The sequence below is a fragment of the Periophthalmus magnuspinnatus genome, chromosome 23 (genome assembly GCF_009829125.3).
Source record: "Periophthalmus magnuspinnatus isolate fPerMag1 chromosome 23, fPerMag1.2.pri, whole genome shotgun sequence".
NCBI classification, from domain to species: domain Eukaryota; kingdom Metazoa; phylum Chordata; class Actinopteri; order Gobiiformes; family Gobiidae; genus Periophthalmus; species Periophthalmus magnuspinnatus.
In genome coordinates this window covers 21,480,508-21,624,686 of record NC_047148.1, presented here as the reverse complement: position 1 = coordinate 21,624,686, position 144,179 = coordinate 21,480,508, and the positions used below count along the sequence as shown (strand labels likewise).

Here is a 144,179-nt window from a genome sequence, read left to right as displayed (position 1 = left end):
TGATGGTGAAGTAGTGACGGTCAGTAGTACAAGTACAACAAGAAAAATGTGTCAGAATTTTACCAGCCGCCTTCTTTTATACTTTAATTAGAGTTAATTAAGGCAAAGCGAGTTTATTTGTACAGCACGATTCGTACACAAAGTCATTCAAAGTGCTTTACGGAATAAGAAGGACATTAAAATCAAACAAATCAAAATATAATCAGAAATAATCATCATAAAATTAATGTTAAAACAGAAGAGTGCAGAATAAAACCCTTTCAGTCACATTTAGTCCATGTTCAGTCCTGGTGTAGTCCTGGTTTAGTCCTGGTTCAGTCCTGGTTTAGTCCTGGTTTAGTCCTGGTTTAGTCCTGGTTCAGTCCTGGTTCAGTCCTGGTTTAGTCCTGGTTAGTCCCGGTTCAGTCCTGGTTTAGTCCTGGTTAGTCCCGGTTCAGTCCCGGTTTAGTCCTGCTTTAGTCCTGGTTTAGTCCCGGTTCAGTCCTGGTTTAGTCCTGGTTTAGTCCTGGTTAGTCCTGGTTCAGTCCTGGTTTAGTCCTGGTTTAGTCCTGGTTTAGTCCTGGTTCAGTCCTGATTTAGTCCTGGTTTAGACCTGAGCACGGGACTTATGTGCTCGTTCTTCCTGGTTCTAGTCCTGACCCGAGCAGCAGTGTTCTGGATGTTCTGGATGTTCTGGATGTTCTGGATGTTCTGGATGTTCTGTTCTGTCTTAAGTCTCATTTGTAGAGTCCAGTGATCAGGACGTTACAGTCGTCTAATCTACTGGACACAAACGCAAACAAAACAAACAAAAGTCTCTCTAAGTCTGGGGTTTGACAGTTTACCTTTGAGTTTTGACATGTTTTTAGATGTAAAAGGCTGCAGATGTTACTGATTTGATGTGTCTGTTAAAGTTCACGTCTGAGTCCATTATTACCCCGAGATTTCTCTCCTGATTTGAAGGTTTTAGAGAGAGAGACTGGAGGTGACTGCTGACCCTTCCTCTACGTTTCTGTGGCCCAAAGACGACGACGACTTCGGCCTTGTCTGAGTTTAGTTGGAGAAAGTCGTTTTGCCTCCACACACAGATCTGTTGATGCAGTGTCAGGGCGAATCCACTGGTCCATATTCACATAAACAAAGATTTAAATCATAACGAACAGGGTTTCTTCATGATTTTATAAGGTGAAATTAAATTATTAAGTGATTGAGTGATACCTTTTGGGTCCATTTTGTCGTGAAATAGATATATTAAACCAAACGCTGACACCCTGGGGTTTGATGTTAACTTTTTACTCACACTTCATAATGATTTTCCGTCGGCAGATGTCATTTTTACTGCAGCGTAAAAGTTGAAAAGACTTGTATGGTGAATAACGGCTTACAGTGAGTTCAAGTAAAGTTTCTAACAAATATTTGATAAGTGTGTGTGTCATGTCCCGTCTGCCCGCGCATGCCTGTCCATCACTCTGTCTGTACATGTGGCGCCTCTGGTCTGTCCACTCCCGTCTCGCCGCGTTCCCGTCCACATGACACTCTTTGTCAGCTGCTCGCCTCTTTAATGGCAGCCGTTGTCAAATCATTCTGGGTTTAAGTTATCGGGTCCCACTCCAACTGTCAACCGGCCGTGTCCCCCCAGCGACGTCTGTCTCATCTGGGAAAGAATGACCTTTTCTCTGACCGGTCTTTGAATAGAAACACGCCACAGTAGCATTTTGAGGACTGGAGTAAGTGTGACGTAAAATGAATCCCTCAGTAATGTCATTTTGGAGAGTTTGTACGGATTTGCTGGAAAAAAAAAAGCGATATCGAGGAAAAGAACGGGGGCGACGGTAGCTCAGTCTGTCCTTGAGCAAGACGCTTAACCCTCCTCACGCTAGTATCTGTGTACACTGGTGTGAATAGGTCAGTGATTCCTTGATTTAAAGCGCTTCGAGAGCCTTGAAGGTGGAAAACCGCCGTATTAAAATGTGACCATTTACCACTTAACATAAAATTCAATCACCCGTGCGAAAGACACCCATGAGACCTTGTAGAGGCTGAAGTTTTTGAGCGCTGGAGCGGCTACGTTGAAGTAAAGACCGATCTGTTTATAGACACGAGCGCAAAAGGTGTCGCCAGATATGTTCCGTGCAAGTGTGATAAACGTTTCTAGAACCTAGGTCCATAATAACCCAGGTTAAGTTCTCCAGACCGGGTCTAGCTCAAGACCTGGAGGTGGGTCCCCAAGCGCAGCTCTGCAACGCTAACTGCTCCAGAGAGGTTGCCCCAGTGGGATTGAAGGATGGGGCAAAAGTAGAGGACAAAATTCTGCACGGGAAACATAAAGTGTGCGTTATCAGACCGTACGAACTGATACTGAAGCTTTCGTGTGTCGTTTTACGTAGATCAGAGCTAGTATAAGACCTGCGAGATGATAAATACGAAACAATCAAGGGATTTTGTGTTGAAAATCTATCTAAAAACTACTGAAAAAACGTATCATTGTGGTCGTGTCCTTAGTACTGCAATCAAATTTGATATTATTCCATATTATTCATTCATTCGGTCTTCAAGTCACACCCTTATTTCATCAAGTACTTTCAAATATCTTCAGACATGTTTGCTTTCTCCGTCGAGATCATCCACTGAGATCATCCACAGTGCAGACGAGTACACAACATTGATTCGTATGTAACTGGAAATGTTGTTTTTTTTTACAAAGAACTAGTTTCTGTCTCAGGGTATTAACAGGTTTTAAAAGAAACGTGGATTTTTATGTTGGCCTAAAATCCTTTTGAGCTTCTCTGGAGGTGCAAGCTACAGCCCGGTTTTCCATTTTTGTTCTTATTTTTTGATTTAGCGAAGGGTCATATGGGATATCCAATCTCAAGGGCTGGAGGGACTTTCTTTCCTTTCTCTTTTCTTCCGAGCTTGAGGGTATGGGACCTGCTCTACAAAGCTCTACTGGAGATTTAGCAAAGTACAACTGTAGTTTTTCAGTTTTATCTCTTTATTTTTAGAAACTTTCCTGTTTCCCATCCGCTCCGCTCGTACTTTATTACTTAATCTATTGACCTTTGAATGGATTCTGTTGCAGGAGTAGTTAATGATGCTGCCGTTGAGTTATGAACTTGAACGTAGCCATAAAGCAGGCACGTGCCGGAGAGAACTCACCTCTACATCATCGTAAGAAATGCTAACTCTAACGCCCGACTCCGAGCGCTCAATTCCAATTACTTGCTTCCCATCAATATCACGTTGGCTTCTACAAGATAAGCTTTGTGCAACTATGATTTGAAAGACCACAATTCTCATTAAGACCTGGGAGTGAAATTGTTTTTGCCAGCATGGGAGGAAATAACCTGGCCCTCTGCTAAATGTGCTGTATTAATGGAACGGAATGTATGCACCGTGAGTTTCGGGAGTTGAAATAAATACAGAAGATAATATCAAACAGACCGCGTGCACCGTGATGACCTTTGAAACCTTGGCTACCTCTCAAAGGAAGGTGTAGACGCAAACGGTTCTATTTTTAAAAGCGAACATACAGAAGGTTTCACTCCTGGCAGCGGTTTACTCGGCCGTTAGCGTCTTATTGCAAGAGTCTAGTCACGTGAAGTCACATCTTTTGAAGCTCAGACCCAAATCGCGTTGAAATGGTTGAAAAGACGTTGTCCAGTTTACTAATTAAGAGGAATTACCGTAGACTTTATACTGTAAATGGGCGTAGTTAACCTGCTAGCCGCCGTGTTCCCGCTGCGCTTCCGGCTCCAGTTCACTTTATATTAGAAAACTGTAAAAAATGGAGACTCAACCTTGAAACTGAATGTCGAAACTAGATTCAACTTCACTAAACACACTCATTCATTCATTTTTACCTGCTCAGTAATAAAACACTAGCTCATCATAAGCCCCAAACTCTGATCGTTGGAGTCCAGGATCCAGGAGTAGATCGTGGGCAGCGGGGTCTGAGATGAGGCGAGCTGGGTCGGAGACAGAGGAGCTGAGCGGGATCTGACGAGGAGCAAAAACAAATGCAAAAAACGCGAGACTGAGCCAAGCAGAGTTGTACCACCGTGGATACGCAGACAGTCTTAATTATTGATTAGTTACAGGTGTGTGTGGGAGGAGCCAGAATCTCCGCCCAGCTCCAGGCTCTGACACAGAACGGAGGGGAAAAAACAGCACAAAAAAGGCAGGACAGACTGGGATCTTGACAATTTCTGTTTCTTGTCCTTTGCTTTGTATCAGGTTTAACATTTTCGTGTCTGTTTCTTTGTCTCCTTTGCATGTTTCTATTTCTTGTCAAGTCCTGTATTGTTTTTTTTTGTTTTTTTTTCATGAATAAAATTAAAAAAAAGAAAGAAAACTGTTGCCCCCGGCTCTGGATTGGCTCTCAAATATATCAACAATGAACAATGACAAGAGGCATTCGTATGGCATGGGCAAAAATATTAAACAAATGTGAAAAATAAATACAGTTTGTACATTTTAAATTCAAACTCTGTGCAAAGTGTTTTTGTTTTTGGGTTTGAACAATAGTTTAAAGAAATTATATAAGAGGACAAAAGGGATTTAAATACAGCACGTTTGGGTTTCTGGTTAGAAAATTTACGACAATGAATATGATATTTTGAGAGGATTAGGATTAGATTCAGTTGATATATGTTTTTTTTTCACACATCTCTTTCGAAAACACCAAAAATGATATGTTTTGCTTTAAATTTAGCTTCATTTGACTGGAGCCAAACGCTGTGGATGACGTCACACTCACTTCTTTATACAGTTTATGGTCATTTTCCAGTTTTTAACCTTTATCTGACTGGATTCTGTGTGTTTTTTTCATGCTACAACAAGTCATCAAATCAGACAAGAGCATTATTTATACCTTACAATAAATTCTATGCTTTCAATTTGTTAGAAAACAGATAGAGTTCTCTCTCTTCAGTCAAGTCTGTCGTGAAATGGAATAGCCTTTCAAACACAGGCACTTGACATAAGTGATTGATTGTTTATTGAAACTATTTGTACAGAACATGCTATTGGGAACCGGCCACAACATGCAGCAAATCTAGAGGGCTGAAGAATCTCTCCCCCGCACCAGATGTCCATTTATCAAAGTGCCTGGGCAGCAGTAAACACACCTCTCGATGAGGTGTGCTGGGTGACGACGGAGAGGCCAAAACATTACGCCTCAACCTCACAGGCCGTCACAGAAGGCACGTGTTCTGTTTTTACATTTGCATTCATATTCGTTCAACAACACGAGCGAGCAATAGAATGTTTAGGCCATCAGCGCACTCCATCTTCAGGTGAATATGAGGAGACGGGCGAGCGGTTCAAATAAAGGGCAGAGTGTGCTGGAGTGAGACTGTGGCTCAGACCGGGCTCTGCTGCTCTGATTCTGCTTTGAACTTTGGTGATGTTCCTCTGTGTGCAGGACGTGAGGAGTGTGCGTTAAGTTCATCCAGATAGAAAAGGACAGATCCAGTGCAGTCTAAGCCCATGGTGTTTAAAGTCAGTGGGACAAGCTCATTGGCATGTTTATCCCGTGTATCGAGAGCAGACTAGTGCACGGCAAAGCTAAAGATTCAAATTTTGAAGAAAAGTGTATAATCTGAAACATGAAAATAATTGGCATAAAATGTGACCTTTCTGAAAGCTGTCGGGTCCGTGAGCTGAACAGCTGCTTGTTTTTATATTGTGCTCGACTGAACAAAGGGTTTCTGTGCTGCACTGGATGTTTTGCTGAAGTACCAACAGACTGGCCACTAGTCCAACTGAGGACAGGTTTATTCCAGCAATGCCCTGTCCATATTTTTAATGGTGCAGTCCTTTCGCTGTCGACAAAGCTCCATCCACGGCAGCCGTCCAGTCTTATATTACACACCACATGTCTGCTCATAGCCTTCCAAAGAAACAGTAAAAAATAAAAATAAAAACTGAAGTTAGACTCAATAAATCATTGCTCCAGTAGAAGCTAAACACGTGTGGCTCTTACACAATAAAAGTCTGCATGTTCCTGCTGAGAGAGGTGACCAGACGCAGCAGTGACATGCAGCCAGATGAATATTTATACACTTAAAACAATAAAAAGGACATAGTATATACAACATAGTGTTAATGCCACAAATAACTACACTATAGAAAGTAAGTAAAAAGCAAAAGAAAAGAAAATGGGCAAAATATGGTCTTAAAATGTAAATAAACCTATAGAGTTAAGGGCATAAATAGATTTGAGTATCGTAGAAGTACTCACATCCACAGAGCCTCTGGTAAAGGCTTCAGAGGAAACATGTTGTCTGTCATTTGAATGGTCCAGTTTTTCTGGCTGCCAAGAGGAATGCACTTCAAGACAACATATTCCAGTCCATGAAGAACCCAAGGACAGAGGCAAATATAAATGCAATAACAGATATCCAGAGGATCGTCCCTATCTGCAGTCATCACACAAGCCTCAGCCACACCTTTGTCCTTGAGAGATTTTCTCCTCAACACCCAGAGCTAATACTTAGCCTATCCTATGAAAAATGTGATTAAACTGCAGTGTAGCACTTCATTTTTTCTCTGCAGCATCACTTAAAGCAGGACATGAAGCTGCCTGATATTTCCCCAGAGAAAATGGTTTCTGTGTATGAAGGAACTATTGTACGAGGGAGGTAGTGTGCCATTTTATTAGAATAAATAAAGACCTTCATGAAAACAAATGAATGTACTTCCACAAAATAACTGCAAATTGTCATTATGAAAAAAATAGAACATGTATAATAAGTGAAAAGTGATTATTTTGATTCTCCAGCAAAGTTGCTTTGTGTTTAAATATTTTACCATATATTGTCTGAGTCAGTCCAGGTCAGTGAACAAATGACCTGCTGGGTGGAGCGAGAGCGTCCTAGCCATACTAAGCCTTTGTGCACACAGTGAGCCGTCCCCCGCGTGCTTCGCCTGTTGTCCAGAGCTCTTGTCCAGAGCTGCCGACAAGAACAGATAAAATAATCAATGTTGTTTGTGACGCCCAGCTGAAGAGCTGCACAAGGTGGGCATTGTGCATCCTAGACCTGGAATAAAGCACAGCCAAGAGGGAGACACGCAAGGATGAAATCAAAGCATGCGCCGAGGAAGGATGGACTGCATGAGACAAGGGAGGAGGAGACAGAGGACGCAAGTCGGCAGAGAGGAGAAGAAATGAAAGAGCAGAAGATGAATGATGTGATAGTGCTTTCCCGCTCTGGCCTCAAGCTCTCATGATTTATGACATGTTTTTGCTTCCCTCTTAGCTAACCCATTTGCAGTGGGTGTGCATTGAGAACACTTCAGGACACTGCTGACAGGTGGCCACTGGTTATGTTCAGGGGAAGAAACAAACTGATTATTTAAATACAGACAAGCCCATTTAGAACAGAAGAGAGGACACATAAAGTATAATATGCTTTATCTGTTACAAGTCTTAGAAGCACCATCTTTTCTCTGAAGTCATTTTCAAATGTCATAACTTTTACATCTGCATCTGGCAGCCTGGATATAAAGTTCCTTTTGCTTCTGATTCCAAATAGATGGAAATACTTTTTCTTCAAGTGTGCACGATTCTTTTCATTAACTGAGGAGCCCTGTGAATAGATTGTATTGTAAATCCAAAAATACACTTGTATGAGCCCTTTTACATGCACAGAATGGAAATGCAACCTAAGCAAAGTGTCACCTCCTCCACCACTTTGTGCTATGTGCAAATTCAGCCGTCATATTAGGCACGGTTACAAAGTGGATTATTGTTTGCTCTTGTCCTCCAGCAGAAAATCCTATTTAAGGCACTCTCTGTTTATGGTATAGAGGCAGAGACAACACGCATGAGTCACTTTGTCATCAAAGTCAAATCACAGCGGCCCTTTGGAAACACTGAAAATCACGAGTAAATTGGCGAGGGACAATTTTCAATAATAATAATAATAATAATATACATTTTGTCTTTGCAGCTTGTTCCCTGAAGGATCTGCCTCGTGCAGCATCAGTATTTGTAGAGTGAAGTCATGAGAGTGTCTATGCACGTCACACCTGAATATTGAGCAATTATCCACCTGCGGCTGCATTTCTTTATCGTTCCCTATAGGGGGCTTCTATTGATTGCATCGCCTCACACTTTTCCTTGGATGTGAATTATTGCAGGGCCAAAGCCCCGACACAGAAGCAAGTACCAGACGAAATGAAAGAGACGTATGGATATCAACTTTGTGCCAGTGAGTTAATAGTATGTGATACAACAAAAGGCTGAACAGCTGGTGGAGGGCATCATTAGCATGTGCTATCCATCAGATTTAGCTTCCTGCAGATTTGCACTTGAAAGTGTGTAATCAACTTTATTAGCCCAGTAGAAGCACATGGATTTTCTGCAGCCAGTATGTTATATTTATGTTATATTTAGTGTGACTTTATGCTGATTCAGACTGAGTGTTTCAAGATTAGTGCTCTTACACAAACAAACAGACTGCAGTTTGTGCTCACACTGTTGCAGGTTTGATTCCCAGACCACATGCTAACCTGTGTAGTGTTAGCATGTTAGCACCCTGGACAAATCCCTGTCTGAAGATCTGGAGAAGCTCATCTGGACCCTGCACTGTGTCCACTGTCTCTGTGGGCGTGTGTCATTTATCAAGGTGCATGTTTTTAGTGACAGGTGCATGCTGGGTTTTAGTGTCATCACTTATGGCTCAGCTCTAGTTTCAGCTCCAGTCATTTGGACAAAGCTTTGAGCTTTAAACACGTGTTTGTCTTCCACATGAAGAGAATCATTTAAGTTTGTTTTACAAAGACACTTTCAAAAAGCACTAATGAGCCAAAAGTTTTCTTTACAATGACCCAAGCCCACAGCAGTTACATAAAAGATACTGTCTTGACCTTATTGAAATATGTGAATAAATAGTATAATCTTATGGGAAATGGAGATTCACATTAAAATAAAAATATGAACATTGTGTTAATGTATACACACATTTCTCTAGAGTTGTTCTTGACCTGTTGGATGAGAACCATGTGGAAACAGCTGACAGTTGTTTCTCATGGTTCAACATCAGAGCGTCTAAGTGGGCGGGGCTAACAGTTCATTCTGAAACATGTTCTTTACTCAATCATTTCATTTACTCGTATAGTGAAAAACACACAGGTTTCCATGTATATTTTCAGTGACATCTTTAGTCTATTTCACTCCACTCATGTCGTACCTGGGTGGCATATGCTTGTGTTTTCTCATTGTCGAAACATAAAATTGTCCATAGATGATTTACTCTACGTATCTGGTTATATTTTATTCAAACCGTGTCTATGATGTACAGCGCTCAGAACACCTCGCCCTCTTCTCTCTCCAGCATTCAGAAAGCTGGTCCACTAAAACATTTCCCAGACAGCTATGTCCTGACACGTTCCCACTCGCGCCATGTATATATAGATATAAATATTGACAGTGAAGCAACAGTCTGCAAAAGCTTCACCCTCACTGCAGTGTGTCAAACATTACCCTGCAGACACAGCGCGTTTTTTGCCGTACATCAAGTCAACTTTTCGACCCGAGACACCAACTTTCTTATGCCTAAATTCAACAAATAAGTTAAAATGTTACAAGATACTTTCAATTTGCCTATGTTTAGCGTCGCTTTAGCTCCTGTCATCCTTGTTGCTGACACATAAACTGACAGTATGAGTAAGATCTTCATTTAGAACTAGAAATACATTTGACCTTACATTTGATGAGCAGGAGGCGGCTGGTGAAGAATACAAAGCCGGTCATCAGATGAGATTGTTGCAGACATTCTCAAATCACAGCGAAACAAGACAAATTGTGTTCCAACAGAGGTTAAAGGCAAGGGCTTCTGAATCCATCTCATTTCGGAATCTTTCAGCGGAGCCCCAGAGCACATTTAAACATCTCTCCAGCGCCAGCATTAACCAGAGTGCTTCCTGTCAACTCCCAAACCAATCCACTCCCTCCCCAATCCTTAAGCCAGGGGTCGGCAAAGGATTCACCGGGGCTGCAGGAAAAAAGGTCACAACAATATCTGACTGGCACAGAGTTATCTCAAATTATGTTGTGGCCTTTTGGCAAGGCAAAACAAAATTTCATTTCATGGAGGAGAGAAGAGGGCTCTGCTTGCGCTTTCAAATCAAGATAAATGTGCGCCAAGAGATTGAAAACCACCCACTATATCTACTTGGAAAATGCTACCGGACATTTCTGTACGCCACGAGAGCAGATCAGTTTTTTTAGTTTAGCTTTAAGTGGTAAATAGAACATCTGTGGATTGTATCAGACGTCGATCCTAAGCCACAAAAAGTACATTGACTTCATTTTGGGAAAACCTGGGTTAAGTTTTTATCCTCTGAAGATAAAACAGAAATGATCAGGAGCATCTTTGTCTCTTTGAAGCCGAAAGACGTGGTATCGGCGCTGATTCCGTTAACATCCCGTGAAAGGTCCGTGCTGATCCTGGAGATTGATGCTAAAGCAGAAGATATCATCCTCAAAGGACCGCCTTCAAAGCCTCTTCCTCGTGTGTAATTGGACAGATTATTCCAACTGAAAACACGTTAACGGACGTTTCATACCTTTGACCCTCTTGGAAACTGTACGAACCAATTTGACGGTGGTTTGCGTTTTAAACTTTAAACATTTCTGGTTAAATTATACATGTCCTGCACACTGTACCTTCATCCATGTTGGATTTGGAGCCCTTTTAACGCCCTGAGATATGTTCACATTGGCATTTTATGAGTGTTGAGCCCGAATCTGCGCATTTTCGATCCCACTACAGCGCAGGATATTTATATTCCTGTCAGCGCACTGTCAAAGAACTCGATTAAGACGCAACTTTTACAAATCATTTATATTTCTGATGCAAGAACAGGATGATACTAGTTTTGCAAGGTGTCAACTCATCATGTCTTGTGTGCAGAAAATGCTAAGCTAAAAATGTTTGGGTAGTTGCAGTAAAGCAGTTCTCACCTCTGGCATCTTATGTGGAGAAAAAAAACATATATATTGCAAATTCTTGTTAAGAAAAACCCACACAAGCTGTCCAAACCCTTAATGCAGCCTATTTGTATATACTTCACTTGGTTCGTAGCATATTTCACAGCAAAAAAGAACAGAAAAGCCAGACGTTCGTGACCTACAGTCCAATGAAAATGAAGCTGAATGTCATTGGTTAGTGAGCCATGGCAGAGGACGGAGAGCGCTCCATTTACTTTGCTCATGGCTTTTATTTCTGACACAGGCACGGGATTGAATGTAGCATGAAACCATCGCGTACAGCCAAGCAGTTTGCATTCTAAGTTTAACATTTACAAGGAGTGCAAGGTTCATAACGTTTGAGCATTCAACATCTTTTTGGAGTACTTTGATGTTACCACAAGTCCTTTATACTTTTTAAATAGCACAGCCCGGTGAACTGGCCATGTGTGAATGTGAGTAAAACTAGTCTGTGTGGTTTCCAGTCTGTTTACAGTAAATGGAGAGACTTTAAAATCAGCCAAGGTTAAAGTTAAGGTTAAACTACACTTTATCGTGCTCGTAGGGAAATCTGTCCTCTGCATTTGGCCCATACAAGCTACATAAGATAAAGAATATTAAGTAAAATAAGTAAGAAATGTATTTATTTATTTATTTGTATTTATTTAATATTTATTTATTATTTATCTATTTATGTATGTATGTATGTAATGTATTTATATTTTTTTATTTATTTAATATTTATTTATTTATGTATGTAATTTATTTTTATTTATTTATGTATCTATTTATGTATGTCTGTAATGTATTTATTTAATATTTATTTATTTATTATTTATTTATGTATCTATTTATGTATGTCTGTAATGTATTTATTTATTTTTATTTATTTATTTAACATTTATTTTTTTATTTATTATCTATTTATGCAATTTATTTATTTATTTATTATTTATTTATTTATGTATGTCTGTAATTTATTTATTTATTTATTTAATATGTTTTTATTTATTTATTATCTATTTATGTTATTTATTTATTTATTTTCCATCCCATCTGGGTCTGCCACCATGACTTTACTCAAACACAAATAACAGTTAACACTATTGCTCCTGGGTATAAAAGTAAAAGTATTGCATTGTAAAGTATTGAGCTATAGTTTAATTTTCCGGGGTATCCAGCTATAACAATGTGTCTACGCCTTCTGCACGTTTTAGGTTTACTGGGGAAAGTGGAGTACCCGATTCAAACCAACTTCAGTAAAGGCTTTAGCGTTGTATGTTCTACTTTGTGCTTATATCGTTTCCCGTATGATCCATATGTTGATTTCTGCTTTTATCATCCTGCCGTTGGACGATCAAAACGACTTTATGTTACCTTAATACGTATGTAGGCTGATGTCATCACGATTATACAGCCAAATGATGATTATTCACGTCCACAGACTGTAAAGACGTGGACTGAGTGACCTACGGCGTTCAGCTCCAGTCAAATGAAGCTCATCGAGGCTAGAGCGGCTAACGGAGCAAATTTGGAGTCGAGTTGCATATTACGAAGTTCAACCGCGAGTATCATAGCAACCAAAGAGCCAATCTGGAGCGAGGTTGTTGACGGTTACGCCCCTTTCTCTCCTGCACCGCTGGTTTAGCAGGGAGTGAGCACTTAGCAACGCTGTCAATCAAACCTGTTGCTAACTGCTGCTAATGGGAGTGACTGTGGGGAAAGAAGGCGTCCGATTTGTCTCTTATTAATGTTCTTCTCTTGAGTTACGGACACAATATCGAAATAAAAACCCCAGGATCACGTAGAGCGGGTTAATACGAACATTTAAGACCAAAATAACGAGTTTGACAGCAGCAGATACAGAGAGAGGACGACAATTTCCAAATGTAAAGATAATTGGAGCCAGAATCGATGAAGCTGGTTAGCTAGCAGGTTAGCCACGTCCATTTATATAAACAGTCTATGGTCACGTTTGGATAAATACAATCAATGTTCACGGCAAAAGAAAGTGCCAAACCATGTCCATTAAACAAACACAACATGAATATTCACTCAAACCAACATTTATACATTTATTTTAATTAGTGTCGGCCATTTTGTTAGTCCGCAAACCATATAAAAGATAATAGAAGATTAATGAGTGGTTAATCAAAACCTTGTTGGTAGATAATAGCTGCCGCAGGGGCTCTGCTACATTTGGGAAAATTTAATTAGTGAAGTAATGTCTGTCCACTCTTTTTCTTGCAGAAGGGGCTGAGAGCAGGAGGCTGACAGTGGCTCCGTGGCTGCAGTGTTCTCCCTGAAGCTCCGAGGCTGGCACTTCACCCGCTTCTCTTTAACGTGCTGAGTGAGTGATGGACGGTGGGCGAATGGGCCGTACGCACTTACGCTAGTCTCCCCCAGGGCAGCTCAAGTCTGTTACAAAAGTGTCACGAGAAGGAATTTTGACTTTTTGTTTTAAATTTGTTCACTGTTGCCATTTTATGTATTTCACAAAGAACGCGAGATGCAGGGGCGGCGCCGGAGAAGCTAAGGAGGTGTTCACTTAACATGTTAATTTAGCCTTTTAACAATTGAGTGTCACCCCCACCCACTAGAGTGTCACCCCCACCCACGGACATGTTTCCTCTGCTGTTTTAAACCAGTGTAAATGTAGTTTGCCCCTGTAGTTATTTATAAAAGCAAGTATGAAATTATTATTAAGATTATTTTTATCGGAGTCTCATTTTGACCAACGTTTTTAGTCTAGATCGAACGTGCTATGAATAGGGATGGGACGATTTACAATAATATCAATAATCACGATAAAAAAGGTCCGCAGTTACATACCGTTCTTGGCATTTTTTAATAATCGTGATTGTCGCACACCATTATACACCAGACTGACTCGTGTTTCCGGTTTCATTACAATGTTTAGATGGTAGTTCTGGTGTTTGTCCACAAGGGGGCTCTCTATCACAGCAGTGACACTTGTTAGCTTCTGTACCTGTTCTGAATCGGGGATGGTTCTTCACCGTTAGTCACCGTCATGGATCCTAGTGACGCCACGCATTTATATCCTCGACTCAACAAGGTGAAGTCTGATGCGTGGAATTATTATGGATTTGAAAAACAAGACCAGACGAGACGAGCCGCCGATCTGCAGAGTCTGAAGACAAAAAGATACGTCTCCGAGGACAGACACGATTAACTTACACAAGCGACTTCCACGCACATTTACGAAACAAACATCCTGCATCGTTTGACAAACTTAAGCCAAAAATATCCATCATAAATAACACACCAAGAGAAATAAACTATTGAATGTAGTTTGTGTTAGTTTGGATTTGCATGAATCTGTGTTTGTGTCGACTTGGCTATTGCTAGGTTAGCACTATCTGAACAGCGTTTTGCACAGCTGATAGCACATCTTGCTAGCAGCGACGCACGGTTTTACAACAATCATTTTAATCAGTTAATCGGAAAACCTATAACCTCCTAGAACCTGGTGAGACATTTTGGGTTATCTAGGCCATAATACAATGTGTTTTTTTTCCACATATGAGGACATTTTAGTGCCTTGGTTTAATAATTATCATGATAATATCGTTAATCGTGATTATTTTAGCCACAACAATCGTCTAAAGTTTAATATCGTCCTATCCGTTTTTAGTCACAATAATCGTCTAAAGTTTAATATCGTCCTATCCGTTTTTAGCCACAATAATCGTCTAAAGTTTAATATCGTCCTATCCGTTTTTAGTCACAATAATCGTCTAAAGTTTAATATCGTCCTATCCGTTTTTAGCCACAATAATCGTCTAAAGTTTAATATCGTCCTATCCGTAGCGAGGAGTGGGTCAAAACTCTTTGGATGAGCTCTGGGGGTGCGTTGACCATTTTAAAGAAGCCTCGCGCCCCCTCGCGCCCCCCCCCCCCCAGGCTCCGCCCCTGGCCAGACGCACCAAAATACAGAACAAACCTTTTAATATATAATAAATCATGAGTCAAATTAATGATTGTACTGCACATAACTTAACTAGCTTTTATGCAGAATGTTTGACAACAGAACGTGATTATTAACCTTACCAGAACAGAAACTAAAACGAAAACCTGTATCGTGCAAAGATATGAAATAATTGTGTTTCCTCCGCTCTGCCTCTGCACCCCGCCGCTGTCCAGACAACGAATCGCATCTGTGAAGTCTGAGGCGCACCAAATGCACTGTGGAGAGGACATTAGAAACACATATCCTGTTTTATTAATGTGGTCAATACAGTCCATTAGGTCCGGGGATTTAAAAGCCACAGAGTTCTTCCACTTCCATTACTATTTTCCTCTGACCCTCCATAATCTTGTTTTTTGATGAGACGATGGCGTTCCGAGCACTGGCACCCAAACGCTGTCACGGCCGGGTACTTAGCTCATTTATTTTGGGTATAACTAAAATGTTAAGTGCCTTCTCCAAATATCATAATAATCCCGTGAGCAATTTTACGTTGAAATTTCGCCGGAGAATTGTTTGTGCGTTTTTTGCCGTTAGCCGCACTATTTCATGTATATATTTATGCGTTGCCATTTTAGCGTTACGTGATTTAGTGGCCATTTTGAAGTTATCAAGTTAGTCTTGTTGGCAGTGACAGCCTCTCCATTTTATATATACGGTAAGTAACCACAATGCATTTCCCGAACGTTTAATACAATACCGCAAAATCAATAAGTGCTCTCTTAATGTGGCTAAAAGGTTAACGCAATGAGCATAACTTTAAATGGAAACATAATGATGTATATACACATTTATGCACACACTCTGCTTTACCTTTACAGGGGGAATGTGAAGTCAATGAATAGAGAAGTGAAATGTGTTACCTAAAGCTGTTATCTAAAGAAAAGAGACCAGAATGCCAATGTCCTTTTGAATAAATGAATAGTTACGATACAGAAACACAAAGGCGGAGTTCTGCCGTGTGCCCAGGGATGTTTACTTGCACTTAAATTCACCATAGGTTAGGACGAAAAAAAATATCTGTATTTTACTTCCCTGTGGTGGAAAGCAAAGGATGTGGGTTTTAGATGATTGTTGACAAGCAAGAAACGTACGGATTTGAGAAATTTCCCACTACAACCGTCGAGCATGGACAAAGAGCAGAAGAAAATCTCGAAACTTTTAGGCTTTATGGAGGAAAATAGGAAATAAAATGGTGTTATTATCATCCTGGAGTTTTAAATACGCAGACAGAAATGCAGGTCTGTATGGGTTAAACTCCAAATTCGGTTATTTTACAGTTGTCTCTCGCTTATCGTATCGAAAAATAACCCGCATTATAATTATTCGACATGTTTTTTGTCTGTAAAACCCCTCACCACACACTTTATACACTTTTCTCACACAGGCGTTAACATTTTCTCACATTTTTCTCTCTCAAAGTTCAAACCTGTGTAGATTTTTAAAAATAAGTACAGTTTTATAGAACGAAACCATGTTATTTACCTCCTTGAAGATTCATTTATTCCGTAATGTCGCCCCCTACAGCCGAGGAGCTTCTACTTTCCCTCAGCGTGTCCAGAAGTCCAACTTTTTAGCATCGTTAGCGTCTTCCTCGACCTTTTGAAAGCAACAGCAGGTGTCTTTGTCGCCGCAGAACGTTATTCTCTATGTTTTTGTCTGTAAAACCCCTCACCACACACTTTATACACTTTTCTCACACAGGGATTAACATTTTCTCACATTTCTCTCTCGTTTAAACTCTCTCAAAGTTCAAACCTTCGTCGGCGTCTTTGTCGGTGCAGAACGTTTCATCGACATTGCGGGTTTTGTCGGGGAGAAAACAAATCGCAAACGTACAGCACTTCAGAGTCACACTGAGATCCAACGTTTATGTAAATTTGACTCTAATATATTGTTCCGTTCAGTCTCTTGAGGCTGTGGTTTGGCGGGTCACATTTAGGTTTAATATGAAGTATTTTCTTTGCTTAAATCGACCAGCAGCAGGACAGTTACAGCTCGTCGTTGTTACATTTTTATCGGTGCGCTCCTCAAATGCGCCGTACTGAAACAACAAGTAGGAACCAATATTATTATGAAGAAAGTAAATAATGCATCCAACATAATATGATAAATAATATTCATTGTAAATAAAATAAGTACAAAGTAATAAACAAAACACAAATGACCCAAATAAATGGTAATACATAAAATAATATACGTCAGATAAAGCAAAGGCTGCATAAATTTGGCTGAACACATTCTGACACGGCACGACAGGAGCCAATCAGGACGCAGAACACAATGGTCTACAGTTCAACAGCCAATCAGGACGCAGAACACAATACGCTGTAAAAAAAACAAAAAAAACATGAAAAATTGCACTAAAAATAATCCCCAAAACAGCGAGACCGTGAAAGATGAACCGTGATACAGCGAGGGACAACTGTACTTCTTTTTTCCAGTAGATCCATGTTTGGATCGAGTAACGCACTACGTCACTTTTCTAGCGAGGAGTCTGCTATGTACTCGTCTCCGTGGATACGTCATCATAGCCCGTATCTTGGCCTTGCGGCGTCGCTTGTTTCTTCTTATCTTCACGCAGATAGGTAAGTTTAACGCTATTCTCTGTGTAAAACCATACCCCCTCCAGCAGAAAAGTTACATCGTGCAGCTTTATAAAACAGCACTGCAGACTTCTTGTGTTACTCTCGACTCCCCCAGACCAGACCTGAAACGCAGCATCGCTCTATACGTTCATATCTGGCCTGCTTTCGGCACGTTGCACTTCCCTCCCTTTACTATTTATCTTTAAAGGAGATTAGTGACAAGACGCCGGGTATTTTCAAGCACCATTAGAGCAGAACTGTGCCTCTACACCTCTGCAGCCAAGGTTGTCAAGTGATTTCTCCCCACAGCCTTATTCATAGCGTGCGTCAGACCACTCCCCATGACAGTAATAGTTCTTTAAAAGCTTATATAGCTGAGGTGTGTTCCCCTCTCTGTCTGACACTCTGAACAGAATGTGGGGCCCCTCCTCGCACTGCACCTGGCCCTATCTACTCCTCTAACTGCAGTCAGTGGAAATGGACTCTATCCTGATTCAAAGAGACATTATGTCGCACAAAGAGATCCACGGCTGCTGTGTCACGGCCTCATTCCTTTGGACTAGAGTGAACACTTTGAGAGCGACCCTTCTTTCTTTAAACTGTATTGTGTTTGGAAGGCCAAGAGGGAAAAGGAAGATAATACAGAAAGATAAGCACCTCATTTTAGAAAATTGATTTAGAATCTTTTTATCGTCAGGACTGTTAATTAGATTAAACTGTTCATAGAAAACAACCGGGGATCTCAGTCTGTCATTGGGATTGTTAATATTGATGGATTGTATGCTATAGCGGAATTACTTTACCTTCTTTTTCTTATCTATCGAATGTAGCATCTATTAACAAAGAAAAAAGTTCATTAGGATCGTTTTTAAATCATCATTTTTGCCCCTAAAGCCAAAAACTGATTCTAACTCAATGTTTTCCACTTACTCTCATTATCCCAGACACTTCACCCGTCGTTTTACAGATTGAAGGAATAATGCACCACGTGACAAGTCCATTTTATCCACGTGAACATCAACATCACGTAGGCTCTCGTACGCTCGTCGAAGAAACGCTCCACTTTACTTGGTTGGGACGCTGTTCTTTTAAATAAAGGTGATGCACTGCCCCCTGTAGAAAAAACTCTTTGTGTACAGTTTTCCAGAGATAAGGTTTGACCCCTAGCAGTTTCCCTACAAGGTTACCTGGCTCTTTGTACCATGGCCATGCAGTAACCCATACATCAGCCCTGACACCGGCAAAATGGATGTCACTGCAACTCGGAGCCCACACCCTGAAGAATCCTCTGCAAACACGAAGCGATGGGCTCACGACGACTCCGAGCGCCGGGTGAAGCAACCACTTTAATTTATGCTATCATTAACAACACATTATGAGTCTTGCTAAGGTACCGTTTATCATGTTAGCATTAATAAGGAGTGATTAAAAGCTAATGCTTCGCTAATGATCACTGCAAACGGTTGGAAATCAACAGAATCTGAGTGCCCCATGCTGCGATGAACCAGTCCGTTTTTCTTGGCAGACTACTCCAAGAAAGTAATTAGTGGAATGCAAATAAGATATTTCAGGAGTAACATTCTGGCGTGAAAGATAGTGTAAATGATAGATGAACCTGTAAACTACAAAGGGCATAAAGCACAATATATGGGATTAATAAAGTTCAGCCATGTTTTCGTTGTAAGTCTCTTCTGCCTGAGTGGAGCAGCGAGCTAAAGACTGGAATTTTAATGAGAAAAAATATAATTAGCTGCATGTTCATATGTTTCTTTGTTCAAAATGATTCACACCTGATCATTGGTCAAACTGAACGTATTCATTCAGCTGAGTCATAATTTCCAGAGCGTTCCAGTGTGTCGTAAACTGAGACAGGTTTGCACAACTCGTCACTTTCACAGAGGCGGTTTATGCATCTGTAAGACGTGACAGCTGCAAACACGTCTCGCATAACAATTGATTTGGCTGTTTGAGAGTGTGTTGAAATGACGCTACAAAAGCCCAATCAAAAGTTTCCATTTAGACTAATAAAAACGCACAAATGGAAGAAGCGGAAACGCCGGTTTGTGGCGTGTATATCGTGGAATTAAAACGAAACCTAAAAACAGAGAATGATCTGAGCGTTAGTCGTGAACTAAAGCCCAAAATCAGGACAGAAGTCGCCTCCTACGTGAACATGATCGTCGATTTAACCAACAGAAAGCAACGAAACGGACATTGGTTAATACAGAAAACAGAAAACAAGCAAATAGAGAACTGTCCCGGAGCGTTTCCTGTCCTTAAATTCATCTTCTCGGCAAGGAACAACTAAAAACTGTGGGAAAACGAGAAACTTCAAGGAGAACCACTGTCCACTGTGCAGAAGAGAGCCACTCCCAGGTACAGATGTGTCCAGGAATGGTCAGGGTGTTGTTTCTCAGGAGCAGAAAAGTTACGAATCGCCATCTTGCCTACGTTATTTTTGGTCAGATAGAGTTGCGTTTCATTCTGCGAGCCAACACGGACGACAGCCATGTGACCCACGACCGCTGACTCTTTGATTTGCAGATCTTTTTTCGTATACTTCACCTCAAAAGTGAAGAATTAACGACTCATCTGCAGTGAAGTCTGACAATCTGACCACATATGAAGCTTTGCAAACGTTAAATCACTGTCTCCAAACCCTGTGAAGTAAAAGATCTGGTACAGTGACGATAAAGTGCTCACGTGAACCATCGGAAAAACAGGTATTACCGAACAAAACAGGACTGGGTTGTGTAAAAAATACTACAAAATACATCACAGGAGCCAATATAGAGCGACTGAACCGGAACCTGAACTGGTATTGGCCTCATTTTGTTCAAATATTGACAATAATACTTTTTTTTTCAGATTTCACAGTCACTTTTTGTGCAATTTGAAGTATCACGGGACGTCTACAAGTCAGAGAAGTGCAAAACAAAAGCAAAAATAAACCTTTTAAAGAAATAAAATATTGTTCTGAGCTAATTTTCGGATCTTACCTTTCGTTAGGTGTCGTTGAAAGATTTTTACAGCCAAAAAAACAAGTACGTTTCTATTTCTGTTGTCACGAAAACTTAAAAAAAAAAGACAATTATGTTACGAGGCGCTGCGGAATGTTAGTAAACGCTGAAAGCAGGACCTTCATCTATAAAACAGTCCAAGAACTGTAGCTAAGGAGTAATTGAGTGTCAGTGCGCGGAAACAAACGTGTCATGAAAACAAAAGCGCACAGAGCACCTTTCTCTGCGTCTGGTGGTTTCATTCTCAGACGCATAATTCGCTCAAGAGAAAGCAGAATAAGACGTGAAGGCAAAGGGGAGAGGAGGAGCAGGCACCACTCCAGCCGGCGGTAACCTTGATGACACCCTTCATTACCGCGCGCCTGCTGACATCCTGACAGAGCCACGCCGCACCAGATGGAGGGGAGGGAACGCCGCGCCTTCCCACACTCCGCTCGTCCGCCGCGCAGAGGGACAGTCGCCGGAAAGTTGTGGATACAGCAACGAAAGAGCGAAGGAACGGCAGAGGCGTCTGATTGAACCGGCTCGGCTCTTAATGGCCGCCGTCCTCCCTTCGTCCTTGCGCGCTGGCAGCGGGTGGCGTCGACCCTGCCCCGACCTTGGCACATCATAAACCTTGGCACCCTCGTGAAGCTCGGACGATCACGGTTCAGAGTTCCCCCCCCGTGGAGAATTCATCAGAAATTTAACATAACGCAGCAAGTTCAAGAGTGTGAGCGAGCAGACGGCAAACGCCAAACAGAGGTGGACGGCAGACTGAAAAATGGATTTGTGAAATTGTCGTTAGTTGTAAAATTCATTGAAAATAAACTGTGCATAATCAGCGTTCTCCAAAATCTGCAAAAGGCTCAGATTAAATGACCAAAGGCTCCAACAAATAATCTTGTGATTGTCCAAGTCATGATTAAACTTTCCCGTAGTATTTTCTTATGGTAATTTATTTATCGACAAAGCAGTGCAAGTTTATTTGTACAGCGCAATTCATACTCAAATTAATTCAAAATGCGTTACAGAATAAGAAAGAATAAGAAAATCACACAAATCAAAACGTAAATAATCATCATAAAATTAACATTAAAACAGAAAAGTGCAGAAAAAGCCTTTAAGTCAAATGCACAGCTAAAAAGAACCGTTTGAGCCTGGATTTAGTCCGGGTTTAGTCCTGGTTTAGACCTGGTTTAGACCTGATTTAGTCCTGGTTCAGTCCTGTTCAGTCCTGGTTCAGTCTTGGTTTAGTCCTGGTTTAGTCCTGGTTTAGTCCTGGTTCAGTCCTGGTTTAGTCCTGGTTTAGTCCTGGTTTAGTCCTGGTTCAGTCCTGGTTCAGTCCTGGTTTAGTCCTGGTTTAGTCCTGTTTCAGTCCTGGTTTTGTCCTGGTTCAGTCCTGATTTAGTCCTGATTCTGTCCTGGTTCAGTCCTGGTTCAGTCCTGGTTCAGTCTTGGTTTAGTCCTGATTAAGTCCTGGTTTAGTCCTGGTTTAGTCCTGTTTCAGTCCTGGTTTTGTCCTGGTTCAGTCCTGATTTAGTCCTGATTCTGTCCTGGTTCAGTCCTGGTTTCATCCTGGTTTAGTCCTGGTTTAGTCCTGGTTTAGTCCTGGTTTAGTCCTCCTCATGTGAGATGGTTCTTGTGGCTCATGTGGGAGATGTTCTTTGGTGCTGGTCCATGGAGAGACTTGTTCACACTGAGCTGCTTTAAAGTCTCTGAGCCACAGGAGCCACAGACCTGAGCCACAGGACACATGTGTGAAGTACTTCCTGGTTCTAGATCTGAGCACAGGACACATGTGTGAAGTACTTCCTGGTTCTAGTCCGAGCAGCAGTGTTCTGGATGTACAACAAGAACAAGAACACATCAAACCTTTCCAAGAAGATTTGTTTTGAAATGATGACCTTCTCAGAGTGGAGGTATGGTGGCTGCATGGGAAGGACTCGTCACAGCGAGAACGTTGTGGGTTCAACTCCTGGGCTGGACCTTTCTGTGTGGAGTTTGTAGATTTCTTCCTGTGTCTGTAGGTTTTCTCCAGTTACTCCAATTTGCCCCATAAACATGCACATTAGGTCAAATCCTAAGCTAGTCCTGACTAAGACTAGCTCAAGATCTGGAGATAGGTCCTCCAGTCCTGCTGCTCCTGACAGGTTTCCCCAGCAGCACTGAAGAACGGGTCAAATGCAGGGAGCAGGGACAATGTGCACCTTAACATTATGTAATAGGAAAGTTGTGGCTGTGTTTACGTCATCCACAAAGAAGGACAAGATGGTGGTTTATGTACAAACCCCAGCGTGTGCGTGTTTTAATGAAGTCACATCACTCTATAACAAGATCGGTGGAAGGATTTATTCTTCATTTCTGTCTGTACCTAAACATTAGAGTAACATTTCAGAGGAAAAGTAGAGCATGAAAAACTACCCATCTGAAAAGAGAACATCCATTTGAACACTACACAATGTGTCGCAGAAAGCTGTCTGACACCGCTGAAAGAAATACAGTCACGGTGGACTGATCAAAAGTGGCATCGCGCGCCCGTCCCTTTAAGGACATTGGCAGTTAGCGCCGAGCTGCCCGAGCGCTTTGTCTTCCTGGCACTGCTTTGATGAGAGCCCCGTGGGTGACTCACTATTACATACACCCAGCGCGTGGCTCTTAAGAACGGGATCAAAACAAATCGACAGGGGTTTGGAAATGATGGAAATTTGGGATGTATGGTGACACGGAAAGGACGAGATGGAAGTCCAAACAAAACTTTAAACTCCGGAAAGGGAAAACAGACAGTTCCCATGTAAAGACGATAAGAAAGAGCACCGGAGTGTCTCAAATTTGATTCAGTACTAAAGAATAGACTTGATACTTGATACTCGATACTGATTTTGATACCCAAATGATCATTTTAAAAGCTCTTTTTAGACGATATTTTTACAGTAGTTCTGATAAAACTCAAGATGAAACTGTTCGGGCCAATTTTGATTCGATTTTTCTTTTTCAGTATCGATTCTCGCTTAAATGCTAATTTACTAATACTTTTGCCAACTCTAGCGTATAATGAAAAAAAAAAGTTTGCATCAGTCAACTTCATCAACAAATGTTTTAGTGCTTAAAGGAAACTCATGAAAAAACGACTTTTGAGCTTTTAACCTTATTATAACACTGCTACCTTTTCAAAAAAACAGGAGTATTCGTCCCTGAGCTGTCACAAAATACTTGGTTTGAATTTTACCCGGATTGTTGCGTCACAGGTAAAATATAAATGTACTTATAAGCGATGTACCTGAATTTTACTCTCTTAAAAATGTTAAAAACTGAACCTGCAGTGGTCCAACATTATTCCACACTTATCTTATTTATTCAGAGCGTCCTATTTTTCCTCTGTAGTTTTATTCTGCAGGTTTATTAGTGCTTTATAAGCGCTTTTCACACGACTTAATGTTGCTTTTCATGACCGTAACAACCAGCTGTTTATCACTTCAAACATTTTAAAACTTAAGGATAAGCTTCCAGACAGCACAAAAAAAAAAAAAGAATTAACAAAAAATATTCAGAAATATTTCACTGAAAGGAAAAGTGTTTATAATTTAAGGGCTGCGTCGCTTTAAAATGGAGTCTGTACAACAAGGAAATGTTTTTGGATGTCAGTTTTTGGAGTCAGTCAGCTCAAAAATGCCCAAATATATTAAGAAGTTTAAAGAAAGTATAAAGAAATGATTATAGCTAAGTACATAGAAGACAAAACTCCAGTAAAATGTGCCATTATGAACGTACATTAAGACATTCGGAAAATACAGTCAGTTATTTTGTGTGTGGAGCAGAGACTGTTTACATAAATGGACATAGCTAACCCATTAGCCGCCGTGCTCCAAATAGGAAGTGAGCACGGGCGCGCGTCCAGCTCCATCGACTCTGGCTCCGTTTCACTTTACGTCGTCGCCTCCTCTCTCTGTAACTGCTGCAATGAGCCTCATCGTTTTGGTTTAAAATGCTCGTATTAATCGACATGATCCTGCTTTTGTTTTGTTTTTGTCATTTCCGTTCACCATTTTGTCCGTAAATCAAGAAACGAACATGAATAACACACGTCAAACTCACTTAGTCCACGTCTTCACACAGTCTGGGTTGTGGAGTAAAGTGACTTATTGTTATAAAAGTCTGGGAGAATCATAATCACTGCGATAATACTGTTGTAAAAGTGGGCGGGGGCAAGTACGTGTTTGCTTCTCCCCGCTCCTTTTCAGAATGATTGATTTGAAGACTATATTTGAGCACAAGGGGAGCTGCTTATACTGTACATCTGCACTGGGGCAAGACAAATTTTACTCAAATCTCTGAAAAAAAGCGGGTCCGGGTCGACTACAGGAGCCGGGCTGAAGATGCTGTAATGCTCAGAGTGATTCATTAGTGTATGGATAACGACTTGGGAAAGACAAAAGGTCAGTGTATTTAAAAGGCGGATGGTTCGGGTGTGGGCTGCAGGCTCAGCACAGGAAGCTCATCAATTCCAACAGCAAATGAGTCATGTTTATTGCCAGCTACAAATTAGACAGAAGTCACGTTCTAATTCACTTACGCTGAAAGTATCGCTGAGATTTCTGTGGATTCTGCTGCTCGATGACCACGTCCATGTGTCTTTTTTTCTTGCATTTTGTTTAATTTTGCCTTGACGTCTTTAATCTGAACGTATTCATCAGACACACGGTTGTTTTGTGAATTCAACATCAGTGTGAAGTTTAACACATAACCTTCCACTGCATGAGTACACAGTGTCATACATCATCCTATCATTGATTGGCAGCATGATTGGTCGGTTCTGGCTGTTCGTGCACAGGAAGAGGCACATATATTAGAAGCTCAAATTTGGTGGCAGATGGTGAAACTGTGCGCTCTCTCGAGAGGGGGCAGCCAGCTGGCCTCTCTGTGCTACCACCACGGGATGAGAGGGAAAGTCGCCTTCCAATGAACACGACATATTCATCACATATTATTCTTTTACACGTTTATATTTCTCTCGCTTTTTCAAATAGTGTGATTACGCTGAAAAAAAATCCATTGTTTCCACTCGGGGGACGTGTTGTGTATGTAAAATCAGAGCCTAACTACTGCTGGTCATGTATTGTTTGGGGGGTTGGCAGATTCGTGTCACACTGAATTAAATGTCTTAAAGCAGCATCTTGTTGCTGACAAAATTGCTTTTCCATTGATCGTAGATTGTGCTGTTGCAAATGAAAAGGCAGCGCTGAGCCAATAATCACACCGTGGCTGCGAGGAATAAACGCGCACAGTGGTCAGTCTCACCGCCCATTAACACACTTGCACATAGCATGCAAAATAAGTTTGAAATTCCATTGATTAGAGTCGCCCGAACTCAGCACCTTTAAACAATGAGGTGGCCACACAGTCCTATTAACTTAATGAATTACCTTTTGCCATTTGGGAATAATCCAAACTTGTAAAATGTGCCTGAGCCAGTCAAGGTTAATTGGGCATTTAGCTCCGGGGTGGCCCTTAGCCCCAAGAGGAGCATGTCCCCAAACAGAAGGAGGTGCAGCGGTTAAAAGTAGCTCAGTGACCCCTGTATCGCACTCTACGTGGATACATGCCTTCCACCTCACCGCGCCGCTTCACATAAATATATAGCATTACTTTCTTGGCTCGGTTCTATTTCAAATCTCAGTGATCCTTCGAAAGTATTGGAGAGGTGTTTTCAAAGCCATTTTGTTGTGTGTGTGTCCCCTTCTTGACAGAGACAGATGGAGTGGGAGCCACCAGATTTACCAGAGGAAGCAGTTTATAGAATATCGTCAGGGGAGAGAAGGCAGTTTCTGAAATACAACTTTCAACTCGCAGCCATCAATCTCACCAGTGGCTGTCGAGATCAAGCAGCCAACACAGCTAGTTTGTTAGTGCACACAGAAGAAATGTGTTATTGTCTGCTATTCTCAGAGCTCCCAGACAAACACCCACCAGAGGATCTCGGAGTACGCGGCTGAGGAGGAGGTAAAGGTGACGCTGTCGGTCATTACTATGCAAATAAACTGCCCCATTCTGTCAATCACGCCGCAGAAGTAGGCCAGGGGAACTGAAGGTCCTGTGTTAATGAACAAACTCAAGCTGCTCAAATGCAATCGGATAAACAGGAGGCGTGACATTTTAAACACGCCAAAAAGTGTCGCCGTGTTCCCCGAGTGTAACGTAAGTCTGCGGTGTATACGTACTGTACTAAAACACGCTCTGGATTTCGAGGAAGACGTATCAATTTTAAGTAGAGCTGCACAAAAAGAAATAAGAAACTAGAGCAAGACAGTTTGAGACGGTTCATGTCACTCAAAAATCCGAGGAGTTTTCAAAATGCGAGTGAGAAGATTTTATTGAATTAGGTAAAACTTAATTCTCACTCCCTGGATCCATGTGTCCTTAACAAAATACTGAAACACTCTCAGTACTTTCTGGAACACTCGAACATAAAATAACGCTTTCTCTTGATTGGGATTTGAGTGGGAACTTTGGAAACGCTGGATTCACCCCGTTACGTCGACACCAACGGTTTCGTAATGTCATATTTCTCTTCTAAAGCTTCAGCTGACTCCAAAAAAACAGTATCACAAATGAAATCACGCGAGATCTTCACATCACGGTGTTTTTATCGTGGATGTTTCTTCTATTTTGAGACGTTTCGTGCTACGGCTGCCGGGGATTAACCTGACTTTCTGCGCCTGAAGCTCTCCGCCTCGTTAAAAAAAAACAGGGTGAACGTGTCAGATATGGGCCCCGCTTTATCCAGTTTAACATTATAGAGCTCACACATAAGCAGCTGTTAACAAGAGCCTGGAATAACAACAGCTTTGAGGTGTTTATGTGGCACTGTCTACAATTATCAGGAGAGGTACCTGCCAGGTTCAGCCTCGTACTCAGGCAAAAGGCTGTTCACTTACAGCTCTGTTACTTCCTGTCATTAGTTTTTTGCATATAGCCATATTTGACACATGACTCCAACACTTTTCCAACATTCCTCTGCTCTGACGGACAGTTGGTGGAGAAAATGTGTTTATTTGATTTCATATGTTGTACTTACTGCAGAACTCGTGCACTTGTTTAAAAACCACACTTGCTCTTTGTATTAAATATAGCTTTTTTAATGAGAAATAGATTATATGAAACATTCATTTGAAATAAGCTGATATAATCATCTCAACAGAACAGCAAAAAGTACATAGGCGATGTATGTATGTGTAAAAATCTTCAGTCAGACAGATCCATGGACACATGTAAGCAACACTGTGAGCATAAGCATAACACCATATGAAGATGTGCTTGTTTAATGGCCTTTGCAGTCGATCCAATTTAGAACGTTCATTAAGTTTCAATGTTAAAAAGGAAGAATAATTCATGTGATTAGTGCCCAGTATCTGGTGTCAATTCACTGGAAATGAAGTGTTTCAAGAGTCTTCATACTATTCCCTTTAATTTGATGTTTTATCTTAATGTAGCAGAGCACTGAATCGTTTCATATATACAGACATATGGTACAACAGTGGTTTGGACACGGTCCACTGTTAAAGTCGCCCTCATTGGAACAGCAGACCTCCCGCATGCACAAACCAAAACGAGAAGTGTGTTTTGGACAAACAATGATTGGATGCTAAAGGGACTTCAGTGTCACTGGGTGTAACAGCTAAAGTCTTCCTCCAGGTTAAAACATGTTAAAGGGATAGATAACAGGCACTTAATAAGAACAAGAATAACATGGAAATCTACTGAGTGGTTTGTGACCGGGATATTTTTAAAGAACTAAATCTTAGGTTAAAAATACTTGATTTAATGTTTTTTAATGTTTGCTCTGGGACATCGGAGGTTTTGGTATCAGTGTCTGAGGCTCTTTGTTTAAAACGTCGCCTTATACTAATTTAATACTGTCTTAGTTTCATCATGTACACCATAAAGTGCAGTGTTACTACCACATGCAACTCATACTGTGTAAAGTAAAGCACTTACTTTGAAATAGTGAGTAAAAGTACTGCAGCGTTTACTGCCAAAGATACAGGCTTCATAAAAGTTTGTGGCACAACACGGGATTTGTATAATTTATTACAGCTGATTCAGTTAATTTAGAGTTTACCAAAAGGTGACTTTTACATATTTATTTTTGTTGTGCTCTTGTCTGAAATGAACAGATAATATAGAAAACACAGCAAACAGAAGCCAACATGATGCACGTTATGAGGTCAGCATGTAGTGAGACTCTGGGGGTTGCCTCTGGACGGACTCGAGGGAGTGTATGGCTTTAAGTCATTTTGTAATGTGCCAGAATGATGAATGTTTACATTTTGCTCTTGGTGCGGGAAAGCTCCACAAATCAGCAGTCACAACATTACATTTTGCAAAGCTGTTCAAAATAGCATTGATTGTTAAATTCTTCAGACCACAATATTGCACTCGCGCACCAGGAGGTACTGTCTGTGAAAAACACAGCTCTCAAACACGAGAAGAAGCGCTCCAAACTGAAAAGATCCAACTCAGACTGTGTCAATCCTAAAAAGGACACATTCAATTAGGAACAGCGATAAGCGCCAAGCCAAAAGGAAATATGCAAACGCACAAACACACCCACACTCGCACACATATATATGTGGATATAAACAGCTGGCTTTGATATTCAACAGGACTATGCTTTACTGCCTTTGTGTGCCTTATGTGTTTGGGAACTTACAAAGGGCAACATAGACTCAGATTTCAATTGAACTAGAGTTTCTATTGTGATTATTTGGGCTATGTGATCCTTACATTATATAAACATCTTTAATATTAAACAGTCCGTCAGTTGGGAAACAGCTGAGTTGAAATAAAGGATATCTGGTCTGCCCCTGTTTTTTTCTTTAAAAATGTTTGTATTTCATAAGAATGGCAGTTTCAGATAAAACCTTTGATCCCTCAGAGTAAAATCAAGGCCTCTTTTCACCAGTAAATGGATTCATATTTTTTTTTTCTCTTTTTAGTTTCTTTAGGGGAATGACAGACATGCTGGGACAAATATGGTACAGTCTTTAAAGTGGATCCATTATCTTCTTTGTCAGCCTCAGCTGCTTTCATCACTGCATGTTCCTTTTTGTTTTAAGAATTATTCTTACAAAGTTAATATTACATCAAAAGGCAGAAAAAGTCCAAAAATCAAACAAAATTCAGATGAATATTCCCTTAGATTCATGTGTTCAGTCTGTTTTGCTGCTAATGTTTAACAGAGTTTAGTTGTTAGGTGATCGGACTGTTTGAGTATCTCTGTACTGTACATGTCCAAAGCATGATTCACTCGGATCATCTCACTGTTGTTGAGCTTGAGTCGATGTTTGAGCATACAAGAGAAAAGGTCCAGCTGGGGTTTCCCAGGTGCAGATGGAGGGGCGAGGCGGTTAATCCGATCTCTGATGTCCAGTAACAGGAGCATGACAGAGGAGGAGGAGTAGAACTGAGTTCCTTGGGTGTATGATTGGTTCACCTGCTGTACGGCGCTGCGGAGCAGGTCTCCGTTGAAGCGCAGGCTGTAGCCAAACACTTGGATATCAGATATTTTGATGTAAATCTGCCGTTTGTTTGGGTCTGCGAGGTCCACCGGGCCCTGGCCTGTGTCGTTGCGGAGGCCGGTGGGAATCTTGGCGCGACTTCGCAGGTAAATGTGGACCGTCTCAAAGAAAGTCTTCCAGCGGTTTCCCAACAGCAGGGTCCAGTTGAAACACTGTGAGTTCTGGAGCCGCACTTTCTCCCAGCGGGGATATCCATGCTCACCAAACGGCATGCTCCAGCCCTCCGAGTGACTGCCACTGAAGGGGTTAACGTACACAAAGAACATGGGGTCAATGCTGCTGTTTCGCATCTGGCAGATCTTCATCGAGAGGCCAATAATCATGTGGAGGTAGTCCATGCGGTTCTTGTTACTTTTAAGAGTGAGGGACATGCGTTTGCGCCACCGAGGGTCAAAGAAGGTCTCGAGGCGAATCTCATTGCTGATAAAGGTAGTGTGTATGTAGAGACGAGAGTCCATCTTTTGGAGCAGGTACTTGAGCTCCAGATCCTGGAAATCCAGGTCCGTCTCAAAGCTGATGAACTGCTCACTCCGCTCAGAGTCTACATTCTGAGGCTCACAGCGGCCGCGGTACAGCTTATAGCCCTTGTTACAGGAGCCGCACTGGGAGATGTTGGCCAGGCTGCACATGGCACAGCTGTTATTGCCTCCGATGACACAGGGGATGGGACGCTGGCACAGAGTGACCCCTGTGTGGCACACGCAGGTCCTCTGACTCTCCAGGAAGGTCCCCCAGAAACCATTCTCATTACAGTAGAGGAAGGACTGCACACGGTTCAGCCACTGCATCACGGACCTGTGATGGACAGAGAGAATGAGTGAACCAAAGATTTATTAATATTACATTGTATAAAGAAACTATGCCACCTACAATAATCGATATAACCCAGGTGCAGTCAGTACTGAGAAAACCTGATCAAACATCTATATACACACTGGAGCTTCCTGTTAAATGGAACAATGATTGTATTAATTAACCATGCGACTCATGGAGGCCTGTTATTACTTTGAAGCTCAGGGAGAAGTTGGGCAGTTCCCCTAAAGCAGAGAAGTGTTGTTATTCAGCTCTAGTCTCCTCTGTTACCCTCAGGCCTGCCTCTTTCCTTGTCATCTTGACAGTATTGGAACTTCCTTTTGTGACTGTGAAGGTGAATTTTGAATGAGTATTTCACAGCAGCAGACTGGTCAAGGTTAGCCTGACATGTTAATGAACCTCAGCGTTAACTATGATGGATGGCACAGCAATGCCCAGAGCTGTAGCCAAAATCAGATTATTTCTAAAGGAACAATAGAGCTTTGTTTGAACATGATTACTCTTAATAAGCGCTTCTCATTCTATGGCTGTGTTTTCCTTGTGAGACGTAAAATGCGAGATGATATTGTGCTGAAAACGAACAATGGTGTCTTTGGAGGTTTTATGCGGTTTGATTACATTTTCGATAAAAACCCATTCGTCGATAGGAAGTAAAGTAATTACTATATAAAAGCCAAAAATGTAGGGCGTAAGTTGGATGTTCCACTGAAAACGTGTGTAATTTACAGCCAACTGAAATCATATCATATTTAATTAGTTTTTTAGTTCCAATATTCTTGCAGATAAGGTTAGCATAAGAAGCCTAAACAAGAAGCTTAAAACGTGGCCAACTTGTTTCAGAAGGTGCTCATATCTTCAGTAAATTTGCAATGTAAAAAGTAGTTTGTCAAAATCAATAGAAATTAGAGAGCTGTAATTAATCACAGAGTGCCAACAGTCCTATTTGTAAATATGCCTGAGTGGGACATGAATAATTAAGGCAATGCATAGCCAGTATGCAAATGAGCTGGCTGTGAGTGGTGTTGCTTCATATCTGTCACTATTAATCATTTAAACTCAAGACAAAATGCTGTGTTCATTCCACTTAAAGCGAGCTGCTTGAGCCATTACAGAAAATGCAATAGCAAATCCAATATAGTGGAGCCATAAAGTTCCCCCAGTCCTTAAAGCGCGTGTGTCCGCAGCGTTCATTTACTGTGCCGGTAATAAACAGATGCTAGCGAAGTGAAGTGACTGATGAGGCGATGACAAGCTCCCGCGATCTCGACCCAACCCCGTGAGCACGTATGATTCCCATGGAAACGGCGGCTAATTACGTCAAGGTATAAAAGGCGTGAGGCCCTTTGTAACCTTTCTAAAGACCTTTTGTCGTCTGCTCGAATAAAGGACGAGCTTTTTCATCACACCTTGTTTTTTTTTCCGCTAAACAAAAGGCTGTACGTTCACGCCGCTGTACCATTTCTCACTGTCTTAAAACGGTGAAAAACACATTTAGTTTATTTTTAATGGTTCCACAAATTGTGCGAGCATCCTAAATATTCACGGCGATGAAATTTCGAGCCGTTTTCGCAGCTTTCAGTGCTAAAAACAACTACGCTAACAGTGCTACTTCATGGTTCACGGTGGATAAAAATGCTTTATGACAGGACATGGCGGTCGCGTTTTGACCCCAAGAGATACTTTTACAATACGTCTATCCCATATGTGTCAAACTCAAGGCCCGGGGGCCAAATGCGGCCCGCCACATCATTTTATGTGGGCCGCGAGATGGTAAATTAAAAGGCATGACTCATTTTAAAATAAATCCATGCTGCTTTAATGTGTGCATCAGCCATAAACTAATGAGAAATATTTGCAAATAATGATCCCAAAATGTTCAGGAAGGTGATAATTGTAGACGTGGAGGGCAGTTTCAAGAAAGTTAAATACAAGTTTGTGCTTCAAGAAGAAAAACCTGTATGTTTTTTGTGTTATGAGGCGGAGTCGGGTATAAAAAAGTACAATCTACGTCGGCATTTTGACACCAAACACGGAGCCAAGTGTGCAAACATTATCCTTCAAGAAAAAAACTACAAATTGCCCAATAATTAAAAGGCTGTTTTTGAAGCAGGTGTGCCCGGATACACTTTTAAAAATGTCTGTAACTGCGTATCCCCTGATAAACTGACATGTTAAATAGCTCTTGCTTATTCGAGTTGCAAATATTACAACACAAAGAGCTATTTTTGAGCTTATTTTACATGACATTTGGGTGCATTTAGTGACATTTATCCTGCCGCACAGTTATATCTGGCCCTTCGTGGCAGCCATTTTGTTCATGTGGCCCTCAGTGAAAATGAGTTTGACGCCCCTGGTCTACACTGAGGCGAACCATTTGACTTTATTACATGAAAAATGGTGAATTCCAAGGTAAAAATGACAAAGTTTGCAGGTCGTACGCGGGGCTATCATACCTGCGCAGACTGTTACCTACTGCTTATTTCATTAAGCCTTGACTAATAAACACGTTTGTTTATTTCCGCTGATTTCTCATGCTTTTTAGTCCAAACGTCGATGCTTTTTCTGGACCGCTGAAGAGATGACTAACTCGTACGCCTGCAGAATGAAGATGGGAGTAGAACTGTTGACTTTGTGGGAGTTTAACACATTCATGAAAACACAACGCGCCGGTAAAGCTAAGATGTACACGCTTTGAGTATATGGTAATTATAACTCCTGCAGAAAGCATGAAATATTAATGAGTTCCTCTGGGAATAACTAATTGTTTTAGTTTATTAATCACATCAACACATAACTTGAGTCATTATACCGTATCGTGCAGTTTTGTGGAAAGTAACTAACCCCAAGTGGGCAATAAGTTTAACAATTTAAGTAAATCAGAACCCGTATTGATGTGAAGCGCTGGGAAATTCCGCAACAAAATGCTTCCATTGCACACTGGTAAGATAACGCGAATAATGAATTTATTTGATGCCGTAAAAAGGTATTCCGTAATTATGTCTGAAAATGAACAAGCGTCTTATCTTTACGAGGAGCACCAGGTGTGTTAAGACAGATCTACTCCTTCAGGGAACTTTTACAGAAAACCAGATCGCGATATTTGTTCAACTGTGAGCTAAAGGTTAATGAGAAAGTAAGACAGTGCAGTTCCCCAAAGGATTGCAGTAGTTTCTATGGGCTTCTTCTTCTGATGGAGAAGGCCAAAATGTCAAAATACACATCATCCTCTTCAAGACTGTGGATAAAACGTGATGATCATATTCCCCAGATTTCCAGTGAAAATGTAAGCCTGTTCTTTTGCTCTGTTGGTTGTGTTACATTTCTTCTTTAAACTATCCGCCGTCACCAAATAGCCAAAAATCCAATATTCTGCAGCACTTCCAGCCGAGCCATCTGAGGCGCCACGTCGAAAATAAACACACGAAGTAGAATTCTGTTGTGCAATTTAAATTTTTCATGCTGCAACCCACTTGAGACAATGTCCTCCGCCGTCTAAGGGAAACCTCAGAAGCGAATCCAAAAAAAAATTCGTCGTCGTCCTCCTCCGGGATGAGCTCGGGTGCCGCGCCGAACCCGTGCCCAGTCCGCTGGCCGCCGGGACTGGTCTCATCATTAGCTTTGTGTGCGGGCTCAGTACCGGGCTGGAGATTCGCTGCCAGGCCTCCTCCAGGGGCCTCGCCGCTGGAGCACGGCCAAAGACGGAGACGGTGGACGGCCTCTTCGGACCAGCGGGCTTGGATGTCACAAAAATTGATGCAAGGTTTGGAAAGTCCCTTTAGTGCCGCGGCCAACTTTTCTGGGCAGATAAAAGATAGTATGGAAAATGAAAGCCTATGGCAACATAAGTCTGTAGAGTTTGTGCCAATTTAAAATCCAAATGAGGATCGTGTCAGAAAATACTAAGATTTTTACTATTACATTGTGTCTTTACATTTGTGTTATGTAACTATGGTATATCTAACTATAATCCACCTTTTACATAAATTTACACCTTTAAAAAAAACAAAAAAACATTACTTTTCCAGTTTTTTATTGCGTTCACCACAAAAAATTCAAAAAAAAATTCTAAATAATACATCAAAATACAACGTTGTTTTTCTGTCTATACAATTTCAGTAAAAACAAAATAATAAAAAAGAAGTAATTGGCATTTATAGGGCTGTTACCTCAAGCTACTTAACCATGAATGGAAACAAATAGACCCTTCACTGTGTGCGAGTGTCGCGCACAGACAAACAAACAAACAGGGCACTATTATTTCCCGAGCCATCAGACGCCCTTGATGCATACTTGTTGGAAGAGCGGCGCACACTGCAGCTCTTTGATAACACTTCAGTGCCAACCTGTGCCAGCTCACGCACAAACACGCCTCTCTTTTCTCACCCAGACACATGACGACTATTCATTTCCAGAGCTTTTATATGAATACTTTATGGATTTACGTCTCCGTCTATACAGTGGCAGCTATTTCCAGAAAGATTTAAAATTCTTTCAAGTGGCAGGTTGGAACTTTGCATATTTTCTTTTTTCGCTTTCCAGGTAAAGGCTGACATCGCGACACATGTTGGCAGCGAGGCTCTTAAGCTGCCTTTTCCTGAAGGTGGTGACAAGACGTGTGCACTGACCTATCAAGACGACCCCCTCCTCCTCCCCTCCTCCATCCATCTCAGCCCGCAGAATGGAAAACAAGAGTGAGCCCGAGTGCTTTGGGCATGTGCAAAACTCAGCACTAACTCGACGGGACGGACACCAACAATGCAGCCATAAGTACAAACGCTATATAATGGATGAAATAGTTTTAGCTCAGGCTCCGAGTGACAAAAACGGAGAGAAATGGGACACTTTTTTAGCTCACTGTGTTATTGGGATGAGAGTTTGAGAATCAGATTACTTTATTTTGTATAACTTAATCAGTTTCTGTTTAAGCGCGCGGCAGAGTAAGGCTGATAGAAGCTCGTAAACTCTTCCAAAGATAAGTAAAAGTTGAAGAATTGTTTAATTGTGTGGTAAATTCCAGGACAGATTTAACGAGGCGCGATTAAAAATGGTGTCACGGTGCGTTTTATTTACTTCAGTCAAATTCTAAATAATGATAAGTATAAGCATCATTGTAAGTATTTTATTTTCTAAAACCCTAAACTCTTTGGTCATGATAGAAACGTTATGTACAGCCTTATACAAGATGAATGTTTGATTTTGAATTTAATGACCAAATAAATCACCAAACTTAAAGCTAAATTAGCAGAGCTTCCTCGTCCCATAGTTACTCTTTGATTTTACTGTTACTCTTTGATTTTAAATGCTTTTCTTTGACCACAAATAACAATAAACTGTCGCTCAATCGTGCGTAGAACTGTGCCTTTAAACTTTCGAGTTTGATCAGAAGCATTTAATTTATTTATTTAACGGAAGATAAGGCTGGGATTTAATCAGTTTTGTTCTTCCCACTATTTTCTGAGCTTATACAAGAACAGATTTGTGAAACGTGGATTGAGTTTACCTGATGCGTGTGCTCGAAACAAATAAATAAATGAATCAAATGAATTAATGATTTGCTCCAGATCGATTTGCTTTTGGACATTTATGAAGCTGATTATGAACACAGTGTAAATATATTTGGTTTTGGACCTTTTTCTTTGTAAACATTGGATTTTCCTACCGCACTGCAAGAAGCTTCATTCACTCTGTGCTGTTTGTTTTGTCTTTTGTCTTAGTCCTGACACATACCATGCTTCCTCCTGTCTCCTGAGCCGTACTTCTGCTTTACTAGTCCATTGTCCCACATTATTGTTATTACGCTGCTTTATTATTACACTGTTATTGCACTGCTACACACAGCTGACGTCCCAGGATGGTTATTACAGGACATAGTTTGGACATTGCTATGACACAAACACATTTTTTTTGCCATATCCTCCTGAGACCCGAGCTCTTGCAGGACTTTATTTGCAAAAAATTATTAAGTGCTCGAACACATTTTCTTTAAAAAAAAAAAAAAAAAAAAAAAAAAAGAGAAACAATTGTGCCTCTAGAAACAGGAAGACATATGACTTTAAATAAAATAAAATAAAAAAAATAAATTAAAATACACAAAAAATAAAATAAAATAATAATAAATTACAATAAATAAATAAATAAATTAAAAGAATATATACAAATAAATACAAATAAATTAATAAATATTCTAAACTCTTAGAAATATTCAAAACTGAACATGTTCTTGTTGCTGTTCTTCTTCTAAAAATTGGCACTGTGGCCTAAACAACCCAAAATGTGTTGTCCACAGATGAGGACACCAGGTCTCAGGAGGATATAAACACAACTATCATAACTAACGTGTAAATCTAATATTATGAGTAAGTTCTGCCAGTTCGTTTGTGTTGCCTTTACATCGTTTACGTCGCTTCAGCAGCTGAGATAGATATTTCTGTTTATTCTGACCGCACCAGTTCGACTATATACCAAATACAGACTTTATTTTTGGTTTTCTTATCTTTTCCGTGAGAAGGATGCAGTTAGATGTCACACTCACCTCTCCCTAGGCATCTGGTGGTTAGGGTTGTGGTGACAGCGGATGCTCAGACTAAACAGCTTGCGGGCAGTTCGGTGGATTTTGAGCCTCTGGATCTCCAGGGAGCTCTGAAGCAGCCTGTAGCGAGCCTGCAGGTCCCAGTCACTGCCCCAGAGCAGATGCACACTGCTGATAGGCAGAAAGTGAGTGGAGGGCATCCTCTTCAAAAAGGACTTGAACTCATCTGCGTCACATGTCGAGGGGACAGGGAGTAAAAAGAGAAACACTTCATTAAACTGTGGAGGTAGAACTTTCAGGGTAAAGCATTTCTGTTCAGTGCTGTTCAGATGTAGTTTGTGCGTTTGACCACCAGGGTTTTCTTTCCAATAAGAAATACATAGGTCTGCTGCCTCGTATTCTTCTGCAGTTTATGTTCAAATCCATCGCATTGAAAAAAAAAATCCTCCTGCTGTCAACTCTCCTGTACCTCAGTCACTTACAGGATGACGTGTGTGTTCACTTTAACTGTCAGTGCTACAGAATATCACCTGCATTACAACAACACTGAGATGCTCCAAATACACAGTTTTATTAATTATGTGTCATGGTCATTATAATAAAACATTTTCTTTCTTAAAATAAACCAGGGCTTTGTTGTTCTGAAGGCGAGTGCGACCTAAAAACCAGCAGCAGAGCTCTTTTCCAGCCACAGCAAAGAAATGTCAGAAATGTTTCCATCTCCTCCACAACATGTCAGACCCTTCCCCTTCTTATTCTGCTTCAAAGGAGCCAGATTCTATCTCCTCCTCGTGTTTAGAATTGAAGAGATTCTTCCCACCCTGGATTTCACAGATGGCAGTTTAAACCTTCCTGCTGTTTTATCGCAGCATCCTTTGCAAAAATGTGTCCCTCATAATCACTGATCATTGTGGTCTTTTAAAAGATCTGCTGTTCCTTTTCTAATGCAGCTTAAAGTCCAGCTAGGCCCTTAAATAAGCCTTATCGCCTGTCACCTGAACACCTTATCTGGAGATTAGAAGGCTCACGGTGTAACCTGGCTTTCCACCATGGGTCTGTGCGATAGAGATGAGTTTTATTTGTTTCATCAGAGTCGTACCGCAGTATTTTAACGTTACGCTACATGTCATACGCTCAGGATTAAAATAAATGTAAGTAAAACAGATAAAAAAGTGAGTTCAAGTCAGAGAAAAGGCACAAAGATGATATAATCCTTTTTTTTGCATTTACCAATCCATGTTTTTAATGTGTTTTCAGTTTGAATTCAATGCCGTAAGGTCGATTATAAACTGTAAATGTGTCATCAAACCTCACCGGAGTTTTCAAAGTCTTTGTACGAAGAGGCCCAGGTGTCAGACATGGCCCCCAGCGTGTTCTCCATGATCTTGATGTCGGTTATGGGACAGTTGCATTGCGGGTACTCCTCCGTGCACTGGCAGATGCACTGGTTGTTCCGGCACAGGTACTCGCCCTCGCCGTTGCACATGATGTAGCTCAGAGCGGACTGGACGAACTTCTCCTGTAGGTAGTCTGGGAAAATCACCTGGAGCCCTGCAAGAATTGATTAAAACAGAATGAAAAATAAGCTTCAAACTATTATCCACACGCAGGATGCTAACGTAAAGACCCAGTGTGCCATTTTTAACCAAGACTGACACGTATTTCACACATTTTTCACCAACAACGTGCCTGGTTAATAGGACTTTCAAGTGTAGGATTGCATCGTTTGTCCATAGTTAACTCCCGATCAGATAGATTTATAGATTGCATATTGCTCCACATTGCTAACTTCACATTTAAACAATAATGTGAAACAGTAGCATCATGAGAGATGTCCTTTCACTGTCTGATTCTTTCACAATAAGACTTGTCCTGCAGCTGGAATAAACCCAGACCTTTATTGCGTAAGAGCCACGAGAAGCGTTTAATCTTATAATCAGTGGAAACGTAAAGAAGGATGGATGTCTTCAACGACTTGAGTGGACCGTGCATTTTGTGAACGTGACTTTAGCATCAAGGCACAACACGAGAAGGTTTAGCAACTAGGAAGGGAACGTCAGCGCTCCAGTCCTCCTCTACGTGCCTGAGGTAAACCATAAACTTGTGTAAAGACGTGGATTAAGTGAGTTTGACGTCACCCACAGCGTTCAGCCCCAGTCAAATTAAGCTAATCGAGGCTAGCAGTTATAGCGTTCTACATTTGGGATTCTAAGCGCGATAATCATAGCAACCAAAGAGCCAATCTGGAGCGAAGCTGTGGACAGTTGTTGACAGTTCCGTTTTGTTGTTTGTTTTTTTATATATTTTGTTTACCGTGTGTCCCCAAACCTTCTTTTTCCCCTTTAAATGTGGCCGCCGGATCCCTGGGCCGTGATTGGAGGACCGTCTTCAAGCCTCGCCCACCTCCAGCCGCCTCCCTCCCCATTTCAGAAGATTGGGGACACCTGCTCGCGGCTGCTGGCCTGGAGTGGCCCGTCTGCCTTTGTGTGTGTCTCTTCGGTTCAGTCACTCCAGGGGCAGTGGCTTTGTTTTATGAGACACTTCGATTCAGCACTGACTGTTTGTCCGTAAGATTTAGTGATGTGTTGTGAAATTCGTGTTTTAGTTACTTTACCTTTTGTTTTTTAGTTTAAATCCTTGCAGTGTACCCTTTGTTTATACATGTTTAGTTCCCTTTTGTTTAGTTTACCCTTACATTCCTGTAAATTAAATTACTTCTTATTTTACCATTTTTCCAACTTGGTTTTCTTTTTGTTACTTCCCTTTTCCAGGTCCATAGCAACGCTGTCAATCAAACCTGTTGCTAACACTATCGGGAGCGACCTCGGCGAAAAAAAAGCGAGCCGATTTGCCTGTTATTAATGTTCATATCTTGAGTTACGAAATAAAAACACCAGTATCACGTAGAAAGACTCATTTTAAGACCAAAATGACGAGTTTGACAGCAGCGGTTACAGAGAGACGACAGTTTTGGAACGTAAAGGTTAGCTATGTCCATTTATATGAACAGTCTACGAGGTAAACACACGTATAACAGCTTCAACGGGACATCACATCACTCTCCTTCTGCCCCCTTGTGGATGTTGTGTTATGGTTTTCTTGTACGGCACGAGCGTATTGTACTAAGTATCTGTATTGTTAATGTACTTCTTATAGCCACGGACACAAATTGGATAATAAAGTGCGGTATAAGTAGCTGGTTGGTGGGAAAAGTATACTTTGGAGCAGAAATGATGTCTTTTGGCCTACCGGGCAATCCATATCTCACACAGGGGTATTGCATAGAATTGAAGATTGGATGGCTAACATTATGGCCCTTTTTTTCAGCTCAGGCCTGCAGAATAAACCCGAGCTCCACAAGCCACTGGATTGGAAAAGAACTAAATAGATTTTTCCTTCTTGTATGAAACAGTGTCTTGGTGAGGCAATATTTTCTTAATAGCTTTTACTGGAGCGCAAATGGTGCTTCAGCAGGAAATATGCAGCCACAAACCAGAACAGAACATGTTATTGAATGATGAACGATCGCATTATTCCTCTGCTTATTATTTTCAGCCAAAGGTGAAAACAGGAATCCATTTATGCAAAAATCAACATAATGTAGCCAAAATAAAAGCTTAAGTAAGCATATAATTTGCACGAGTAATTCCAATTGTGAAGCATTAGAAACAAAATGACCACGTACGAGTTTAAGCGTGATTTGTGTTTCCTAAAACCTGGAGATGTGAGACAGGATTCCACTTTGACGACGTTGAAATCCAGGCTCAAATTGTTCTGTTTAGCTGTAGATATGACTGAAAGAGTTTTATTCTCACTCTTTTATGATGATTATTCGTGTTTTGATTCGTTTGCAGTGTGATTTTAATGTCTTTTTTTATGCTGTAAAGCTCTTTTTGAATTACTTTGTGGACCAATTGTGCTATACAGATAAACTTGCCTTGCTTTTCCTCCAGATTTCTCATTTGTCAACTACAATCAGCTCTGTTTTTCTGCCAAATGTGCAGGTTTTAACTCTTGTATAAATGTGTGTGTAACGCCTCAGTTGTCCAGATCTGATCCACAACAAAAGACGAAGTTTAAATCTGTCAACTGCACAAACCGTTGTTATTTTTTTTCCTTTATATATATCCATCCATCCATTTTCTTCCGCTTATCCGGGGCAGCGGTCTAAGCAGGGACTCCCAGACTTCCCTCACCCCAGACGCGTCTTCCAGCTCCTCCAGTGGGATTCCAAGGCGTTCCCAGTCCAGCCGAGAAACCTGAGTCTTTTCTGGACCTCCTTCCTCCCGGTGGGACGTGCCCGAAGCACCTCCCCACGCCTCTTGCATATATATTTTTTATATTTCACAAAGTATGTACGTTTAAACTAGACAAACTACAGCTCCAATATTTCGTTCTCTGACCCTGACACACCGCCGTATATTTAGAAGTTTTGAGTGACGCAAGGATCTACTTGACCGGCACCATTTTGACCAACACTGGCGCTGTTGCAGTACAGCCCCGAGAATCATAGTCTAAATAATGATGCCATTCGCAGCTCAGGCATTCGCTCTCACAGCTCATCAGCAGCCCGGGCAGTGCAGCAGAGTCCAAGCAGAAGGAGCCCGCGGAGACTTTCTATGGATCATATCTGACCACAGACAAGATGTGTGCACAGGGCTCCCTCTCCATCAGGCCCGTCTGTGACCCCAGGATACAATATTCATTTAGCCTGATGTATTCCTGGGCCTGAAACTTTAATGTGATTTGTGGGAGAATCCAGATGGCAAGTTCACGGATCAACGCTGCTCACTGACAGAGTCTGTGCCAGCGGCCGGGTGCACAATAACAGCCCTCCCTCCCTCCTGCGCTGGATACCTCATATTCCTAATAACTCTGCGTATCAACATGCACAAACGCCGCTGTTCGGATATGAACACGGAAGGAGAAAAAAGTAAGAACAAACAAAGACGAAGAGTAAAAGCTCATCAAGTTAGACTCTACGTTGTGTTTACGTTATAGAATTCGATGAAGATCATTTCGCGAAAGACGACAGACCCGTTAATTCTAGAGCTGATTCACTCTTTTTTGACAGAAAAATCCAACCTTATGATCCACAAATGTTATTAGGGAAGTCCTTTCAACTGACAATTATGTCTTTGGGGTGTAATAATGGGATCATTTTCTGACACTAGTGTAGAAGAAAATCCTCTTAGTTCGTTTGACGGAGAAGACACTGAACTTGGTGGCAGTTTTTTGTTTGATGTAGATTGGCCCATTACGGACGATTTTAACCGTAAACCAGGTCGACACGTCTGCATCCAAAATCATGAAATAAAACATAAGATTCCGACCTCTTTTAAATCTATTTTGTGTTTTTTTTCCTCGGCTGTTGTCCAATCCCGCCGCCACCACAGTCAAATGTACGCTGCCCTATCGCCTAAACACTCGATCCATCACACTTTCGATTTTGTTTATAGAGGGTGTTTAGAATGGCACAGAGAGGAAATGGTGATGACAATAATTAGGGCGGAAGCACTATTCTATTTTGTGGGGAGGGCGGCAGATGTTGGGAACAGGACTGGAATTGAAATGGGGAGGTAACGTGTGATCATTAAGGAGTTCTGATGAAAACAGAGCATATTGGGATTCTTGTGCAGCTGTTTGATACCCTCCAACTTCATGCTCTGTCAGTGCACATAATTCCCTGCAACCCCACATTCTGGGCCAGCTCTAAATAAATAACTGAGAATGGCACTTAATCTCATAGCACACGTCAACTGCAAATGTATTTCATACCCTTGCACCGGGGAACACAAGCATTTAAACACAGAGCGAATACTTAAAGATGGAAAGTTGCTGTTCCTTTGGCCTTTTTATGAAGTGCTAGGTTTACGTTGTGATAGATGGTGGGTAGAGACCACAACTGAGGCTTGTAAATGCTTTGGCAAGCACTTGGTGCTTATTGCAATGCGACGCTCCGCCTCATAAGTTGCACTTTCATTAAAGATTAATTGACCATTGTGTGGCCACAATTTCGCAAAATAATCATGACTTAATCCATTGGTGCAATAAAGTGTGAGACCTGAATGGGGGCATTAAATTACCAGTGAAGACCTTTGAACTGGAAGATTACTCCATTCTCTTTAGTCCAAGCCTGCCTGCTCTAATCCCCGGTCTATGTGTAAAACTGATGGACTGCACAGCTGATGGGGTGCAGCATTACTGCCGCTGCCTTAGGGGCTCTTTGTCGACAACCGAGTGGAAAAACTGTAGCTAAAATGGTTATCTGGTCCCATTTCACTTTCTTTTGCATAACTCTCTCTAACATATCTGTGTGTGACAAGGGGCCTTCTTCTCCGCTCTCATGGATCCATTTTTGGTAATTGTCCAGTGTCTGTGAGTACAGTTTTGTTATAGACACTGGAGCTCAATGACTCCATGGTTATACACGCAGCTACTTTATAACAACGTGAACGCACTTTGTCAAAAAAAACTATTTATAGTGAAGGTGCAGAGTAGAGGTGCACAGTGGAGGTGCTTCCATATGCAGCTAACACCTCCTGAAGACAAACAGCTCGACTTCGCACGCTGGGTTTACTTCAGATGAGAGAGATTCTTATTCTTTTTCTTTCTTTTTTTATCCGAACAATACCCAAAAGCTCGGTTCATGCAGGTGCTTCCAGTATAAAGTATAAATTACAAATGAAAATGATCCTGGCGTTTGATGCTGGTGAAAAAAGAAAGTGCTGAAATCGCATGTTGAGCTATTGTTGGATTGAGGGGCCGGGCAGATGGAGCAGCACGAGGAGATGCCGTTGAGTTATTGCCAGTCGTGCTCCGTGAATAGGACATAGACAGAAGTTGAGTCAGGCTAAAAGTAAGTTTGTGATTACTTCTTTCTTTTTCTCTGGTACTCTCTGACAGTAGGATTAATGTACTTTTCAGTCTAAAGCAGAGCCTCCACAGAACGAGCCGCATTCTTCCCCGGAAAATACAAACAAACAAACTCCTCAGTCGAAAAAGAGCCGCTTCAGCATGTAATTAGAGACGCGGTAACCGTTGGCTGCGGCCGTACTTGAGCTGCACTCTTCAAGCTGTTCTGTCATGTGCTGCCATGTGTCCCCGGCGTGGCAGCGGCGTGGAGCCTCAGCTGATGTGATATTGTGCCAGTGCGAGCATGCTCCAGCACACACTCGCACACACACACTTTAGTTTACAGAAATCACATGTTTTACAAGAACCCTGGAGAGGGGGAGGAGACATGTATGACAAGCCCTGACATTTCCATTTGAGCTTTAAGAGATGCAACTGCCCTCAAAGTGTCAAGACGAGCTGCGCACTGGAGCCCAGATCAAAAGACAGGAATTATCTCTGAAAATGCATCAAACAGTCCGAAATGCAGAAGTAGGTGGCACACATTTGACTATTTCTAAATATATATGTCACAACATCCATTTCACCCACGAGAAGGTTTTTGATTGCCGTTGTCGTGGAAGTATTCACGTATGTCATAAGCCACGGGGTACTCTGTGTGCGTTCAGACCCAGGCCCACCTCTGTTTTTGTCCCAAAGCGACGCAACTACAGGACAGAACTGGCTCTAGTCTAATGAAACCGGCCTTAGATGTGACATGCGGTTGATCACATATATACAGTTGTCCCTCGCTATATCATGGTTCACCTTTGTTTTTCTGATTTTTTTGTGCAATTTTACATGCTTTTTTTCAACAGCGTACGAGCGTGCATCGTGTTCTGCGTCCTGATTGGCTGTTGGACTGTAGATCGTCGTCCATCAGTCTCCTCCGTGCCGTGTCTCCAGCCAAATTTGTTTTCTCCCCGACAAAACCCACAATGTCGATGAAACGTTCTGCACCGACAAAGGCGAAGGTTTGAACTTTGAGAGAGTTTAAACGAGACAGAAATGTGAGAAAATGTTAACGCCTGTGTGAGAAAAGTGTATAAAGTGTGTGGTGAGGGGTTTTACAGACAAAAACATATAGAATAATCGCAAAAAAATAAAGATACTTCGTGGATTTCGTCTATTGAGGGTTATTTTTAGAACGTAACCCCCCAGTTAAACCAGGGACCAGTGTATAAATAAAATACAGGTGTCATAATAGTTTCATGTAGCTCAGAGAAAACACATTCTTTATTTCTGGGAATAAACCTAAATCTCAAATCTAAATCTGTGTGTTATGTTGATTGTAGCTGATGAAATGCATTTAAAGCAAAACCCCGGCTCTTCACTGTGGGAAACAGCAGAATTTCATACAGTTTTTAGCTTTAAAAAACAGCTACATGGCATTTCTGAACATTTACATAAAAATCCGAGGCTTAAACTTTCCCAAGAATCACAACGAAGTCGAGAGGAGTGAACAGAGAGAGAGGAAGGAGGTGAAAATGAACTGAACATCAATAATAATCAATAATAATAAATAACAAAGGAAGTTAATGATGAGGGAAAATCATTATAAATCGGTTAAAAGTGATATTTCCGGCACGTCTGACCCATCTTTTTTGAATTCCACATATGCCCGAGCTCTGGCACGGCTGAACATTGCTTATTCGCAGCAGGTTGAAGCACTTCTCATAATATAAACAGAGTCTGCAGTCGTTTCCATGGTTTCAACTCCGAGCTCGACTTACAGCGCCGTCCCTCGCCTTTCAATCCATCGATGGGTTAATATTTTACCCTTAATTTTTTTTACAAAGTCGCACAACGCCAACACCAATGACACGGCAAGCGCAACTTCTGATCACTGCCGCACAAATGGAAATTGGGGGTCAACGTGGAAAAAAACTTCATCAGGTTGCAAGATTTCAGTGAGGTTTGAGGGGGAATAATCCAGACTCCAGATGGTCTCGCTATAAATACGCAGAAGTGAAAAACAATGAAACGTAACAACTGGATTTAAGTGAAAAGACAAGGGTATAATTATAATCCGTACGTAGCACACGCAAACGCAATTACTTACGACATTTATAAGTGATGTGTCTTGCCCAAGGACACGCTCGGAGAACACGCGGACAGAGCCGTGCGTATAATCATCCCGTGTGATTTTATTCTCTAATCTTTGGATACAATCTGCTTCCAAATGATCCGGCGGTTTTTGTGCAATATCTGGAGGTAGCTAAAAGGTGTTTCAATATTGCAGGCCAGTATAGCGCGGATATGTGGGCGGCTCATGAGAAAAACATGAACATCTAAGCATATCACTTCATAAGATTGGATAAATATTTAGTGCCACCCTTTTTAGGCTGGGAGAGGGACGCACTAAAAGCAAATTCTTTTCAAGGCACAAAGAGCGAGTAGGAGTGAAACCGTCTCCCTTTTTGTGGCTGTTCCATTTTTCAAAGTCTGGAGTCAATTATTTTTTCCGTTGAACATGGGCATTATGTTTACAGATGTCCGTCTTGATTATTATACGACGACTACGCCAACCTGGACGCTCGTGATCGTGCTTACCTAACGCTTTACGGTTTAAAGGGAGACGAGGAATCATGATCATGTTTAACTGTGCATTGAAATTCATCAGCGGCGTTTCATCGTTATTTTCGCTCTAAAATGTCGGCTCGGGCTCTTCAAACATTCATAATCCAACCCCGACTATGACCCAACGTTAGTCATTATACACGAGTACAACACAAAGTACAAGGGAAGGTGTGTACTGGGATATATCAAGTTATAAAGTTTCTTAAAACACTGAACTCATATGTGTGTTTGAATCTTGTTTTATCCTCCTGAGACCCGAGCTTTAATCAAATAAAATAATAAAAAAAATAAGTAAATAAAAAATACAATAAAAATAATAATAAAAACAAATAAAAATAAAATAATTAAATAAAAAAAATAAAATAAAAAAATAAAATAAAAATAAACCAAAAAATTAATATTCTAAACTCTTAGAAATATTCAAAATTGAACATGTTCTTGTTGCTGTTCTTCTAAAAATTCGCACTGTGGCCTAAACAATCCAAAATGTGTTGTCCACAGATGAGGACGCCAGGTCTCAGGAGGTTAATGAAGTCTCGCATTGATTTGAACACTATTTTAATGCTTTAACACTAAAATTATCTATCCGCTATAGCAGTGCCCCTTCAAAGGCAACATTGTGCGTTCGGAGTAACGGGGGGCAGTTGTGTACTTTGCAGGATTTCCTTTAAAGAGATAAGGCAGCCGGAAATGTCTCCACGTTGGGCTTATTTGTGGAAAAACAGCCCGGTGCAGCGGGGGGATGTCGCAGAGAAGTGAAAGATGTTTGAAGGAGGAACCAAGGCCAAACCTGCTTAATATATTATGTGTATATTCACGATTGTTGTTGTTTTTTTTATTTTATTTCTGGGTCTAGGGAAAGGCAGGCAGACAGTTAGAGCGCCTGGTTTAACTCTTGTGTTGTCCTGACCCCAAAAAATAACTCACTCACAGCAGAACGTGGACATTTCTTCATCAAATAGGTTGAAAATTGGACGATTTCTATCAAAAATTTAAGTTTGAACAAATTTTGATTGTATAATAAGAACTGTCGGAAAAACTAGTTACGTTAAAGTTCAATTTGACCCCAATTTGTTTGTCTTATAACTCAGATCGACTTAATTTCCACCTCTGTACTCGACAAACACAGGACAGTGATGGAAATTAAGAGTTGCAGGAGATTTTGACGTCCAAAAATGCACAATCTTTACTAAAATACGTCCTACTAAAAAATAAATAAATAAATAAATACATTTGGTATAAGTACATTAGTCTGAAGTTAGATTGAAAATAAATTCAAATTATACGTATAGAAAAAAAAAGTATGTTATTTTATGGCTGAGTTTTAAGAGAAACAATCTTGAACGTAACTCGACTCAAGGGTTAAGTCCTGCGTGCGTAGACTGTTAGGGACAACAATCTGACCCGGAGCTCTGTATCAGAATTGTAATCGACAGGGAATACATTTTTGTGATTTTAACTCATCGATTCCAGTCGTTATTTTCGATAGAACACGTCTTACAGCGTTAACATCATTATTATTTGTTGTGGACAGTGCGTGTTCATGAACGGGGGATACTGTACATGTTGCAAACACGGTGGATTATAGTTTACATCCGTTTTCCCACATTCCGTCTCATAAATACACTCTGATTCGCACAGGAGCGGACATGGACACTGGAGGTACGCTGAGGGAGTACACGGTCCACTACAGCTCCTGATATTCACAGTGTACGACCATTTAACCAGCGGGAGAAGACACGGTACGTTAGGGGTAAGTACAGATACAGAAACAAAAAGTAAATGTAAAAGAATCGCATAAAAATCTACTAAAAGTGCCAAAGTACCCAAGGAGTACACATGAATTTGAGTACGGCTAAATATAATGGGATTTGGAAAAGTTGTGCTTATTTTTTGACAGTATTTGTGTTTGTTTGCTCAAAGATAAACCTTGAACTAAAAACTCCGAGCTCTAACAAACTGGACAATACTTTCTACATTAGAGTCCAGGTGCGGAAAGTACTGACCCTTCTCTCAAACGCAGCGAAGTAAAAGTATAACGCATCTACTGCAAACTTTTAGCTGTACGTGACATCCAGACCCGACATTATTACTGCGTTTTCTGGATTATAAGTCGCAGTTTTTTCATAGTTTGTCCGGGCGTGCGACTTTTATGTGAAGTTATTCAAATATATAATGTCGCATCTTCGTTATTGTCACAGTGACGACCGCGCGAGGACACTCTAGACTTGTGTACCAGTATCTACTCCTCCTGTAACTTTGAACATTTAAAATTTCAACATTACGGTAATTTAAAAGGCAAAGAGAAACACTGAACTAAAGAAAACCGTACCTCCGGAGTTGACGGAGTTTAGACGCGACACCGAGGACGAAGAACTCAACGGATTTATTGATTTGGAGTGAGATCCAGAGTAAACTTGTTGCTTGTTTTTTCTGCTTTATTTATCTGATTAACTGTTAATATCTTACGTCGACAAACCAGACACGTGTTCAGTTCTGTCTGTGCTTCAGCTGAATAAATATAAATGTGTTATGTTAGCGTGATGGACTGATATTCAGCCTGTTGTTCTATATTTTATTCGTATTATTATAACTTGCCTTTAAAGATGAAATGTCTGTTCTTAGTCTCGGATTTTGTAAAATATAAATAAATTTCCCCAAAAATGCGATTTATAAATGTTTTTTCTTCATTATTTTGTATTTTTTGGCTGGTGCGACTTAAACTCCAGAGCGACATATAGTCCAGAAAATACAGTACTTCTTATATTTTAGCTTATTATGCAAATAAGTTTAGTTATGTTAAATTCAGGTCTTTTATCAAACATATAGATTATATAGCCCAATAATGCAGAAGAAAAATAATTGAAAAGGTCATGGAATAATGAAACTAGGCCGTTCCTATAGAATTAATGAACAATCTAAGGGGACGACTACATACAATTATAAAAATGACCTTATCTTGGAGCCCCATAATGCAGTGTGTGTACAGCGGACACGTCGTGAGGCCTGTTTCATGGTGCGAAATAACTGAGAATGTTCATATTCATTTTATCACATGTTTCCAGGTAAAAAATAAGTAAATAGAGTAAATAGTTAAAGCAGTTTTCCAGTCGCTCTACACTCGGTGATGGTAAACTACTACTGTGTCGGTAGTGAGGTTTTAGGAATTGGGTTTTTTTGTGTGTCCTGTGCTGGTTTCCTCCCTTCCTTCTGTGTTTGAACCTGGATCTGGGTGGAGACTCTGGCACCACCTCCACACACCTGCTTCTAATCCAGGAATCAAGCCTCCGCCCGCGAGTACAAACGGACCGAGGATCTGACACTCGGGGCCTGATCGTCGTGTCATTTTCAGTTTTTCTTCATGACTCGCTCCGGTTTATTTGTTCGCGTATCCTCCGTCTCCGACCCAGCTCTCCACGTCCGATACGAACACCTCAGCCTCTGACCCGGCGACCCACGACCTGCCCCGAGACGACACCGCTCCCAGCTGTCCGCTCTGTCTGCCCTCGTGTCTGTAAATAAACTTTGTTCACACTGTTTCCCGAGTCTGAATCTTTACGACAGTCCGTCCGTCCGTCTTTACGACACGAGGCTTCCAATCCGCACCGTCGACATTCACGTACGCACCATTTCAGCCCAGGCAATGCGGCTGAAGTGCCTTGCCTATGGACACAATGGTACATCCATATCATTTTTACATACACGTGGACATGAAAACCACATATTATTCCCAGTATATATTTGCAGAATGTCGTTATATTAAGTTTTATCACGATCACAAGTCATTAGTGATACGTCTAATTAAAGCTAGTTGTGCGTTTCATTTAGTAAATCTGATCTGACGTCACGTACTTGCTACAGTTTGACACCTGTCTGCAGAAACAAGAGCAATACGTGAGCAAAAAAAACGTAAAAAGCTTTTTATTAAATTTGAGAAATGACAAGAGTCTCAGCCTAAATTGTGGGCAGAAGTGAACAAAAGCGGATTAATTAATAATAATAGCACAGGATATTAATTTTGTCGAGTAACAATATAACTGGGAATATGAAAAAGCAGATCAGGAAGTGTTGATTTCAAATTTGAGCCGCTGCACATCTGCTCCGTCTCTTCACCACAGAACATACGTTGCGCAGCGTTGGAATCACGACCAAATCTTGAAAACAATTTGTCATCTGGAACCAGCGCTAAATGAACGGCTCCCCCGCGCGGCCCCGTGTCGTCACCTTTAGAACAGCTGCCAGTGGATTTGTCTGTTGTTCGGTGGAATCAATACGGCTCAATTTTCACACAATCAGACGGAGGGAAAACGTCAGCGTGTGCCAAGTCACACAAACGTTCAGCGCTCGCTCCCAGAGGCCGCTCCCTCCTTCTGCATGTGCGCTATAGGTAAAAAAAAAAAAACACTCAGCAAAGCCATCTATAATTTAAGTGTGTCTTAGGGGTGAAAAAACCGTACCCATGATGCACCTGGAACAGCTCCGACATGCAACTATTCCACATCTGCAGCTGTCAGGCAACAAAACGATTTAGCCTCCCGCAGATTTAACGACTGTAATAGAGACGTGGAGAGGAGTCCTTCTCCTCTGCTGTTCAGGAACTTTCTGTGCGGCTCTGGGTTTCCATTATTTTATGAATCATGAGAATGCGGCACATGATATCTGAACTATAACTAAAATAAATAAATAGTCCACAGAAAAAAGGGGAAAAAAAGAGATGATAATAATAATAAAAAATAAATAAAATAAATAAATAATAATAATAAAAATATATTAAAAAAAAAAATAATAATAATAATAAAATTTAATGAAAAAATAAAAAGTAAAATTCTTTGTATGTTTTTGCTGCAATCTTATCCAGTGTGGTATTAACTTACATTTATTTCATTATTGTTTTTCTTGATCAAAAATACCTTGATAAACACTTTACTAACACTATAGTAGTAAGCGAGCTCCTCTCTCAACAGATCTGACCTGTAATTTTCCTTGTTGGCATCACCTACTTGTCTCTATGGAAACAGATAAATGCAGTGGTGGGAGAAGTACTCATGTTACTTAAGTAAAAGTACAGATACTGGAGCAAAAAAAACAAAAACTCAAGTAATAGTAAAAGGCCTGGGAACGACTTGGGGTCCCATCGGAGGAGCTGGAGGAAGCGTCCAGGGTGAGGGAAGTCTGGGAGTCTCTGCTTAGACTGATGACCCGGCCCCGGATAAGAGGAAGAAAATGGATAGATGGATGGATAGTAAAAGTACCAAGTGAAAATATACTTAAGTAAAAGTGAGACTAGACGCACAAACACGACATACAAAACATAACAGATGGTTTTAAGAAGGTCAAAGAGAACCATAACAATAAAAAAAAAAAGATTTAGGCAACAAAAACATAGCAGTATTAAAGTACTTTAAAAATGTACTTCAACAGTAAAAAGTAAAAGTATTTCACGCAGATTTTGAAATCTAATGAAGCTTCAGATGTGGTGATTTTGATAAAGATTTGTGCTGAATTTTGTTCAACAGAAACAGTTAAATCAATTGTTTTGTTGTTTTTGTTTTGTTTTTAGTTTTTTTTTCCGTCTTTTTATTTGTACTGTTGTTTATTTCCACTTTAAAATGTACTCCAGTGAAGTACAGATACCTCATGTCTACTTAAGTACAGTACTTTACTTTTACTTGGTTATGTACCCCCCATTGGAGAAATGTCATACTGTGGAACATCCCATCTCCATGGAAACAAGCAGGTGGGCCGACCCTCTGCAAGAAAATGTCCACAGTGCACCTTTAAGGAATAATAAGAGTGAATAATGTGAGACTGAAGGTTGTGTTCTGCTCTGGGGAGCTCATTTTGTTGTGTCGAGCCACATAAACGTACAGTAAGGCCAAAGTACAACCAAAGTACAGCTTAAACTACAGTATATTCTGTGTATTTCCTGCTCTTATAGAAGCTCATTTGTGTACTCAGAGCTCTCACACAAATCTTTATGTTCAAGGTTCAGCAGTGAAGCACAACCAGCAGAAAACCAGCAAAGACAATCATTTATTCGGATGCAGATCGATAACACTCGTATCACGTGTCCACAAATAGTATCTCGTAATAACGCCGGCCCGCTGCCAGGAACGCTCCACGTGAAGCCCCTACGCTCGCTAACATCCCCAAAAAAACGTAAAAAACTAAAGCCTTTTTCCGTTATACTGACTTTATCCAATGGAAAGTTTTATGTTGATAGATCAAAGCTATGCAAAGCCATGCGTGAAATCTAATGCGAAAAATCGTTCCACTGTCATCTCTAATTTCAGTGACTGTTGGGAGGGAAAAGGGGAGGAAAAAGCGAAAGGTTTGCCAAATATTTTACCAAGCCCCGCTGAGGGAGAGGCAGAACGAGCTGAAGATTTGATAGGTAGCTTGTGCGGTGTCAGATTGCGCTACACTTTTTGAATCTAATTCTTTGTGAAAGCAGAGAGAATATCCAGACACTGTCGTATTGGTATTGTGTTATCTGTCATTCACAGACCCAAACTCACACACGCGGGGGCCACCACACACCAGGCGGAAACACAAATTATTTTAGGATGAAGATGTGAAATCCATCGCCAAACATAATTTTTCATATTGGTAGAGGCAAACTGCGGAATACGTTATAGGCGTCTAGGCTGGAAAACAAATCAGCGTCACGGAGCAAACTTTAGCACGCAGACACCTAAGCATAAGTAAATAATTATGAAGGAAAATACAGCAGAAAGATACGCCTAATTAAAGCAAGTAAATCAAATTGCTTTTCATTTCATTCAGCCTCGTTGTCAGTCACTCGCATACCAATATTCTAGGCAATGAAATTAAAAAAAACGAACCCAGTGAGATTGCAAATTTGACTGTTTCTGCAATTCAAAGCGATGTTTACGAGATGTAGACTCCAATTACCGCAAAGAAGATATAAGTATAAGTGTAAGGTATAAGTCGAAAGTACAGAGTTTGACGGAAAAGACCTTCGCTTTTTGATATTTCGGCAAAAGATCGTGCAAAATCAGAATACACAATCCCACATTTCTACGTTTTCGTCTTTTTATTCCTTTGCCTTTTGTCCTTCCGGTCGCTCATGATCTCCCTTCGGTCGGTAAAGGGTTGAATTTAAGCTAATTGTCTCGTAAAAAGGTCACTCGGCTTTTGAAAATGAGACACATGCAAAAGAGCTGCTCATGCCCGTTACGGTCACCTATGGCAACGGAACGGGCTCGCTTTACACGGGCGAAAGAGCGGCGCGCGGTTCGCAAACGTGTCATTTATCATTTCGTCGATTAAGTCGCGGAGACGTCGCAAAATTATCAAAACAAGAAGCTGAAAGGCGTAAATAGTCACCCTGCTGCACGCGCTTCTAACACACTTCCGCAGGTAAATTCGCAGGGAAATAATGCTAAAAACAAATTAATAACGCTCAAATTGATCTCTGACTTTTGTGTTGCCAAGGTTACGATGAGCCACGTCCATTATATACACACAAAGCGCACGCCCTCGCCCTCAAAACCTATACATACCTCCACCGATAGTTACGCTCCTTGCTTATTTTTCACAATTAATCTCGGCTGTGGGGCTGCTCTTTATCGCCATGGCAACTGGCAAGCGCACCGGGCATTCATAAGGAAAAAGAAGGAGTCGGAAGATGTTTTGCCGAGGAAAAAAAAAAATCTTCTCGGACTTCAAATCTATTCACGGCGTAATGACATTATGGTCGTTTGTGTGTGGCCTCGCATCCCTGAAGAGGCTTAAATAGAAACGCACGACTTTGATGTTGGAAATGTTTGGATGGGAAAGAAATAATGATTAAAAGGCACGTGACTCAACACAACAGTAACATACGACATGCTGCTGGACTGTTTGACCAAAATGTTGAGATGCGGGGGCAAGAGTGGTGTAAGAGGTTAAGCCGGTCGCCCTCCAGCTGCGGGTTGTTGGTTCACTTTTTACTCGTTTTTGCATACTGCTGTTGAGAGGAGTCCTTAGGCGAGATGTTCCAGCCACAATATCAGTGCTGGTTGTTATGTGTGTGTTATGCAAGAAGGGCACTAGCAAAGTTGTTTTTTTTGGGGGTTTTTTAATCCCTGCAATCTGCTATGTGTGTCCTTTTTTATTTATTTTATTTTATTTTTATGGTATTTTCTGAAAAGGCTGTGAACTAATAAAACTATACATTTGGAAAAAAATAAAAAAATAAATAAAATTAGAGTTTTTCAGACAAACATTGTGATAGTGATTGGATATGCGTTTTTTTTTTTTTGTTTTTTGTTTTTTTTAATCCCTGCAATCTGCTATGTGTGTCCTTTTTTATTTATTTTATTTTATTTTTATGGTATTTTCTGAAAAGGCTGTGAACTAATAAAACTATACATTTGGAAAAAAATAAAAAAATAAATAAAATTAGAGTTTTTCAGACAAACATTGTGATAGTGATTGGATATGCGTTTTTTTTTTTTTTAATCCCTGCAATCTGCTATGTGTGTCCTTTTTTATTTATTTTTTTAATTTTATTTTTATGGTATTTTCTGAAAAGGCTGTGAACTAATAAAACTGTACATTTGGAAAAAACATTGTGATAGTGATGCATTTTTTTGTTTTTTTTAATTTATTTTTTTTAAATAATAGGATTCAAGTCAAAGTTCACATTTTAAACGCGCCCAGAAGAATTGAATATGAACTGACGAACTAACACGAGAATCGGATTTCAGAACATGTTTGTGCCGATCTGAACTGCAGGGTTAGTGGTTTTTATGCAGAATAAGACCCTATGTGTCAAAGTCAAGGCCCATGGACCAAATGTGGCCCGCCATTTCATTTTATGTGGCCCGCGACAAAGTAAATTAAAAGGTATGACTGTTTTAAAATATCCGTTTATCAAGAAATACACAGTTACACAGCCATTTTTTCATATCTACGTAAATCCCTGTGCAATATTTGTAACTTGAATAAGTAATAAATATAGAAACGGTTAATTAACAAGATTAAAAAGTAATCGCATTTATTTGACATTACATTTGGCTACATTTAGTTACATTTATCTTACAGTTACATCTGGCCCTTTGAGAGCGGCCATTTTGTTGATGTGGCCCTCAGTGAAAATGAGTTTGACGCCCCTGACCCATGGAGACATAGGGAGGGCATCTGACACACACATATTACAGATTTAAACTACAGGGTTATGCAGAATAAGACCCCATAGAGACACAGGGAGGACATCTGATACATAGGGACATTTCAGAACATGTTTGTACAGATTTAAACAACAGGGTTAGCGTTTTGTTGCAGAATAAGACCCTGTGGAGACACAGGGAGGGCATCTGACACACAGGGGCAATTCAGAACATGTTTGTACAGATTTAAACTACAGGATTAATGTTTTTTTTATGCAGAATAAGACCCTGTGGAGACATACGTAGGGCATCTGACACATATATATTACAGATTTAAACTACAGAGTTATGCAGACATAGGGAGGGCATCTGATTTACAGAGAGATATCAGAACATGTTTGTACAGATTTAAACTACAGGGTTATGCAGAATAAGACCCAGGTAGGGCATCTGACACACAGGGACATATCAGAACATGTTTGTACAGATTTAAACTACAGGATTAGACGTTTTTATGCAGAATAAGACCCTGTGGAGACATACGTAGGACATCTGACACACATATATTACAAATTTAAACTACAGAGTTATGCAGAATAAGACCCAGGGAGGGCATCTGACACACAGGGACATATCAGAACATGTTTGTACAGGTTTAAACTACAGGATTAGACGTTTTTATGCAGAAAAAGACCAGATATTTAGTTGATCATGGAGGAAATAATGTAGACGTGTGTGTGTGTGTGTGTGTGTGTGATGAATCAGCCCTACTGTACACGTAACACACACACACGACGCTCTCACTGTATCTTTACGCAGACGTATCGCTCGTGTTAAAACTAGACTAAATGCCACAGTCCCAGATGAAGACAGCGATTGATCGGAGTGATCGGGGGGTCGTCCCGTTATAAACATATTTGCGCGGCTCAGGGCGGCGCAGCTCAGGACGGCGCTCTCCGAGGCTCCGCGCGTCTCCACGGGCTTTGTGAAGTATCATCACTTTGAAGAGCGCTATAATTGTTCAAGGAGTTTCAACATCAGCCGTCTTTCTAATTAAAGGGGGAGATGATAATTGCTCTTATGTCTGAAAACCCACCCTCATCCCACGTAAACGCACCAGACGCACGCCGCACACTTACGTTTAAACGCACATACACGCACTTCTACACACTTACATTAAAAAAAAAGTCGCCATTTTAAAGCAGAAACCACTCAGAGGAGATTTTCCTTTCTCCCGGGGTTATTATAGCTCAGGGAGAAAGAGCCTTTTCCCGGCCTGTCATTTATCAATTGGGTGACAAAACAGTCTGAAAACCTCGGCGCTAATACATTTTGTGCATGACAATAAAGAGTTTCCCCCCCAAAAAACCTAAAAAGCTGTCCGGGTAAGTGGACTTAAAAGTTTTTCTTTGGCAAAGCTCTTAATTCTCTCAATCCAGGGAGCACAAAATGTTCCACGCAGAGGAGAAGCACACTGCAGGCTTTGGTTTAGGAAATGAGTCTCCAACTAATTTTAATAACCGGGTGAAATAAATCAAGAAAGCAATCATTCTATTCAAACACTTGACCAATCACACGGAGCTCTTGTGATCCTGAGAGTGACTGCAACTCAACGCAACCTCCTCACGCGGGATAATTACTGCTTAGGTCACTGTTTGGGCTGAAACTATTTTTGTTAGAATGAGCTATTCTCTTTATGCGACAAGCTCAAATATGGTGATAATGTGCTTAAATAATGTCACAGTTTTGATTCTGTGTTATTGTAAGCGCTGTATAATGGATTTAAACGTCTTATATTACACAAAACTGACTCCTGTGAGCTTCAAATCATGTTAAAATCCGGTTTTCCTCATCAAAAACAGACCCGGAGTTGTGTTTCGTTTCAGAGTTGTGTTTGTCCACGTCTCCAAAGCTCGAAATGCTCTGGTTCCACCTTGTGATGTCATGAAGTGGTAGTTTTCAAGCTCCATTTTAGCTTTAGTTCAGTAAAGATCCAGCAATTCCAGAGCTGAAGGTGTACGGTTGTCCGTCGCTATATCGCGGTTCATCTCGCAGTTTCACGGATTATTTTTTGTGCAATTTTTCATGTTTTTTTTTTTTTTTACACGATATAGCGTTCTCCGTCCTGATTGGCTGTTGGACTGTAGACCGTCGTCCATCAGTCTCCTCCGTGCCGTGTCTCCGGCCAAATTTACCTAAACGTTGGATCGCAGTGTGACTCTGAAGTGCTGTACGTTTGCGATTTGTTTTCTCCCCCACGACAAAACCCACAATGTCGATGAAACGTTCTGCACCGACAAACACATTTAAAGCGATCGTCAAAATCAGGTCGTCTGCGAGTGATTTAGCACCAGGTTCTCCGTGGCGACCCGGTGATCCTTGAACCCTCAAAGATCCACAGCGCTACGGTATCATCACGTTTAGGCGGGATTCTGACTTCGAGGCGTTCGGTCGTAATCCCACAGATGGAAGCGTCGCCCCATTGGCTCCTCACCCAAGCGCATTATTACTATTACAACAACACATCATCAGTCGGGTAAAACTAACCTGTCTCACGACGCTCTAAACCCCCCGCTCACGTTTTCTATTAGCGGGTGAACGATCCAACGCTCGGTGAATGACGAGGAAGAGCCGACATCGGATGAAAGGATGAGAAAGCGACAAAGGTTTGAGCTTTGAGAGCGTTTAAACGAGAGAGAAATGTGAGAAAATGTTAACGCCTGTGTGAGAAAAGTGTATAAAGTGTGTGGTGAGGGGTTTTACAGACAAAAACATGTAGAATAAAGCGGATACTTCACGGATTTCGCCTATTGCGGGTTATTTTTTAGAACGTAACCACCGCAATAAACCAGGAACCACTGTGTTACGCAAATTACGGACGACACTACTGAGCTGCAAATCATGTTATAACGCAGTTTCCTCCTCAAAAACAGACCTAGAGTTGTGTTTTGTTTCATTCACACATGTTTGAGTAACACTTTATTATTAGTTTGTCTACATCTCCAAAGCTCAAAACGCTCTGTTCCACTTTGTGATGTCATGAAGTGGTAGTTTTCAAGTTAAACGGCTCCTTTTTACCTTTAGTTCAGTAAAGTTGAGCGATTCCAGGACTGAATTCAATCAAATGATCCTAGCGAAGGTGTAAAGAGTTTAAAAACACAGTGGAGCACTTCTTGGATTACCACATGATGACATCACAAGGTGGAACAGGGTGTTTTCTGAAAGAGGAACTGCAGGTTTGTGCGTTAAACATGTGTGAATGAAACAAAACACAACTCCAGGTCTGTTTGTGACGATAAAACAACGCGATAACAAAGAAAACAGTGTCATATGGAGACTTTAATGTACGGCATAACATAAAACAACGATCAAAACCCCATTTCACGTTTCATTTTTCCATAAACCTCCGTCTTTTTTAACGATACGCTTTGAACACGTGATTAAATATTAGCATTAACATTATTGAAAGAGAGATTAGCACCACTCTGATCAAACAGCAGTGAAATTCTTACTTTTCTTTTATTAAAAAACTCTATTACATTATCATTCCTCTAGTTTATAATTTGGAAAGTTTGATTTTATGAAGCTCATCACAGACTAAAGTAAATACGAGACATACACAGCCGGATAAAAAACATTCAAAGTATAAATTGAATAGAAATAACTTCATTTTGTCTCTAAAACGACCACGACGTTTGTGTTTATGTGAGTCTTACATTGTGACCTGAATGATCACGAATTATGAAATAATCTTGACATCCCTCGTTACTTTTTTTTCAAAAATAGAGACGCCGACGACAACACCGTCTCTGCGCGTTTGGAAACTTCTATAACGCCTTACTGTGTTAGAACAGAGAGGCAGACAGCACTAACCACGGAGGATGCTATCACAATCCCCCGGGGCTTTGAGCAGCAAATCTATGCCTGTCTCAGACCCAATTAAAAAACACACTGACACTCACTTCCACGGAGGCACAAATCATTTTAGTGGGAGCGCGGCGGTGCTCGAGGATGGGCACGACGTGATACCGCGGGGCTAAAATAAGAGTTTGACCCCTTTACCTGCAGATGCTGGCCTTAGCGGGGGCGGCGTTAGTAGAAATATGGATCGGTGGCTGTTGTTTACCTTGCAGATGAAGCTTGCTCTCGGGGCTCTGCAGGAGGATGGAGCTGACGGAGTCCAGATTATCATAGCTGCTGCAGCCCAGTGGCCCAGTGCGTGTTTCCGTCACCTGCCGGAGAATTAGGCAGACAAGAAGGGACATGGATTTAAGGAGGTGTACGAGGTGTTAGAACAAGTGCATTTGCATATTAATATTCACATTTGCATATTTTGTGTAATGTAAATTTGCACAAGTATTACACTCATTTTGTATATCCTCTGGGAACCCGTATAAAAAGAGTTTAGATTAGAGCATATAAAGCATGTTTTGGGATGTTTAAAAACGCAACAAAACACTTTGGACAAACACATACAAACACTATAGAAGGTTTAGTCCCAGGTTTGTTGCATTGAAGGAGGCACCTCAGATATGACTGAATATTCTTTACTTTTTCCAGGCTTTGTGTGTAAGTGAATGTTCTGTGGTGTCCTTGGCATGTCATAAAATCGAGGTTGTGAACCACAAAGTTCCACTGCAGAGATGACAAACAAATACATTCACAGTAATAGTTCAGTCTAAGGCCGCAGAAGAAAAGCACTGTCACATTTCACCCATTTCAACACTAAAGTCTGCTCTGTGGTTAGAATCTGACGCCTGTGGATCATTATGTTAGAATTTGGACATTTTAAATTGCAATTGGTCTAAAACAACTTAATAAAACGTTACCGTAAACATCATCGCAACAAAGTGCAGCGAGGAATGACCAGCTGCACGTCGTACTAGTGAGTAGTGGATTATTTTTCATTTGTGCAGAAATCTCTGTGCGATCCTGTTGATCCTGTGTGTCAACGTTTTAGATAAAAAGTCGTAACAGGAATATTAAGTCCCTGTTTCTCCGACCGATACAATGGCAGGGTGACACGCCCTGTCAATCAAATTATGCAGCGTTAATCACCTGTCGTCAAAATGAGTCATTCCCCGTGACTCGGTCTGAGTTTGCCCTGTGCCACAGTCAGAGCCGCGCAGGCGGCGTCCGCGCAGGCGGCGTCCGCACAGGCGGCGTCCGCACAGGCGGCGTCCGCGCAGGCGGCGTCCGCACAGGTGTCTGTAAACGCCACAGAGACAGATGCACAAACTGCCCCCGCTCTGGAGTAAGTTCTAATAGTTTGTAGATGATAAAATGCACATTAATGTTTAGTGGCTCTGTGTGTAAACAAATCCAAACATACTGGTTTTAATACGTCTGTTAGCGTCATTTGTTTGGCAGATAAACTGTGGAGTGCACAGAGGTAAAGCTCTGAGAGGATGAAGAGTCTGCTCCTGTGAATGTTGTGCTGATTTTGTCTGGTTTTGGCTTCTGCCTTACATCAAGCACATCATAAATATCTGATCATAACTTCAGAATTCATTACTGAAGATGATTAAGGCCAATACTATGAAATGAAAATGATAAACTTGTTTAATTAAAATGCCCAAACTTCTGATTCATTCATTAATTCATTAATTATAAATCTATTTATTATACGGGTCTATATTTTCCTCCTCAAGTAAGTATAACATAGTTAAAAAGTGGATTTTGCAGAATAGGTCTGATTTAACACACGACAGACACAAGATGCAGCAAAATACTCCACAGAATGACACACACGATGGATCAAGAGAAAACACAACAGGTCAAACTGTCATTCTTGTTGTAATTCTATGATTCTTGTTGTAATTCTTTGATCCTAAATAATAACTGAGTGCAGTAACTGCAGTAGCTTCATTTTGTGTAGATCAACACGGCGTGTGTCTGGACACAGTGACAGGTGACTGAGTGCGTCTGATTAGTCGTTATAAACCAGATTGCAGAGGAACCTCAGGCAGGTTTCATTAGTATCCTGATAATATTGGACAGCCTCAGCGTATGACAGAGGCACTTTGAGCAGGTTAGTGGTGTGTGTGTGAGTGACTGACAGAGTGATGACTTTGTGTCTTGTGTAAAGCGCAGACTTCGGCAGATGGGAGGATGACAAGCACGAAATTAGACAGATGTTACTCTTTACTTCTGGCATAAGTCTGTTGGGGGAATTTAAAATACAGTGGAAACAGACAGGGACGGATGCCTCCAGAAAAGTGTCGGAAGTATCTGATATGACAAGACGTGCGTATGAAGATGTTTACTTAGAATCCATTTAATCCATAAACATGAAATTATTTTATTTATCTTTGGCTTCTTTCAAAATATTCAATGGAAACGCAGAGTTTGACAGAGAAGACAATTTGGGGCTGTTAAACATAATGAGGAGTGAACTAATTAAGCTCTTTATTACCTGAGAGTTTATCGTCTCTGAAATTTGGGATTTTTATATGTTACAGCTTTTTAAATAAGGATATAACACTTTAAGAGCTCGGGAAAGGAGCTCACAAAACCACACAAACCACATCAGTCATTTCAGTAACAGAAATCAGGACTTTGTGTAATTATTCGCACATTCAGTGTAGTGAATTCAAGATGGCAGGGCTTTCTAACAAACAAACTGTGCTCATATTGTTCCAGATCATAGTTTTTTCATAAGAAGGTAATTACAGACTTATCCTCCAATCTCCCGAACGCCCTTGAACGCCGAGGGTCAGAGCGTAAAGTGCATGTGCGGGTGATTACAAAGCCAGACCTCCGCTATCAGCCCGGGCCCATCTTGATGACTGCTGACAGCGCTCTTTCTCCCTGACGTTCTGTTGTGCTTATCACCCAAAGATTTACTTCCCCCAAAGGTTGTCTCGCATGATCCACGGTGACTGGGCAAAGCGAATATCTGTCCTCCGTCACCCTCGGACATCCTCCTTCAGCGGCACTACACGAACGCACAACTACAGCGGCGTCCCAAGCTCTACTCATTCATTTTTGTGCTCCGGAGTAATGCGCGGTTTTCCCACAACGCGACGCTACCCGATGCTATTCCTGCGTTAATGTTTGTTGCTCATTACGACACAGCTGAGAGGAAACTGTGTGCAATCAAAAGTGAGCTTAAAGACTGAAATACCTGTCTGCACGTAGTGATTTAAAGTGTGGCTAATAGTGTAGTACTCACAGCTGGTTCGGTCTCTTACTTTTGTTCAACGGTAGAATAGAATGCGCTTACGGGACGGTGATGACGTCTTTGTTCGTTTAAACCCGTGACCCGCCGTCCCAAGACACATTTCTTCCATGGGAGGTGATAATTACGTAGTCAAATCTCTACTAACGGAAATACGAAAGACAGAAAGCGTATACTGCAGTCGGTCAAGTCGAGGTTCAGCAGAATGAGGTCAGCTGACATCTGAATATACTGAATGACCAGGTTATACCGTATTTTCCAGAGTATAAGTCGCACTGGAGTACAAGTCGCACCAAAAACTGCATAATAATGAAGAAAAGTTCACATATTATAAGTCGCATCTGAGAATAAGTCGCACCCCCGGACAAACTATGAAAAAAAGTGTGGCTTATAATTTGGAAAATACTGTACTAAATATTTTTTTGACAAAGCAAACGGCTTTTTTGAGGATTTTAATCTAAAATCTATTCTTTTCTTAGCTCTTCCGTATGAACAGGGCGTCTATAAAAAGGTAATTGATAAGAAATACACTGCCCGGACAGAAAAAAAAGTCACCACCTGGATTTAACTAAGCAAATATGTTGTGTTTGCTGCAGTTGGTCCGGTCGAGGTTCAGCAGAATGAGGTCAGCTGACACCGGAATAAACTGAATGACCAGGTTATTACAGCAGAGGATTTATGGACAGATTCAAAGATGAAAATGACACGATTCATCGAGATCAAACTGTGAAAGAGAGAATCAAGGAGCATGAACACAGAGAGAGACAGAGAGAGAGAGAAGAAGAAGGGAGAGAGAAAGGGAGGCTGAGAGGGAGTGAGAAAGAGAAGCAGAGAGAGAGACAGAGAGAGAGGGAGAGAGAGAGAAACAGAGGCAGGGAGAGAGATGTACTGAGAGAGAGAAAGCAGAGAGAGAGAGGGAGGGAGAAACAGCAGCAGAGAGAAAGTTGCACTGAGAGAGAGAGAGAAAAAGCAGAGAGGGAGAAACAGAGGCAAAAGAGAGATGCACTGAGAGAGAGAGAGAGAGAGAAAGCAGAGAGAAAGGGAGAAACACAGGCAAAGAGAGAGATGCACTGAGAGAGAGATGCACTGAGAGAGAGAGAAAGAGGGAGAGAGAAAGAGGGAGAGAGAGAAATAGACGCAGAGAGGGAGGCAGAGCGAGAAAGAGAAGTAGACAGATGCACAGAGAGAGAGGAAGCAAGAGAGAGGGAGGTGAGAGATGCAAAGAGAGAGAGAGGAAGGCAGAGAGAGAGAAATAGAAGCAGAGACCGAGAGAGGGAGAGATGGAGGAAGAGAGAGGAAGAGAGAGAAAGAGAAGCAGAGAGAGAGACAGAGACAGAGAAGCACAGAAAGAGAGAGGAAGAGTGAGAGAGGGAGAGAGAGAGAGAGAGAGAGAAATAGAAGCAGAGAGGGAGAGAGAGAGGGAGGGAGGGAGGGAAAGAGAAAAAGAAGCAGAAAGACAGAGACGTCATTTTCACACATGGATTGTCCACCACAGAGTCCAGACCTTAACCCCACTGAGAATCATTGGGATGTTCTGGAGAAGCTGCAGCGTCAGACTCGACCAGCATCAATGCAACAGGTGAAAAATTAATGCAACAACTGGATGGAAATAAATCTGTGATGCTGCAGAAGTGAAATCAAAACAATGCAACCAAATATTAGTGTGTGACCTTTTTTTGGTGGCGACTTTCTTTAATGTTTGTGCGTTTAAGCCTTTGACCGACTGTCCCAAGACACATTTCTTCCACGGGAGACACTAATTACATCGTCACATCTCTTGTTTGTTTTTCGCTGAACATATTGACGAAAGCACAAAAGACTGAACGCTTATACTGAGACATGTCCGTACGCAGTCATGGGAATTAGCATTAGCATTAGCATTAGCTCCATGTTCCTCTCGTTTGGTCACTAAACACAGTAGACGACGACAGTGAAGATGAAAAACCACTTAGTTTGTGGGGAAGTTAAAGGATTTGGATTATTAAGCACAACACAGCAGCGTAATCCCAGGGGACCACGGAAACCATCATGGTCCAGTAGAACTACACTCTGGAACATTCCCACTAATTGTCAGCTGTCAGAGCATTACACTCCAAACACGTAAGCATGTTCCTCTGGAGATTAGACGAGGTATACTGTTCAAACCTGCCTTCATTTACAATTAAAAACGCATTATATAAAGCAGAAGTCAGAAGTTCTTTCATTTAAAAGTTAAATTATGTAATTTGTGTCACAGGCAAAAAATTCTAAAGCGCAGAAAGCGGCGACTGTTTGTGCTTTGCTTACATTAACAACAAAATATAGACCCCAAGTTTGACCTTAGCACAGGAATGGAAAAACCAATTAAACGTAGCTGTTAGACCTTGGCATATTCATGAACATATAATTTAAAATATTCCACAGTCACAGAAAGTAATAAAGTACAGAACTGTCCCTCAATTTCACTGCATTCGAGGAGTAAGACCAGATCGGGAACGCAGCAACGTGAACTAGACAGTGAAAGATACGCGGAGGTTGCACTGTGTTCATTACATATGTCTCTACAGAGCCCTTCTAATCTGCCCATCACCTGCCATTCTCTTAATGACTTGCTATTTCTGTCCACATAGAAATGAAGAGACGTGTAATTGTCTAAAACCCAGATCCCTGTCCAATCTCTGCGGACCTTTTCTCCTCCGCGCTCACGTCGCCGCAGCGTATGTCTCCAGCTTTACAGTAAGGCCTCGTCGCATTTGTATTTCCACGAACTTATATCAGAAACACAAATATATTTAGCAAACGTTATGTCAAATCTGGTTATTAAATTCGTCTCATTAGTTACTTTTGAGCGGGCATAATTAGACCTGTTTCCGAGCTTGTTGCTGCAACGCTCCGCGGAGATTCCATCGTGGTTATAAGACGTAGAAGGTGAACGTGCGAGAAGGAATTTATGATAAATGCTCTTTTACAAACGCAGGAATGAGCTGAGAATGTTTTGTATTTTTTATTTGTTCAGATAAGCGATAGATGCATCAAGTGATATCTGATTTTTAGTCTTTTTGCTGCAGACGAGAGAGGAAAATATGTGATTTAAATGAGTAAAACTTGTAAAAAATTGACTTGTAATGGCATGTGATGAGTAAATAACATGTGAAGATTGTATTGTGGGAGGTGGGAGGTGTCCCGGGCGGCTGGAGGATGTGTCTGGGGTGAGGGAAGTCTGCTGCCCCCGAGACCTGGCCAGGGATAAGAGGAAGAACATGGATGGATGGACATTGTATTGAGTGAAGATATATTGCACAGATTGATTTAGATCATATACAACAGTGACCGACCACATGATTCAGCCTCTTTATAAAAACGTCTGAACAAACTCAGGCCCAGGGACCAAATCTGGCCTGCGGTCTAACTGTATTTGGCCCGTGACATCATATCAAATCTGCATTAGAGCCGTCCCGCTGGTAAATAGCACATGCACCAATACTACAAATCTCAGAATGCTTTGTTAGTTTGTACGCTGGCGTCTAGTAAAGACTGGCAAGTGCCCCTCCTTTTCTGGTGACACTCATTAGCAAACAAGCTACTAGTCACCTCGGCCAAATAACTACAGAGAGACATAATTTATTTTCTTTATTTAAATAAGAAATGAATACTACTGATGTATCTTTTATTTCATGTCCGCGTAAACCCTCAGTCGTCCACGTCTGATCCAACTTCGTCTTTTGCTTTTATTTCATATTTAATTTCTCTGTTTGTAATATCAAGCTCGAGTTTTTCACGATTTTGTGTTTAAGCAAAATTAAAGTTTCCATATGAAAAGGTTAAACCAGGGGTGCCCAAACTTTTTTCACCGAGGGCCATCTTGAAAAATATTCGACACAGAGGGCCAGTGTCAATACAGTGGATAATTCAGATGGTGCATTTAACACAGTTTTGACTTCATACTTTAAATAAGGCTTAAAATATTAATATTAGGTCTGTATGACAAAGCAATGTGATGTTATTTAGGTTATATTGGCAGGATTACTCAAATTTGCCGTAAAAAGTACTGATTATTAGGGCTTTATTAGGGCTGAGGGCCAATAAAAATTGGTCTGAGGGCCGTATTTGGCCCCTGGGCCGTAGTTTGGACACCCCTGGGTTAAACACTACATATCAGTGGCCCGTGAATTTGTCTGTTTTGAGTTTGACACGCCCCCTTTAAAGTGTATAAGCTCCAGTGTAAACCAACCAAACGACGACGCACAAATCGCACTTAAGCTCAAAATTCCAGCTCGTTTTCGTAACTCCAGTCTTTGTCGTCGAAATCACTTGAAGCAAAGGCGCGTTAAAATGCACCAACTGATAATCTAAACTTATTTTGTAGTGTAGCTGCGTTCAAACACTTAAGAGGTTTTCCATTAGCGAGGTGACCTTGTAGAGGCTATAGGAAGCTCTTTCCTCTGCACACTTCATGCTTGAATAAACGCACATGCTTCGCTAACACGTTCTTCTGTAGCAGTGACATGTAGCGGCGCATATTCACACTGCTCTTCCGTGGTCGCACCTAGGGGCTTTACAGGAAGAACACGCACTTATAACAGTGACATTTCCTTTCCATTAAGACACTCCACTGGGTAGCTTATTTTCATTTCTAAATGACTCTCCCCGTCGCTACTGGAGTGCAATCGCGCAGCAATCAGGTTCAGCCGTATGAAGACAAATTCGCATTGCATTTATTTCAGAAAAGGTCCCCAATTGTTGTGAGTGAGAATCCGGCTGTGTGATGACGCTGTAGGCCCGCTGCGTTGTGTGGCTCAAGTTGTGTTTCTAGATTATGCCGAGGACGCCCGCTAACATAAGAGTAGCACATATTGTACGAAATCGACTTTTTTGAGCTATTAACGGCGATATAACACTGTTCCCTCATCAAAAACACGGAGTTTTATTTTGTCTCATTCGCTCGCTCCGTCTAAATCTCATGAAAACACACGCAAACATTTAAAATTTCCCAGTTTTGTGACGTAGGAGGTAAAAGTCTCAGGGTTTTCTGTGCTGTTATCACTGATTTCACAGATCCAGAGCTGCACCTGACTCGTGTTTAGTGAAAATCTAGTGTAACAGCGTGAATTTGAGGTTCCGTACACTCTTTGAGACATATTTTTATAATACCATACAATTGCGTTCCGTTATGTACATCTTTAAAGAGTTTGGATTGATGATTTCAGAGCCATTGTGCGCTTTTTCTTCCAATAAGTACATCCCTCTTTACGCTCCTTTAAGCCGTACCGAGTCCAAGGAGACAGCTAGCTTACGGATGAGAGCCCCGACAAATACAGCTATCCTACGCACACACCTGAACACTTTTCTACATCAGCCCTGTCAATACACAATTCATTTCTCATTCTAATAAATGCAGTGCTCCTCAGGGACACGCCTTACATAACTTCAAAGAGCACTCTGTAATGGCCTTTCAATATTCTGATGATTTCGACTCGCACAGCGTGTACAACCTGTGGGAGGCCAATAACAATCAAATAATTGTTTGCATTTCTCGGTGACAGAAATAAAAGTGTTTTAATGAGAGTGCGTTGCATTAGTGTCTGCGCAGATGTCTGGAGTCAGCAGAGATGGATTGTTGTGCGTCCTGCTGACTGTCCCCGCGTGCACACACTGTTCCTCTGCCTCATTACTAGTCTGATAACACGTTTCATCGCATATTGTTGTGAATATGATAATAAAAAGGTCTTTCACGTGTTCTGTTTGATATGTAGATGCTGTTTTACATTTGGTTTGCTACACGTTGTTTATAGTGCTAAATAGCTCGCAAGAACAAACTACAATATGTCTGTGCTGGCAGTGTGTACACCAAGTACACTGTGTCATTTACACACATACATAATTCACTGGATGTTCGAGGCAGCAGCTTGATAGAACACATGGGAGCTGTCACAAAGAAAAAATGGCACATTTGGTATATTCTGTTGCAGTTGTGCAATTGCTGCGATCCATCACTGCAAACACTCCTATGAGCTGAGGCGACGGGCCAAATGGAAGTTGGCTGTGAACCACTGGATGTGATGTAAGAAGCAACAGCAGCAGCAGCTTGTCATTGACATCTGGCCTATCAAGACCACGTCCAAACTGGAGTCCAGCGCAAATTTACATGTCAAGAATACAATTTAAGGCAAACTAAGATACTTCTTTTCTGAATCACAGAACCCTTTTCCACAAATACTAGACACAACTTTCAAAACTGTGACCAAACCCACAAAATGACTGGTTAAAATGCACTTTGCTGTAAAAACCATGGCTATGTTGTCAAAACAAAAACACAAAAAAAGACACAAAAAAACAATAGCTCTCAAGACAAAAAAGAAGAAAAAGAAATCAAAAATAATGTTTTGTGCTGGTGATTCAGTCTCTGAATCAGGGAACTGCAATCAGCACGTTTCCTCTGAACATGTGCGGACGACGCAGTGGAGCGGGAAAACTACTGTTGATAATTAATTAACACAATTAATCGAAGATTGTTCTCAACAAATGTTCTTGATTAAATTCAGGAAAAAGTACTTACCAATAAATAGTACAATAACAACAGTACTAGTGTTACTTCTCTCGTCTGTTGCTTTTTTCACCATATTTTCTACTGCATGTTTTCTATAAGCACAAGGCCTGATATTTACAGAGCCCGGCATAGGACATTTACAAAAAATCAAATTAATGCGTGGCCACGAGATAATATCACGTTCTGACATGATATTATCTTAAGGGAACAACTTAATTATCACAAGGGAATAATAATTTAACTTATTTTTTAAGTTAAATCGTGTGCTCTTGTGAAAATATATGTATAGAAATTATTATGTTCCTTCAAGAATTTTTTGTTTTCTTCTCTTTTCTGTCATCTGCCGGGCTCCGTAGATATTACTATTAACATATGTAAAAAAAAAAAAAAAGAAAAAAAAGAAAAAGCATCTCATTCTGCCTTTTTCTCATAAGGAAAAGGTTCAAACGGTAAAAGTGTGAAACCATTTATCTGTGCTTCCGTGCAATTTCCATTCCAGAGTTTGCTCTACAGAACGGGTCAGGCAGCCACAGCGAATCAATATGAAACGCCGGGCACTTGTTCTGCCAGTTTACACAGCAGCTCTTTGTTGTGGACTTTGCCTTCTCTCACATTCTGATCGCTGTCTGCTCGGGACGTGACTGTAATTTCACCTGCGTGTGTCCTTTCATTTAAATGGACTAACTTGACTACTGCTCTTTTAAAACACTCGCTGGACTCACACGTAGAGCAATATCTGTGTGAATTCTCAAGTTAATCACACGAAAACACACTTAAAAACCAAAAATAATTAAACAAAAAACGCATTTGTGCAACGCTAGACCGCGATCTAGGTTCCTCCGTCTGCTGACCACTCCCTCTTTTGTGTTTCAGGTCAAATATACATCAAAATCACGCTTCTTTTACTTTTACTTTTGATTAATAACAACGTTTAGAGCTTCTCAGATTGTCTGAAATCCGAGTTTTGATGTGGACAGACCGTGAGTGTTTGTGATTGGCTAATACACCTGTCAATCACGCCCATCTGAGCTCCCAGGGTCTTTATAAAGAAGCATAAAGAAAAATGTGGTCAGGCAAATAGAATGCAACACTCATTACTGCTAATACTACCTGCTTTGACATTGAAATCCAAGTATAAACTCCAAATTTACACAAAAAGAGCAAAAATGAATCAACACATCAGTCTGAAGACACTGATATAGACAAAAGAGCACATATTTTTAGCAAGTATCTTCAGAAAACAAATATATATATAACATTTCTGATTTCCGTCGTTGTTGTGTTACGAAGTCAAAAAAGTGTTGCAATGAAGAGGCACATTTTGTTTTGTTTGCCGTCCCTCTGAGCCGCGAGGGACGTTCATGTAAACTCTTCGACGCTAAAAAAATGTTAGAATAATGTATTTAATGGTGATAATAATCTTTATATTTTTAGAATCACGATCCATGTATTTTAACTGAAGAAAGACGGACACAATGTGAATTACGTAAATATATGTTTTACGGGAATATGGGGGTGGAGTCTAATCGTAAATGCATTGTTCTGATTGGCTGATTCCTCTTAACCAACTGTAACTTGTATAAGATGAGCGGAAATGGCCGAAACGCCGCGCTAATCAAAGTAAACTAAGCGTGAAAACGTGTGCAGGGGTCTTCTTAAAACTTTGCAGCCTCTATACGTCAATAAAGCTCGGAATGGAATGTCAAAAACGCATGAGCAACAACTACGCAACAACTTAAGCTGCTGGTCACTACTTGTAAATACTTTTATCGCTCTTAAAGTTTAAAATATCCATTGGTTTAGCATTAGCCTCACTGAAAATGATGAGCGACAACACAATCCTGAGCTATACCAGCGGAACTTCAGCTTTAGCGTATGTATCAGGTCCTTGTGTCTTTATCATGCATCTGCAGTGTGTGTGTGTGTGTATATGTGTGTGTGTGTGCGTGCATATCTCTGCTCTATATGGCCTCTCCGCACAAGCCCTTCACCCGCCACCCCACCATCTTGTCTTGGAAAGAACTGAGTCAGCAGCCTCTGTCAGCTCTGCTTAATTTTGTCATGCTTGACTTCCTGCTACCTAGAGTCTCATCTGCCAGGAGCCCTTAATCCACTTGTCAGTCAGGACAACAAAAAGCTGGGGAAGGTGCGGGTGAATGGAGACAGGGCAGTGCAGTATTGTGGAAGCGGCGGAGAGTGGGTGCTAGTGATTGTGGGTGCACGAGGTAACAGTGCATGTCAGCACCTGGGAACTTTGGAGAAGAGCTAGGAGTAATCAAACTGAGAGAAAGTCCAGGAAAAGTCCCAAAACATTACTTACTGGTCAGCCAAAAACATTGAAAAAGAACCACAGGAAATTCTTTCAAAGTTGTATTTGCTTTGCCTGAAGTGCACAGTCCTCTGCCCTGAGCTGGTTTACACTGAGAATGTCAGTGCAGCCAAGAAAAGAAATGGCGAAATTCTTAATTCAAACGGGTTTTTTTTAGTTATAAACACAAGCTTTGAGAGCTTAGTCACCTGCTGCTCCGCTCTGCATAAAGCTGTAACTTTAGGGAGACGGGTTTGTCTGAGAGGGACATTGAAAATCTATTCCAGATCTAATTAATTAATACAGTCCGTTTTGAGAACTATTTGAATAAGAAGTTAATTTATTTCTTCACAATTCTATCATTTGACATTTACAGTCTCCATGGCAACCTATTTTTATATCCGCAATCTGCTTTCTGTATAGAACTGAGGGATTGCAGGACATGCCTAATCAAAGAATCTAATTATTTAGATTACTGGGCCTTGAAATTAACAGCAGCCAAGTCTTATACGAAAAGGTTAAAGTGCCACAGGTAGAAATGCAGCTTCACAGCATTTCCTCCCAAAACAATTACACAGACTCCATAAATGGCCACCTTTTAACACGGCACAGAACACTATTAATCCTTGGTTTAATCTTCATTATTGATGGCAGTTTGTATATGTAATATTCCAGAGCAGTGGTGGGTGTTGTAAATGTGCACCATGCAACAGTAAGCAAGACAAATTAGAAACAGCTTGGACATAATGGCATCATCCCCACTGTTTGTTTGCCTTAGTGTCTCCTGGATTTATCTTTCTCTTTCTGTTTTCAACAACCTGTTCAACCACTTGTTTAACACGGCGTAACACACACCAAAAGTACAGCGGACCTCAGCGCCGTCCCGCACGTCTCCGAGTGAGTGTGAGTCATTGTTACTTTATAGAAATGTTCTGAAGAAATGACATTGAACCCGGATGAATGAGGGATTAAACCGCCCCGTTCTGAGGAAATGTCGTGTATACCCTTCGAAAGTGGAGTTTGTATTCTTATAGTAATGCTTCTAGACGCCAGCACAGTGTTAATAACGTACACAATATTGAAGTACATAAGAACAACAGACTTTTATACAACTAAAACTAAACTATAAGCAAAAGTGTCAAGGTAATTCCAAGATACATTATGTTTTCACACTGTATTTGACGCCAAGATGATTCACTCCGGCCTTAAAACTAACCCAGGAAACATGATTATTATTTTCTTGGCGCAACACGGAAACACAAGTGCAAATATATTCCAACGACCGTGTTATTTCCTTTCACTCCGCAGTACAGTGTGACCGAAACGACCTCAGCGTCCTCTTTATGTAAATGTTTATTCTGTCGGAGTAGCTGGAGATGTTCTCACTCACCTTAATGGCATCGGTTGAAATCTGGATCTCGTGCAGCTTCCTCATGGTGCCGTCCCGGTCGATGAAGTAGGACGAGGCCAGCTGATGGAGGGCCTCCACATTCTGCGTGGCGTTGGCGAGCTTCCGGTCCAGCTTGTTCTTGGCCAGGTACATGGTGAGAGCCTCCTCACCTACGGGAACGGGAAATGTGAGGATGATTAGTGGAAAAGCAGATGAAGAAACAGTTAGATATCGACGGTGACCAGGTATTTTGGTGTTTGTTTTTGAGCTTACACCCCAGCTGAACTGTGAAGTACTTATTGCATTACAGGTATTTTTACTGCGCGAAAAACATCGAAAGACTGGCTAGAACTTCGACGCAGCCCAGGTCTTTCCGTGTGGAGTTTGCATGTTTCTCCTTGTGTCTGGACAAGTTTCCATCCCGTAAACCCAAGAGAACGCATGATTTTTGTTTCCTTTGTTTTACTCTTAAACCTTCTGTCGAATACTGCGAGTCTTAAACATTTAGGTGAACTTGTTCTTCAGTAAGACTACGACACATACTTATTTTTAAGACATCTACACCGGAACCTCCTCCTGGAACACAGCTCTTCATCTTCAGGTTGAACAGAGGTCTTGTAGTACATCTTTTCAGCGACTGCAAACATCTTTGTAGTGAAGTATTGCACCTTCATGTAAACGGCTAAGGGTATGTCCATTTATGAGCTTGCACGGACAGTGTGTACGGATCAGATAAACTTCTTCCAACTCTCTACCTCAGGGGTGTCCAAACTTTTTGCAATGAGGGCCAGATTTGGTGAGGTGAAAAGCTGCGGGGGCCGAACATTCACCCTGATCATTCTTTGAACCATTAATATTAAATGCACATGCAATAAAAAGTAAAAAAAATAATTAAATAGTTCAACTGGCTTCCACCTTTCAAAACCAAAATGAATTATACACAGATTATAAATATGAAAAAGTGAACATTTAATCTGTGTTTTTGATTATCACAATAAAATTAATTCACTGAGATTTTCAAATTTATTCACCAAACAAACTGAGACTGGACTGAAACTGAGATCTGGACTGTAGTAAATCGGCCCGGTCTGGCTCAAAGACGGTGGTTTGGACGCGCAAAACGTCACGCAGGCGAGTCAGTCTTGTCCTCGCACGGTTCTTGTTAAAGTTCATAACCGAGAACTAAACAAACTCAGCATTTTCTTAGCAAATGTTCGAATTTCTTTAAACCTGTTTTTTATCCAATTGCCGTTAAAAGTCAGCGAGAGCGCGACCTCGGAGCACGGCCCGGATCTGCTGCCATCCTCGGTGAAATATAATATCGCTTGTAAACGTGTATTTTACGTTGGTCAACAGTGCAACGGGACACACAGAATTATTTTTATTCCAGAGGCTGCGGGCTGGACTTTGGGTATACCTGCTCTCCCTGGTCTACAATCTCTTCTTTCACAATTACACCAGGCGGACGTTCTAAATAAGAATCGTTCTGAATGTTTTCGCCTGGTAAACAAAGGCACAATAGGCTCAATCCTTTTGTACTAATGGGAATCCTAAAGCTAAGAAAGTTAGTCCTGACCAAGCCTGGTTCAATATCTGGAGATAAGTCGTCGGGCGTGGCTCTGCGGGGCTCAATGCTCCTGACAGGTCGCCCCAGTGGCATTGAAGGGTCTAACGCAGAGGACATTCACTACAGAGACAATAACCTCACTGTATGGATCTGTTTTGTTAGTGTTTATTGACTTAGCTGGTTACGAAACAGCTTCACACTCGCGTTTTTTTATATTCAGAGCCAGTTGGGGGTACATTTAGTAGTATGAGCATCTGTACTGAAATGTTGAACACACTTTTAGATATTTCTTTTGCCACAATCCTCTTTTCTGAATGGATCGTTTGCACACAGGATGCATTTTCCACACGTTTTCGTCTCTTTCACAACATATTTCGATACACCCCCTCCTCCCCTTCTGCAAAAAGAATAAATGAAGAGATCCAATGATGTCTAATGAAGTATCCTGTACGGCTGTAACCGAATCACACGGCTGATTGCGGCAGTGCCCGGGTGCTCTTAACGCATTTGATAAGACGTATGTCCGGTGTTAACGCCAGGCAGTTTTTAGCAGGAGAAACCGGATGCCCCAGTTTTCCAGGAACACGCTCTATAATTTCAGCTTCATCCTGCGCTGGCTTTGTCCCCAGAAACGTCCCTGGATTTACAGAACGGCGTTAACTTCCACATGACAAGGACGTGCGTACCGTTCCAACCTCCATACCGTGAGAACGTATCTCCTGTGTCAGACGTATCTATCACATTTAGAATCGGTCTATATTTACAGAAAAATGGCACGGCAATAGAGAAAGATAAAAACCAAAGTGAGAGAGGACAAGAACGCACTTTGGCGGATCCGACGCTGTGTACGGCTCCGAATGCTTCACGCGATGCCACAATACGACAGATCTATAGATGGCCACTTTCAGAGCCGTACTTGTTGTTACATTTATGATTTCAGGAGTGAGATTTGAATCGTCTCTTTGTTACTGTCTGCTGTGATTTGCATATAAATTGCAGCATTTTGTAGCTGCTTCCAGTTCAGTGTAAAAATCCCCACCACTCATAAGCTGCTTAAGTCTGTGAACTAACTCAATTTGCAAACTTTAAGCACAGCGCCTACTGCATTTTGACAATATATCCACTTCTCAAACAAATGATGGAGTGTGAGTTTTTTCCATTTCGCAACAATGACCGGTAAATGTTGGTTTTGGAAAAAGTAACAGACCGCTAGGAATCATTTTAACGCGCTGGGTATATATAGAAAAAAGAAAAATTACCATATTTATACAGAATATTCAGCTAAAGTTTTCATTATGAAGCTAACACCTGTAACTTTATTTATACATCTGATAAAAAGAAGCCATTTTGTACCTTTCCCTTGCGCTAAAGTCAGATGACATCGTATTTACACGTGTTGGTGCAAATTGCGTTCGCACAAAAGAAGGTGACATCCTCCCCTTTGCACATACGATGAGGAAAAGACAAAAAAATGCGACGACGAGTAAGAATATTTCGTTTTCAAGTGTCCCAAAATTGTTTCCCAATGCAAAATGTGTGCTGAAAACCAAATAACACATCCAAATTGAACCAGTAACCTTTTTTCTTGCTCTGCTTAACACAGTCGGGAGGAATGCAGCCGCTTCGAGCACAAACACTCTAATATTTACACAGAGCCGAACAGTCATTATGATTTGAATGTCTTGTGTTTGCGTTTGACACACAGTAAAAAGCTTTGGCTGCGCCGCTGTACATGGAAGACACGGAACGTCATTGTTTATCTCGGAAACAGATGTCCCCAGATCAAACACGACTGATTCACTTTTGTAACTTCTCGCCAAAATATCTGCGGAGATTCGGGAGAAGCAAAGTCACGCTCCTAGACACGTTCGAGGCGCTAACGTCTACGTGAAATGTTCCACACGCAGCATCGGGTCGGATCTGCGGAAAGGCGACGCCGAGCGGAGTAAGAATGAGCGTTTTTCGTGATATTTCTGAGCAGTAAAAGCGCGAACAACTGTAGAAATGTGAGATAGAAATGTCGTATTGTGGAACGTTCCGAAACAATGACCTCGTAGCCTCTTTGTAGCCAAGCGAAGTGACATCGTGCATCTTTAACACGATTTAAAAAAGAAAATCGGAAACAAAGAGACAACGAGAACGCAAACTAAAAGCCCTCGTAGAATACTCATCCTCAGAAATGTACAGATTTAGACTTTAACGGCTTTAAATGATGGAAAGTGGCGCTTTTGCCCTATAGCGGCGCGTTGGAGTTGGTCAGTTAACGTGTGGCGACTGTGACCAGAGGTTGTATATCTGCAGAGAGGCCCGATGTCTCACGGCTGATTAGAGCACAGGAAGCGGAGTCCGGGCCCCCCGCTCTGTGACGCTCCTCTGACTGTCCCCGAGGCCGCGGGGAAACACACCGACACACACATATGACTTTCACTGCAGCTCACGGATAATGGGCCTGTGCTAAATCCTTCATCTGCCCTTTTATCTCCAGCAGAGTGTGCTACAATAAAGCGCTCTGTAACATAAATATTTTCAGGGGGTTTTGCTGCTGTGATAATCTGTAACACTAACCGAGTACAGAGGCGCAGGAGTTACGCTGTAGTTTAAGGCGCAAATATTCTCTCATTTCCACTTCCTACTATCCACAATATGTCCTCATTAGTACAGAATAAACCGTAGCATCTGGTCAAGTGTCCTGTCCCGTTCAAGGATGGGCACATGTCAAGCGTTCAGTTTTCAGATGTCAAAACACAATCTAGTACAATGAAAAACATGTTTACTCCACGTTTATATAATTCAAAATAGGTTTATGTGTTGAAAAGAAAATGATTTTATTCAGACAGAAAGTCTCCTCTAGAGAAATGTGCTTAAACTCTTCAAAAGTTAACCTCAAGATGTGCTAAGTATATTTTATATGGACGATAGAAGATGTGATAGCAGCTTTCTCTGGCCGGCCCCGATGCCACAGACAGACAGACTGCGGTGTTGTGCCCTCAGGCTTTGGTGACTTGAAGTCATTTCAATAAAGTTATTCTCCTCTTGACTATGAGCTCAGGAGACGGCTGCTCTGAAAGGGCCAGATCCAGTCAGAGGTTACACAGCACCGAGCCGTCTGCGTCTTCACACATGAGAGTGGTCCCTCCCTCACATCTTTATTTGGCGGCACAGAGGCAAAGCTTTTGACAACTATGCCACCAATTCAGAATCCTTTCACCAGAGGACACATACTTTTTCCATCTCTAAGCATTGGGACACTCTGAGGCGTTTAATCACACCGTTTCGTACAATTAAAACTCAACTGCATGTCAAAAATCATGGCATTCTTGAGGTGTGAAAAGGACTTCTCAAAGCTTTAATTGTTATTGTAGCGACTCTGAGCTTTTGTCGCTTAGAGATCGGGTCCAGTACCTTGGTCTGACACGCTGCCGTTTGTAAGAAGTGAGTCGCAAAATGCATTTTTGGTGTTTTAATGAACAGCGGATTAAGCAGGTTACACACACACAGACGGTAAAATCTAGACCTACAAAAAACTGGTATGATAATAAGCAAAACGAAGCGGTCAACGAAAAATACAGCTGCCCGGCGTCTCCCCTCTCCACCTATCAGACACGTACCTTCGCCCATGTGAACCCCGCCCCCTAACGCATTACCATAGCAACCAAATCAACCAGTTTTCTATGGTCAAACTGCGACATTTGAACACCAGGGGGAGCTCAGGAGTTTCAACAAGCATTTTAAAGCCATTTTTGAATAGGAAACATAAAAAAAAAGCATTTGATTCGTGTCCTGATGGAAGATAAGTCTGGGATTTGATAAGTTTTCTTCTTCCCACTCCTTTTCGAGCTTATACAAGAACAGATCGGGAGATGTGCTGTAGATGTACCTGTGCTCAAAATAAAAAAAATCCTCATATCACCACTTGATCATGGCATCAAGTCTGAAAGGATTCAAGTTAAGAGTACTTATAAATGCAAGTCAATACCAAATCCAAAGAGCACACTGAAGCCATAACCTTGATTGGAGGATTCACTTTATATGAACTTTTTTCAGTTCAGTTCAACTTTATTTATACGGCAGGTTTAAATCCGCTTGAGCTGACCAAATACTCAACCCAACAGCGTTAAAATACACACTGTGCTTTGATCAGGGATTTCCAATAGCGTCGTGAAACCGCAGTGAAGGAGTCTCCGAGCTGCTGGTAGTGTTAGGCTCTCACTCATGTTGTATCACCCCAGCGCTTCACATATCTAAGTGTTTTCTGTAATGGCCTATTCCAGGATTCTCATAAAAGCTCACTGACCCATAACTAGAAACAAAAAGGCTTTCGAGCTTAAGGTTAATGCTGCAAGGAGAGATAGAAGTAGAAGCGATGACGGCCGAGTGCAACACAATGAGATGAGGACGGATGCTGTGGTTGTAAACGATACAGTGATTATTTCAGGGGCTGTATTTTTCCTGTTTCCTTTTTTTGTCATTTGAAGCTACAATGCAATGTTTCCTTTTTTAGACTTTTATGATCATATAACTTTACAATAAGACTCCCAAAACACAAAGGTTGGTGACGTCTGATTCATGGGATCGATTATTACTGGAGCTGAACAGTTTGGAAAAATATGTAATTGGTATTTTTTCCGTTGTGATTATGATTTGATTTGTGATTTATGTTTTAATTGTCATATTCTGGTCACATTTTGATCTAAATACATCCAGGACATTCATATTTGAGACAATGAAATGTAAAATTATAAGACTCTACATGTTTGTAACGGGCTAAAGCTAAAGCAGATTTACACAAACAGGGCATTTTGCTGTTTGTTCTGTAATACAATGGTAATTTTAATTTCAAACTGTGACATAATTCTGAGATATACTTCAGAGAATATTTCAGACAGTATGAGATCCCCGTCTTTCTCAAACCCACAAACACTTTAAGACAGAAACTGGTTCACCCAAAGGACAAAACCCCGAGACATAAACAAAGTAATGTGTCTACTCCATTCAGCGAAGTGAAGAGTGAGCGTCACACTGGAGAAACTAAACTGACACTTCATAAGAGAATGAACCAACACCGGTGTGAGAGCAGCTCAGGGCCACAGTCTGCTGTACATCTCCATCTCAAAGACACTAACCACTCGTTTGAAGAGAGTGAAGTTCAGATCCGAGCCAGAGAGAAAAGAAAAGGTTTGAGAGAGGAGTTAAAGAAGCTATTTTTGTTAGGAAAGAAACAGGAATCGGGGCCTGAGACATAATCTATCTCCTATTTATAACTCCATCCTCACACCCAGAACAATGAGAACAATAGCAGCGTTGTTAAGGGCTGAATAGGGGAGTTTCAGATGAAAGTGGAGACAATAGATGTTTACAGTTTCAGTGTAGTTAACCCCTCCCTTCAGATATAAGACATCAGTAATCTGACAAGAACTGAAGAAGCTTATTATAGCTTATTTATAGCTTGCACATTACTTACTTACTACTAATTTTACTTTAGTTTTATTTGCATTCAATGACAGTGTAAGGTTTATGAGCGGATTTTGGATTCTATTAAAATCTTGTTGCAGTTATAAAAGCGCCTGATCAGCAGAGGGAGCACTTGCATACAAAACAGCATCATCTGCATATAAATGTACGTGGCTTTGTCTTAAATTTATCTTGTAACCAATGGAATTAATAAAAATAGCGAAAAGTAGCGGGCCCAAAATTGAGCCTTGGGGCACTCCTTTACTTAAAACTACAAAATTAGATTTAAACCCATCAGCCACTACTGCCATGAGACCATATGAGATTCAATTTCTATTAATCATGAGGCTCTAATTAATAACTTAAATAATAAATTCAAGGTTTTACATTTTAAGAGCTAAGTTTTGTTGTATTGCTATAAGTGAATAAAGTCATTTTTATCCCCCAAATCAAGGTGCCGGGATGCTTTTTGAACTATTGGTGCTTGTATAATCAAAACCTAATCAAATCAAAGCCTGTGAATTATAATTTAATTGTGAATTGCCATTTAAATATACTTATAATCCATATCATAGCCAACATATTAGCATAAAAATATACCACAGCCAACATACAACATTCTCACCCAACTGTTGCGCCTTAGCTCTTGGCAGCGTTGGGCACCGGTAATTAGACTTGTCCGTTTGAATAAAAGACACACGTTATCGAACTAATTATATCTCTAAAATACACTTGGCAACGTGATCACAGTTAGCCGTGTCCGCGTGTCCCTCAGAACTGAGAGATGAGATAAGTGATAGAAGCATTTATATTTAGCCCGGGACAGCAGGGGTGTCACTTATTTTAGGAAGTCAAATAACTGATGTGTTCTTCACTGTCACGCTCCATTAAAGATGATGTTGTGCGTTTTGTCGTTACGATTGTTTTAAGCGTCTGATATTCTCGGTCCAGAGACTGTTCACGTTTATTAGTAGTACTTTTAAAAGACAAAGTATGTATTTTAATCTTATATGTAGTGCAGGGTTGTTGTTTTTTTTTTCCTGTTAACGCTGGTTTACACGTGTAAATGTCTGGCTGCAATGCGTTTTTAAAATCCGCTACGTGAACCAATAAAGCTAAACCAGTTTAATAGAAGGTTCCGCATAAACAAACGCTAATTTACTATGACTCAAAAGGTGCACGTTAAAGTTGGCCCCAGCAATGCAAAGAACAGGCTAATTAAACCAAAGTAAACTATTTTTGCACAACACAAATCAAGGAAAATAACTGCAACCAGCGAGAAGAAAGTTCAGGAAGCTATAAGTGTGTGCGCTTTAAATGCTGCCAGAGAATATGATAAAGGCCATGGAGCTGTAATTTCAAAGAAAGAGCACAACAAAAGCCAGGCTAAAACACTCAGCCGTTCAAAGTGTCTGCAGACATCCTGAGCCTATGAACAGGACTCCAAATTATAGTATTTTACACCGAAGAAACTTTGACAGCGGAAGGAAACTTGTTGGTTCATTACAAGCTACCGACCTCATTTCTCAACAATTTCTCCAATATTAGGAGGCATAATTCTGCATATTATCCTCCATTTTGACAAACAGGTGCAATATAATCGTGTGCACATGCCTGAATATATTGCACTTCTAATAACAATTACTTTGGTTTTCTCATTAGCCTGGCTTTGGTGCTGCTTGTAATAAATGGAACAGAAGGTGTAGTTAAAAAGCACCTGTTAGAGATTTGAATGCTGACATTTGATTCACGAGATGAGATAGTTGTTTCATTATGAGTTCATATTTGAAGCGTTTAACTTCAGAGGGGAGATGGAAATGATCTGAAATTACATCCTCATGACCACAGGTGCACCAAGACGCTATAGGAATAAAGATGAGCTGTCGGTTTGCACTTGTGCGCGAGACAATAAAAAAAAAAAAAGGATGTATTTTAGGAGCAAACATAACTGGACGATGTGTAGTTTGTGTACTCCGCGTGCTGTGCAGAGAACAGAGCCTGGACCGAGTAGTTTTACAAGATACAACTAACACAGCAGCCAAAAGAGGTCATTAGATCAAGAAAGGAGCCTGTAAATTATACACCAAGTACAACATGAACGCTGGGATAGGAATGAGGAAGAGTTTATGAAGCAACGGAGGACAACAAATGGAAATGAGCCCATGGCAACGATCCGGCGTGTTTACAGCAGTGTCTCATGTATGTTCATTAACATGCACTGCACCAAATAAACACAAATGATTCTTCTTCCCTTTAAACTCACAGTCCTCAAAGGGATGTTTACTCTCTGCATTTGACCCATTCTTCAGTGGCCCCCGAGGCACCAGTGGGCCCCATCTCCAGATCTGGAGCTTGTTATTATGTTATATGTTACAATTAAATACATTAGCTTCATTTTTCATATTTGCATTTGACATAATGTCCTCAATAATTCTCTGTAAAGAACAAAACAACCTATTTATGTATAAATCATGACAAACCCTTTAGTTCAGAGCAATGTGCACATGCTCTGACACATGGGCCTCCTGCAGGAGTTTAGGTCACATTTTAGGCTTTTCATTTCAGAAAAAAATAAAAATAAATAAATGTTTGTATATATTTTACAAAGGTTGTTCAGCCCTAATAATTTTATTTGTAGGTGTAATAGTTTTCTTTGTGGGTGTAACAGTTTGTGGGTGTAATAGTTTGTGGGTGTAATAGTGTTCTTTGTGGTGTAATAGTTTGTGGGTGTAATAGTTTTCTTTGTGGGTGTAATAGTTTGTAGGTGTAACAGTTTTCTTTGTGGGTGTAATAGTTTGTGGTGTAATAGTTTTCTTTGTGGTGTAATAGTTTGTGGGTGTAATAGTTTGTGGGTGTAATAGTTTTCTTTGTGGTGTAATAGTTTGTGGGTGTAATAGTTTTCTTTGTGGGTGTAATAGTTTGTGGGTGTAATAGTTTGTGGTGTAACAGTTTTCTTTGTGGATGAACCTTTGAGACAGGTCCAGTGAGCATACTGTATATCTCATGTATATTTGAAAAGAGTTCCTGTTATTATTCACTTTATTATTCTTCACTTGTGCTTTCTTGTGCAGTTTTCTATTGACGAGACTGTGGCCTTAACGTCTCAAACACAAAGTACCACAGGAGTCTTAAAATATCGACTGTGTTTTGTCTTGGAGGAGCTAAGAGTCAAATTACAGATAGTTTGCATTTTTCATGTTATTTAAGCTAAAGTATAAAGTTGCATTTAAAGTTTTCTTACATATTAAGTGTTAAAATAGTGGGAGTCCAAACACCTGTTTGTCCTGAAATATTTAGAACACAGATGTACAATATATTATTCTCATCCTCAAACAAAACAAAACGAAGAAGCGAATTCTCCCCAAAAACGGCTCTTGTTTTTGCACAAACGACTTCTTTGACTTCTAGGAAAATGTGGTGTAGAGTTGAAGTTAATGCTGAAAAACACGTCTTAATAACTAATTAAAAAGAAAGAAAATACATGTTTTTTCTTAAAGTCTCTTAAACATTCAGATACTTGCAGTTTGCAGAGAGACTTTTAAGCCGACAGTGAACTAAACTTGTTCATATTGATCTCATTGGCCACAGAAAAGCACTTTTTTTTTTCAGTTTAGATCCAACGTTTGAAAACAAATTATATATTTAGAAGAAAATTTGCCCTGGTTTCTTCGCATGTGCCAAATATATTTATCTGAAGCGGCTAATCAGGCGTGGACAAGTGGTAAAATGAAAGCAGTGGGGCTCCGTTACCTCCCAGTGTGGCCGAGATGAGAATGTGGGTCCCATATTTCTTAATGATAGTGTCGATGAACTGCTGAGTGGTGGGTCTGCGGCCGAGCAAACGCACACTGCGCTGGAACTCTGGCATCAGCGGCACCGGGTTCTGGATCAGATCCCTCCTCTCGATGGCCGTGTTCCTCACCTTCCAACGTGCAAATTCCCTAAGAAGAAGAAAGAAAGAACGAAAAAGTTGAAATAACAGTTTCACTTATCTCCGTCAGCGCCACCTTCTATTCGACTGGATCTACAGCTGAGGCCAAGCGAGGACATCTGAGCTAAAAAGTGCACAATACGGCTCCGTTTTAATCTCTTGAAGAACGTGCTTTGTTTTAGTCTGTGATATTCATCTGAAGGTACACGCTGCATTATTTAAAGCACTTTCCTTCTGCCTCGACGTGAACCGCAAAGAGTATGAGCCAATACTCCGACACAATTTCACCGAGACTGGAAGTTAGCACAGGTCAAGTAGGAACACTTTATCGCAAATATTTTGTTTTTGCATGTTTTATTGAAGTACTCGAAGCGACACAGATTCAGTACAGTGGGAAAACATATATATTTTTGAGCTGGTTGCGTAAGAGCGAAGAAATATTCCGACTGCTTTTGCTTTCACTGCAGATATTAAAATGTAAATGAATGATTACTGGCAAAAAAAACCCCAAAAAAATGTATATCCCTTTGACCAAACTCCACAAACTCAAAGGATCCACAAACCTCGCTCCACAAACGGGCGGATATTTTCAAATTGATTGGTTCTCGGTTTGACACGGAGTCAGCAATATGTCAGTCTGCTGGGGCCTGGGTTGACTACAGCACTTTTTAATGCCCCATTCAGCACTATATATTAGCTTTTCAATCGTACTCTTACGCAACTACAAGGATTCTAGACGTACAGCTCCAATCATATTTAAAAAAAACACATCTAAAACTACCTAACAATAGCGTAACGTCTCTGTCCCGGCGCCTGTCTTTCTTGCCACCGTCCCGTCTTGCGGTAGAGACCTCTCCTCAGACACTTTACCTCTTTGTGCAGACTCAGCTGTTCCGACGAAACTACAGTTATTTCTCTAAGTGGAGCAAATGTCAGACGAATAAAAAAAAAAAAAAAAACTCCCAACTGATTCCTGTGAGTTTTCCATTCCTTCCCCGCCCTACTCTCTTGTTGATATCAGATCACTTTTACAGAGCCCTCTCCCGGCCCTGGTACTGCCAATTATGATATAAACTTATATGGGAGTGCAGTACTATTGGAAAGCCCTCTGCCCCAGATTACGGGTGCCAGCAGATGGAAGTTGCACCTTGATTCAGTGCTTTACTCCGCAGCTCCAAGACCGGTTTAATGACCTATCAGTGAAGTTAAGAGGAGATAGATGGCACTGCAGCAGCCGAGCAGGGAAATTGGGAGCCGGGGATGATTGCTGCTTTACGCTGTCCGAGGGAGGCGGGCGTGGGAGAATACGGGTGCAGTATTTGTACGGGTGTCCTGCGTTTGACCTCTGGATAACACCACGGGGCTGACGTTAATGCCGCCGGCTGTACGTCCGCGAGAACATTAGTGTCAAACGTAAAGAGCGAGGCGTGAAATTTTAAACACTGCCTTTCTACCTGTCGACCAATAACAGCGGGTTACCTCAGCGTTTCGACCAATCGGATCTCGAGATGTTAGACAAATATAAAGTGACATGGGTTTGAGTTTGAGCGTTTTGGTTTAAATCCCACTCACACCAGCGCGTACTGTTGTTGTGGTATTTGGTAAGACGCTGTGTTCAGGACATTTGCCCAAATAAATGTGTGTAAGTGATCGTGGTGTTTGAAGAGGTTGATGGTGTGGATTGGCAGCCTTACTTCTTTTTTTTTTCTTGCTTCCTTTCTTTCTTTATTCTTTATTTGTCAGGGACCATGTGCAAACTCATTAATCTCATGAAAGAAAAGATGATTTGTATCAAATTTAGCTACTAGTACTTCTGCTACTACTGTTACTACTGATACGTCTGCTACTTATGCTAGTACTGCTACTTCTGTTACTACTGCTAGTTCTGCTACTACTATTACATCTGCTACTTTCACTACTACTTCTGCTACTACTGCTACTTCTGCTACTACTATTACTTCTGCTACTTTCGCTACTACTGCTAGTTCTGTTAGTTCTGCTACTACATCTGCTACTACTATTACTTCTGCTACTTTCACTACTACTGCTAGTTCTGTTACTTCTGCTACTACTGCTAGTTCTGTTAGTTCTGCTACTACTGCTGCTACTACTATTACTTCTGCTACTTTCACTACTACTACTGCTACTGCTACTTGAGCTATATAAGTCTTAAGTCTTGTCTTCTTTCTTTGCACTTTTCTCAGCCTTTTCTCCATTTCAACACCAGAGCCTCCAGTCAAATACTCTGCCTGACCAAAAAACAAACAAACATTGCCACCAAAAAAAAAAAAAAAAATCCATTGATGGAATAACCTGGTCATTCAGTTTATTCCGGTGTCAGCTGACCTCATTCTGCTGAACCTCGACCGGACCAACTGCAGCAAACGCCAACATATTTGCTTAGTTAAACGGTTGCGACTTTTTTTTTCCTTTTTTCCCCCAGGCAGTGCATCTCCGTGTGTATTTGGCGACGTCAGATTTGTATTTAATCATTTCTACATCCCACTTCTTTACATCGATCCCTCGACTCCGTATCTCCAGCTGTTGTGGGACAAACTGACATTTCCAGGAGAATTACATCACCGACCGTCTCCTCGGAGCCACAGACACCTGAAGCAAGTCGCCCAAAACCTTCTTGATGCTTCTTGCCCATCAGCGCAAAACGACACACATTTCAATCCGTGTCGAAATTTGTGTTTTATGTGCGTCTCAAAATGAAGCCCAATAACTCCTAAGTGGTCTCTGATGTGGAGGACCTTAAGTACGACTGTATTACAAACTATTGTCAAAGCGAAAATAGCTGGAGGCTCTCATAAAACATAATGGACTTTAGACTCGCACAACAGAATGTGTTTAATTATAATTACGGAGGCTCTCTGGCTTTATTTGACAATATAATGAGTCTGGATGTTTGCGTTATACAGGGTTTTATTAAAAGTTGATATCTTGCCTCATTTACCCGCGGGATAAATACAGAATGCATTAGTGACTGTCGCATCGCAAGGTAAACAGAGGTAACTCGAGGTAAAACGTGTCAAACAACTTTGAGTCAACAACAGAAGCTGAAAAGTTTCATTGAAAAAGGTTGACGCTGCAAACCTGACTCGTATTCGTCTTTTAGTTTATGGAAAAAGCGGCGAGTAAAATGGGAAATCACGACAAATGCATTATTTAACAGGCGTAATTAGGATGTTTCAGCCAGTGCCCTGCTTTGATTACTGTGGATTAAGTGATGTTTACCGGGAGTATGACAATCCATTTATCACATCAACTCATAAATCTGCCACATCAGTCCGCTAAGAGAAATAATCCACTCGCCCAAATCAAATCACAATTCAGATAAAACAACAAACGAACTACTTTTTTTCCCCTCCACGTTTTTAAAAGTTCACGTCGGAGCCTTTCGTTGATCAAAACTGGCAGAAGTCGTCGAGCTTTTACCGCCTCCCGTTTGTAAACTTACATTTGACGGCGCCGTAGTTTATCTCCATCCCCGTCAGCGTCACGTTTGAGTCCTGCATCATTATCCGTCGCCGAAGCCTCCCACACAATAACCCCGACCGCCGCAACTCGGGTTTTTTTATGAATTCAAGCGCGAATAAACAAATGGAGCCCCGCAGACCGCGATCCGAACGACGTGCGGACGCGTTTTATTCACTTATCTCATGAGCAGCATCAGCGATAGTGCAGATAGGGTTCAGGAGTCACGTTATTGTTTTCCTTTATGTATGTTTTTTCATTTAAAACTGAGGTATACTCTGAATACAAACAACAGACTGTGTGTATAACGTCTTTAAAACAGTGTGGATGTACTTCAGCACTCTCACTGAATACAGACGTGTACTAACCGCTTCGGATTTTAACTTTTTTAACTCATTTCTAAGCGGCTTTCGTCATATTTGGGTGAGACGTTGTGTAAAATTAAATCCCTGGTGTTACTGGCAGCCTCTTTGTCCGTATAGTCTCGGAGGCGTGCGCGGCTTTTGACCTTGACGTCGACACACACAGACTGCGATTCGTATTTAATCTAAAATAAATCATATATTAAATTACGCCTAACATAGATTTTGCTGCCAATAAGGCGTTCTGACCCTCTCTGGACATAATGGAGGTGCGAGTGTGGCTGTTTTCGCACATTGGCAGACGGCCTGATGTCTGCTTCAATTAGAGCTGCGCCGTATCGATGTTCAGTGAATGTCCCCCAACGACAGGGCCAGGAAGTGACCGCCGCTCCGCCGCCGCCGCCGACACCGCAAACATATGCACAACAAACAGCTCCTCATTTCAAACAACGGCTTTTATTCTTAAATTCTCACAAAATGTAACAACCTCCTGAGTCTAAACACGGCCCGGGTGTCACATTAAAAACGCATTTGTCACATTTATTTGTTTACCTGCTTCTATATCAAAACTATTTCAAAGTTACACAACCCGTAAAGAACGTTTCTGTGTTACGCTCGTGACCTCTGACCTCTGTCATTTTACAAAATATGACCGGGAAAAAGCGGATCCTTTGATAAACAACAACAAACGCGTTGAAGATGAAACGGCGTGTTACTTCTCCGCGGAAAACTCAAATCAAACAATTGTCATTTTCCGTAGGAGTAAAACGCAAAAGGTCAAAACGTGGCATTTAAAAGAAACATTTCAGTTCGTTTCTGCTAAAGGAAATAAAAACACAACACGATGATTATTTTAACACGTATATAGACAGCTGTGATGGACCGCTGCCTCGTTTTATTGAGTCACGGGAGTCAGGACCCAAACGATGCTTCGGGAATCACTTCAGTGTTTGTTTTGGGGGTTTTTTAAGAAGAAGTTTTGAAAAGAGAATCCGTCTTCGCGCAGAAATGGCGGTTTAAGTACAACGCGCCTGCTGTTTACAACACGATCCTCACACCTTAGTCAAGTGTGAGATCAGGCCAATCAAATGCTAATCAGGTACTTAACAGCTGTGAAGGAAAGTCAGGCCCATCACAATAGAGAAAGAACAGCCCGTAATGAGGCTCCAATGTAAACAAAGGCAGGGCAGTTTCAGGTTATAGCTCCTCCCTCAGGGCAACGCTCGTCCACCCCAGGGCGGGATAAAGTCGAGCTGCTCCGGGACGGGACCATCGGAATGAAAATCAGGATGAAAGTCAAAATGTCTCGTGTAAAAAACTAGAAAAAGGTGTCCAGGTGTCTGACTCTGAAACTCTCCCAACTTGAGTTTTTGTTGGGAAATAAAATCAAACTTTGTTATTTGGCCAGTGACTTGGTTTTGTGTTTTTGTGTCGACCGCGGTAACGGTTGAGAATATGAGACGATTATGCAGTAAAATGATCAAAGACGGGGTGAAATAGTAAAATAGTTTCACTTTAGCTGCTCTTTATGTTGATGTTTACATTTTAAACACATTAAAAGTGTCGTGGAGTCACTGCTCCACAGAAACACAAACACAAGAAACACAAACACTGAAGGTTTGTCCATGGAACAGACACGTGTCATGTGCTCACTGCAGGAAAGGACTGTGTGTGTGTGTTGTGTGTGTTGTGTGTGTTGTCTGTTGTGTTCGCTGTGTGCATTGTGTTAGTTGTGTGCATTGTCTGTTCTGTTTGTTGTGTAGGTTGTGTGTGTTGTGTTCGTGTGCATTGTGTGGGCTGTGTGCTGTGTGCATTGTGTGCATTGTGTTCGTTGTGTTGTGTGCGTTGTCTGTTGGGTTTAGTGTGTGTGTTGTGTGCATTGTCTGTTGGGTTTGGTGTGTGTTGTGTTCGTTGAGTGCATTATGTGGGTTGTGTGTGTTGTGTACAATGTGTATGTTGTGTGTGTTGAGTTTGTTTTGTGCATTGTGTGTGTTGTGTACGTGATGTGCATTGTGTACGTTGTGTGTGTTGTCTGTTGTGTCTGTTGTGTGCATTGTCTGTTGTTTGTTGTGTGCGTTGTCTGTTGTCTTTGTTGTGTGGGTTGTGTGTTGTATGTGTTGTCTGTTGGGTTTTGTGCGTTTGTTGTGTGTGTTGTATTCGTTGAGTGCATTATGTGGGTTGTGTACGTGTTGTGTACGTTGTGTGTGTTGTCTGTTGTGTGCATTGTGTACGTGGTGTGCACTGTGTAGGTTGTGTGAATTGTCTGTTGTGTGGGTTGTGTGCATTGTGTGCGTTGTGTGAATACAATTACACAACAAGCTTCTTGAAATCCTGCAAAACACACGAGGAAATATACAGTTAAAATAATACTCAATGTACTTTTGTGTTAGTACTACTCAAAGAGGAAGTACTCGTCTTTCTGAGTACAAGTTTGAATAAAAACTGACTCCAGGCTGTAATACACAAACAAACACACCCCCCCACACACACACACACTCCCTCTGCACGCCCGTTTTGTGCAGTTCTCCAGGAAACACTGCGTAGTACCATCAATACTTCAACACGAACAAATACTACAACAAATACTGCGTCATTACACCATAAAGTTTATTTTTTTAACGCACGTCCAGCTTCAAAAAACTTTTAAAAACCAGCACAAAAAAATGTATTTGAAGGTCATGAAATAGTGAGTGTTGTGTTTAATGAAGGATCGGCGAGTTTCTCAGGTCTTTCCAGGTTTGGGAGCTTCTTTGACGATGGTTAAATTCAAAGTATCTTGTGAAGTGTGTGATGTGATGGCTCCTTTTTCGCCCGCACTGATGTGAGAATAAACACACAGCGTCGCCGTTTCATGCTTTGATGATCGATGGACCTTTCATTTCGGAGCCATTAGTTCCACTACTTGTTTGAAAGCACGACTTGGCTTATACTTCAATTGCTGGTTGATAAAAATTGATGAGATTAGGACATATAGCTCCGTTTTTTTTTCTTCAAATTCTTTCAACTTTCTATAGAGATATTTACTCAAAGAGAACTTGAAGTAACGACTAGAATTTTCAGATGAATTGTGAGTTTTCTAAAGATTGACCAGTACTTTTTGATACGTACAGCAGCAGTAGTGATAGTGACAGTGACTAAATACTTCACACTACTTTTTTTATTGCTTTATATATTTATTTTATTTCTTTTTTTATATATTTATTTTATTTCTTTTCAATTACCAAAGTGCAAAGTGCAAATCGAGGTTTAAGAAGCAGCAGAACTTGATGTTTTTCTATCAAGCGCCTTTTCAAACTGTCCCACTAACTCAAGGGTGTAGTGTCCAAACTATGGCCCACGGGCGAAATGCGGCACTGAAACCAGTTTTTATTGGTCCTCAGACGTCCCGCTGAACCGGCCCGATCGATCATAAGCAACATTTTAACAGAAAATTAAACTATTTCTCCCGTTATAACCTCAAATATCACTTTGCGGTGTGACACAGATCTGAAATTAATGTGTTTTAAGTTGTGTTTGAAGCGCCGCGCTGTGTTGATCGTCGTCTGTGGGTCTCCGATTTGAATGTTTTGAAATGTGGCCCTCAATTTAAAAAAACTGGACGAACTGGATAAAACTAGTGTTACTTAAAATCGATGTTTAAAAAAGAACATTTGCTCTTTTAACTCTTAAATCTCCATAAAAAACAAATAAACCTATAATTTTATACATATATTAAACACATAAACCCTAAAAACAAACACCATAGACACTTAAAACCCATAAAACTTTTTTAAAATAGTCCTGCCCCGGAACCTTTTTAAGGAGCTCGTTTCCTGGGGGACCTGTTTAACACCTGGACATAACGACACAGGAGGTAAATCAAGCATTTTTAAAACACTATTCACTAAAAACACAACAAATTACTCAACACAGACACTTAAAAGCATTGCTAAATAAGTACTGCACGATTATTACACATATTTGATTTAATTATTAGCTGTTAAATTTGTCTTAAAATGCCACTGCGCCTCCAGATCTAAAATTGCTTAAAAACAGACAAGTTAAATAAACAATTTTGTGCAATTGTCTTTTTTTTTTTTTGCACGTTATTAAAGTGTAAGCGCAGATTAAAGTGCGTATATTAAAACGTGCTGTTCATGTTTTTATGTTGTATTTTTACTGCGTGTGTCGTTTCTGTAGCGTCAGGGAGAATATTAGACACAACACACACTCTGGATACGTGTTTGACCTCTGCAACTTTACCCAAACGCACAAAATTACAGGGGACAGTGAGTGGAAAATTGTGACTAGTATTTGCGGTAGTTGTGACGCTCGAGTATAAATATTAATCATCCATGGGCCCACTGTCTATTCCAGCGTTTTACATGATATAAAAAGCCCATTAAACATTTGTGAGACTTAGCTGATTGAATCCTTTCCTCGTTGTTCTCTTTAGACGTGTGCTGTTCAGATGACGGATGGTGCTGGACCAGAAGAGCAGAAAACACAAAACACAAAACACTGGCAGGCGGCAGGGACCCGGCGCTACTTTGATCCAATAATTGTAATCCCCACAAGAGCCAATAAATGTGAGGCCATTTAGTTCTCCCCCTCACTATTGACTTATCCCTTTTGTATTTTGCACACGGCCCCCCGCACAAACCCACACAAACTCACACAAACTCGCACAAACCCGGTGTCAGCAGTTCACACACTGGACACAATGCGACTTTCTTGATATTACATTGCGTTGCGTTGTATCAATCGCGTTCCGAGGTCCATAAGGTAAATAATTGAATGCAGTTGGCACAATAATGATGTCGGAGAAAGTAAAACTCTGACGTTCTCTGAATAACAATGTGTCCCTCAGTCGTCCCCGTGTGTCCAACACAAACAGAATGCATCAAGAACTAGTCAACTTTTATGTCCGTGTAATCCCTCAGACGTGCAGGTGTGACCCAGAGTAAAAGAGAAATTTAAAATCCGTCGACTGGACAAAAAGTCTGGTTGTTTTATTTTTATGTGAAGTTGGATATAAGGCCAGTAATGTGACCGGAACTGAAGAAACATCATGGACGAGAAGTGAAACGTCTTCACTGATGTAACTTTTTGTCCAGTTGACAGTTTTTAAATTTCGCTTTTACTATAAAAATGTATGAATTACAATCTCCCCCAATGACGGTTCATTTAAAGTGATGTCCTCTAATTCATTTTCATTTTTTTTTTCATGTATTTATTTCGAGCACAGGTGCACCTAAAGCACATACTGTTCATATACAAGCTCGAAAAGGAGTGGGAAGAAGAGAGTACAGCCCATGTTCAAGGGCCTGCACAATATGAGGCAGCAGCTTGAGGGAATAAAAGAGAAAAGCAGAAAAGCAGAAGAGCAGAAAAGCAGGCCTTTCATGGTAATAAGGAGACACGGCCTGGTAATAAATCAAACAGACACAGATACAATTGAAACTCTGTATGAATTTGAGCCGTGAGGACCATCCAGATATTAAAGTCTGAATTGTAATCTAACGCATGAGTGCACAGTCGACCACACACACGGGCTGTTATTTAAGACAATGTATTTGATTTATTTATTTAGTCTCATCTGTATGAACAGTTTATGCATATCTTAGGATCTGTGTTTGTGTGTTTAGTTTAAAGGGAAAGCATCACGTTACACAAAACCATCATTATAACAGAATAATAATAATGAGGACTCCAGAAGTGCGTCCATGTTCCATGAGAATCACAAAAGTCCCATTAGTTATGTTTCCATTAAACTGATGAGCATCACTGTGCGTTTTCTTCTGTCTCTTGTAAGAGTTCCAGGAAGTGACATCACTCAGCTTTGGAGTCCATTTGTGAGGAACACTCTCCCTGGTGCAGTAATGAGCACATTGTTGTGGAGCACAGTGGAACGAGGACACGGGGAGGACGGACGGAGTGACAGAGGAGACAATCGTCTGAGCACAAAGGATTATGTCAAGGTTACAATGGTGGACAAGATCAAAACTCACAAAGAGAAATGCTGCCTTTAATCTTCCAGTGGTTTTACTGTTCAAACTATAATGGGTTTGTGTTTGTTCAAAAAACAACAACAACAACAACACACTGTTGAGTCCAAAAGAACCTGTACGTGTCATAAATAAAATTGTAGTTGCATTTTTGATTTTATAAATGCATGAGCCTCAGATTCACTGATGCACTGGTCCACCTGGATCATTTAAGATATATACTTTATACGTTATACTTTATACTTTATGCTTTAGGTTTAATCCAGCTCAGATTTGGGTAATCCTGGTTTGAGCCTGGTTAATCTGGTTTAGTCCTAGATTTAGTTCCAGATGTGCCATCAAAGTCATTTACAATCAAATAATGGCAAATAAACGCACAATTAAAATGTAGTCCACTTAATAATATTTATCCACGTAACAGATAAACAGATCTTCCAGTGTTTGAGTTCACAGGATCAGCGTATGCTCCGAAATTTAGCTGCAAAAACGGTTGTGAGTAAAGACGCACCCGAGCGTAAAGTTCTGTCGTCCCCATTATTAGCCAATAATGGCAGTGTATCAGCAAATGGAGCGTGATTGTCTTAATAGAATATGATTGCCAGCATAACAGCTTTGTTAGTGCACTCTGTAATTGTGATGAGGCAGTCAAGTGAAAATGGATCTAATGAAAAACAATCTCTTAATTCACTCAGATCTGGAGAATTTGATGGGACAGAGGCCGGAAGCGAACGCATGGCTGAATGACATGAGTATGTGCTTGAATCTAATTAACTGTGTAATGTGAGAGGTGCAGAGAGTGTAACCGGAACTGACTGCAGGCTTTGGTGTCTAGAAAACAAATATAGAGCTACGGGAAAAACAATCTTTTAGCTTCACTATAGCTCAAAGCCGTATAATACTGTCTGTCGTCACGTTAGCCCATGGCAGGCTGCGGGCAAAGCAACATTACAGTGATAATAACTTTGTAAACACGCAAAATGATCATTGTATGTATGTATTTATCTTTATTTTTCACATCCACAAAGGTGATCTGGTAATCTTTTTCCAACTGAACAAAATTTTACCAACGGGAGTCCATCTGAATGTATAAATATCACAGAGACCAACGCCAAGGCCAAGGGATTTACAGTGAAACGCAATGAACGCTACAGTCAATACCCCACATAAAACTAGCTGCGGACCGTTCATTGTCGACCGAGCACAACTTTCCCCTTCAGCTGTCAATCAAACACTCAATAAAATGTCCTTACAGACCTCGGGAGGGTGACGTCACACAGTCAGAGTACAGTAGCACACCAAGTAATGAGCCAGAGGTTTAGCGGGTCTTTCCACCGATCTTGGTCATTTTAATCAGTAATACAGAGTAAAACATATGCAAAGTGTGTTAAAAATGTCCGTTTACAATAGAAATAAGTGCGTGTCTAGTCGACTAATGGGGAAAAATAACCAGTGAGAGGTTGACGACTAAAATAATCTTAAATTTATCCTTAATGATGCTCGTGTTTATGCCAAATACAAAGGTACAAATCTGGAGCGCACTTATAAACACAGTAAAAAAAAAGACGTGACTTTCATCTATGTGAGACTAACCGTGTCTGTGCTGTTTAATTGCAGAACAAATGGTGAAGTAATTCAAGCAAATGTACTTAAAAGAGGCTAAACATGGATTCTAGCACCTTGGACAGCGCCGGCTCCCTCATAAAACAGCAGAGAGCACAAATGAGTCGAACGTCAACTGCCAAGAAGTTTATGAGAGAAATTGAAAAAAGAATCTTTCCAAGAAGAGCGTTTTCCTAAAGCTGGACATATGGAGTGACGTCTGTTGTAAAAAAACATTTGTAAAAACGTTGTAGGGAACAGTTAAGGATTGTGTTTGAATTATAGATCTAGTCTTTGCAATCGAAAACTGAAGGAAGGAGACTAGAATAACCTGATTGAACTGTACCTAATGTGGAAAACTGTTCAAATTTGAGTGAGATTAAAACTTCTGTGTGGAACGGAGATGTTAGAAAAGAAAACAGCCTGATTGGTGCAGCGAAAAAGTGTAAAGTACGTCCAGAAATACTTAATTATTAATGTTTCATGTCTAAAAAGTAGACCGAGTTTGAGCCTTTGGACTAAAACAGTCAAACTAAAAGGTGTTCCACTTTAAAATCTAATCAAATTTAATGGTTTTACCCCCCAAAACATGTCAAAAATCTCATTAGGGTCAACCTCCAGGGGGCGCTGTCGGATCAGTTCGCAGCAGAGAGCACTTACTTACCCCTCTCTCCATGTTAAGTATATAAAACGTCAACTTTTTTCAATATTTTTTTTTAGTTTTAAGCCTTGGTGGTTGTACTGTGCCACTATTATGCTAATTATAAGTTTAACTGAAGCACATTCGACTTTATGACTATATTAGCAATCTTTTCATATGCTAAGTAAGCTAGGTCCTGCTCTTGTAATAAAAGGGCTGTGAAAAATCTCAAAGAAATTTCCAATAAAAATATGACAAAAACCTCAAACTAAAAACACTGCATTCACATGGATCGTGGATCAGTCCCAAAGTGTGTCACGTGAAACGCACAACGGTTCACTTAATTATGCAGAGAGGCAGGTTCCTCTGAGTCACTTTGTGCAAAAAATGTTTTTCTGAGCTTTGCAGGAAGACCACTGACTCAGGGGTTTTGTTTTTTGTTTTTTTGGGGGGAGGTTGTGTTTGTTTGTGTGGCTTTTTAAGAAAGGCGGTGTGCTGACGGCAGGACAGACGAGCACAGAACACCGCTGAAAGTGTGGTGGCCAGGAAGAAAAAAAAAAAAAAAAATACTGCACACAAACACAACACTGACACAGACAAAATACCTGCTTAGGCGACCACAGATATTTACAGCTCTGAGAAGCAATAGCGTTATGTTGACATGACGTTTATTGTTGCAACGCGCTCAAAAAGGCAAAGCTCTCATAGTAACACAGTAAGATCAATACAGTTTTGTACATAAATTAAAAATATCCTGTTTTATTTTGACCTTATTTTTTGGAGTATTTGGTATTTAGGATTTGAGAGCAATGAAATCTCTCAATATATGTCACAAAACAATCAATATTTTCCCTAACAACTGAACGGACAATGATTCAGCACCATGGTCAGCGACGCAAACACGCCAGCTCTATTGATTTGTATTAATTACGAATGATAATTTTGAATATAAGGTAATTTTCTTATCTATCAAGTCGTAACTTAGGGATGAGGCTGGATGAGGAAGCTGGCGAAAAACATTTACAACCATCACTTCAATAACATGTGCAAAATGTGTCCTGTTAGCAGTTAATTAGTTCCTATAAGTGCATTTTAATGGACAACAATTCAGCACCACGGACAGCGACAGACGCACTACAACGGTACAAACTCGAGGAAATACTTCAAAACAGAGAGAAAAAGAAGTAGTGAGCAAACAGCGTGTCGTCTGTGATCACAAATAAACATGAAACACACTGAATTTGCCTGATTGCGTTTACCGATTAGTGCACGTGTCCAACTCAAGGCCCGTGGGCAAAATGTGGCCCGCCAGGTCATGTTATGTGGCCTGCGACAAAGTAAATTAAAAGGTATGACTGTCTTAAAATATCAGTTTATCAGGAGATGCAGTTACACAGATATTTTTACATATCTATGCAAATCCATATGGAATATTTGTAACTTGAATAAGTAATAGAAAAAAGAAAAATGAATAGAAAACGTAGTTGCATTTATTTTACATCTTAGTTACATCTGGCCATTTGAGAGTGACCATTTTGATGACGTGGCCTTCTGTGAATATGAGTTTGACACACCTGGTTTAGTGGATTGTTTTATGTTTTGAAAAGCGTCTTATTTACAGAGTTTTCCAGGGTTTCGGTTACATTCACTGCCAAAAGTGAAAGCTCACAGTTAGTGTAATTTCCGATCTATTATGTAACCCAGATCAGTCCAAGAGCTGTCACAGTATCTCCTCATCAGCGCTCGTAGCTGGTGTGGCGGCTCGGCTTTACCAGTCTCGTGGGAGAGTGGCACAGACAGCCCACACAGTGAATTAGTGCGTACTTAACCCTGACAGTTTCTGCGAGCCTCCTGTTTCTCTTCTAATTGCCATCCCTTCCTTTCCAGTAATTAAGTCGTCCCACAGCGGGGGCTTTGTACCGGAGGGCTGAGAGGAGTCCCCGGTTTGATCAGCTCCCACGCAGAGACGCCCAAACCTGTATCTGAGGATGATTTGTCAAAAATGAGTTGGCCGGTTACATCACGATGCTTCAGATCCAATCGAGATTTGCATGGATTATCTTGTTTACAAACGCTGTTATGAAATCAAATTTTAACCCAAAATTCGATGATTTGCAGAACTCGTCTTTATGGAATATTCAAATAACATTCAAAGGGTTGAGAAAGAAATGAAATATTCAGTAAATATTCTTTATTTATATGTGATAGTCGGGTTTTCGTGGGAAGCTTTTGAGCGAGAGATATCAAAAGGAGGAGACATGGGGTCACTCCTGATGGACTTTTCTGAGCCAAGTGAGGTGTTTTTGACGTCTTTTACTAAATTCTATTAAATATCGGGACATTACACATTTAGTTCTGTTTATCGTCCAGATATTTTACATTTTGACGCAGTATTCTAACTTTGAATTGAGTTGTTTTGGGGAAAGTTTTCTGAGCCAGTAGTGAAGATAAATGCATAATGTCTGCTTTGCCATAATGGTTCTTTGTTAATGAGATTTAATCTGGTTTTGATGTGCATCACTTCTAAAGCTGCCTCTCCAGTGTCGCTGCCAGGGCTGGTTTCTCACTCAAAAATATGCTCCTAATGGGGAATAATTGCTCAGTCGGAACACAACAGCAGCTCAGGGGATCTGCACCCGTTCAAATTGCAGACTCCTGATTGGTCCAGACAAGTGCATGACTTTCAAGTGTTGGAAATTGTTAGTGCTTCAGTCAGCAAATGAGAATTCATATCTGCTGCCAGAAAGCGAGCTGATGGCCACTCTTTTGATAACAACACACACAAACATGTTCTTTTGGCTTCATATTATAAAACTAATGATAAAAAGGTCATTTAAAAAGTTTTATACTTATACATTGTGTTGAGAATGTATAAATAGTTTACGAAATTTTGCTTTTGGACATTCTTAAGTAGAGTTTTGTGTCATATTAAACTTACAAAACCAATTGCGTCGACTGGGACTGTTTAAGTTGATGGCTCTAGGGGTCTCCAGGGGTCTCAAACTCAAAATATCTGGGAGCCGTAGTAGTTCTTTTCTCAAACGTAATCGCTGTTTTTTAACACACATGAGGAAATACGCCAGTTCATTCGGATTTTACGGATATGCATCGTTATTTGTTGAATCTTTTGTGACCGGTTTGGGGTTTACTAATTGAACGGAACCTTCTACACGCAATAATACACTTTCATATTGTCCTACGGGCCACAAAATATCATCTCATGGGCCGCAATTGGTCCATGGGCCGCGAGTTTGAGATTAATGCATTCGGATTTTATGGATATACATTTTTATTTGTTGAATCTTTTGTGATGAGTTTGGGGTTTACCAATTTAAACAGAACCTTCTACACGCAATAATACACTTTCATATTGTCCTACGGGCCTCAAAATATCATCTCGCGGGCCGCAATTGGCTCCCAGGCCCCAAGTTTGCGACTCCAGCTCTTGAAGTTTATGGCGTTTACTCTCTAGTGGCAGCATTACTGATTTGCCTTGTAATTTTGTTATGTTTAAAATGTAAATACAGCACCTATGATGAAACTTACAGGCCTTTCTCGTGTTTTAAGCGGGAGAACTTGAACAAATGGCGGTTGACGAAATATTTTGCCCCACTGTACAGGCCGACCATAAATTCACTATTATATAAATGACAACTACAACAGATGTGCACAGCAAATCCTAAACTGGGAATGAAGCTGGATGAGGAAGCTCGTAAAAAAAACAACAAACATTTCAATCTTCATCTTTCAATCACCAAAATATCCTTTTCACTTTGACTAGTCCATCCTATTTTTAAAGCCTTTTACACTTTCTCTTCTTCCATCAATAATAAATCCTGTTTTTTTTTCACCAACATGAGTCATCGACGTGTCTTTGGCTCTTCTTTCACCCCGGCTCCGACCTCCCAAACACCACTTGTCCGTTCCCTCTGTCTCTTGTTTTGACGGTGAACTCGTCCGACCCCTCGCGTGTCTGAAGCACTTACATACATTTTCCTTATCCCGCGCAGGAAGCGGCGGTAGCCTCCCGTCTCGAGCCTAACGCAGACCACTCACGTCTCTGTCCTCCGTCTTCGCTCCTGGCTTCCTGACTCCGTGCGATTCCTTTGGCTACAGCCTCCTGAATTAAACATTAGCTCGGCCTTGTGCGGCGAACGCTCCTCCTGCATCAGATCTGCCTCCTCTTGTTCTCTCCAATTACAAACACCTCATCCAAACTCATCTAAGAGCAGGGTCAGACAGATGTAACCGCTTGTTTCGGCTTAAAACAAATAGTGCCAATAGGTTGGATTCACGCGGCGTTCGACAGTCCCTGCGGTTTGAGACTGAGCTGGAGGGAAGGTCTATGGTAAGGCGAGCTTATTTATACAGAACAGTTTGTACAAAGAGCAATTCAACGTGCGTCATGGAATAAGAAAGACGTTAAAATCACAATGCAAACAATTCAAACATAAAATGAAGATTAAAAGAGACGAGTGTAGAATAAAACCCTTTAAGTCGTATGCAAAGATAAACAGAACTGTTTGGATTATAAAAATAATAATAATGAAAAATGACAAAGTAGAAGACTGGTTTTCCTGAAGATGTGAGACAGTTTTTAGCTGCATGAAACTGAAACACTGATTGGCCTGGTTCAGTCCTGGTTCAGTCCTGGTTCAGTCCTGGTTCAGTCCTGGTTCAGTCCTGGTTCAGACCTGGTTCAGACCTGGTTCAGACCTGGTTCAGACCTGGTTCAGACCTGGTTCAGATTGACTTTGGGCACCCAGCAGAAGGCCAGGATAAAATAAGGACTAGACCAGAACTAAACCAGGACGAAACCAAGACTAAACAAGGACTCAACCAGGACTAAACAAGGACTCAACCAGGACTAAACCAGGACTAAACAAGGACTAAAACAGGACTAATCAAGGACTAAACCAGAACTAAACCAGCACTAAACCAAGACTGAACCAGGACTAAACCCAGACAACACAACTATACATCAGAACTAAATCAGGAGGTCAGTCCCTGAAGTCCTCATCATGTGAGATGGTTCTTGTGGCTCATGTGGGAGATGTTCTTTGGTGCTGGTCCATGGAGAGACTTGTTCACACAGAGCTGCTTTAAAGTCTCTGAGCCACAGGAGCCAGAGACCTGAGCCACAGGACACATGTGCTCATTCTTCCTGGTTCTAGTCCTGACCCGAGCAGCAGTGTTCTGGATGTTCTGTTCTGTCTTAAGTCTCGTTTGTAGAGTCCAGTGATCAGGACGTTACAGTCGTCTAACCTACTGGACACAAACGCAGGATAAGTCTCTCTAAGTCTGGGTTTTGACAGTTTACCTTTGATTTCTGCAGTGTTTTTAAATAGTAAAAAGCTGCAGATTTGACGTGGCTGTGGTATATTGGGTTATTTCACTGTGAGATTCCAGATTTGCTGTGATGGTTTATAGTTAAAATCTCTGTAATCTGTATTAGCTCATCTAAATTAATTACTAGGCGGATTCACAAGAAACAAAAACTGACAGAAAGTTCAAAGTCTTCTGCTTGTGTACCCAATATCTAACAAATATTGAATAAGGAGTCAACATTTATGGATTTTCGTCTTAAATATTTATTTCAAAAACTCCCATTGAACCTCATATAGAGTTATATTCACGGGTTTCAACTTGAGGACCTTGCCCCATTCAAAAAGATATAATTACTTTCTGTGACAGCGGTGCTACATTTCCCCCTCCCTCATGTAAAGCCCCTTTCCCACCATCTGAGGTTAGAACGTTATTAAAGTCTAGAACGTGAGCGCAGCCTGTATATATTGGCGGTGACGGGCACGAAGCCAGACTGTGTTTCTCAGTTGCGTTCAAAAGGATATTGCATCACGGCGTCTTTCACACGCCGCACAAACGAGTAAACTGGAAGCACGAGTAAAGCGTATGTTTGCGAAACTGGGGGAAAGACGTAAAAAGACATAAAGCTTTCTGTTTGATGAATCGGTTAAATTAAAAGCAGAAAGAAGAATTGATTGCGCATGCTAATCACAACTGCATATTCATTTAGGTTCATTGCTGATCAAGTGGTTGCCCGTGGAGTCATTATACTTAAGAATAATTAATAAGAGAGAAGGAAAGCTTCAGTTTAGGGAGATTCGTAATTGCCTTGTGCTAAACATATTTTTGTTACATATTCATAACGTTTGTGTCCTCAGAAGTGCATTAACTAATTACTGTATGCACTGTTGTGTTAATCGTGTTGATAAATGTTAGCGCACACAGCACCGGCTCAAATAAAACCTCACCTATTTCATACAGAATGTGAGTTTGGCTCTGCATTTAAATGGGCAAAGTTTGAAATATTTATCGAGTCCAAATCTCTTTCCTGTTCATAGCAAGTGCACAGCTCCGAGCCTTAAATCAGAGCCGTTTAGATCATGTGTTGTTCTCGTCTTTATTAATAAATCCATCTCGCGTAGGTCGTTACACGGTAAAGGATGTTTTTACTTTTAATTCAATCGCCATGACTTATTTCATAACCGGTGGTCACGGAGCTGCAGGAAACACTGTGGATCATTTTTAGACCTCTACCAATGTCAAGTGCTCCGTCTACGTTGTTCTATCTGTTCATTTAATGCATTGTGGCCTTTCAGCGTGTGATCAATCAGATCTATGCATTTTCATAAATGTATTTTATTCCAAGTAACAACCTCATTGCTTTGCCACTTTGATTACAGTGCAATGCTGATTTGAGGCCTTTAAAATGCATTAATGGCGAGGGGGGATTTGCATTTATATTGGATTTTCCTTTCAGGCCACATGAAAACCTGAGATAGAGCTGTGCAAACAAAGACCAAACAGCGAACACGAATCATCTGAAACACATTGGACCCCATAATAGAGTACAGGAAAATCAGTGACGGATGCTAGTGTGGGCAAAAGCAGGGCCATTGCCTCTCACAGTGGAACCAAGAGCCACATTATTCAGATGTGGCTGCAGTACAAAAGTGCTGCGACGCCACCAGTCACACTGTCTTTCTTCCCAGATGATTGCTATACAAGTGATATACACTTACACGCACACAATGGAAGCAGGGAAAAGCTTGATTTAAGGCAGACAGGTGAAAGCAGGACAATTTTTTGACACATCTGGTATTGTGAAATTTCGAGCAGTAGCAATTTCTCATAGACTGAGGTTTGGCAAACATTTCATCAAAAAGCCCACGTATAAAGTGTTGAATTTAATAAATGGAAATTGCAAGCAAGTTAGAATACTATTTTGCTGTTAAAAACATCAGAATAGATCATAGTCTGTTTATATAAATGGACATAGCCAAATAGGAAGTGATCATGGGCTGCACTTCCGGCTCCATTTCACTTTATATTAGAAAAACTAATATATATTTGTGTATTTGCCGCTGTGAGACGCCTCATTTTGGTCTTAAATGTTCGTATTAACCTTCTCTACATGATCCTGGTGTTTTTATTTCACTATTGCGCTTCTTAACTCAAGATATGAACATTAATAAGAGACAAATCAGCTGCCTTCTTTCCCCGAGATCGCTCCTGTTAGCGTTAGCAACAGGTTTGATTGACAGCGTTGCTAAGCGCCTGCCCCATGCCAAACCTCGCTCCAGACTGGCTCTTTGGCTCTTTGGCTAACGCGACGTGCTTCATTTGACTGGAGCTGGACGCTGTGGGTGACGTCACACTCACGTAGTTCACTTCTTTTTACAGTCTATGGCACAGATTGGAGCGTTGGGCGAAAACCTGTTTTATTTAGGGTCTAAGTGTAGTAACTTTAAAGTGAACATTTATCTTCTCTCAAACTCAATTAGATGAAGTGGAGTAAACCTTGAGGAGCAGGATGAGTGCTGGCTCTCACTGCGTCTTCCCTCTCCAAGTGTCACTGACCTTTTCTCAAGTATTAGACATCTCCCCCGCGAACGTGTGTGTGTTTGTCATAACTCGGCGTCGCGCCCGTCCCGTTACACACAGGCCAGAATCGCCGGTTGTTGATCAGGCTGTTGCTTTGTCTAATCTTGCGTTCTTCCTCTGGGGTAATCTGCCCTCAAATCCAAGTCAGAAAGAAATGAACGCATTGTCTTTTTCTGCAAATCTGATTCAAATACTCTTCTAGAGCTAAATCATAGAGGCACATGGAGTCCCCCAGGGAAATTTACTAAGCGATTGGGTCCTCTGCGCTGGTGAGAGAGCGGGCCAGGGCAATCGTGTCCCAAACAGGAGCGCGGCAATGTGTAATCTCATTCAGGAAAAAAACACCAACACTACAGCAGATGATCGCACTGATCTGAGGCTTTCTGTTCCCATTAGTTACAAATGACTCAAGTGGTTCCTCTTCAAATCACAGGAAAACCTCAAATTGGGTGAGTGCATTGAATCTGGTACAGGGCATTTTGTACCAGAGACTTGTCATTTGGTTTGGAAGATTTAGATTTTTGAAGTGGTTTAGTGATGCGAAGGAGTCGGCTCTTTTGAACGGTTCTTTTACGTGAGCGAGTAGAACATGGACTGAATCTTTTTCTTTCCAATTTTTATGCATTTCTGTCCTGATTAACGCTGAATCAACACGAGAATGAGCACAGAAGCTGAGGAGGCGACATGAGTGAGAGCTTTGTGCACAGAAAAACACATCTGACATCATAACTGTCTGTTTTATGTATTATTTTTATTATTGTAGTGCAACGTTTTATTTAGAGTTTGCATCATTTCAGTCCTGCTCTCAGTTTGAACCATTTTAAACACATCTGAGCCCTAGTCATTTCTGTTTGTGATTAGTTTGGTGATAAAATGAGTTCTCACATTGGCTTCTGTCATGTAAACAAACAGTAAAAGAGCCAGTCTTTTGAACGGCTCTTTGAAATGAACAGATCCAGAACATTGAGTTCCCATAAAAGAGCAGAAAGTCAATAAACATTGGTAGAAAAGACATTTGGTGATTGGACTGACCTGTTTCTATTGGGAAGAGCACATAACAATTGCGATTTTGTAAGATTCTATACATTTTAAAGGTTGTATATAAAGCAAAATGGACTTTTTTGAGCTTTAAGCCTTTTTGGAATTATGACATCATTAAAAACAAACCCGGAGTTGTGTTTTGTTTCATTCACACATGTGTTAAACATGTGTGAATGAAACAAAACACAACTCCGGGTTTGTTTTTTTTGAGGAAACAACATAGATCAGAAAATAGTGTGATATGGGCCTTTAAAGTTTGTATCTGCTTTTGAATAATACTTTTGATTACTTGTGTTAAAGTGCCTGGACATTGTTCAACATGTTAGTACTATGTAAAAAAGATAGCTAAAAATAACATATTTTAATCATTGTGAAAATACATTCAGACGAGGTATAGAAGAATAATTAAAGAAAAGAAAGTCAAAATGAGCTGCGTGGCACTATTACAGACGTGTCCCCAGATGCACGCACAGAATTATCATTGTTTTCACATTTAAATGAAATTTATCAAAACTGTGAACTCAACATTTAATTATCTTGTCAAAGGGAAATGGATATTGTGCTAAATTTGATGCCACTTATGGTTTGAAAGTGCGTGTGCCTGTGGGCTCTGCAGCAGCTCCTTCAAACCCACACATTTGCCTTATTTGAATAAATGACTTTAGCATCACAGCAGCCTCTCTGAGGAGGCCCTGCGTCTGCTCAAAGCAGCGTCAGAACCTCTGAGATCCACATCCTGCTCTGTCAATGCACAGTATGCAAATCCATTGTTTACACTTGGTCTGACATCATGAAGACATGAAAGCCAACGGGGACACAGCCGCCACGAGTCACCCAGAGAGACGGAGGAGACTAACGCTGTGAAACTAGTTCAAATAATGGGAAAAATGACAATCGTATTACATAATATGGGAGAAAAATCAGACGTTCGTAAGAAAATCATGTGGTTCTGAGGAAAATGGGATAACTTCATGCTAATGTTTTACCTTCATGGTAGATGTAAAACAGTTGCACAGACGTGTGGGTTTATTTTCTGCATCCATTATACTGTGTGATTATATAAGTCAATAAGTGGAAGTGTTACTTAAGACATGAGCTGAGACTTTACTTACATTAAGAAACTATTTTTGTTTCTATTCTGTTTATTGATAATTGTAGATGCAGTGATCCAGCCTTTTCAGTTCTAACATCGATATCGATACTTTAAGCATCAGCCGACAACCGATAAGAACTGCTCCAAACAGAAAACATGATTGTTCTTCCCACTACAGAACAGCTTTGTTTAAATGTTCAGTCTTGGACCAGTATCAGTCTTATTACATCAACTCAAAGCTCTGACCAGCTCCACCAGTGTCCTGATCCCAGCGCCCCTCATGACACCAGCCTCTACTCTAAAAACATATAATTAGCTAAATCAATCTTTGGGAGCAAAGTATTTTCCTCTGGGCTAAGAACTGAACCTGACTGTGTTCCACAGAAAACCACAGATGCCCCAGATCAATCTTCAAATGTCCAGCAGAATCGTGCACTTACCTATAAATTTTATATCTGGTCGTAAATCCCTGGTGGAATTTCTCCACAAAGGACAGGTAACTCCTGGAGTGGTGGAAAGGTCCCCGGTCTGAGATGAGCCAGTCATACTGTTTAGTGACATGTTGCTCAGTGGCCGATGGCTCCTGGCGCTCCTGGCGGGAAGACTGAACTGTTATATGGTCCCATATAAACAGGAAGCAGATGACCTCAATAAACCTCCAGTTCATGCTTTTTCTTAAACCGCTCTCTGTTCATTCTCGCTCCATTCTGTGGAGACCTGATGGAGACAAGAGGGAGGGGAGACAGAGAAAGAGCCATTACATGACAAAATCCATTTTCAAAGGCAATGTCTCGGAGTGAAGTTAATTGTATTCTAAGTGAACAAATAAGACAGCGCCCTTGTCATTGTCACGTTGTTCTGATGCCTGCTTCACACTCGTCGTGCCTTTGTGGAGTTTGGCTAAATCTACACAGCAGACTACTGAGTGTGATGAGAAGACCATTACCCTTTTGCAGACGAGCTGAAGAACGTTCTGGGTGAAAGACTGTCTTTGGTCTAATTGGTGTCATGAGCAGATCTGACAGGGCAAGAGGCCTGCGTCATGATGTGTTATGACATGCTGCCATTACTGTGGGAGAGCTCTGTTTCCCTTTACCCACTGGTGTCAATTAGAGATGCAACAAATGCTCAGTGAAAAATCTGACCTTAATCTATTCTCAAAAATCAACTCTTACAAACTGGGGCTTTGGTCCAGACAAAGGGTGTGTTGTGTCAAAGAGACGCTGCACATTTGCATTTGTACAATGTCAGTCATTACACGAGAGTCGCTGAGCTCGGGGTTTTGTGATGAAAAAGATGGAAGAAATGACACTTTTAGCAATTTATTTCAGATTTCAGTCTTGAGTTTGGATCTATTTTAACGCCAATAGTTTGGTGATATTAGTAATACATGGAATAACTGTGACTTTGAGTTGTACAGCTGTAAACCGACTAAACCGACGTAGATTAAACAGCAAAACGAACGTAATTTGAGCACAGTTCACACACACGTCTGTAAGTGAACCGTACGAATGTTAACGCGAATGAATCAAACCATAAATCACGATGAGTAGTTTTTCATGAAGGCGGGTGACAGAATCCATCGCTTTACCGTGTGCTGCCAGGGAACATTAGACACACTTGACACTGAAATAACGTCTTTTCATTACTGATAAGAAGCAGGGAATACCATCGATAATTGCACTGGAGAACTTTGCTCCGTGGCCGTGAAATAGTCCAACGGCGCCGATATATGGAAGAGAAAACTCCTCACTCCCATCTCCATGCTTTATTAGAAAATAGCACATCTTAAAAGAGCAGGGAAATTTAATAGGCCTAATCTCCCTTGTTAAATAGATGATGAATGGCTTGATTGAGAAAGTGCAAGTAATCACGTCAAACGGTACTTTACAAGGCCTGTGTCTCTGTTTAACATACTAAATATCTACATGAATAAAACATCCAACTGCCATTTCGCAATAAGTCATTTTAAACTGTGAATATTCCCCATCAGATAAGCCTGTTGTATTGTAATTACTATTTTGACAGAAACAAAGCGTGTCTCCCAGTCTCTCATTAACGAGACACAGATGCAATGACAATCGGTGGGGGTAGTTAACACGGCAGTTTGGGGCTAATTATATTAGACTTGTCTTGAATAAAACAATGCACATAGACGTAGAGGAAACTGGCGCAGTGCAGGGGGCGGGCTGCTAATGAGATGCATGTATGCAAATGATGTGCCCTGCTGATTTAAAACTTACATTTTCATAATCTAAAACATGGATGAGAGGACGTATCAGAGTCTGGAAATGGAAATGAGACACACAGGCTTAACAACGATGCTAATAATCGCACATAAGTTTGATTTGAATGGCCCGGTAATGTGAAACTTAAAATGATATTATCCATTTGTTGTAAGATTTACAGTTTGACCTTGCGCAACCGAAGCTTCTGTAACTGCTCTTAATTCACTTAGAAGACATTAACACCCATTAAAGGTCGCCGTCTTTTCATAGTTTTGACCCAATACAGCTAAAAAATGTCTAAGGGAGTGTTGCTGTTGGGCTTGCAGGATTAAAAACAAACCGAAACCAAAATATTAAGCGACGTGATTGAACAAAATATGAAGAAAATATCCTTTGGTTTTCTTCCTTTGGTTTGGGATTCTTGTATTTGTCTTTTTGTCAAGTCTGGATCAAAATGGAACAGTCAATCTACGTTTCTTCGCTCATCTATGGTCATGAGCTTTGGGTAATGACCAAAAAAAGAACGAAAAGATGGCGGATACAAGCTTCCTCGGTCACACGGGAGGAGCTTGGAGGACGCGTCTGGGGTGGGGGAAGTCTGGGAGTCCCTGCTTAGACTGCTGCCCCCGATTAAGCGGAAGAAAATGGATGGATGGATCAAAATTTGGACCGTATACATTGCGAATCTCATCAGAAAACATCACATTTACGTGTTTTTCTCCCAAACGGTTCAGGTCGAGTTGCTCCACACAACGATCATAGTCCAGGTTTACCAAAAGAATTGCAAGTCAGAAGCTAAAACCGGACTCTCGAAACTATATTTGAGCAAGTATCAATACAAAAAAACGACATTTGACCTTTCCAGAGCCATCAGAGCTAGAATAAGGCCATATGGTAATAGCCCTGTCACGATGATTACTATATCAATCCTTATATTTGAAAGCTGGAACCAGATTTTTGTGGGTCAATATTTATCGAGTGCACAGTTTCTTGGCACGACTTGGAAATTTGTGGTTATTTTTTGGCTGTACGATAAGAAAGGTTGAGTTAACACCTTCCGTGACTCATTACAGACGCAAACAAAGCCCTGAAGTGTTTCATTTTACTGTTAATTTATCGCAGCACGTGATAATTAACAAGTGTAGTGTAGATTTAGACTAGTTTTTGTGGTTTAAATCTGTGTCAGCGGCGTGAATAGTTTCAATATTATCGACTAGATTTACTATATCGACCTTCAAAATGTGTTATTAAATGGTAACAGGAAGAAATGCTATCGTTTTGTGTGAAAAAGTGTAGTTTGTAGTCCAAAAAGAGAGCGTTTTTCTCCAGTTTGAAATGTTAGTACTGTGACAACACTACAACAATAACACCTTTTTTTTTGTTTTTAGGAAGCAGACTGATCACCCTGGGGCGCGCTCAGTTTAAATTTGGAACCTGCATCAAGGAGGGACGGAAAGGGAAAAAAATAACTTCTTCCCAAGAATAAACTACTGTTCACGTGTGGAAGTGCTGACTCCGGGGAAAGTGCAGCCGGGTAAATAAACCACTGAGGCTGTGAAGTGGAATTAGCTTCAGACGAGATAACACTTTGGGATTCTAATTGTGGCTTAGGTCCTGGAGGACGGCTGCCCGCTGAAGTACACGGGTTCAGTGGCTTCACAGGGAGGGCGTTTGGCGTTTTGTCGGTTCAGGGACGGTTTAACAACAAGAAGGGGCTCGTTTTCCCAACAAGCACCTGCCCGGCCCCAGAGCTGCCCCCCGTCTGGACAAAACAGCCTCAGAGACAATTATGAGGTGGACTAAAGCTGGGCGATCGATCGAGTTTTTATACAGATTGGGACGGGGTCATCTAAATCTAAACGTCAGTGATAAGTGTCGTTTTAATGGAGGTCGACAGCCAAAAAGAAAATGGTTTGATTGGCAGAATATACAGTTTGGAGGAAGAAATCTGGCAAATATTAAAACTCTTTCTTGCTTATGTTTAGGAAAGTAATACAGGATGGCATTTTTATTTGATTTTAATGAGAAATTGAGTCAGAAATTGTGAAAAATGCGTTTGTCCTATTGCCCAGCCGCTGTCTAGATAGTTAAAGAGGAGGTATTTTACTTCTATGGGGTATTAAAGGGGAGGTATTTTACTTCTATGGGGTATTAAAGGGGAGGTATTTTACTTCTATGGGGTATTAAAGAGGAGGTATTTTACTTCTATAGGGTATTAAAGAGGAGGTATTTTACTTCTCTGGGGTATTAAAGCGGAGGTATTTTACTTCTATGGGGTATTAAAGGAGGTATTTTACTTCTGAGGTATTAAAGAGGAGGTATTTTACTTCTCTGGGGTATTAAAGAGGGTATTTTACTTCTATGGGGTATTAAAGCGGAGGTATTTTACTTCTGAAGTATTAAAGAGGAGGTATTTTACTTCTGAAGTATTAAAGAGGAGGTATTTTACTTCTATGTGGTATTAAAGAGGAGGTATTTTACTTCTGAAGTATTAAAGCGGAGGTATTTTACTTCTCTGGGGTATTAAAGAGGAGGTATTTACTTCGACGGGGTATTAACTGCTAACACTTCACATATCTAGATCATGTTTCCTTTTATTATTTGCTGAACACGCTATACTCACAAAAAAATATGTATTAACATGTTTTATAAGTCATTTGCTCTCTGTGCTAAGTCCCTCCCTCCTCAGAGCGCCATCTCAACCCAATCAGTGTGCGTCCTGTTTATGAAACTACTGCACATCACACCAGGTTTGTGAAGTTGTTGAGTACAGTTTTATATCATACTTTTTGTATATTCACAGAGAATTGCCGTGTGGGAGTACGGGTGACGTAGACTTGTGGGCGGAGCCTTGTACAGAATCTTACAGCTAACCGTAAGAAGAGGTCAAATAGGAGCCGGGGAGAGATCGCTGAATTACTGAAACACGCACGGATGACATCTAAAACCTCTCCAGGCACGTTTTTGATGAGAGAACGACGTTATAACACGGGAGAAAGCTAAAAAAAACATCAATTTTGCTTTAATTACAAAATATTCGATCAACGTTTTCTCCATCAATCCAAACTTTGCACCATCACAAAGGAGCACGGTTGTTACCAGGCCTCAAACCAATATAAATAAGTTCATTTTGCACAATAACAGGCGCGTATAATTTACCTGTCTGAGCAGAATCATCATATAAAAGTACATTTTCGAGTCGCTGTAACGTCCCGCTGTGTGAAATATAAAAGCACATTTCATTAGTCTGTTTCAATGCACCATTTCACATCAGCGTTTATGACAGAGCTTGTCATTTGAATATTGCCGTGGTGTTATTGCAGAGTAGATTAGCCACAGTGATGGGGCCGGGACGCGGTGGATGACATTTACCCTTGAGTGCACATGGTCAAAAGAGGAGGATGTCTGCCTCAGGAAATCACAGAAAGACAAGGGAGGATTGTATCTGCTTTAAACAGCCTTATTCATGCTACAACTCCTCCTCCATTCTGGTTCATTCAAGGAAATTCAATCTCCATTCTGGTCCCGTCACACGCTCGGCCAATCGGCTCCTCTGGCCCGTGTGGTGGGTAAGTGTCCCGCCTCATTCTCTAAACTTCATAAGAATGGGGAGTCTTGTTCGTCTTATTTGTATTCCAAAAACCCGGGGAGAGAACAGATCAGAGTGGAATGAAGCCGCTCGCCTCGAGACAGGTACTCCCCAGAGAGCAAAACCTCATATTTTCCATTTCCTTAACGACTGCTGTATGGACTGAGCCGAACGCGGGTTACACGAGGCGAGTAATGCGGTTTTGTTTGTACTTTCAGTCAAGGACAAACCAAGGAAAAAAAAAAAAAAGGCGAGGTAGAAATGGACAAATCAACGAGTTAGTAAAAAGTATCCAACTGTCCAAGGATCTACGTGTACATCATTAGACGAGTCCGACGAACGCAATACGTAAATAAAAGGCGTGTTAGCTTCAGTGTAGTTAGCTCGTCCCTTCAGACAGTTAAAAGGCAAAGTCCAGCAGTAATCTGACCAAAACTGAAGAAGTGTCTTGGACGAGCAGCGAAACGTTTTGTCCAGTGACAGATTTGAGTTTCTTTATACACTGCCTGGCCAAAAAAAAAAAAAAAAAGAAAAAGTTGCCACCTGGATTTAACTAAGCAAATATGTTATGTTTGCTGCAGTTGGTCCGGTCTAGGTTCAGCAGAATGAGGTCAGCTGACACCTGAATATACTGGACATCATTTTCACACATGGATTGTCCACCACAGAGTCCAGACCTTAACCCCACTGAGAAACTTTGGGATGAGCTGGAGAAGCTGCAGCGTCAGACTCGACCAGCATCAATGCAACCTCTTGGTGGAAAAATTAACGCACCGAGGATGGAAATACGTCTCAAAATCACTTCATTTTCAGATCGTATCCAATCCACACAAGCATTATCATCACAAAACGCGTATGCAAATGTGTATCTGAGTGACAGAATCTCAACTGTCTGCTCCTGCGTCTAAATTCAGAGGTTTTCGCGTTCACAAGTCTTGAAGGTACAGATTGTTCCTGAAACTCGTCTGAACAATGCCGTGTAACGTTATGTCTACTCCCGCCTAAGTTTCACACGAGATGCAAACTTTAGTCTCGAAGGGATTGTGCAAATTCTCTTCACAGACAGCCGCCTTCTAACCTACGCTAAAAAAAAAAAAACAAAAATCAAATCAGACTATATGTACTGAAACTCAAATATCTATTCAGTGACCCGAGAATTAGCACTTTCTGGAAACGAGCTATAGATCCGTCTGCGTTCTCCACAGAGGGCACAGACTTTCCGCTCGTATGTTTTATTCTAACATTTATGACCTCCTGGCTGTGCGAGGTGAAGGCAAAACAAGGCGATAGACAATAGTATGTAAATAAACTGTACCCGTGGGCATAAGTAAAGTGAAAATGAATACTGCCCGGCGCCGCGCTGCGAGAAGGCGTGGTAATGCTCGACACTTGCAATCCCACCGAAATAGCAAAGAAATTGGACGGTGGCTTTGGCTAATTTCATTTCTACTGGATTCTTTTCTCTGTCGCGCCTATAAACCTTGTATTTTAGTTTTAAAAGGGCTCGCTGCGGCACCCTGACCTTCAAGAAAACATGGCTGAGCAAGCAACACTCGCCTTGATAATTAAATTCTCTGGTTGGTCAGCAACCAATCAGCTCGAGCCTGGGAATCAATGGCTTATTTTAAAGAGCAAACTAATTCACTAATGGTCAGAGTTATTCCAATTTACCTGGCGGCTGAATTATTGTGTCTAAATCTATTGTGAGAGAAGGGGGATCGATGCTGGAGGTTAGAGGGGTGGTCCTGTAGAGCGGCGCGGGCAGGACTGATAGCTGCTCGTTTAAACTGCACAGAGACGGGAGCCGCTTTATGAGGGGTTTCTTCGAGATGACTGTCTCGGCCGTAAAGCAAAGTAATTAATAAGTGTTGGGAGCGGGCGGAGGCACGTGAAGACGACAGACGACAGGTACAGTAGCATCCGAGCGTGGTACTCTGATCGATGAGGCTCACACTGGAGTAATTACATTCAGAGTGGAGTTTCATAACGTGTTTGGGAACAGGGATAATAAAAACACACCGCACCTCATTTTCATTTTCAGTCTGTTTTGTTCTTGGGATATGGTTTTATTTCTTGCTTTTTTTTTAGTATTATAAATGGGATATAATATTTGGATTAAAACACAAAAATGTATTTAAGTAAAGACTCTTTCTGGGGACTGCGTTAAAATGGATAGTTTACGTTAGAGCTACGCAGTTTATCGCATTTTAATCAAGATCCAGTCATATTTAATCGTCAATCGTCATACATATCGGCCTTTTAAAGTGAAACTAAAGACTAAATCCACTTTTTTTCATGACTAAACTGTGTCTGTGATGTTTTAACAGCATTATCTACTGTTTTTAGTCATATTTTGTCAACAAACTCTGTACATTTGCAGCGTTCTGCTCAAAAACGCTTGAATTTAAGTATTGTTTTCAGTGACCTCTGCTATGTCTAGTAGCTGGTGACATCGCAAATGACTGCCCCGATTACAGACAGGTGTTTGTGATCACAAACACCTGGCTGCAGGGGCGGAGTTTGAGGCGTAGATACACGTTTGACCAATCGTTTTTGCACCTCTAAACTCCTCCTCCATCACTCTTTTGTTAGTTTATGTGTTTCAATCGAGTTTTACAGCGATTCCTCTCTTAGAACATGAGGTTTGGAGCAGGATTTAGACTTAAAATGAAGAAATTGTGTTATTTTTTTTGCGTTAAATGCCAACGATTAACTATTTGTACTATTTATTGCTCATGTTTGGAAAATTTAAGTTGTTGATTTGTTTATAACGAGACAAAATCTAATCAATTTCTAGCTTAAAGATGAACAACCCCAACTACCACCATCACCTTAAGGTACTGCACACGTTTGAGTATTCAGCGCGTGTTCGTTGTCTCCTATCTAATTAAGAACATTGCGTAATTGTGTGCGTGTTTGTTCAGCTCTTTAGCGCTTTAACTTTTTGCCTCTGTATTATTATTCCGAACAACAGTACAGATATTTTCCACCTCGGCGCTTAAGCGAGTTCATTACTTGCCTGCTTTCTTACTACTCCACAAAAATAAAATAAAAATATCATGGGAGGTTTGAGCTGATGTGACAAAAGATCTTCCCCCTTCACCTGCTGCAACTAAGCATTTTACTAAAGGAAAAAAAAAAAAAAAAAAAGAGCGTTAGCTAGCACAGGAGAGCGATTTGTCACCGCATCCACCACCGCCGCTGTACGCTACCGCGGCTGCATTACAGATGAAGATTGATCATTTGTCAGCTCGCAAATTGGCTTTCAAGTGCTTTCTCTAATTACTCTGTGGTTTTATTGATGAGAAACCACCGACTGCTTCCCTTCGATTTACCTCGCTGGGTGCAACCTTTGTTTTTGGAATATGTTGTATCCCACCAATTTTCTCCAGAAGGCACTGGACTGGTAAAAATAAAATAAATTAAACGGTCCAAAAACGCTTCACGTGCAACAGATTTGGCACACTTGTCCAGAGAGTGCGCAGTGAGACAAATGTGAGATTATAAAGAGCGGGTTTTTTCCATCTCCTGAGGTGGTCACAGTGGAAATGCGGCCGCACGAGCCCGAGACGTGAATCAGGGGCTGGGAGCATGTAAATGACACTGTTCACCACACACTCCCTCATTCCTCATGCATATAAATGTCAAGTGATGTTATCCACTGGCCGCCCTTAAAGGCTCCCGGCCAGAGGAAGGTGTGACGGGGACGGATTTCAAATGGGCCGAGTTCTGTCTGTTCAACCGTATCTCCGATGGCGTTTGACATTTCATACAGTAAAGATGAACTATACGATGTGATGCAATGTTACGGATTTAAGGCCGAGTGTGACGTTAGAGTTTTGAGGGCGTTATGTTGCAAAACCGTCTTAAATTTCACTGTTTACTTTCTTAACCGAGTCTTGTTTAGCTTTCACTTCATAAATGCGATAGTTTGATGTCACCAGCATGATAAATAATGCATAACAAAGCAAAATTATGTCAGTTTTAAAAGGGAAAAATGCATTATCAGTTTGACAATAGTATGTTTAACTATGTATACAAGCCTTTTCATAATACGCATGATTAAAGGCACATTAAAGCTCACCGTAGACTGTAATCACTGGTAGAATGACACAACTTGTCCCTTTCTCTGCCCCCTTGATGTGTTATAATGACTTGCATCTGTAATATTTGATTCAAATTGGCCGTCAGTGCGCGGGGAGCGGGGCCGGGTGAGCTGTTGCACGGCAACTGTGTGCAGCTGGAATCGAGTCGCACAGATTTTTTAGTCCAGGGCCGTAGACGTGGGGCGTATCACCTTATCAGAGGGTTTCATTTACACATTTTATTTTAGTCATATCATGGTTTTGAAAGGAAAAAGGAGGAAAAAATCCCAGTTATTTGCTCATCGAGGGTTTAAAGTGGTACGCAGCCCGGTCAGAACAGTGTCAGACCCATCTCCCTCCCGCCGCCTCTACTAACGACTTGTTCAGTGAAAAGAAGCAGGACAGAGAGGAAAATATTTTGACGGTACATTTTGTGTTTTCATGCTGCTTCTCTAACCTTTCTGTGACACACCATTCTCACATTTTTCTGTAGGGGGCGGAGTTCCTGACAGATACTGAACAACAACTGCTGTCCTCTCTGGCATTATGTTCAGAGAGCTTTTGTCCAGCTGCAGCGTGTTATTTTTGTTCATCTTTGCCTCTCTGTTTACTCTCGGCGCACTCTGATGCAACACCTCTCTTGCATTTTCCTGGGGAGGCTTGTACTTGGACTTGAGCTGTTGCAATTTACCCTTTTGTCGATACACTGTTTTTTTTTGTGAGTGGAACTACTTAAGCTATAACGACATTTTCTGTGGTTCGCAAACACCCATAAGACAACGCTGATAACAATCTAACACGACCGACTTTTGAATCATCAACTCCAACACCAGCTCCTTAAAACCAGTCGAGTCGAGTCTCCCTTGGGCTCGTTTTCTCCAAATCCATTGTCGTTCTGGTCTTAGTTGTTCACCTTTTACTTGTTACGTCCCATCAACAAGACAGTGTTTAACCCGCCCTGTTAAATTTAGTGACTCAATTTGAACTCGCTGCAATTAATTTCGCCGCAAGTTAGATTTGAGGTCAATAATTCATCGTAGCATTACCATTTCATCTGTTCTGTTGTAAGTTTTTTTTATTCCCCCTTTGCTCCGTTCACCCACAGGCTATGCCATCCTCTGCATTTCTACTAACTCCATATCTCCCCAACAATATCCTGTTTATACAATATTCCAATTTTGCACTTTGATGAATGACTAACTGCAGGAACTCGGTGCGAGAGCTTCCTTATCACACTGACCGCCTTGTTTTGGAGGCACAAAAGGAGAGGCGAGTTAAGAAGGTGCTCAGTGGCTCCTATTGTTTCTTATTCAGAGCTATAAATATGTAGAATGAAAAGGGAAAGCAGCGGAACAGGCACAGACAGTGGCTTCCATAAATCAGCAAAATCTGCAGAGACGTGGAGCAGATGGCAAAAATAGAAGAAAAAAAAAAACGCTGTTCCCATCTCAATTCCTTGCAGATTAAGCAAAAGCAACACTAAACTGCACTGTACGCCCTGTGCCAGTACTTGCATGAATATCAAAAATGGTACTGGTGATATCAGTTTCTCCACCAGACACGAGTGAAATGTTATTAACCCGGTGTCACACTCAGGGCTGTGATTACAGGCAGGACTGAGCAACGCAGCAGTAAAGAATGGATGTATCTGTTAAAGAAAAATAACTGTGTGTGTGCATGTCCTTGTGCATAGACTGTATTTAATGACATTACTTTTATTCTTTTAAAATCTTCATTTAGTGAGATGTAATAGTGAGCCTTAAACTTCACTTCAAGTACTAGTAGAGTACAGTAAAATGGTCTTGGGATTCATATCGTCTTAAAACTCTAATAATGATTCTGACAGAACAAAGCGTGTGCTAACAGTGACACTGGGGACATGTTTCCTGTTGCACACACAGCCCCCTCTCTCTGCTCCATGTCCTACATCCTATAGATACGTCATATCATGCAGGAATAGCCTACAGAAAGAAGCAGCCAAACTGGGAGAGGGAAAGGAGAGCTAAAAGCCCCTGAGCAGGTGTCCTTTATCTGCTCCCACATACCCTCACACATGTGTGCAAAGGCGTCCCAGCACACACTCTCAGGCCTGATATGACTAAAAGGATTTTGGATTTCTGCTGAAGGAGGCTTTTTCTTTTGGGGCCATATTTCATCTCTTCCACGAAGGTTATTGTTGGCACGAAGCGTACCCTTGATATGGGTTATGCCAACCCACTTGTACCCATTGGCCATGTTCAGATTGGAAATAGACTGCTCTTGACCTCTTCCCTTTCAAATTTGTTCCACTGTCGTTCTATTCTTCCTCTTCCGCTGACCTTTTGAGAGCTGTAGCTCAGAGGCTTTTGCCACAAGGCTTCTGCTCTTTACCCACTGCTCTGTATCTAATGTGAAGGTATGGCTTTGAAAAGAGAGGGACATGTGCAACTAACTCCAAGACGACGGTTTGAATTCTACAGTCTATAGAAAACATTAGACTGTTTGTGTTTTTTATGAATCAAACTCTGTATATTTACTGAGTTATTGGGTGACATGATGTTTTTTTATTATTAATATTAATAACAATCAAATATCCAGGTAAATATAAACAGAGGAAAACCAGGGAAGTCAAATTATACATTTAACATCAATCATGAAAACACAATTAGAAATGATATAAAAGAACAAACACTGAAACAAAACAGAGGAAAATAATATTGTCAAATGAAGCCTTTTCTGCAGAGATTACATGTTTTTAGCCTTTTTGTTCTGAACCTCTTTTATTGTCTGGAGGAACTGGTGTATTTCATTATTGTAACGATGAATCCATTTGGTTTTATGTATGTGGCATTCGTCCAACATAATGAGAGCGTGTATGATATAACAGAAGTGTTTGAGGATGGAGGGGTTGATGTCACATTCCCGGTGCTCGGTTTTGTGTAATGTTGGTTGTTTAATAAAATATGGGTCCGTACAACCTATATCTGACTCATATTTGGTTTCAACATGGAGATTTATTACGACTATAGACTTCTCACAAATATTGAGCTTAAAGAGATGTGCTATGTGATATTTTTGGGTATTTTCTGCACTTGCTATGAAATTTCTTCCGTTTTTTTCGATTCAAACTGAGGAAAACTAAGTACCTGGGTTATCTGAATTATTAACCGCCCTCGTTCTTGATGGCTCACTGCTAAAACCAGAGCAGTTTGAGGCTAATTCTCCCTCTCCATGTAGGAAAGTGCTATGTAGCCTGCGCCTGGGCTCTATTGCACTTTTTCTGCTGGCTGCTGTTCCTTGAATATGCCACGTTGCCTCTTTGGTGCCCTACATTGGTGTCATGGAGGTGTGCTGAGCCTGCACAACACCACAGAGGCCAGCGCTCAGGCATGTTCCAGCTGGATCACACCCTCCATCATTAAAACTAACAGTGGCTCTATCAGCAAGGTGCCATCCAGGTCTCCAGGGGGCAGGCAGGAGCGTGTGAGCGGCTCTTGATCATGTGTGTGTGCGGTGTGTGTGTGTGAGCGGACGTGTTCTGTAAGGATAATTATGTATGTCAATAGGACGCTGGATATTTCTTGTTGAAAGCATCACTATATACTGTACCAGACATGTAATAGTCTAATAACTCACTTGGTTATGCGTGTTTTTAGAAATATAACTATTTTTTATTTATTTTTCTTATAGATTCATTAAAAAAAATTACAAAATCTGAAATTATGTGTGTTGAAAGTATAAAAGAATATAATAGTTTGAATATTTTAATTATTTGGAACCTCTTTTTAAAATAATCATTCATTTTGCGTCGGAAAAACACACAAAATGAAGCAATAAAAATCAAAACGTTCCAACAGAAATATTACGGCGTCTATGTAATGTTCGATAAAATGTTCCCTTTATGTTTCAGTGTAATGAGTCAATAGTAAAAAAAAAAATCGATTTAAGCCCCAGAGTTAAGCTAAAAAAACAAAGTACTGGCACGCAGCACGTCCTGGATACAGTCAAAGTATCTTCATCATATTCTAACATCATATTTATAATTCATTTGCAGAGATTCGCTGGCGTTAACCCTAACAGATGCGTTATGGGGCAGCGTTGGGCGAGCCACTAGACGCAGCGCTGATTAAATCATGTGAGATGCCTCTGTGTTTGTGAAGTGCGCCGTGCATCTTATTCCAGGCAGCGCACTGTCAGCATTTTGATTCAAGCACAAATCTGACTGAAACACAAATCATCTCCCCGTCTGCTACCGGCGCGAGGCTTGTAAGCTTTCGCAGGCTTTTTGTGCTAAAACTGCATTTCAGCTTTTACAAATAGGTCTACTGTGGGCTGATGTGTCTAAACAATTAACCGCTTACTCAAACCCGGAATCAAATATACCAGTAATAGCAGGATAATGAAAAAACAGAAAGACTTGGTGCACGGAGAGTCCATTTTATTTCGCAATTTGGATGGAGCTGCGAACAGTGCGGGTTGCCAGGTTGGCACACGGAGACTGCTGAGAAAACAAATTATTCACATCAAGTGACTCTATTAATGAATTTGTGCCAATATCTCTTCAGAGTTGATCGCGGGTAACAACTGCGTCGGTGACTGAAGAGTTTCAAAATGAAGTCACTTTGGAACGAGGTCGCGTTCACTTTCTCCTCAATCAGACCGTGCACATGAGAGCTCCTCGAAAATCAATGCCACGTGAGTAAGACGTCTAATCAGCGACCGTTTAGCGCCACCTACGTCTTTATTAGAGCGGTGGATGTTAAGTGGATCACGGTATTGCGCTGACATAAAACAATTAGCTTCTGCGATGCAACGATGTGTTCTGCAGTGCGAAGAAGAAGAAGAAGAAGAAGAAAGCGTCCCCACAGGCTGAAGCAGAAAGACCTGCTTATGCAAACAAGTGTATTTCAGATTATTGCAGCAACCGAAGTTCATCTGAGGGAAGTGGAAAAAACAGAAGCAGCGATGAGAAGCAAGGGATGTCGATGAACAAAAAAGAAGTGTGTTTCCGCGTGATGAAAAGATGCAATCCAAAACAAATATATAGAATGAGGAAAATGCTAAAAACTGGAAATCTGGATGCTAAAAAACACGAATAGGCTGTTTTTTTTTTTTCTTTTCTACCACTTTTCCAAATTCCCAGATAAATCAAATGAAAACCTTTGGTCATTCTCTTTCTAAAAGCTTTAACCCCACTTCCGTCTCAAACCTCTGTGGATTCTGCAGCGCCAGCTCCATAATTGTCCTCACTTCCTCAACCCCCATCTCTTGTCAGCCCTTTTCCCCTCCCTTTCCTCCCTGGTGTATCACCCGCTCCGCTCCTGTCACCCCGAATCCTTTTAAAACAGTATCAGGGCAGTGCCAATTGTTCCCCCACCTCTGATATAATAGGTACTTCCTTATGGTGTATGATCACGGGTGTCGAGATTAAAGAACGGGTTTAGTGTCTCCCAGCGGTGGACGACGGTGGACGGATTGAGAAGATAGCGACGTGTAATTACTGATAAATTTGGCACATGGGTTGTCTTCCCTATACACCTGGCCTGCGTGTCAAAAGGGAGAATCGTGAAAGAAATAAGGAGGAAAAGTTGACCACGCCAGCCAATTTTTCTCACTGCTGATATTGCACTTAAGTTCAGCCAATTCAGGGCCAATTGACTGACTTGGGGCTTTTACTCAACCTCCAATGGCCTCCGTTTTGTAAAAGTGGTTCTCTCAGCTCTCCGAGGCAGCAGAGGGTAGAACACAATAGCACAAGTTCACGCTGCAGAGAATCAGGAAGCTCAATTTGTAAACGTGGTACGAGCATAAGAAGCTCCAATCACTTAGAATGTAGTGAGCGGAGCACGTGTAAGGGCAGAGGCAGGCGGCAGCTGTGGGGACGGCCAGCTGGTTGGGGCCGGTCCAAGCACTCGACGCCGGGCTGCCAGGTGGTATCCTGCAGACACGGTGGAAGAAGAGCGGCGGACTGAGACCCGAGCGAAAAGACAGCGAAAAGAGGGTATCGCGTGCCTTGTTTTCATTCATAATTAACAGTGACACTGACCATATCGCAAATGAAAGAACTACAACTGAGTCAGGCCTGATAAAGCAGGAACTCATCTTGAATAAATGGAAACACGGCTTAGGATTAGTGTTTAGAGTAGCGTATTTTCTGGACAAGTCGCACTTTTGTTTTCTTTTTATAGTTTGTTTGAGGGTGCGACTTATATGTGGAATACAAGTCGTATCTGAGGATATAATTTCACATCTTCGTTACGGTCACACTGACAAGCTGACAATTGCGTTTTTTTTTCTTTATTATTATGCATTTTTTGACTTATACTCCGGAAAATCTGAATCAGAATTAGAAGACTTTTTATTGCAAACACAGCTCAAACTTTGGTGATAAAGTGCAGCTTAAAAACACTGAATAAGTACAAATAAAAACATGCATAAAGTAAAAAAAAAAAGATATGCTTAAGGATAAAATAAAATACTTAGAGGTAGATATGTACAACGACATAACACTGCAAACATGGATGATTAAGGTGAGCGGTTTTGTAAAGTGTCCAGTTTAGTGCAGATAAAATACGGTAAATGAGCATTAAAAGTGTTCATTATTAAGTAAATCTTCAAGATGTTTAAGGTGTTGCTGTTACAAAGTGTTACCAAATATGCGGTGGTGGAACATAATGGAGTAAAAGTGGTAAAGTGCTGGACTTAAGTAAAATACAGATACCTAAATTTTTACTTTAGTACATTTTAAAGCAGGTATTTTTTTAAATTTACTTCACTATTTATTCTTTCAGAGCAGGTATCCATTTCTACTCCACTACATTTTCTGAAAAGTAAAAGTATTTTTCATTATTGTCTGAGATCTACTGAAAAGAAACAGAAAATTAAAAAAAAACTATCGATTAAATTGTTTCTGTTGAACAAGATTCAGCACAAATCACCACATCTGAAGCTTTATTAGATCCCAAACTCTGCGCAAAATACTTTAACTTTTTACACTTTAAGTACATTTTTAAACAGATACTTTAATACTTTTACTCCAGCACATTTTTTCCTGATACTTTAACTTTTACTTGACCATTTTTGTGCTGTGGTATCTGCACTTTTACTTAAATAACAAAACCACTGCAAATATGTGTAATTAGTACGTTTAAATAATGAATAACAGAGGAAAACGTTATTTGAGAGACAGTATACTTCCTCAAATAAACACCACGTTGATTTATTTGTTTGGGATTAAGAGCTTTTCTGGACCTACAAAGGCTTGGTGCAGTAACAGCCGTCGAATAGCTATCGTGTGGAGGTGGTCTTATAATTTTGACCCCGAGCAGCCGTAAAGACAAATAATCCACGCATCTACAGCTTGAAAGGGTTGTTTTCATACGAGCGACCTAAAAAGTACTTACATTAGAGCGTTAACCCAGAATTTCTTATGCGCCGGCCTTATGATCCAGCAGTGACCCTCCGCAATCCTATTGATTTTACGTCATGTACAAAAGTCTGCAGTGGATGCACAGAATCTACTGGAGACGAGACCCAGACGAGCAGCAGCGGCGCATGTTCATGAAATCTATAGTAAAGGAAATGGTTTTGTGTGTTTAATTGTAACCTCCGAGGTCTCTGCATTGCTCTGGTGTAATGTATTCACTTCTGTACATCATTTTTAGTAATGCTGTGTTTTATGAGCTATAGGTTTTACATTATGCATGAGCTGGAGGAGGAGGAGGAGGAGGAGGAGGAGGAGGAGCGCTGGCCCCAGAGGCGACCTGTGTATGTCAGTGTGGCCTGGGGAACACTATATGTTTTATACAGAAGATTTTCAGCCTGGTCACTTCCTCCTAATCCTCATAATCAGAATCATGTGAAACGCATGAGAAGCAGAGGAGCTCATTGGTCATCTGTCATTTAGAACAAAATTGAATGCATTTCTTTAGATTGAGGTGTTTAGTGCTTCCCTCATGGATTTAGCAGATGTTCTGAATACTGCAATGTTTCTCAGTCCCTTTATTTATTTTTCTTTTTTTTCCCCTTAAAACCCCTTAGCATTCCGGGTCATTTTGGTGAAAATGCCTTTGTTCTGACCTCTCCAAATTAAAATGATCACATTATTGAACCTTTAGTAGTAACTGCATAAGTTTGGGGTCTTTGTAAAGGTAACACCCTATAGTTTTACCCCCAGGTGTCAGAATCACTATAAGTTTGTGTGCTGAGCATTTATACACTTTGGAACACATTAAAAAAAATAATCTCACCCTCGCCTAAATTTTTTTGTGAAAATTAAGGTGTAGAAAGCTGCAGTAGGAGCTGGGGACAAAAATACACTATATCAAACCTGACAAGATTGTTGATCACTTACATTTCAAATTTGAGGTCAATACCTATAAAAATGAGTTTTACAATCATTTTATCATCAGTAAGTCCAGGCCTCTCCAAACCTATCCAAATGGAGACATTTGGAGAACGTTTGGAAAAACTGCAATAACTTTTGAATGTTTCAACCCACAGACATAAATGAGGCTCCACTGAAAACTCACACTGAGAGGAATCTGTATTTGTTTATGTCCTTAGTTGTGTCATTGTGTTTTTAGGCAAGACACTTCACCCAAGTGGTGTGTGCGTGATGATTGGTGGTGGTCGGGGGCGCAGATTGGCATTAGCTAATGCTAATGATTACACATGATACACATTTGACCCACAATTAAGTCAATAGCAGAATAAACCACGTTCACAGATCAGGAACAGCATCCAGTCCATCAAAACATCAGGTCCTCTGCTCCTGAGTCCATGAGATCTTCACTTGGTTCCACGAACCGCTCCAGGTCCGAGATGATTCTAGTTTAACTTGTACAAACATCCACAGTGTCCTCGGCCGCATATGTAGCATGTATTTGCGTGCTAACTTATTATTAATTAACTATTAATCAAAAGAAAAGTTACTGTGTGAATTGGGCTGAGTTTGACTGAGATTCGACTGCTGGAGCTGGTGTAGTAAGAAATACAAGCAGGAGGCAGGAATTATGTTGGTGCTGGTACCGTATATTGAAGTGAATTATATTACAAAATAATATTTACAGAAACAAAAATAGCAAAACACAAAATAGTAATAATAATGACAACAATAATGAAAACCCCGAATATTTACAGTCTGCAGATTTGAACAGTAAGATGTGATCGGTAAGTGCACTTTAAGTTCTAGTTGGTTGAGATGAGTTGGTTGCAACAAAAGGAAAAAAATGAAAGGAAGTTAATCCGTACAGGTGGCGTCCACTTATTACTGACTTCAGTATTTTAGAGTATGTCTTTGCTTAGTATCCATTTGTATTGTTCATTAGAATAGTGTCCATTGACTTTGATTATAGTTAAAAAGTCAGTAAAAGATAGAAAGAGTGGAGCTGTGTCAGCTCCTACCAGACCCGTAGGATGATGAAGCTGTAGGTTCTGGTCTCGCCATCATAATCAAGAACACCTGGCCTGTATTTGAATAAACACGACTAAATAAGTGACTTGAATAAATAAAAATCAAATGTCTAAAGTAATTAACCTGAGCTGAGTTCCATTGTGTACACAAAATAATGTACCATTCAAATACAATTAATCAATTAACTGCAAATAAATAATCTTTGAACACGGTGCTGTGGCTGTAGCTCATAGCTGCAGTGTTAACCTCGCAGGTTTTCACATAAACACATTCAAAATAAACATTTAGCAATAAATGGTCTTAAATTAGTGGCATAAACATTAAATAGTCATTTCACAACAAAGTGCTAAATGCTCCAAAAAGGCATTAAATGTGTTTTACAATGAGCACAAACAAGAAAACAACGTTAGCCCGAGCATGCTAATGCTAAAGCTAATTAGCTTAGCATCGGATGCTAGCAGCACTTTACATTCATTCAAACTCACCAACTCCCCAGTTTAACATCCATGATGGCGTCACGGACTCCCCACGGACCGGAGGTTTAGATCTACAATGTTCAGAGTGGAACTATTTAGTTTGTTGAAGCTTAAAAACACAGAAAAGAGCGGATGTTGTAAATTGTTTGGGACTGACCTTTTCACATCTGCAGCTCTAACCCGGAAGAACCGACACAGAGTGAAAAGACGCTCTGCTGTGATTGGCGGACTCGGGTCACGTGATTAGGGGTGCGGTTACGTAAGGCACGTATGAGACACGGAGGGCAGAAATAAATATATAAATGTAGCTTTTATATAAACAAGATTTAACGGCAGGTCAAAGCAGGAGTTTAATAAAACATTTTTTTAATAGGACAGAATTTTAACCTGGGTTACACGTACTTCCTTTGTTTTGTCCGTTTGCCATGTTTAAAACGCAAAACTGCTGCGTAAAATTACGCAATTACGCGCGCGTAATTTTACCCGCGGATCATTGCATCCAGTCTCCTTACGCGCGCAGCAAACTCGGTCTGTTAACGCTAAACCCCTGCATGTCATGCGCCGTCATGTTCCGCAGTTCATGGACTTTAAGGGGAAAACATCACTAAACGTGTGTAATGTAACAGCTTGACTCTACAAGGCGGAGAGTGGGGCGTACTCTGTCGGTCATCTGTAGCACTGAGTCACTGTCCGCGGCTCCAGTCACCCACAGCCCCCACCTTATTGGCCAACTTTGGTGTCAATCACAAGCTAACAAGTTTGTTTTGCACTGAGGAACAAAACTGGCGCTGTCAGAACTTTATTATGCTTGAAATCAACAAAAGAAATGCAAAGATGTGTAGATTGTTTGTGTGGGTGACGCAGAAATACACGTACACTGCTGTAAAGTTGTAACGTAAAGGCGACGGCCCGCCCGCGGACTCTCAGAACGTTCAGTGGTTTTAGGCACACATATCTGTTTTGATACAGACTGACCATGCGTGTCCCTGATTGGCTAATCCACCTCTCCAGTCTGAACTGAATCTGAGATAATAAACACTGCCTGGTCGAAAAAAAAAAAAAAAAAAAAAGGTCACACACTCTAATATTTGGTTGTTCCACCTTTAGCTTCGCTGTGGCATTGTTTTGATTTCGCTTCTGCAACGTCACAAGATTTATTTCCATCCATCGTTGCGTTAATTTTCCACCTGTTGCATTGATGATGGTCGAGTCTGACGCTGCACAAAGCTTCTCCAGCACAAAGATTCTCAATGGGGTTAAGGTCTGGACTCTGTGGTGTGAAAATGACGTCTCATGCTCCTGATCCACTCTGTCACAATTGGAGCCTGATGAATCCTGTCAAAAATCCACTGATGGAATAACCTGGTCATTCAGTTTATTCAGGTGTCAGCTGACCTCATTCTGCTGAACCTCGACCGGACCAACTGCAGCAACACCAACATATTTGTTTAGTTAAATCCAGGTGGCGACTTTTTTTTTGGCCGGGCAGTGTATAAAAGTATTGGAGAATCCTGTATCCTGGACTGACCAGGCTGGTAGTGGCAAAGGAAGAACATGAAAACTCCACACACATGGGCCCTTTTTGCTGTAAAGTGCTACAGCGTGTCCATAAAGTCTCTTTATAAGTCAAAACATTTATTACAAAGATGATTGATAAGACATGTTAATCAGACTTGTTCTGTTTTCAGTGGTTTCCAAAGTCTCTAACTCATTTATTACATCTATATGAGCTCCATTTGTCACATGAAGCATCAAAACGGGACTATATTTCTTGCCGTGTTTCGCTGCAGCAGAGTCTCATCAATGGTTCAGTCACATCTGTATCTTTTGCTTTAGTTCAGTAATGTCCCGTATCTTTGTTCGATACTTGATATGTTTAACACATCCAACAAACACAGACCTCAGTGTGGTGGGACCATCTCACTGGAAAATGACAGTTGGTTGAAGGTTTGAAGTTTTGGAACCACAGATTCAGTCAAAAGGTTGAGGTCGACACGTCTTAGGTTCATTCAAAAGGCGCCTCTTTAATCAACAGGACGTCTAAAGCTTTTATAACCACTGAGTACAACAGAACAAATCAAATGAACATATCTCATCAATTGTCTTGTACTTTAGACGCTGTGGCACTGATATTTCTGAAAACGAGAAAAATATCTGCGAATTAAACAAAACACAACTTAACTTGGTATCTTTCTGGCGACGCTATAACATCAAACTCGATAAACTTCACAAAAGTCCAAAGCGCTGAAGACATTCCCTAAGACTTGATGCCCGCAGAGCCATAAGTACGAATATGAAAAGACTTGATAATATAAATGAGTTCATCTCCTTCCACTTAGCTCCACATAACTCAGAAATTGGTGATGTAAACTGGCTTCTATAGTCTCACGCTGTATCTTACTAAATAAATTGGCAATAAATTGAGTCGATTAGGCAAAATCAGGTCTAATCATGAGTAATAAGAGGGTCATTTAAAGTCATAAAATATGTTTATTGTCTTATAATCTGTTCAGAACCTGCAGCAAATCAATTTTACATTCAGTAAGTGTTCTGAGGAGTAATACTGCCTTCCGGTGTGAACGAGACTTTGAATTTAGATAGTGTAAAGGCTCCAAAAGTTAAAACGAGAGTATATTTAAGTACAATTCCTCAATGCGGAGCGGAGCCACACGTCAATGAGATGCACCGTCGCTACCGCAGCAACACACGGCCCATTTCAGAGGTTTGACAAGGATCGATATCGATATTTCACACGATCATTACGAGCAAAAGTGCTGAAAGAATTGCGCGTTCCAGTCACATACAGCTATAACGTTTTAACGGTTCGCCAACTGGGACACATACGATTGGCATCTGTAAACATGAAGGCATCGCGCAGTAAATTCTAATTAATATACGCATCTCCAGCCTGGCATGTTTTATCAGTGTACACACAGCCACACCTGGAGGATTGTGTGCAGCGGCAAGGTCAAGAACATAAGAAAACCCACAGGCAGGACTTTGCTGCGTCAGGTCATTTCAGGGGCGCTATAGAACAATGGCTTTTACTGCACCGTAGACGTACAGCGTTTAACCTGGAGAGGATGTAAGTTTAAAGAAGCCATATTATACTTTTATTATGCGCTTTTTTATATTTGGTTCATTGTAAACTGAGATATTGATTTAAAACGGCGAACAGAAAGACGTCCACCGACTTTGACCTGTCCAAAGCTGCAGGGCTGAACAGTGCTGCCTCATCGTTATTCAAAAACGCCTACATGTGTGATCCAAAGTCTGTTATTATTATTATTATTATTATTAATTTGACATCACAAGTGGAGGAGTACAGGTATTAAACACACATTTTCTGAGTATTCAAGCCTCAGATGCAAAATGCTGGTGACTGCAACATGTTTGAAATAAAAAAAATAAAAAATAAATAGTTTGAGGAAGGTAATGATGAGGAACACCATTATAACACGGTTAAAATCTCATAAAAGTTTATTTTAAATACTTTTAGTATGCGTTTTTTTTATATTCATGGTGTTATTTCACTGTTTTAGAAAATTGTATCGTTGAAAAATGGCTTTTTGGATCCTACATGTGTGATCCAAAGTCTGTTTTTATTATTATTATTATTAATTTGACATCACAAGTACGTAGAGAGCAGTGAGATGGAGGAGTACAGGTAAAAAAACACACATTTTCTGAGCATTCAAGCTTCAAATGCAGGAAAATGCTTGAAATACTTGAAATTAAAAAATAAAAAATTGTTTGAGGAAGCTAATGATGAGGAACACCATTATAACAGGGTTCAAATCTCATAAAAATTTATTGAAAATACTTTTATTATGCGAAAAATTGCTTTTTTGAATCCTATATGTTATTTATTTATTTATTTATTTATTTATTTATTTATTTATTTATTTATTTATTTATTTATTTATTTATTTATTTATTTATTTATTTATTTGACATCACAAGTACATAGAGAGCAGTGAGATGGAGGGGTACAGGTAAAAAAAAACACACCTTTTCTGAGCATTCAAGCCACAAATGCAGAAAATGCTGGTTACTGCAACATGTTTGAATTAAAAAAATAATAATTTGAGGAAGCTAATGATGAGGGAAAACCATTATAACACGATTCAATCTCATAAAAGTTGATTTTAAATAACATTTCCCCTTTAACTTTTCGCTCTACTGTTCCTATTTTAGTGTGTAAACCAAAGCAAAGATGTTTAGAGCGACACACCAACGCTGCACTCGAATATAAGAAGATATGAATACAAAAAGTGCACTTGACACGCGAGTATATGGTTATAATACTCTAATGCAACACAACAATATACAGATTCCACTTTAGACCTCCCTATACCAGACAAGACCAATAAAACTCTAATAATGCAGATGAAAACGAGAACTCGAGCCCCCACAGAAAATTGGCAATTGCAAAAAGAAAATTCACGAAGGTCTGGTCACAGCTGCTCTTCATCTCCATACAAATTGGGGCCCTGAGATATTTTAGCTCTGAGAGGGCACCATTTTGTTTAGAATGCCTCAGACACAACTCTGAGACTGGAGCGGATCAAATTACTGTATAGTGCTGCAGGGAGCGTGGGGAGGCAGCAGTGAAGCAAATTAAGTTAAAGGTTCTATGTGTAATAGCCGGGCCGGAGCCGTCTGCGATTGTGCACGACCACGACAAATCAAAACATCTTTCCCCCAAAACATGGCAGAATAGAACAGACCGGTCTCTCCAGTGATAAATGCTCTGAGATATTGCTCTGGGTTGTCTTTTTTTTGTGTGTGTGAAACAGTAATAACATCCTGACAGAGCTTAATGACTCGGAGTTGGCAGTGTGCATTAGCCTATATTCCAAAAGTACATGGAGGGGGTTGGAAATTAGCGTTTAACAGAACTAGATACTCAGAGGAAGTAGTGAAACTGACAAAACAACATATAATTTACTCACACCTTTAAGACTGGACCTTTTCCGGATAGTTTAAGGGTAAATAGTTCGATCTGGTCATTCTAAATAAACTATTACGTTCAGTTGACATGTTTTATGACTTTTTCTTGACCTTAACTTTCCTAATATCATCTGTTCTTATGTATCTCTAGTCTAGCGCCCTCTAGCCTCTTTGACGGTATAAATAAATCCACAGTTTGTATTTACATTTGCGAGCGGAAGGACGAAACGACGCTGCGCTTTGACGATTCTGCGCAATTGATTCAACAAACGAGACTTTTTGATTCAGGAAAACTTCGCTGTAGATGTCGATTTTTATGTTTTTAAGGTTTTTATTATTAGAAATTCCACAAACACATGACTTTACGCTGTGATATTGTCATTAGAGTCGTGTGTTGGGGCATTTCGATGGCATCAGAATAAGGTTAGACACAACATTATCACGTTTAGAAATCAAAGCAGCAGATTTTGGCAAGTTGAGCGATGTTCTATGTTCTTCTACGAGTCAAAACAGCACGTTTTTGTACTTTACAGTCGCCGATAGCTTTACAGAGGCTGGTCCATGTGTCTTGTCCCAGGAAAAACAATGACAGGTGACAGTCCAGCGAGGTTTATGGCCTCTGCTTCATTTGGAAAGTGTAGCAACGTAACATACAGTGCCCTCAGTGAAGAGCAGCGTCATCTGTGCATTACTTTAATCACAAACTTAGCTCTGCTTTTTTAGACTTTACCACAAATGATGCTGAACAATCGTCTGCTCACAAACAGAATGAATCAAACAGAGGCAGCAGCTGAAATCCATGTTCTGAATGACTAGAGATTTATAAAAAATAAAAAAAAACTGGGACTATTGTGGTGCTTTTCAGAACCCACTTCTGCTCCACTGTGGCAATCCAAAAAATGTGGATTGCATTGGCTGCGGTGACCAATCTGAAACCAAGAATAAGACATAAATTTAAAAATATTAAACCATCATCCCCACGTTAACCACAGTGAGCCAAATTTTAAAATAATTCCTCGTTTTACTCTCTGTCAAGAAGGTTACTCTCTCAGATCTCAAAGCTCTTTTCCATAAGACGTGAATAAACACTGTGCAAACGTTGTGTCTTTGAGAACATAACGGGCCCGTGTTAAACGTATGTGGAATCTGTTGGACGTTATAACAGCGGAGCACAGGTCACGACGAGCCCCGAGAGGAGGTCAACTCATCCATCCTCTCCAAACACTCAGCAGCATCACCGAGGCTTCGTCACATGTCAAGAAATCGCCCTCTGGTTTGGTTCAAATAAAAACAGATATTTTCTCTTCTCACCTCATGGGATGCAGCCTTCTGGCCACTAGCTTCAACCACATAAAAACATCGCTTTTACAAGAAGAAGAAAGCTTTTGATCCGAGCTATCCACAGTCCAACGCCGTTCCATCGCTGTCAAAGGGAATTTATAATTAAGAAGTTGGACAAAAAGAGGAGAGTTTGCGCGAGGTGAACGGTTTTTATGATTATTCTTGGAGGTTCACGTACCCAAGTTGCGAAAGCCAGTGACCTCGACGCCGGAAGTTACGTTCCTTTTGAGTCCTCGAAAGCATCATCAACATCAGGTCACATAAGCCCTGACACAAATATGGCTTTCAGCTACTGTTGGCATTTCAATTTTGGCAAACGTGTATGGATTTCTCTTGCGTTCAAAATGATTACATGTTGCCAGCACTTTTTTTTTCTTCTTTTTTTTGCTGTTGAAAAGCCCAGCAGCTGAAAAAGACCTGTATTCTTCAGTCGTTTGCGCTGCAGCCCTGATTATATCCACCAGACAAACAAACACAAAGACAATACATACATTTTAAACACTATTTTGCGTTACCTTGATGCCATTGTGCGTTTTAATCACTGTGAATTTAAGGGAAGGAATTAATCGCATCAATTTACACTGGATTATAACTCCCTGCTAACAATAAAAGCTCCAAATTATGTCTAGTTCGATTAGGTAACTTGTAATTTGTATTTCCATGGTGTTTTTCCCACTACTGATGGTCCATGATGATCGTAAACAGATCAACACGACAAAACCGTATTACGCTAATTAAAAAAATTAAGAATCCAATCTTCACCGTACATTCCCCCACATGTGGCATCCATCAGTTCTACGCAGCTTTGTTCTTTTTTCACCCCAGACTCTGCTGTATTGTTATTCCAGCTTTGAATACAGCGAATCAGAGGCATTATCGAGAAACTGCAGCGACAATCAAGACAACAATGTTACCGCAAAATACAGATAATGCTTCAAAACAGCAGCAGCTTGTCTAATTCCATTGAGCTGCTATCAGTATCACGCGCACTTATCTCGCCTTTAGGCCAAACTGTGACACCTGGAGAAGAAGAACGTGAGCTCCCCTCGCAGTCAGCCAGGAGAACAGCAAGCAGAGTGCAAGTTTAGAGAACAAACCAGGGGGAACTTTGAGGTGTCACAAGCAGGAGAAAATGACACAGGAGTGCACAGAAGACATGATGAACGCACATGGACAAGTGGATCCAGATCATTGCTTACAAATACTGACTCAAAACAGTACAAAAAGACAAATAGGACAGAGGAATAAGGCTGTGTGTGTCTCTGGGAACGCGTGACAGTCACTTTGAGTCACAGATGAACCGGTCCAGAGCTGTGAGTGAGGAAAATAAGACAAAACTCCTGACATAAATGAGCCTAAACGCTGCTCTGACTCTGGTTTGGCCTGTACCTGCGCGCGTTACACCTTCCCTCGTGCCTGGCGGCTGTGATTTTGCCCGTCTGTGTTGAAATCATGTCATTTTTTTGAGCTGTTACACGTCCGTTTTTCTTTCCCTGCGGCACCGCGTCGTCCAAAGATGCTGCCTCACACACACACACGCACACAGAGCTCACACGCAGCACCCAAGCCGCACATAATCAATAAAACAAACCATTTGCGTAATGTTTGGACACTGTAGCGCCTAAAACATCAGGGCTTTGGACAGTGTGGGTTCGTTTAAAAGGCGACGACATTGAGGCAAAAAAAGCGTGGAGTGAAAGGACACGTTACAGGACGCAGAGTCAAACATGAAGCCAAAGATTTAGCCATAAAAAAAAAGGGACAAAACCCCAAACCGGCCCGCGCAGTAACATGCTGACCACGCAACAACGCCATAACTGTGCCCCTGTGATGCGTTAAAGAGACACCTTCCCTCTGTTTCCCAAAGAAAAACACAGTAATGCCATAAAAACGCGCCGTGCACAGTGTCTCGTGTCTTATGTCTTACCTAAAACTGACTCTCCCCTCTTCTCGGTAGCTGCGGTCCAAGGTTTGTTAGTTGTCGAGCCAACAACTTGTGCTGTAGCATATGTATCCAGTGCTCATGCTGGTGGCTCAGTCGGTGATGTTGGATTGCGGATGGTTTGGCAATCCTTTTCATGCTCAAGGGGAAAAAAAAATCCTCTTTTTCGGCGTGGTCTCTGGCATTGGCGCGCTCTAGGACGAGGAGAAGGAGCGAAAAAAGGTGGAAAAAATAACAAGTAGCGAAGTCCGTGCGCGGGGAGAGAGGAAAAACGGAACTCTCGGGATGATTAGGGAGATTTATGCCGACGTGTTTGCTTTGAACTCTCTCTTTTTTTTTTTTTTTTCTCTTCCGTAGGAGCAGGAGGAGGATGGATCTCGAGGAAGAGGAGAGGCTGGGATGCACAGACCGAGGGCGAGAAAGGGGAGGGACAGAGAGAATACAGTCGCGTATTGTAGAGGACGGTCAGAGCAGACAGTGAAAGGGGTGGGTCCGGGCGCGATGAGGCGGAAGAGAGGCGAGTGGGGGGGGGGGGGGGGGGACAGGACGGAGGGTGGGATGAGGATAGAACGCGCTGTCGTGACTTTTTCATGCTTCTGGGTAAATATTTAGCCCGGCGCGGCACATGCGTAAAACACGAAGGCAAAACGAGGCTGTGTGCTTGAAATACAGGCTGTAGGTGATGGTGTAGGCTCTGATAACACGTGTAGGGTGTGTGCGTTTAAAGAAGTGTTTGGTGGTGACTGATTGGCCAGAATAGTTCACAAAAACAGTGACATTTAGTTAGGTCGAAAGGGACAAGTTTTATTTGTAGTAAGAGTTGGAATATTGTCGCTGTCCGTGGTCCTGAAGTTGGAAAACAATCAATTAGACCCATAAAAAAGCCCATTTTGGAAAGAAAACCGAGTCTAGTGGTGTTCTGCAGACAACAGCAGCAGGAATATGAGGATTTAAGTTTAACAGATGAGGTTAGACTATTTTTTACATTATCCAAAGACGCTACACAACATAGAACACAAGAGGTTGTTCAACGAAGTGAGAAGTGAGGACTGCGTCTGTCGGCTGGCCTGGGAACGCCTTGGGGTCCCACTGGAGGAGCTGGAGGACGTGTCTGGGGTGCGGGAAGTCTGGGAGTCCCTGCTTAGACTGCTGCCACCACGACCCAGCGCCGGATAAGAGGAAGAAAATGGACGGATGGATGGAAGACGGCTCCATCGACTCCAGTTCCGACTCACTTTCTCGCCATTTTGGTCTTAAATGTTCGTATTAACCCGCTCTACGCGATCCTGGAGTGTTTTTGTTTCGCTATTGTGTCTATAAATCGAGATATGAACATTCTTAATATTACTTGTTCAAACTAATAATGTTCCTCTTCAAGACAAATCAACAGACCAAATCAATCCACAGATCATAACCAGTTTGCGTCACATGCTAAAAACAACATATATGGTTTTGTCTCATTAATAACACATCTACACACAAGCTCCAATCCATGTTGAAGTGCACATCTTCTTCCGTTAACTCCCCAGGACATGACTTTCTAGACTCGGACAGCATTATCGCAGTAGTGGACAGCTCTCACTATAGTCCTCCAACGGTCCACTCAGAGTCAAGTGTCTCTAGCATCCACCGAGGGCCACAGAAAACGTGCTACCGCTGCTGTTACTGCTGCATGGAAGTCAATGAGGCTCAATGGATTAATGCAGTCATTACCAAATCATTAGAGTGGAAGTGGCGCTGACACGTGACAGGTTTTCTTTGCCAGACTAGACACGAAGCACTGCGGGTTCGGGCAAATGGTGCAGCATTAAAGTCCAATTGGCCGTAGCCCTTATAATGCAAACCCGCTGCATTTTATTGGTTATTTTAGAGTTTTAAAGTGCTACTTGAAAGTTCGTGTCGTTTCTTTGGTGTGTGTCGATACGGTGTGACGTAAAGGACACGTGAAGAAGACAGCAGGGGAGACGGAAATGTGGATTTTCCATGACGTGGACGTTGTGAAGGAAATTGAGCTGATGAGGAGGAGTGACAGCTAGCGACTAAAATATTGTCACCCTGATCCAACTGACCAGAGAGTCTCAACATTTCCAGTAAAATTAGACAAAAACAACATCTTAAACATTCAAAACTAGGTTAAAACACACGTCAAACACCAAAACATACCTAAAATTGTATATTTGCCATAAAAAAAACTGTTCTATGCTATGATTTCTGAAAATATAATTAAAAGGAATGAAAAAAAACATAAGGGCTTGGGGTTTTGTCGCTGTCCGTGGTGCTGAAGTCAGAATAACATTAACAGTTGTTGAAATGTTCGTTGAAATACATCAATAAAACGTTGGATAATTTCTCCCACGATTGAATAAAACCCACTAGACTTTTCTCGGATAAATATTCAAACTTTTAATAAGCCTAAAAAAAAACGCCTTTTCTGCAGAACAAACTATAGAACAAACTACAGGACAGCGCACGTTGACAGTCATGATGTAATTATCGGTCTCTCATGCCACCGTATGCCACTCTAACCCTGCTCTTTATCTTCAGGCTGTCGAGCAGGAATACGATCTGGTTCTGCACAGACCTGGCTCCATTATCCACATAACTTCAGTAATTGTGCCATATTTAACCCCCGCTGAGACACCAACACTTTTGTATGAGCTAGATTTACTTGGACTTTAATGATCTCGAAGCGGGCTCCTTGTTAGAAGCCGATGCGGTGAATTTTCCCTCCTAGCTGCCCAGAAGAATGTTCGCACCTGCTTAGATTGACAACCTCGTAATGGCTGATCTCTGAGGTTTAGGCTACACAGGCGTTTCTCCGGCGATAGTGCACGGCTGTCACGGAGTAAGCAGACCTCTCCCCGCCACAGCCCTGACAGCAAAGACACATGTCCAGGTAGCCAGCAGATCCATCAGTCTTCAATTTTTGTATTTTTTTTTTCCTCTGTTCTGTTCCGGGAAAGTGGGAGGGTCAAAAGTGTGAAGCACGGATGAATGAATATGACAACGTGGTAGGATTTATGCCACTCTAATGAAAGTTATTTCTGCAAAGTTTTCCAGGTAATAGGACCATCAGATCAGAGAAAAGAAATGAAATGTAACCTCGGAGACAAGGCCGCGCGCGAACTGACAATTTTAGACCAATAACAACTTTGAGGAAATTGTTAATTGCGTAAACACTTCAATCTGGAACAATAGCGTAGTAGCCAAATGATACTGTAATTGTCCCGTGTCAGATTCATCGTACTGTCGAAGGAACAATACCATTTTGCACTTAACTTTTCACCAACTCTCGAATCTTTGTGCTAGCGGCAATTTCTTTTGAGTATCGTACAACGCAGCTCGAAGTTTACGCTGTTTTTCCCCCTGCGATTTCCGGGCTGTGTGCTTTAAATACAGGCTGTAGGTGATGGTGTAGGCTCTGATAACACGTGTAGGGTGTGTGCGTTTAAAGAAGTGTTTGGTGGTGACTGATTGGCCAGAATAGTTCACAAACACAGTGACATTTAGTTAGGTCTAAAGGGACAAGTTTTATTTGTAGTAAGAGTTGGAATATTGTCGCTGTCCGTGGTGCTGAAGTTGGAAAACAATCAATTAGACCCATAAAAAAGCCCATTTTGGAAAGAAAACCTAGTCTAGTGGTGTTCTGCAGACAACAGCAGCAGGAATATGAGGATTTAAGTTTAACAGATGAGGTTAGACTCTTTTTACATTATAAAAACAGGCTCCACAACATAGAACACGAGAGGTTGTTCAACGAAGTGAGGACTGTGTCTCTCGGCTGGCCTGGGAACGCCTTGGGGTCCCTCTGGAGGAGCTGGAGGACTTAGACTCATGCCCCCGCGACCCAGCACCGGATAAGCGGAAAAAAATGGACGGATGGATGGAGGAAGTGAGCATGGGCTGCGCTTCCGGCTCCATCGACTCCGGCGTCAATTCACTTTCTCATCATTTTAGTCTTAAATGTTCGTATTAACCCGCTCTACGCGATCCTGGAGTGTTTTTATTTCACTATTGTGTCTGTAAATCATGATATGAAGTCACTCCCGCTGGACTTAGCAACAGTTTTGATTGACGGCGTCGCTAAGGGAAGGGGCGTTACTTTCATCAGCCTCGCTCCTGATTGGCTCTTCGGTTCTTAATATCACTTTTCCTCTTAAAGACGAATCACCAGACCAAATCAATCCACAGATCATAATCAGTTAGTTAATAATCATGCTGTTTTTCCCCCCCTTATGAATTACTATTTATTTATTCTATGGGAGAAAAGTTTGAATGAGAGCAAAGTGACACAGACCTTGAGGCGGGCGGTGTAAACAGTATACGGTGGTGTTGCAGGTTTAATCTCTCCACATGTGGCATTGTTGCAGCGAGTGGGTGGGTGGCGGCTCAGCGGGCACTTATCATGTTTCTAATTGCCCATCTGGTGCAAAGGAGTGAGCAGGGTGAGGTGTGCGCCACTTCACAAAGATTAATAAAGCGTTTCGGAGGACTTTTGAGCGCGGGTAAACTCACAGAAGCAGAACGTACTCGTGTAGTACAGCCCTGCACGCGTGGACTTTTTACTTTCTCTACAAAAACTCTTCTCAAACAGATCACGACTTTGTTTCGCCGCATGCACTGGCTCAGTTTGACGGCGTTAAGCGCGTGGTACCGCTGAGGTTTTTTTTTTTTTTTTGTTTTTTTTTGCGGGGGTGGTATTTGACTGATGCTGCAATGGAAAGAAATCTTTGTTATTTAATTTTCGGTACTTTCGCGTTGACTTCCAATAATAGAGTTTGTCATGCTTCCAACATTTCGGTGCGTGGTCGTTTTCAAATCAATACAGTGTCAGCGCGAGTTCATAGTCGTGGATTTCTGCCGTTTTGTTTGGATTTGCGTTTGCGTAGAGTGAGATATTTGGAAAAGTGTCTTTATAACTAATGCTGCACATGTATTTGTTGTGTTTTTTCTGTGCAGTTGTTCATTTTTTTGCTTAAAGAGGCGATTAAAACGTGTCCGTGCGCATTTTATCTTATCAAAATCTTAAAATGCAACTGCACGGTTACTAAAATACAATACTACTTACGATATTTCTGAAATCACATCCACATCAAAGTGTTAAATATATTTCTGGGTAGATCTGAAAAGCCTCTGTGTGTGTGTGCATCCTGGCAGAATCAACGTGTACCACCATTCCACAGAGGTTATGTTTTGGACAGGATTTCATGCAGGTAGATTATGTTCTTAAGCCAAGAAATATCAGAGCCTCAACCCCCGGTGCGCTACGGCTATGGCTGTAGTGTAGCTTCGTTGCCAGAGGTTGTTTGCCTTTCTATACATGAAAAATATACTGATATGGAGATCCACAGCTTTGGAACATACTGCAGTCCTGCTCAAAACAAAACCTTCTTGGATTGGTGCGATAGGATGATCTTTCCGCCGCACATATGGGCTTTTTTTTTCTGATTTTCCGAACACATACCAATTAGCACTCTGTGTCTTTGCACAAATCTGGGCCAGACAAACTACCAGAGACTAACGACTCTCTACTGGGAGCTGTTCTGGCCAGAAGCAAAAAAAAAAACAGAAAAAACAACATAAACAAAGACAGTATGTTTGTTTAATTCCAGATAAAGGCAAGTAAACATCTGCAATAGGATTACAATGGGAGAGAAAACAAAGCAGCCTTGAGAGCAGTTCTTCACTCTAAATAATTAAAGTGCGATTAGACTGGCCAAAGGCTGTGCACCGGTGCCGCGGACTGAGCTACAGCTTTAAATTTGGCTATTAGATTAGATAGTGCGATAGAGACAGAGCCAGATAGATGGATACACACAAATGAACCAATTGTTGTGTTTCTGTTGTTACTAATTATCTTAAGTCGGTTTACCAGATTTTTTGTTTTAACCATTAGAGGAGAAGTTCATTTTTAAACTCTTAGTGCTTTTTCTTACTAGTTTTTAGCTCTTACAACCCATTCAGCACTTTTCTAGTAGTATTCACTGGCATAAATTTACATGAACAGGTTTAGAATAGCTCTTTTAGACACAAACCAAAAAGGCAAAAACACTGTTCTCTAGAAATCATCCCAAAGCATTTCATAGCGACGCACACGACGCTTTTTCCCGGTTTACAAGTGATAAAAAGCTTTATATTTTGATGCGGGCGGCACGCTGCAGTCTGATTTTGACACTAGTGTGACTTTTACTGTGTACTCATCGGGGCTTTAACATCAGGAACATTACTAGTAAAAATCTGAGAGGAGCTTATTGAGCGTCTTGAGAAAAGTCTGTTCCATCTACACTTCACATGGCCTTGTGCGGCAATGCAAATACAAGAAGCAGATGTCTGAAATTGTTCACACAAACTTGACAGCAAACAACGTGTCATAAATATTGACATCTCATTGTGACAGCAGCACACTCCTAAGCTCCTGTCTGAAGCCCTTCGTAAACACACACACACACACACACACACACACACACACAGTCTTATGTCAACAGAGGATCTGGATCCGTAGTCGTTTGAAAGCCCGTACTGTAGTAAGAGCGACACTCTCTCTTCTAGGAAACTCCTGGGTGTCACAAAGACTTGGCAGATTCGCTTTTTGGAGAGTTCTTTTGAGCTGCACAGTATTCACAAAACCACTAATGCCGCCGCACGAAAGGAGAATATCAAACCTCGAATTAGACGAGACAATTAGAGCCGTGACTGTGAAGTGTAACGTATGTCAAAATGTCTTAGTGTTTGCCCAGTTTGGACTCATTCTGAAAGTTTTTCGTTGGTTAGAAAACAGTCAGAACCTACAGAAATCACTCCTTGAGCTGAAGAGGCTGCACTGGCGCTGATTCATGGCTGCAGGTTCTATAACTCAAGCCACAAACTGTAAGCTGAACTCTTTTTTTGACATTGTTAGCTTTATCCTACATGATTTAAGAATAAGCTGAAGTCTTAACCTCTTTAACTTTTCCTTTTCCATCACTGTCTCAAGAGAATTCAACATGTCAGCTTCGTGTATGTAAAGAAATACTGCCCAGGGAAAAGAAGCGGAGGAGAGATTGTGTGAGTGATGTCGCAATAGAACCAAATGAAAACAAAATGTGTCAAATATAAAAAATGTAAATGAGGCTATATCTGTTTTTCGACATTGACGGCTGCACCAAAGTCGCCCGGAATCACGCTCTGGTTAGTCAAATATTGTTGAGCACATCCTTGTCCGATTTGATTAACGCTCCTCGCAGAGTCCGGCGCATGTGGCCCCGCTGTAAGCCCACTCCTGTAAGCCCACTCCCCTAACGCAGACAGTCTTAAACGTGACGGATGTGTGGATGACAGCTCAATCTCATAAGCAGGCGGAGGGGGCCGAGCCGATCCGGTCTGCTCGGGCCGCGCTGCCACCGGCCAAATCACTTCATCACATGTGCCAATGTTGCCCCGGCTCTAATGTAATGAGTGCGCTGCTCCTCTGCCTGTTTAGGGCCCTTTGTTTCTTGCATAAATGTAATTAGAAGAAATGAGCGCTCATAGACGGAGGCATCACTAGCTACAAGCAGGTTATTGTCATTAACAAAGTGGCCGGGAATGGGCTCGGATTATATTGCTTTGAAGTCAACACGGAGCGCTGTTATTGGAGACGCACATCTCAATATGGAGCAAACGCAGATTAGAAGTGCGCGGTGTCGTTGTAATTGCCGTTTCAAATGTGGGAGGGGTTGTGTTTTTGTCTGTGCAGAGGCTCATTTTAAGGTTAAATGTTTGGGATTTTTGACATTGTAAATTCGTCCATTAATACCACAAATTATGAATGTTTCTTTTACGATTTGTATATTTACTCCCCAAACTTAAAGTCAGTCAGAAAGCATCATTTCACTGCAACAAATGTGATTTCATTGTAATTATTGGTGCGTTCTTGCCGCTGTCGTAAAAAACTGACAGACGGATCAAAGATACAGACTCGGGAAACAGTTCAACAGAGTTTATTTACAGAAACAGGATGTGAATGAAGGTAGACGGAGCAGACAGGTGGGAGCGGCGTCGTTTTGTGGCAGGTCGTGGGTCGCAGGGTCAGAGGCTCCAAGAACCTGTGGAAATACCTGGAGATGACGAGAAAATACTGTAAGGTGACAGGACGATCTTGAAGGTGACGATCTTGATTGATCATGGGTTGCAGGCACTGCTCCCTCTAAACTGCGCGCATGCGCACTGGCGCACTGCTGACACGGTCTCCGCGCACAGAAAATCTGTGCTGCGCACAAAGAAAACACACACAATTCATTCTGCGCTATTTTTCAATGTGATTCAGTGAGTGTGACCGGGGACGAGCTGCTCCAGCCACTTATGTGATTCACGTATCTGCGCAGCTTATCTACGTCATTGACAGGCTCCTCATGAGCCGCTACCAGAGTTTTAGCCGATGTGGAGTGAAGACTCGCTAATGATGCTAATGATGCTAATGATGCTAATGATGCTAATGATGCTAATGATGCTAAGTGTTTATCCCCTTAATGTTCCGACGGCCCGCGCTCTGACGCACTGTTTTGTAGCAGTTTTGCGTTTTAAACATGACGAAACGGACAAAACAAAGGAAGTACGCGACCGAGGACACTGTGGATGTTTCTACAAGTTAAACTGGAGACATCTGGACCCGGAGCGGCTCGTGGAACCGAGTGAAGATCATGATGGACTCAGGAGCAGAGGACCTGATGTGCTGATGGACTGGATGCTGTTCCTGATCGGTAAGTTTGGTTTATTCTGCTATTGACTTAATTGTGGGTCAAATATATCATGTGTAATCATTAGCGTTAGCTAATGCCAAAGTGTCTTGCCTAAGGACACAATGACGGAAGTTGGTCCGAGCGGGACTCGATCCTCCTCCTCTGACCACTGAGCCTCTGTCACAGAAAGACACACACTGTACAATCTCGACCCATACAACTTGTTTTGACTATATTTTATATACAACTACACATTTTATATTGTGTTTTGATATATATAAATGTACAGTAATAGAGCAGCTGTGCAGACACTGATTCCTCTCAGTGTGTGTTGGTCATTGATACTGTCTCTAGTTTGAGTTGTAAAAATCAAATGATCGTGTCATAAACTGAAAAAGAGTTAACGGACTGTCTCCCAGACACAGTAGGACAATCTCACTCAGTCACAGCAAAAGCTTCACACAACGGATTATACTCATAATACAAGTCAGAGCTTTATCATAAAAATGTTAAGTGTTTTCAACATTGGAGTTTACATTTGTCTTGGTTTGGTTGAAGTTCATGTTTTGCCATAGTTAAAATTAAATATTTATACTTCCAATAGCATTAACATACTACACAGGTCATGAGCAAGATTTTTGTCATTTTCATTGTATAAGTGGCTAAAGCACTTAATTAAAAGTCTTATAACAGAAATGTAAATGCGGTAATTTGATTCTTTTAATAAACCATTTAACTTGGATGGATGTGATGCAGCATGACCACAGTGCACACGTCTGATGTCGCTCACAGTGGTCCATGGGACGCTCAGGGAGTTTATGTGTTTGCTCAGACTCGTGAAAAATTAGAGGGAACATTGGTTGCAGGTGCGTGTGGGAGGAGCCAGAATCTCCACCCAAGCTCAAACACAGAAAAGAGGAAGGAAAACAGAACAGAACACACCAAAAAAACCCAAATCCTGACAGCAACCCATTGG

General features: G+C 41.1%; 1 protein-coding gene across 1 annotated transcript; it reads right to left on the bottom strand.

Annotated features, from left to right (window-relative positions):
* Nucleotides 1–27,705: 27,705 nt before the first annotated feature.
* On the bottom strand, nucleotides 27,706–134,860 carry brinp1 (bone morphogenetic protein/retinoic acid inducible neural-specific 1). Its single transcript, XM_033989207.2, has 8 exons — nucleotides 134,493–134,860; nucleotides 106,940–107,216; nucleotides 84,212–84,402; nucleotides 73,444–73,613; nucleotides 60,166–60,271; nucleotides 38,764–39,000; nucleotides 37,453–37,675; nucleotides 27,706–30,902 (listed from the first exon to the last, which is right to left on the bottom strand). Exons 2-8 carry the CDS (start codon nucleotides 107,164–107,166, stop codon nucleotides 29,762–29,764), a joined length of 2,295 nt encoding a protein of 764 aa, XP_033845098.1. The 5' UTR covers nucleotides 107,167–107,216; nucleotides 134,493–134,860; the 3' UTR covers nucleotides 27,706–29,761.
* Nucleotides 134,861–144,179: the final 9,319 nt, after the last annotated feature.

Bases quoted from the DNA above. Each gene is read 5' to 3' on its own strand.
- brinp1 (XM_033989207.2), bottom strand. From the start codon at position 107,166: ATGAACTGGAGGTTTATTGAGGTCATCTGCTTCCTGTTTATATGGGAC. The intron at 73,614-84,211 runs GTAACGGAGCCC...CCGTTCCCGTAG, and splicing joins CATCTCGGCCACACTGGGAG to GTGAGGAGGCTCTCACCATG. The intron at 39,001-60,165 runs GTAAACAACAGC...CAATTCTTGCAG, and splicing joins GAGCAAGCTTCATCTGCAAG to GGCTCCAGGTGATTTTCCCA.